The sequence below is a fragment of the Anomaloglossus baeobatrachus genome, chromosome 2 (genome assembly GCF_048569485.1).
Source record: "Anomaloglossus baeobatrachus isolate aAnoBae1 chromosome 2, aAnoBae1.hap1, whole genome shotgun sequence".
NCBI classification, from domain to species: Eukaryota; Metazoa; Chordata; class Amphibia; order Anura; family Aromobatidae; genus Anomaloglossus; species Anomaloglossus baeobatrachus.
In genome coordinates, this window is record NC_134354.1 from 331,861,212 (window position 1) to 332,005,390 (window position 144,179).

Consider the following 144,179-nt stretch of genomic DNA (forward strand, 5'->3'; position numbering starts at 1 on the left):
ACTCCTAGTTGACCGTTCTCCCCCGTCAGTAGCCACTGCGCGGGCGCTGTTAGACAGCAACAGCCCCACAGGTCTGCTCCTCACTGAGCCCTATGGAGTTCTGCTCTAACTGACTCACTGCCCCTCCTCTCCTGTTCTTGCCTACGCCACCTAGCAACCAGATTCTCTTACCACACCCCTTGAGAGGAGATGGAGGCTTTTGGCCCCCTCCACTATTCCAGTGAAGGTCAAGGCTTTTCCCCCTCCTGGGATCCCCAGGGGTCCTCTCATGGGTACATGTGTGAGAGCTGATTACTATGCGCCTGTGTTCCACACCCCGGTCAGCCTTCTGGATTACCTGTATTGTACTGTCCCCAGCATGGGTGCAGTACTCAGTGGTGCCTGACCAGGTCAGGGGCGCCACAAATACATTTGGAGGAAAAAGGGAGAAGTCTAAGAACACCATCCGAACTGTGAAACACGGGGGTGGCAGCATCATGTTGTGGGGTTGTTTTGCTGCAGGAGGGACTGGTGCACGTCAGAAAATAGATGGCATCATGAGGAAATAAGATTATGTGGCAATACTGAAGCAACATCTCAAGGCATCAGGAACTTAAAGCTTGGGCGGAAATGTGTCTTCCAGCTGAATAATGATCCAAAGCATACTGCCAAACTGGTTAGAAAGTGACAAGGAAAACAAAGTCAATGTTTTAGAGTGGCCATCACAAAGCCCTGATCTCAATCTTATTGAAAATTTATGGGCAAAGCTGAAAAGGCAGGTGCGAGCAAGGCGACCTACAAACATGGCTCAGTTACACCAGTTTTTTCAGAGAAAATGGGCCCAAATTCCTACCAACTATGGTGAGAAGCTTGTGGAAGGATATCAAAAATGTGTGACCCAACTGATATGTAAGGGCAATGGTACCAAATACTAATGAAATTGGCAGTAGCTGAAAGGTAGACACATGCCACTACAGTCAGCCAGAGGTGCTGCAGGTCTCAGGGAAACCCAGCTAAGTGGATGAGCGGAGCCTGCACCCACCAGAGCCACTGGCACCGACTCCTCCCCTATCACCAGCACTGTCCACGGCGGGAATATGGAGGTGGTCGGTGACTAAAGCAGAAGTCGCAGGAGTGGACTACGGTGGGGACGTGACACTTAAGTTAACAATGGTCATTATAGGCAAACAGTTCAAAGATATGACATCATAATATGGGATGTCCCATATTATTTAAAGGAATAGTGTATGCAAACTTTTGACTGCAGAAAGTAATAAAAATGCCTTAAAACATTCTCTCATTATTCTGGCAAATATAAATAACTTTGGTTCCTAATTGACCTAAAACGGGAAAGGTTTATTCTGATTTCATGTCAGATTGTGAGAAAAACATGCAGATGTGTCTTTATAGATAGTGGAGGGAATCTTACACGTGAGAATGGGGACACTGTGACTCCATCTGCACCATTATAGTCAATGGCCCCATCTGGGTATTTGCCTCCAGTACCTGTATACGCCTGATATGGTGACTTTATCTGCGCCATTATAGTCAATGGCCCGTCTGGGTGCCCACCTACAGTACACGTATACGCCTGAGAATAGTGACATGGGGACTCCGTCCCGTCTGCGGTTTATAGGGACAGACCCGTGTGCGCTGTATCCCTCTGCGCTGTACACTGCATGTTTGCACACGTTTTCCTATGACTGCACAGTGCGCACTTTCATCCCTCACTACAGCAGATAAACGGCTCGCACTGGCCAGACTACAAAAATTGTTTTTCATACCTAGAATATATTGCAACACAAAGGGACAAAACTACAACTCCCGTGAACCACTGCGAACTCTGAAGGGCGGTGCTTGCTATTTCATAGGCTCTGATTGGTGGAAAAGTCCAGGTTCTGGATAGGCGAAGCTATATATAGAGCAAGAGGAGGCTTTGTAAAGAGTTGTGGTCAGTAGTAAGTGTAGACTGTGGCAGAGCGGTAGAGATGACCGGCTGGTGGTAGCAGCGACCCCGACGTGCAGCAGAGCCTATGCATCTTGCCCCCCGGCCGACTCCCTCACAGCCCGATTGCTCTCTCCAGCCCTGGAGGCGATCTGCGCCATTGGCCCCATCAGGGTGGCCTGCAGTCCGTGTACTTGGCCCAGGGTCCGTGAGGATTGTTACCCCGGATGCAAAGTCTGCTGTGCCCGCAGGATCATGAAGGTGGGTGGTCAGCTGATGCCATGTAGCCTGAGCCCCTTCCCTAGCAGTGCTGTCCCCCTGCCCTGCGCCTTCCAGCCTCTGAAGTGTCCCCAGTATTTCCGTCTGACTCCTATGCGGGTAGTGCTGGGTGGCAGTAAGCGCTGGTCTAGGAGCAGTATGGTGGAGGGCTCCGGTGACCTTTGCTCTGTTAGCCTAATGCTCGGCTATTAAGGAGTTAACTCGTGCAGTGGAGCAGATCGAGCGCTAGGGGGCTTGTGCGATCGGTTTCCATGGTGCTTCCAGCTGGCGCCTGTAGTCCCGTTCATCCTGCTGTGTAACATGGTACAAAGTTACATCAGACCTTCGCATATAGCGAGGCCCCCATAATGAGCTGCACTGTACAGTGCCCTGTGGTGTGGCAGGACTGTGCCCCCATAATGAGCTGCACTGTACAGTGCCCCCATAATGAGCTGCACTGTACAGTGCCCCCATAATGAGCTGCACTGTACAGTGCCCTGTGGTGTGGCCGGACTCTGTGCCCCCATAATGAACTGCACTGTACAGTGCCCCCATAATGAGCTGCACTGTACAGTGCCCCGTGGTGTGGCCCGACTCCGTGCCCCCCATAATGAGCTGCACTGTACAGTGCCCCGTGGTGTGGCCCGACTCCGTGCCCCCATAATGAGCTGCACTGTACAGTGGCCCGACTCCGTGCCCCCATAATGAGCTGCACTGTACAGTGCCCCGTGGTGTGGCCGGACTCTGTGCCCCCATAATGAACTGCACTGTACAGTGCCCCCATAATGAGCTGCACTGTACAGTGCCCCGTGGTGTGGCCCGACTCCGTGCCCCCCATAATGAGCTGCACTGTACAGTGCCCCGTGGTGTGGCCCGACTCCGTGCCCCCCATAATGAGCTGCACTGTACAGTGCCCCGTGGTGTGGCCCGACTCCGTGCCCCCATAATGAGCTGCACTGTACAGTGCCCCGTGGTGTGGCCCGACTCCGTGCCCCCATAATGAACTGCACTGTACAGTGCCCCCCATAATGAGCTGCACTGTACAGTGCCCCGTGGTGTGGCCCGACTCCGTGCCCCCCATAATGAGCTGCACTGTACAGTGCCCCCGTGGTGTGGCCAGGTGTGTCTGCGCACCCCTGAGTTTCAGCACTGTCAAATCAGATACGTGGGAAATTCCCATAGTGTAAAGCCCGTGTCACATTTAACAACTTACCAGCGATCCCGAAAACTATGCGAACTGATAAGGATCGCTGGTGGGTCGTCAGTCAGACCTTACCAACGACGCAGTAACTATGAGCGACCTATAGGAGGCTCTTGGTAGGTGTCAAACACAGCGATGCGTCCTGCCCAGCAGGACATCGGCTTTAAAGAAAATAAATCAGAACAGTGTAACGATCAGCGATTTCACAGCAGGGGCCAGGTCGCTGCTTAGTGTATACAGATAACAGATAACGAGATCGTTAGTGAGACCCCTATTACGTCACAAAACCTGTGACCCAGCAGTGATCTCGCTAGAGATCTCGTTATGTGAGAAGTACCCCTAAATGAAAGGACATAATGGTGAGCTGGTCATGGCTGCCCCACAGACCCCACATTTGCATGTGAAAGAAGTAATCGTCTTGGGCTTTGTAGGATGCTGGTGTGACTTAAGGCTAGCCCCCTATTCCACTGTACAGCTAATTTACATTTCTCCATCCCTGGAGTAGTGCTTTTGATCTAATCTACACCCTCTGGGTCTTCATTTTTTACCAATGCTGCTCCAGTCCCATGGTGCCATCTTGTGCCTGTAACTTGTGACTAGCCAGAAGTTCACAAGCTCCCAGTGCATCTATTAAAGCCAGAACGAGGCTCTCATAGACTTGATTGAGTTGTGACCTCGGTGTGCTGCCGGCAGGTGGGTATATGCCTCTGGTCCTGAATCTTGGATTGTAAGCTCCACTCCAGCCGTGCTGTAAATGAGGTTCTTTATAGAAGACCTGAGTATGGAAGTTCTGTGATGACGCTAGTAAGCGCAGATGAGTGATGCTGGCTCTCCCTGGAAGCGGTTACCCCACTTAGGCTGGTTTCACACTACGTTTATTTAACATCCGTCCATAACATTTTTTTAGCGGAAAAACGGATCCAGTGCAAATGCGTTTTCACTTCAATGCATTTGCAATGGACTCGCGTCCACCTGCGTTCGCATGCGTTTGCGTGCGTTAGACACAGGATCCGTACTTTTGCGTTATTTTAACATGTTTCAAAAACGCTACTTGTAGCGTTTTTTACCTTTGTCAAAATAACGCATCTCACAGGATCCTTCACATTGCGCCGCGAGCTGCAATGCATTTCAATGAGCGCTGGATCCTGCCTAGCAGAATGCGTTGAGTTGCGTTGTAACAGGATCCTGCTTTTGTACTGAGCATGCCCAGAAAGTACTGAGCATGCCCAGAACCAGTCTCGCGTGTTCTGTCTCTCTCTCCTCCTCCCTCCCTCACCCTCTCTCTCTTTCCCCCTTCCTCCCCTTCCTCTCTCCCCCACCTGAGAGCTGCGGACACTCGTAACCAAGGTAAATATCGCGTAACCACTTCTCTTAGTTACCCGATGTTTACGTTGGTTACGTGTGCAGGGAGCCCGGCTCCTAGCAGCTGCAGACACTCGTAACCAAGATAAATATCGGGTATCCAAGCCCGATGTTTACCTTGGTTACGAGCGTCTGCAGCTGTCAGAAGCCGGCTCCCAGTCTGGCACGTTTAGTTCCCCTCACTCCCAATCACATGACTCCAATGCCCGCCCCTAAACATCCAGTGACAGGATCCTGCAAAGTAAGACATGCGTTTGCATGCGTTTTTTGCTGTAAAAGCAGGATCCGCTTTTGCAGCAAAAAAACGTTCAGGACGCATGTTAAATAAACGTAGTGTGAAAGCAGCCTTATGTAGGCAGTTCACTTTCCTGTGCTGTACACTGATTAGAAGTCTTTCTGAGCTGTTCTAGACTCTTGTCTTCCAGCCGTGCGAGTGTCCAGAGTGAGTAGTGGCTGGATCCTGCCGTCTTGGGCCACCCGATAACATTACATAATGCTTCCCTTGTGGCATTTGCTGGTTATCATGAATGCATTGTCATGAAGTGTTTGGAGTATTCTGTAGATGAAAATGAAATGTCTACATCAGCGTTGTAATATCAGTATGCGGTGCTCCTGCATTCCTCTGCCTGGGGCGGTGTACACATATAGTAATAGGTGATGTAACTGATACTATACATTGCACTGGGCCTGTACGAACATGTGCAGCTTGCCTGCGTCATGGGTTTCTTGATGACTGGGTGGCTTTGATTTGATTCTTCCGGTCTAAACAATGTTTCAATTTTCAGGACCCAGGTGATCAGATTAGACCAAGAGATGCCATCGGCCCCAGTGCCTATGTCCCTGTGGCACAGGTAAGAGTGGATACAGATCTGTATGGTGGGCACATAATAGAAATGTATATTAATGATGTGTTTATTACAGCTGCCTGGACCAGTGCTGAGTGATAACATTACTGCCGTCATGGGGCTTCATCCAGAATATAAGCGTGTATTTTGGAAGACCCAGCATCAGCTGTTGCATATGGATGGAGCATTATCCCTTCCAGAGAGACACTATGTGGCTCTAATGGTAAGTAATGGTCTCTTCTGTTTCCAGTCTAGCATATCTTCTGTCTGCCATAGGATAGTCTTAGTAAGAGTAGTGCTCATGAATGGCCAAGGCAGCCGGACTTGTTAGACTTCTACGTAAAGCAGAGTAAAACTATTTACTGCTTCAGCTGGCTTATTACAATCATGTTAATCCTAAATTACAGGAACAAGCAATGGACTAAAAGGGTTTCCCCAAGAACAAGTTAATTTTAAAGTTAACTTTACTTAATAGCTCTTGGAATAATTTCCACAATTGATGTATTTTGCTCCTGTGCTGAGATAATCTTGTATATGTGCCCCTTCTAAAAACTGTGTAATGGCAGTGTCTGACCGTACAGGGTCTGATCATACCACATCTCCTGTGCTTAGATAATGTTATATATGTGCCCCTGCTATGCACTGTGTAATGGCAGTGTCTGACTGTACAGGGTCTGATCATACCACATCTCCTGTGCTTAGATAATGTTATATATGTGCCCCTGCTATGCACTGTGTAATGGCAGTGTCTGACCGTACAGGGTCTGATCATACCACATCTCCTGTGCTTAGATAATGTTATATATGTGCCCCTGCTATGCACTGTGTAATGGCAGTGTCTGACTGTACAGGGTCTGATCATACCACATCTCCTGTGCTTAGATAATGTTATATATGTGCCCCTGCTATGCACTGTGTAATGGCAGTGTCTGACCGTACAGGGTCTGATCATACCACATCTCCTGTGCTTAGATAATGTTATATATGTGCCCCTGCTATGTACTGTGTAATGGCCGTGTCTGACCGTACAGGGTCTGATCATACCACATCTCCTGTGCTTAGATAATGTTATATATGTGCCCCTGCTATGCACTGTGTAATGGCAGTGTCTGACCGTACAGGGTCTGATCATACCACATCTGGGCAGGGGAGGTAGTATACAGAGCAGAAGATGATTTTTGACGGTAAAGCATTTCCCTGCCTGTTAAAGATCCTGTCAGGAGTTGTCCTGTAAAGTAAATGGCCATAATGGTGCTGTGATGCTGATTAAATGGAGACCTGCAGTGACTAAATCTGTTCTTGGCTTAATAATCTGCCTCCAGTTTTTCATGAGGATGTCATCTGTGCATCACTTGTGCATCAGAGCAGGCCTCTGGCTGTGCGCAGTGTGATTCTAAAGACTCCTCAATAAAGTAGTGCTGGATGCGGCACATGTGCAGATTGTGGTTTCAGCTTAATGCAGAGGTCATTGAGCTGAAATTGCAATCTGTGCTTGCGCCACGTCCAGTGCCATTTTATTGAAGACCTGCAGACTGCCTATAAAATAATGCTTAGGCCGAAGACACACAGCGAGAAACTGTGTGGAGTGCGATAAAACATCGTATCCACTCAGACCAATTTTAGCCTGTGTCAGCACACATGAGCGATTTTTCTCAGCCTTAATTGGACCGAGAAAACAATCGCGACATGCTGCGATTGTAATGCGAGACTTTCTCTCGCACCCATTCAAGTGTATGGGGCGAGAGAAAAATCTCACTGCACTCACAGTACTGCGAGTGCAGTGCGAGAATTGCAATAGCCGGCTACGGAGGAGAGGGAGAGAAATCCTCCCTCCCCCTCCTCCGAGCCGGCCCGCCCCCCGCAGCTGAGGTCTGCTCAGTCAGATCTCAGTCGCAGGGACACTAGCATGACGCTCGGCTGTGCTGCCAGCGTGAGCAGAGTGTCATGCGAGGGGATCGCAGTAATCCCAGTGTGGCCCTGGCCTTACTGGAATCATGGCAGTTGTGTGGAACTTGATAAAGGAGGCTGGTCACTGACCTGTAGAAAGAGTCTGGAGGGGCTGAGTAGACCCATCCCTAATGTCCCACCACCAATGCACCAAGCAATGCACAATGTCCTCATGAAAACGTTATTCAGCAAAGATTAACCCCTTAACGGACCCATGACGTACTGGGTACGTCATGGATCGTGTGCCGTTAATCCCTGCCCCCCCCTGCCGTGGGAAGGTGGCGGCGATCCACGCACATCAGCTGTTTTCAACAGCTGACTTGTGTGCCTGCTAGCTGTGGGTGGAATCGCTTCCATTTACCCCTTACATTTCACTGCCAAAACCTGGCAGCGATATGTATATGGGCGCCGCCATAACAGTTACTTACCCCGCCCCCACTGCAAGTCACGTGACATGATCACGTGACTTTCGGTGGTCGCCATCGTAGCACAGGGTCTTGTGATGACGCCTGCAGCTATGAAGTTTCACTTTCGTTTTCACCTGGCTCGGCTTATGGTGAAACAGGAAGTGACTATCTGCTGTTTACAGCTGTGTAGCTGTGATCAGCAGATAGTGCAGAGCGATCGGATTGCTGATCGCTATAGCCCCCTAGGGGGACTAGTAAAATAAAAAAGTGAGAAGTTTTAAAAAAATAAAAAAAACCTAAGTTCAAATCACCCACTTTCACCCCATTGAAAATTAAAGGGTTAAAAAAATAAAAAATATACACATTTGGTATCGCCGCGTTCAGAAATGCCCGATCTATCAAAATATAAAATCAATTAATCTAATCAGTAAATGGCGTAGCGGCAAAAAAATTCCAAACGCCAAAATTACGTTTTTTGGTCGCAGCAAATTGCAATAACAGGCGATCAAAACGTAGCATCTGCGCAAAAATGGTAGCGTTAAAAACGTCAGGTCGAGATGCAAAAAATAAGCCGTCACTGAGCCATAGATCCCGAAAAATGAGAACGCTACGGGTTTTGGAATATGGCGCAAAACATGCGCCACTCTTTTTGGACAAGCTTGTGAATTTTTTTAACCCCTTAGATACAAGTAAACCTATACATGTTTGGTGTCTACAAACTTGCACCGACCTCAGGCATCACATAAATACATCAGTTTTACCATATAGTGAACACAGTGAATAAAATATCCCAAAAACTATTCTACGATCACACTTTTTTTGCAATTTTTCCGCACTTGGAAATTTTTTGCTGTTTTCCAGTACACTATATGGTAAAACTTATGGTTTCATTTAAAAGTACAACTCGTCCCGCAAAAAACAAGCCCTCATATGGCAAGATTGATGGAAAAAAATAAAGTACGGCTCTCGGAAGAATGGGAGCAAAAAACAAAAACTCAAACGGAAAGTGCCCGGGGGCTGAAGGGGTTAAATTGTCACTGCAGGCTTCCATTTACTCAGCCTTATAGCAATGTATATACTTTATAGTGCTAAATCCTGCTGACAGTTCTCTTTAAAAAAAAAAAAAAAATGTTTTACCTGAAATAACTGATCCTGTCTGTATACTCTTATATCCTCCCTGGCCCAGGAGATGTGGTATGATCAGACTATGCTCCTGTACAGTTACACAGCTGTTACACAGTACATGGGAAGGACACATATCTCAGTACAGGCACTTTGTTCCTGGGATAAAGGGAACCTGTCAGGTCCAATATGCATCCAGAACCACAAGCTGTTCTGGGTGCATATTGCTAATCACTGCCTACACCTCCCTGTATCTAGTAACATACATACTTTTTCTAAAGATATTTCTAAAGAGTTTTTTCATATGCTAATGAGGCCAGCGACTAGTTGCAAAGGGCGTTGCTTCCCTTGGCTATTCAGCCCCCTCAACATGTTAGTACGCCCCTGTGCTAATGAATACGCAACGTTGGTGCTGACCTCACTGCTATAATCACGCCTGAGTCCTGATTTCGGCTCAGTGCACACGATCCTGGACTTTCAATCATGCTCACTACATGGGTTTAAAGCCAGGACTCATACACCCAGCGGTAATGCGCACTATAAAGCAAATTCTGCCTCTGCCACCTGGGGATGTGGCCACTTGCAGAGTAGTGAACCACCCATTTATGACCACATTGTGTGGGGTTTTCAGAAATGTGAAGGGCAAACTGGGTCTTTGCCAGCAGTTTGTGGTGGAAGGTTTCTGCAGCTACATAGATCTTTTTGGATTGGGACATAACTGCAGAGCAAAGTAAGCAATCTTGGAAAGTAGTTCTGATGACATTACTTTTATTTCAGGCTTCTGCACGACATCACTGTGTATATTTGGTTTCACTCCATTCGTCAAGCTTTCTTCAAGTTGGTGGGGATCCCCGTTGGTTGGAAGGTCTGAGTTATGCCCCTTTGAAACTGCGCAGACTAAATGATCTGAATAAATATCTTGCCCATAGGCCATGGCTGATAACCAAAGATCACATTGCGGTGAGTGATATGCTGCATTGAATATGCACAATCATACTTGCCCTGAATTTAGCCTGTTGTAAGGATCCGATGTTTAAATTTGATTATTCTGATTATCCTAAAATGGATTGTTCCATACTGGTATGAATTTTGAGACCTATTGTGTTTTTGTATTGATTCTCATCTGACTGGTTTCCTAGTGAATTATTTTACTTGAGACCATATTACTGGCTTGAAATATTAATGGATGTATTCCTTTCTTTAGTGCCTTCTAAAAGCTCCAGCTGGCCATGCCTGGTCACTTGCAGAGTTGATCCACGCCATTGTTCTGCTCACCCACTTCCATGCTCTTTCTTCTTTCATTCTGGGTTGTGGCATTTACCCACCAGAGGGAAAAGAGGGCATTCAACGCCCCCCTTCTCCGGATGTCCTAACTGTCGAGGTGAGTAGAGTAAAGGTGCGTTTACATGAATCGACCGGCAGCACGATGGACTGCTGGTCGGTAAACTTTTACTGATGGCTGATGGTTTGCCTGCTGAAACAAGCACACCAAGTAAACTGCACACTGAGCAATTTACAGTAGATCACGCAATATGCATAAGCTGCCATGGGTTTACACAGGACAATGCACCAGCAAGAACTATGATCTTTGTGCAGTACAAAAGATCACTTCAACTCATGAACATGTTTGTTCATACATTTTCAGCTGTTTACACCGCAAGATAATTGTGAAATAAGCATTAACATCTGTTCACTATTTTGCAGTGAAATCCCCCCTTTAAACTTCTAGTAATTATTTTACCAGCACTGTAAACGTCAACTCATGTGAAACGATGGATTTGTATAGTTCTGTAATTTGACCAAACTAAGGAATGTTGCCTCCAAATAGCGTAAGGCTATATAGCAAAGTGCCCAAAAGTGTCAACCCTTCCAGCAAGAAATTGTCTGTTTTTGTATGAAGCTTTGCTGCCAGAATAGAATAGTGACATCAAAACTAAGGGTATGTGCGCGGTTTTTCACGCTACGTTTTTGTTGTCTTAAAAACGCACCTGCGGCAAAAAACGCATGCGTTTTACCGTGTTTTGGTGCGTTTTTTGCTGCGTTTTTGCTCACTGCGTTCTTAATCAGTGAACAAATGCCATTAAAGATTGTTGATGGGGGGGGGGGGGGAATCTGTCATTTCCTTCAATGTTCTTCATTGTATGCAGGAGAGAAGACAGCAGCTGCAGAACTACAAGGCTCAGCATACTCTATCCAGGATTGTATGCAGGAGTTTTTTGCCCAAAAAAGACATGGGCTTCACTATATTTTTGTATGCTAGCCAGGTACAGCAGGCAGGTATGGGCTGCCCCCAACCCCCAGCTGCCTATTTGTACCTGGATGGGAACCAAAAATAAAGGAAAGCCCTTTTTTTTTTTTTTTTTTTTTTTTTTTTTTTTTTTTTTTTCTTAATTTCATGAAATAATTAAAAAAAGATGTGGGCTTCACCCAATTTTTGAGTTCAGCCAGGCACAACTAGGCAGCTGGGGATTGGAATCCACAGTGCAGGGTGCACATGCTTTCTGGGCACCCCCGCTGCAAATTGCAGTCCGCAGCCACCCCAGAAAATGGCGCTTTCATAGAAGCGCCATCTTCTGGCGCTGTATCCAACTCTTCCAGCTGCCCTGATGCCGGGGTGGCTCGCTGGGTAATAATGGGGTTAGGGCTAGCTGTATATTTTCAGCTGGCCCTAAGCCCGAAATTCATGGTGTCACGCCAATTTTAGACATGGCCACCATGAATTTCTAATAAAGATAAAAAAACACATAGAAATAAAACACAACACAATTAGTGACTCCATCTTTATTGAAATAAAGAACCCCCCTCTACAGTAATCCTGGGTCAAGGGTCCTGCGCCGTCCAATCCGGATCAAATATCATCTGATCAGTTTGCTGGAAGGCAAAGCGATCAGATGAGTCAGGATCAAGGACGTGAATCACATCACACAGCAGCTGATTGTATAAACTGCTTTTATACAATCAGCTGATGCATCAGTAGAAAAAAAAAAAAATACTGAGTCACGTCCGTGCTGATTACCGGCAGCTCCTGGAGCGATCGGACGGGAGTCTGATCCTGTCCCATCGCTGCAGGAGCTGCCGATAATCAGCTGATGAAGTCTCCTGATGGCAGGATCAGCTGATAAGTTAATTTGGCCGGGCACTAAAGCCGGCGACACCGCGAGAATTACGATCAGCTGATGCGTCAGGTGACTGAATCAGGTGATCATCGCCAGGTCCTGCAGGCATCGTACGTGCCCAGGAAGACTGCACACAGCCGGAGAGGAGCTGGGAGCGGGCATGGCACCGGGACCCTGCAGACAGGTGAGTATGACATTTTTTTTATTTATTTTTTTTTTTCTACTGTTCACTTTTTTGATTTCACAGCGGTCTCCACCTCCCGCCCAGACATGGCGCCGCACGGGAGCTGACATGCACAGGACTGGAGGTGGACGCAGCGGTGACGATACCGGGAGGATTCATGCTTCTGTGTTTACCAACAGAAGGAATCCTCTTCCTGTACATGTCACTTTAGTACCCACCCCTTGCGTTTATAGCTGCGTTTTTAGTCATAGAAACGCAGCTATATGCGTTTCTCATTGCATTTTTGAACATCTCATTGAACTCAATGGGTGAAAAACGCAGAAATAATTGACATGCTGCGTTTTTGTGGTCACCACAAAAATGCAGCTACAAAAAACGCTGTGCGGACACCAAAAATGAAAACTCATACATTGCTGGGGAAGCAATGTCACTGCGTTTTCAGCGCAAAAACGCGGTAAAAAACACCGCTAAAAAGGCAGCAAAAACGCCTAGTGCGCACAAGGCCTAAAGGAGCGCCAAGCTTTTTTAGTGTTGACATTATGAAGCAGCATAGCTTGCTATACTTTATGTAAACACTCCTACCAAGACTGGTAACCATGTCAGCTTGGGCTTTGAGCTGGATGCCCCAAAGCCATGATCATTGTGCTTAATCCTAGATGGTCACCACCAGTGCACAGTACTTCTTGATTTACAGGTTTCCACTTCAGTATGTTTGTACAGTTTTGAAAGTACTGAATCCTCACCCAAACCTACGTACAACTAACAGTTTCTCCTAGTGCTAAACTAATCAGAAATGTGCTGCTGATGAAAAGCAGACTTTACCCAAACATTGGACTCATAAAGACAGCAAACTCTTGTTTGACAACCTCTTTAAAAAGCTATTTAAAGTGTACATGCATACATTGATGTCTGTTGATTGCTACCAATTTGCCTGTCAATCATAGGGGTGGCTAAATTCACAAACATAACTTTTTCAGCTTATGTTGAATATGGAAATATACATTTTAAGCTGCATATGTTAGAGTTCAGCATATGTAAGGTCTCACTGTTTACTAGTAGGAAATTACAGGACGTATGGTGAATATTGCTGAGTGGTCCTTAAAATGTAGATGCTGGGGAAGTAACACGCAATTATGGCATTATATATTGTGTGCACAGGGAATTGGCACACCGCGGGAGGCAGAACGTGTTCTGGCCCAGATTAAGAAATTGGATGAGGTTGAACAGGAGGCAAGCAAAGAAGAGATGGAGACTAGGTTTGAACAGGAGAAGAGAGATTGTATAATGGTAACTTCTAATGGTATGCATTTTTTTTTTTATACTCTTATAGATGTGCATGTGTGATTTGTACATTCAGTGCTTAGGTCAATATTTCTACTTACCAGGTGATACTGTTCATTCTTTCTGCTCACCAAGTGTTCTCCGCTTCCTGGATGACCCAGATTTTGACTATATTGACTTCACTCGAAGAGGGGAGCAGGCTCCCCCTACATTCCGTGCTCATGTGAGTCCTCCAATACTTTTTTACAATAGTTTTAATTGCATTTGGGCCAAATAGACCCCTTTTTTAAATTAAATGGTTTTGCTGTAAAATATATAAAGGAGTCAACAAACTGACATCTTTAATGGATCCTCCAAGACTTGAGCCTTTGACACTGAAACATCCTGCAATATATTATATGAAGTGGAGTAGCCTTAACTTAAAGGGAACCTATCGTGTGCCCTAATTACACCTCCCTACCAATCCCTGTTATAAAATTGTATAATATGAAAGTAATAAACATTCTATTACCTTCATATTTCCTTTGTAAATTAGAGAGCTTTTGGTCACAGGGGCGGCGCCTTGCCCTATGGACGTCTGCCTACTTTTCGTGGTATCACGCCCTTGTGGGTGTGATACCATGAAGTCATATGAGTGACGTCACCGTCGCTCATTCTATCCTGCACACATTGTGGCAGGCTTCTTTTCCGGGTGTTCACACGCTGGCTTCAGATGCTTAGTGTGCGTCTGAAACTGACAAGGAGAACCCAGAAGAGAAGCCTGCCGCAAATAGTAAGTGTAAACGTGCGCAGGATAGAATGAGCGGTGAAGTCGCTCATGTGACTCCATGGTATCACGCCCACAGGGGCGTGATACCACGGAAAGTATGCAGGGGCAAGGCGCCTCCCCTGTGACCAGAAGCTTAAATTTACATAGGAAATATGAAGGTAATATGTTTTTTATTTCATATTATACAATTTTATAACACGGGGATGGGTAGGGAGGTGTAATTAGGGCACATATGCATCTGCTGATAGGTCAGAACACATTCTAGGTGACAGGTTCCCTTTAAACATGACTTGTCCTTAACTTTCACCTAGTTCTCCTTCCTATAGAAGGGTGAGGATTCGTTTTTCCACATAATGGTTCCATACTGGATCAGTGGTTAGGGGCTTGTACAATAAGGCTAAGTTCACACTTCCGTTGTTTTGCATCGGTCACAATCCGTAGCCTTGAGGAATTACGGTATCTTGCAAAATATTTTGCAGGAATCCTGTTTTTCCCCATAGACTTCTATTAGTGACTGATTGTGACTGATGATGCTGCGTTGCATCCGCTGCGTCGCGGTCAGTCGTTTTTTAACTGACCGCCGGGCGGGAGCAACGCAGCCTTTAACGTTTTTTGAGCAGCGCGATCCGTAGGATTTTGCTGCGCATGCTCTCTGGATCCCTGCCCTCGTAAGCAGGATAAACATCGGGTAACCAAGCAATGCGCTTTGGTTAGTTACCCGATATTTACAGTGGTTACGGGTGCAGGGAGCCCGCGCTAAGTGGTGTATGCCGGTAACCAAGATAAATCGGGTAACCAAGCAAAGTGCTTTGCTTTTAGTTACACGATATTTACCCTGGATACAGTGTGCAAGGAGGCCGACACTTCCCCACTCGGCTCCGCCCCCTCCCGCACTCCGCATGTGTACACTCTCACGTCCCCAGCCCTGCAGTCCCTGCGGCACTGAAGTCCTCAGCTCCATGGCCCCGCCCCCTCACGCACTCCAAACACACACACACACTCACTTACTCGTCCCCAGCCATGCAGACTGCAGCACTGACGTCCTCAGCTCCGCCCCCGAACTCCGCCCCCAGCATACAACGGAGTCGGACAATGAAATTCTTTTCTTCGTCATCCGTTGTCGTCTGTTGTACAACGCATCAGTCACATGCGTCAAGCAACGCATGTGACTGATGCAACACAACGGAAATGTGAACTTAGCCTAAGGCTGTGCGCGCTGGATCTTTGTAGTGACCAAAGATGCATTGTTTTTGGCACACATGCAGTTTTTATTTTTCCCAATGTGTTTAAGTCAAATCTATTGATTGGAAGGGCTCAAACACTGGCAAAAATTCAAAAAATTGACATGCTGCATCTGTGGTCGTCACAAAGATGCAGCCAAAAACTGCAATGTGTGCACAGCAAAAATACAATCTCAGACTTTATTGGGGAAGGAAATTCATGCAGTTCTGAATCTAAAACTGCACGTGAAAAATGCAGCGTGTTCACAGGGCCTAAGACTTCATTTCTTTTCAGGATTACACATGGGAAGATCATGGCTACTCTTTATTGCACAGATTGTATCCAGAGGTGGGTCAACTGCTGGATGAAAAATTCCAGGTAGCCTATAATCTGACATATCATACGATAGCTTCTCACCAAGAAGTGGACACTTTCAAATTGCGTAGAGCCATCTGGAATTATATCCAGTGTATTTATGGGATCAGGTAAGGATTTAACGGTATACTGGTCTTCATAATTAAAGATGCTGCCAGCCTAGTGGTGGGCCCTCCAGCTTTATTCACTTTCTTTATTACTTACCACTAGGTATGATGATTATGACTATGGTGAGGTAAATCAGCTGCTGGAAAGAAGCTTGAAGGCTTATATGAAAACTGTGACTTGCCACCCTGAGAGAGTGACTCGCCAACTGTATAACGACTTCTGGAGGCAGTTTAAACACTCTGAAAAGGTATGTTTTGAACTGTACTATGTTCAGAATTTTTTTTTTTTTTGCCTCAATTTTCACTTTAACCTCAGACTCTTGTGCTTATCTGACCGATTATTGTACTGCTATTGACTGTTCAAAGGGTACACTGATAAAGCTCCGTCACATATAGCTGTTAGGCTACTTTCACACATCAGTTTTTTCCCATCAGGTACAATCCGGAAAAAACGGGTAAACCGGATCTGGTATCGCATCCGGTTTATCCCCATAAACTTGCATTGTAACCGGATTGTACCTGATGGCTTTGCGGTGCATCCGGTTTTTTCCAGATGCGGCAAAATAAATAAATGCGGCGGCCGGATAGAATGTTCCCTGCAACGTTTTTGCTCCGGCAAAAAAAAACCGCATCGCGCCGCATCCGGCCGCTGCGGCGCGTTTTCAATGCATGCCTATGGAAGCCGGATGCGGCGCGATGCGGAAAAAAAACGCATCCGGCCACCACATGCGGTTTTTTTCCACTGCGCATGCTCAGTAGCGTGCCGCAACCGGAAAAAAACGGACCGGCCGCATGTAAAAACTTATGCAAAGGATGCGGTGTTTTCACCGCATCCGTTGCATAGGTTTCACAGCCAGATTGAGCCGCACAGCTCAAACCGGATGTGTGAAAGTAGCCTTAACGAGAGGAAAAAGTATTTTCAAAGTTCCTGTTCAAACGCTTGACATTTCTACTTATAAGATTTCCCATGGTGTCAAATCTGGACATCCGCTCTTCCTTCCCGACCAGGTGATTTTTGTGTCATAAAAGTGACAACTGTCAGATTGGCTGCTCGCCTCGGCCTGGCCCCGCCTCCCGCATGGATTAGCCGCTCGCCCCGGACCTTAGCACGAATCGCCCGCTCCAGCGTACACCGGCTCCCGGTACACATGTGCAGGGAGCTGGCATACGCTGGCGCCTCGCCCCCGCCACACGTTGGCACACTCGGCCCCGCCCCCGGCGGACACGCTGGTAACCATGATACACATCGCGTAACTATAGGAAGCAGTTCCCTTAGTTACCCGATGTGTATCATGGTTACCAGCGTACACCGGCTCCCTATACACATGTGCAGGGAGCCGGCATACGCTGACACCTCACCCGCTCAGCCCCGCCCCGGCACACGTTGCCACGGTCGAACCCGCCCCCGGCGGCCCCAGCATGGGAGATGGAGCACGATGGGGGGTGTGCAGCATGGAGGATGGAGCACGATGGGGGTGCGCAGCATGGGAGATGTAGCACGATGGGGGGGTGCGCAGCATGGGGGATGGAGCATGAAGGGGGATGCACACCACACACACACACCCCCTTACAGACAACGCCACACACACACACACCCCCTTACAGACAACGCCACACACACACACACACACACACACACCCTTACAGACAACGACACACACACACACACACCCTTACAGACAACGACACACACACACACACACACACACACACACACACACCCACACCCACCCTTACAGACAACGCCACACACACACACCCTTACAGACAACGCCACACACACACCCACCCACCCTTACAGACAACGCCACACACACACACACACACACACCCTTACAGACAACGCCACACACACACACCCTTACAGACAACGCCACACACACACACCCTTACAGACAACGCCACACACACACACCCTTACAGACAACGCCACACACACACACCCTTACAGACAACGCCACACACACACACACACACCCTTACAGACAACGCCACACACACACACACCCTTACAGACAACGCCACACACACACACACCCTTACAGACAACGCCACACACACACACACCCTTACAGACAACGCCACACACACACACACACCCTTACAGACAACGCCACACACACACCCTTACAGACAACGCCACACACACACACCCTTACAGACAACGCCACACACACACCCTTACAGACAACGCCACACACACACACCCTTACAGACAACGCCACACACACAAACACACCCTTACAGACAACGCCACACACACACACCCTTACAGACAACGCCACACACACACACCCTTACAGACAACGCCACACACACACACCCTTACAGACAACGCCACACACACACACCCTTACAGACAACGCCACACACACACACCCTTACAGACAACGCCACACACACACACACACCCTTACAGACAACGCCACACACACACACCCTTACAGACAACGCCACACACACACACCCTTACAGACAACGCCACACACACACACCCTTACAGACAACGCCACACACACACACCCTTACAGACAACGCCACACACACACATCCTTACAGACAACGCCACACACACACACCCTTACAGACAACGCCACACACACACACCCTTACAGACAACGCCACACACACACACACCCTTACAGACAACGCCACACACACACACCCTTACAGACAACGCCACACACACACACCCTTACAGACAACGCCACACACACACACCCTTACAGACAACGCCACACACACACACCCTTACAGACAACGCCACACACACACACCCTTACAGACAACGCCACACACACACCCTTACAGACAACGCCACACACACACACCCTTACAGACAACGCCACACACACACACCCTTACAGACAACGCCACACACACACACCCTTACAGACAACGCCACACACACACACCCTTACAGACAACGCCACACACACACACCCTTACAGACAACGCCACACACACACACCCTTACAGACAACGCCACACACACCCTTACAGACAACGCCACACACACCCTTACAGACAACGCCACACACACACACACCCTTACAGACAACGCCACACACACACACCCTTACAGACAACGCCACACACACACACACCCTTACAGACAACGCCACACACACACACACACACCCTTACAGACAACGCCACACACACACACACACACCCTTACAGACAACGCCACACACACACACACACACCCTTACAGACAACGCCACACACACACCCTTACAGACAACGCCACACACACACACCCTTACAGATAACGCCACACACACACACCCTTACAGATAACGCCACACACACACACACACACACACACCCTTACAGACAACGCCACACACACACACACCCCCTTACAGACAACGCCACACACACACACACACACACACACACACACCCTTACAGACAACGCCACACACACACACACACACCCCCTTACAGACAACGCCACACACCCACCCTTACAGACAATGCCACACACACACCCACCCTTACAGACAACGCCACACACACACCCACCCACCCTTACAGACAACGCCACACACACACACCCACCCACCCTTACAGACAACGCCACACACACACACACACACACCCTTACAGACAACGCCACACACACACACCCTTACAGACAACGCCACACACACACACACACACACACACCCTTACAGACAACGCCCCACACACACACACCCTTACAGACAACGCCACACACACACCCTTACACACAACGCCCCACACACACACACACACACCCTTACAGACAACGCCCCACACACACACACACACACCCCCTTACAGACAACGCCACACACACACACACACACACCCTTACAGACAACGCCCCACACACACACACACACCCCCTTACAGACAACGCCACACACACACACACACACCCTCTTACAGACAACGCCACACACACACCCTTACAGACAACGCCACACACACACACACACACACACACCCTTACAGACAACGCCACACACACACCCTTACAGACAACGCCACACACACACACACACACACACACCCTTACAGACAACGCCACACACACACCCTTACAGACAACGCCACACACACACACACCCTTACAGACAACGCCACACACACCCACCCTTACAGACAACGCCACACACACACACACACACACACCCCCTTACAGACAACGACACACACACACCCTTACACACAACGCCCCACACACACACACACACACACACCCTTACAGACAACGCCCCACACACACACACCCTTACAGACAACGCCACACACACACCCTTACACACAACGCCCCACACACACACACACACACCCTTACAGACAACGCCCCACACACACACACAAACCCCCTTACAGACAACGCCACACACACACACACACACACACACACACACACACACCCTTACAGACAACGCCACACACACACACCCTTACAGACAACGCCACACACACACACACCCTTACAGACAACGCCACACACACACACCCCCTTACAGACAACGCCACACACACACCCCCTTACAGACAACGCCACACACACACCCCCTTACAGACAACGCCACACACACACACACCCTTACAGACAACGCCACACACACACACACACACACACACACACACACACACACACACACACACACACACACACTTACAGACAACGACACACACACACACACACACCCTTACAGACAACGCCACACACACACACCCTTACAGACAACGCCACACACACCCACCCTTACAGACAACGACACACACACACACACACACACACACACACACACACACACACACACACACACACACACACACACACACGCCCTTACAGACAACGCCACACACACACACCCTTACAGACAACGCCACACACACACACACCCTTACAGACAACGCCACACACACACACACCCTTACAGACAACGCCACACACACACACCCTTACAGACAACGCCACACACACACACACCCTTACAGACAACGCCACACACACACACACCCTTACAGACAACGCCACACACACACCCCCTTACAGACAACGCCACACACACACACACCCTTACAGACAACGCCACACACACACACACACACACACACACCCTTACAGACAACGCCACACACACACACACACACACCCTTACAGACAACGCCACACACACACACACACACACCCTTACAGACAACGCCACACACACACACCCCCTTACAGACAACGCCACACACACACACACACACACACACACACACACTTACAGACAACGACACACACACACACACACACCCTTACAGACAACGCCACACACACACACCCTTACAGACAACGCCACACACACACACACCCTTACAGACAATGCCACACACACACCCTTACAGACAACGCCACACACACACACACACACACACACACACCCTTACAGACAACGCCACACACCCACACACAACACACCCTTACAGACAACGCCACACACAACACACCCTTACAGACAACGCCACACACAACACACACCCTTACAGACAACGACACACACACACACACCCTTACAGACAACGCCACACACACACACACCCTTACAGACAACGCCACACACACACACACACACACACACACCCACCCTTACAGACAACGCCACACACACACCCACCCTTACAGACAACGCCACACACACACCCACCCTTACAGACAACGCCACACACACCCTTACAGACAACGCCACACACACACACACACACACCCTTACAGACAACGCCACACACACACCCACCCTTACAGACAGCGCTACACACACACACCCACCCTTACAGACAAAGCCACACACACACACCCACCCTTACAGACAACGCCACACACACACACACACACCCTTACAGACAACGCCACACACAACACACCCTTACAGACAACGCCACACACACACACACACACACACACACACACACACACACACACACACACCCTTACAGACAACGCCACACACCCACACACAACACACCCTTACAGACAACGCCACACACAACACACCCTTACAGACAACGACACACACACACACACCCTTACAGACAACGACACACACACACACACACCCTTACAGACAACGACACACACACACACACACCCTTACAGACAACGCCACACACACACACACACACACACCCTTACAGACAACGACACACACACACACACACCCTTACAGACAACGACACACACACACACACACCCTTACAGACAACGCCACACACACACACACACACACACCCACCCTTACAGACAACGCCACACACACACCCACCCTTACAGACAACGCCACACACACACCCACCCTTACAGACAACGCCACACACACACCCACCCTTACAGACAACGCCACACACACACCCACCCTTACAGACAGCGCCACACACACACCCACCCTTACAGACAACGCCACACACACACACACACACCCTTACAGACAACGCCACACACAACACACCCTTACAGACAACGCCACACACACACACACACACACACACCCTTACAGACAACGCCACACACACCCTTACAGACAACGCCACACACACCCTTACAGACAACGCCGCACACACACACACACACACCCTTACAGACAACGCCACACACACACACACCCTTACAGACAACGCCACACACACACACACCCTTACAGACAACGCCACACACACACACCCTTACAGACAACGCCACACACACACACCCTTACAGACAACGCCACACACACCCTTACAGACAACGCCACACACACACACCCTTACAGACAACGCCACACACACACCCACCCTTACAGACAATGCCACACACACACACACACACACCCACCCTTACAGACGAGACACACCCACCCTTACAGACAACGACACACACACCCTTACAGACAATGCCACACACACACACACCCTTACAGACAATGCCACACACACACACACCCTTACAGACAATGCCACACACACACACCCTTACAGACAATGCCACACACACCCTTACAGACAATGCCACACACACACACCCTTACAGACAACGCCACACACACACACCCTTACAGACAACGCCACACACACCCTTACAGACAACGCCACACACACACACCCTTACAGACAACGCCACACACACACACACCCTTACAGACAACGCCACACACACACACACACACACACACCCCCTTACAGACAACGCCACACACACACCCCCTTACAGACAACGCCACACACACACACACACACACACACCCTTACAGACAACGCCACACACACACACGCCCACCCTTACAGACAACGCCACACACACACCCTTACAGACAACGCCACACACACTCCCCCTTACAGACAACGCCACACACACACCCCCTTGCAGACAACGCCACACACCCCCTTACAGACAACGCCACACACACCCCCTTACAGACAACGCCACACACACACACACAAACCCTTACAGACAACGCCACACACGCACACCCCCTTACAGACAACGCCACACACCCACACACACACACACCCACCCTTACAGACAACGCCACACACACCCACCCTTACAGACAACGCCACACACACCCACCCTTACAGACAACGCCACACACACCCACCCTTACAGACAACGCCACACACACCCACCCTTACAGACAACGCCACACACACCCACCCTTACAGACAACGCCACACACACCCACCCTTACAGACAACGCCACACACACACACACCCTTACAGACAACGCCACACACACACACACCCTTACAGACAACGACACACACACACCCTTACAGACAACGACACACACACACACACACCCTTACAGACAACGCCACACACCCTTACACACAACGCCACATACACACACACACCCTTACAGACAACGCCACACACACCCTTACAGACAACGCCACACACACACACACACACACACACACCCTTACAGACAACGCCACACACACACACACACACACACACACCCTTACAGACAACGCCACACACACACACACACACACCCTTACAGACAACGCCACACACACACACACCCTTACAGACAACGCCACACACACACACACCCTTACAGACAACGCCACACACACACACCCTTACAGACAACGACGCACACACTCACACCCTTACAGACAACGACGCGCACACACTCACACCCTTACAGACAACGACGCACACACTCACACCCTTACAGACGACGCACACACACCCTTACAGACAACGCCACACACACACCCTTACAGACAACGCCACACACACACCCCCTTACAGACAACGCCACACACCCTTACAGACAATGACGCACACACACACACACCCTTACAGACAACGCCACACACACACACCCTTACAGACAACGCCACACACCCTTACAGACAACGACACACACACACACACACACCCTTACAGACAACGCCACACACACAACACACCCTTACAGACAACGCCACACACACCCTTACAGACAACGACGCACACACACACACCCTTACAGACAACGCCACACACACACACCCTTACAGACAACGCCGCACACAACACACCCTTACAGACAACGCCACACACACACCCTTACAGACAACGCCACACACACACCCTTACAGACAACGCCACACACACACCCTTACAGACAACGCCACACACACACCCTTACAGACAACGCCGCACACACACCCTTACAGACAACGACGCACACACACCCTTACAGACAACGACGCACACACTCACACCCTTACAGACAACGACGCACACACTCACACCCTTACAGACAACGACGCACACCCTTACAGACAACGACACACACACCCTTACAGACAACGACACACACACCCTTACAGACAACGCCACACACCCTTACAGACAACGACACACACACCCTTACAGACAACGCCACACACACACACACACACACACACCCTTACAGACAACGACGCACACACACCCTTACAGACAACGACGCACACACACCCTTACAGACAACGATACACACACACACCCTTACAGACAACGACACACACACACCCTTACAGACAACGACACACACACACCCTTACAGACAACGACACACACACACACACCCTAACAGACAACGACACACACACCCTAACAGACAACGACACACACACCCTTACAGACAACGACACACACACCCTTACAGACAACGACACACACACCCTTACAGACAACGCCACACACACACACACTTACAGACAACGCCACACACACACACACACACACACACACACACACACACACACACACACACACACACACACACACACACACACACACACACACACACACACACACCGCGGCAACTGCCGGTAGCTTTTTCTACAAAATACAGCAGCAACTATGTGATCTGAATTGTTAAGAAATATCTTCCAATATTGTCAACAGATGACACCTTACCTTAATACGTTGTTTGACAAGCTCTGTCTGTTTAATCACATGTTTGGGTTCCAACCCCTTTTTAAACAGTCCCGTGAGTACATGGTTTAGAGATTTAAGAACCCCGTGTTCGAAACGAGTCCTCTGTCTTGGGCTTTGTTTCACCCCAACATGGACTTTTTAACATGTAAATAATAAAGATTCTACGTTTTAAAGAATCTTGTTTGGACCCAGTTGCTGGAATGTTTCCTTCATCATTGCTACAAGAACTTTTGTTCCTTGCACAGTCCAGTCTGTGGTCTCCATTCAGGCAGGTGAGCCGGATAAACCTTTTTCTCTACTAGTGGATGGAGTATGCTGAGCCAGTTCTGCTCCCAGTGCCTCTCCCTCCTGCATACAGTCCTGGATGGAGCATGCTGAGCCTTGTAGTTCTGCATCTGTCTGCTCTCCTGCATGCACTAGAGAATTAAGAACATGGTGAAGAAAATGATGACAGACTTTTTTTTTCTTTTTTCTCAACAATCTGGCATTGCATGAGTTTTTGCCGCGTGTGCTTTTTTTTTTTTTTTTTTGCAGTTTTGCCGCACAAACGCAGCGTAAAAAAAATGCAGTGTGTGAACTTACCCTTAGGGGCTTGAACCTGCAATCGTCTTGTACTATAAACAGCAATACCATAGTATTGCTGCTATGTATTGCAAAAATCAGTCTATGAACACTAGCTACAGGCTGGCTTCCATAGTAGTAGTCTTAACAGGCACAGTGGCTTCACAGACCCCTGCCTATATTGGCAGGCTCAGAGCCTCGCAGTCCAGTCATGGGGAGTGGGGGGGGGAAAGCTCCTCTTGAGCTTCTGACCATGCATCACTCAGAAAAGCTGGCATATGATGTAAATGTATGTCTTACTTTGCAATTGTCTCCTTCCTCCCTGAAGAGACTAACGCTAGTGCCACCTATTGGAAGTAGCAATACTAAGTCAAAAGTGACCCTTTAACAAGCCTTATGACTTTGGATTTATGCCAGTTCAGAACCTCCATTTGCAGATACGGTGTTTTGGGGTGATTGCCCCTTGTCAGTGCAACATATATCTGATCTGGCTGAGAAGCTATAGTGTAGTCTAAGGGGGAAAACTTCTTGTGGAGACTGACAAACCATTCTGGATGCCAGTGAGGAGGAGTCTTATAGCTGCAATGTTTGACTCCTCACTGTGAGCCAGAATGGTTTCAGTCTCCACAAGCTTTCCCCTTAGACCCCCGCTATAGCTTCTCATACAGCCAAATCAGATCTCATACTTTGCACAGACAAGGGGCAATCACCTCCAAAAGTGTCTGCAAATTGAGGTTCTGATCTGGCATAATTTTAAGTCATGTGACAAGGCTCGTTAAAGGATAACTTTTGACTTTTAGGGCTGCTACTTCCAATAGTTGGCACTAGAGTTCATCCACTGTCATATTTTGGAAATTGGTGACTGTATTATGCCACTCATGTTCCTGCATAAAGCTATTAGTAAACAGACAGCTTTGTTAATATCCCAGGACCATGGCAGTGCTCATAATGTAACTGTTGCAGATGTGACAGATCAGATCCTGAAAATTTAGTTACACAACTGTCACCCTTTGGTGCATGGTTTGCCACCTCCTGGTTTAAACTCTGCACTACAGTGGCCATCGTGAAAGCTGGAGGAGAAGGGAATTTTGTTACTTACCGTAAATTCCTTTTCTTCTAGCTCTTATTGGGAGACCCAGACGATTGGGGTATAGCTACTGCCCTCCGGAGGCCACACAAAGCACTACACTAAAGTGCAAGGCCCCTCCCCTTCTGGCTATACCCCCCCGTGATATCACGGGTTCTCCAGTTTTAGTGCCAAAGCAAGAAGGAGGAAAGCCAATAACTGGTTTAAACAAATTAACTCCGAGTAACATCGGAGAACTGAAAAACCGTTCAACATGAACAACATGTGTACCCGCAAACAACAAAAAAATCCCGAAGGACAACAGGGCGGGTGCTGGGTCTCCCAATAAGAGCTAGAAGAAAAGGAATTTACGGTAAGTAACAAAATTCCCTTCTTCTTCAGCGCTCTATTGGGAGACCCAGACGATTGGGACGTCCAAAAGCTGTCCCTGGGTGGGTAAAGAAATACCTCATGTTAGAGCTGCAAGACAGCCCTCCCCTACGGGGAGGCAACTGCCGCCTGCAGGACTCTTCAACCTAGGCTGGCGTCCGCCGAAGCATAGGTATGCACCTGATAATGTTTGGTGAAAGTGTACAGACTCGACCAGGTAGCTGCCTGGCACACCTGTTGAGCCGTAGCCTGGTGTCGTAATGCCCAAAACGCACCTACGGCTCTGGTAGAATGGACCTTCAGCCCTGAAGGAACCGGAAGCCCCGCAGAACGGTAGTCTTCAAGAATTGGTTCTTTGATCCATCGAGCCATGGTGGCTTTAGAAACCTGCAACCCCTTGCGCGTACCAGCGACAAGGACAAAAAATGCATCAGAGCGGCGCATGGGCGCCGTGCGGGAAATGTAGATTCTGAGTGCTCTCACCAGAACTAACAACTGTAAATCCTTTTCATACCGGAGAACCGGATGAGAACAAAAGGAAGGAAAGGGTATATCCCGAATAAGAAGAAACGCGGATACAACCTTAGGGAGAAACTCCTGAATAGGGCGCAGCACTACCTTGTCCTGGTGGAACACTAGGAAGGGAGCCTTGAATGACAGAGCCGCCAGCTTAGACACTCGCCGAAGCGACGTGATCGCAACCAGAAAGGCCACTTTCTGTGACAGGCGCGAAAGGGAAACTTCCTTCAGAGGCTCGAAATGCGGCTTCTGGAGAGCAACTAGTACCCTGTTCAGATCCCATGGATCTAACGGCCGCTTGTACGGGGGCACAATATGACAAACCCCCTGTAGTAACGTGCGCACCTTAGGAAGACGTGCTAGACGCTTCTGAAAAGAACACGGATAGTGCCGAGACTTGCCCTTAAAGGGAGCCGAGCGACCAACCTCTTTCCCAACCAGATTGCAGGAGGGAAGGCAAAGTAGGCAATGCCGATGGCCAGGGAGACCCTCCCTGAGCAGAACACTAAGATAAGAATATCTTCCACGAGTTGTGGTAGATCTTGGCAGACCGCGGCTGGCTAGCCCGTCTCATGGTGGCAATGACGTCGTGCTCACGGTCGACCGACAGTGAGATGCCACAGATCACGGTACCACGACCTCCCCGGCCAGTCTGGGGCGACGAGAATGGTGTGGCAGCAATCGGTAGCTGGAACTGTGACCAATCCTGAGCCAAGGCGCCTGTCGCCAGAGCTCTTTGATCGTAAGACCGCGTCATGAAAATCGGGACCTTGTTGTTGCCGAGAAGCCATGACGTCGACGTCCGTCTTCATCCTGCGTCTACAGAATTCTTGCAAACAAACGGGTGCAGAGCCCATTCCCCTGCGTCCACGCCCTGGCGACTGAGGAAGTCTGCTTCCTAGTGTCGTACGCCCGGGATGTGAACAGCTGATATGGTGTATGCTCTGTCTTCTACCCATAGCAGAATCCACCGGACCTCTTGGGAGTCTTGTCGACTGCGTAGTCCGCCTTGGTGGTTGGTGTATGCCACCGCTGTAGATAGTCCGACTGAATTCGAATCTATTTGCATTCCAGCCACTGCAGGAAGGCTTGCAGTGCAAGATACACTGCCCAGAGCTCCAGACCACTGAGTTGAAGAGTGGACTCCTCTGAAGATGGTCTTTGACCGTCTGGAAAAGCTAAAACTCGCCTCTGGATGAGGCGCCTCCTTGAAGGAGAGACTGTCCCCTCGTCTGTAGTGAACGCTGTTTGTCCAGCGGAAGCTTCACTATCGCTGAGAGAGTGTGAAAACTCTCCAGGAGATGCCAGCGATTGGGTTCAACCTTGAAAAGTTGAAGACCCACCCGAAACTCTGGGAAGGGTCCAGCGCCATGTTCAGGTTGTGTTGGCATGCTTGTAAAGGAGAGTGCCTTGACCAGTAGATTGCCCAAGTAAAGGATCACAGAGTGACCGTGAGAGCGCGGGACTGCTCCCTCTGCTGCCACGAACTTGGTGAACACCCGTGGGGCTGTCGCCAGCCAAAGGGTATGGCTACGAAACGAAATATTCTCGTCTTTAATAACGAATCGTAGCCAACGCCGGTGCCTCGGAGCAATCGGCACGTGTAGATAAGCATCCTGATGTCTATTGAAGCTAGGAAAACTCCTTGAGACAGAGAGGCAATGACGGAGCGGAGTGATGCCATCCGGAACCGCCTGGTTTTCACGTGCTCGTTAAGCAGTATAAAGTCCAGAACGGGATGGAAGGAGCCGTCCTATTTTGGCACCACGACCAGGTCGGGGCAAAATGCGTATCTGGTTCCTGAAGAGGAACAGGGATTACCGCTCTTTCCGCCTGCAGAAGAGCCTCGGCTCGGTCGGTGCGGTAGTTTGAAAACAAACTGACTCTCACTCACAGGCCCTCAACCTGCGGTAGGTAAATGCCGCTAAAGCGGGGGAGTCTGCCCCCCCGCGGTTGCGGAGTGAGAGGGCTGAAAATTATGAGGAAAACGCTTTGGTAGCGGATCCTCCGGCTGCCTTCCCCGGGCGTGAATTGAGCCCGCTAGGAATCTATGCCCTTCTGGGCTTTTTGAGTCGTCTTGGATAGTTGAATGATTTCATTCAACCCTTACCAACAGACTATCACTAGATAAAGGCAACCTGGTTAAGCACTTCGTTGGAAGCAGCCTCTGTTCCAATCTCTCAACTACTAGCCTCCGCGTAAAAACACGGAGTTGGCGGATGCCACTGACGTCCGGCTCGTAGAGTCTCGGACAGCAATAACAGCATGATTCGCCATGCCGACATTGCGAGTTAAAGACGCTGCTGGGACCGAGAGTACCTGTGACAGCGACCCTCTGCGCAATACTAGCTGAAATAGCTTGGAGTGCCTTCACGGCTGCGACTGCCGGAGCAGCCGACCTGCCGATAGCTTCATAGACAGATTGCAACCAGAGGCCAATCTGCCTGTCAATGGCATTTTGAAGTGAAGTCCTATCCACCACTACAACTATAGATCTAGCTGCAAGCATGGAGATTGGGGGATCCACATTTGGATACTGGGTCTAGCGCTTGACCACGTCAGGGGGAGCGACACGTGTCTCATTAATACGGTCGGAGAAACGCTTATCGTGATAAGCGTGTCGTTTCTGGACTGCGTCTCTGGAGTCAGAGTGCTAAACAAGTACTCAATATATAGAGATTTCTCTTGCTGTGAAGCTGACCCCTCCACTGGAGGAGTTGAGGGAGAAATACCCAACCTTTCGTTGATGGACGCAATAAGATTATTCACTATAGCGTCACCATCCGGTGTATCCGGATTGAGAGCAGTCTCAGGAACAGAGTCCTGAACAGCTACGTCTGCCTCATCGTACAGAGAGTACTCCAGCTGGGACCTTGCCCAGTGATGTAGTCGAGGGCTAATGCCAGCGAGCCCGCTTAGGCCATCTGGGACTGTCGACCGTGTCGGATGCCTGCTCTCTGGGATGCCTGGAATCACTCTGGCGCCTTGAGATGCTCCAGATCAGGGCGGCCAGGGTCATTGCAACCATATTGCCCACGGTCTGCTTGGGGTGCAAAGTCTGTAAGATGTCAGTCATAGTCACAGACAATATATCAGCGGAAAAACTGCAACTTCGTCCCTGTCTCTGGACAGAGATCACAGGTGGTTCCTTTGGCCACATATAGCAGAGACCCCGGTTGAGCAATTGCACGCACTGGGGGTCCTGAAACCGTATGACATGCAGTACAAGCAGCATAGAAAGCCCGTGCATTGGCAACTTGTCTTTTTCTGCTGTTGTTGTCTAGCTATCTAAGAGCCTAGCCGAGGATAGCGACCGTACAGTGAATAGTCATACAAGCATGAAGTACAAATAAACACTTCACATGTAGTACACGCAGCATTGAAAACTTGTGGCTTGGCACATTTGCTCTTCTGCTGCTGTTGTCTATTTATCTAGGAGCATGAGACAATGATAGCGACATACAGTGAATGTATAGCATACAGCATGACAGTAAACACTGCAGCCCATGCAATCCAAGCAGCATTGAAAGCTTGCGCGTTAGCACCCTAGCCTTTCTGCTGCTGTTGTCTATTTATCCAGGAACATTAGCCAAGGATAGCGACATACAGTGAATGTATAGCATACAAGCATGACAGTAAACACTGCAGCCAATGCAAGTCAAGCAGCATTGAAAACTTGTGCCGTAGCACCATTGCTCTACTGCTGCTTTTGTCTGTTTATCTGGGCGCATTAGCCAAGAATAGCGACATACAGTGAATGTATATCATAACAATAAACCGTGCAGCACATGCAAGCGAAGCAGCATTGAAAGCTTGTGCCTTAGCACAAATTGCTCTACTGCTGCTGTTGCCCAATCTGACAGTAAACACTGCAGCACATGCAAACGAAGAAGCATTGAAAGCTTGTGCCTCAGCAGCATTGCTTATTTGCTGCTGTTGCCCAGAATAGCGACAGTACAGTACAGTGCATAGCATATCAGCACACAGCCCAAAAGCCCACTTCAGCATTAGTGGTGTCAGTTGCTTACCGCCCGCACAAGAGCGGGTGCGAGGTCGCCCAAAAACCTGTGACTGGTTCCGTTCTCCCAGAGTGGAAACCATAATGGCTGCCGGCTTCTCTTCCCCGTCCTGTGCAGAGGGGCGGGCCGTGGGCGAGCCCCAGCCAAGAGCGGGAACCCGGCGTCTCACTGTGTTCAGTGAGAGGGGGCTGGAGAATGCAAAGCAGACTCCAGCTCCCTGCGCTGAGCTACTGTACAGCGTCCCGCCCCTCCTCTGACTGGCAGGGCTGGGGCGGGAACGAAACGAAAACTAGGCCGCAAAGCCGGGGACTCTAGTAATAAGCGCGGCCGTCCTATGTGCACAGCCGACGCCGAAGTCCCCCGGCGCACCACAAGTCCCAGCCGCGCCACAATGTAAAAAACAACCAGCAGCGGCCGGCGCGGCCGTTTTCAATACATAAATTCACTCAGCAAAGCTGCAGTGAATAATAGCACCAGCGCTCCGCGCTGTTGTCCCCGGCGCACTAACACTCCCAGCAATGCTGGTGTGTGTGGGCGCGATGTGCATGGGAACACAGAGTACCTTGATGTAGCAGGGCCCTGTCCCTGACGATACTCAGCTCCATATCCAGCAGGTTCTTTTGGGTCTGTGGATGGAGCTCGGTCTCTGTGCCTGGAGACCGGTAAGATCCCACTTCACCCAGAGCCCCTCATGGGGATGGGGAAGGAAAACAGCATGTGGGCTCCGGCCTCTGTACTAGCAATAAGTACCTCAACCTTACAACACCATCCACGGGTGAGAAGGGAGCATGCTGGGGGCCCTACATGGGCCCTCTTTTCTTCCATCCGACATAGTCAGCAGCTGCTGCTGACTAAAATCTGTGGAGCTATGCATGGATGTCTGACCTCCTTCGCACACAAAGCTAAAACTGGAGAACCCGTGATATCACGGGGGGGTATAGCCAGAAGGGGAGGGGCCTTGCACTTTTTAGTGTAGTGCTTTGTGTGGCCTCCGGAGGGCAGTAGCTATACCCCAATCGTCTGGGTCTCCCAATAGAGCGCTGAAGAAAAGGGACTCCTTTCTGCCTAGCAGCAAGATAATTAAACCCATAACGACGGCCGTATGACTTAAAACGTCGGAAAAACGGGGTACTTATTCTGTTCGACGCTTTAAGATGTCACACCAAAGACTAGCGCCCCAGCGATGAAAATCCTCGTGTTTCACCTACCAGAGGTAGCTGAGACCCCCAGATTATGAATCTCGTGTTTGGTTTTTTTTTTTTTTTTTTTTTCATCTGACGTGATCAAACATCTGAGAAAAATATAAGGGTACCAGAGAAATACCTCCCTCCCCCCCCCCCCCCCTCCAGCATTCAAAATAGCACCGAAGCGCACCAAAAACTGCCGCCGCCGGCTATGTATTCATTTCCTTCCAATCTGACATGATCAAACATTTCAGATCGGAGAGGAATGTCCTACCCCTGAGCCTCCTCCGGTACATCGGAGCCCCCTTTGGTTCTCCGGAGTACACCCCCCCCCCCCCCCCCCCACCTCCAGAGCATGCAAGATGGCGACGCGCACCAGCCGCATTCATCCTACTCATTTGTCGCATGTGACCTGTCACATGTGACAAGTCGTCTCCAGGTTTTGCCAGGTAACCAATTTACCCCAACAGTATTCTCAGATCACTGCACCCACACTGCTCACATGAAGAGCTTACTCATCCAGAAAATGGGGGATATGTTCCCTGAGCGTGCCCCCCCATATTCTAAAAGGTCGAGTCGTCGTGGGACCTCCAAAATGGATTACAGTGGACCGGAATTTTATTTTCAATAAATTGGTGAAAGAGGGAATGTCTTGAAACCTTTTTTCAAATAAAATTGTCATCTTTATTTTTTTTTTCTTTTCTATTACAGACTGGGTTAGTGATGTCGGGTATCTGTTTAGATGCAGTGACATCTCTAACCTCTGGGCTTGATGCAAGGTGACATTACAGCTGGTATCAATTCTGTATATTACCCATTTTGCCACTGCACCAGGGCAGTGGGATGAACTGAGACGAAGGGCCAGGATTGGCGCATCTAATGGATGCGCCACTTCTGGGGCGGGTGCAGCCTGCTATTTTTAGGCTGGGAAAGTCCAAATAACCATGGCCCTTCCCACCCTGATAATACCAGACCACAGCTGTATGCTTTACCTTGGCTGGTAATCCAATTTGAGGGGACTCAAATTTTTTTTTTTTTTTTAAATTAAAAAAAACAGCTTGGGGTGACCTCCAAATTAAGATCACCAGCCAAGGTGAAGCTGCCAGCTGTGGTCTACAGGCTTCAACAGTTGCTTTAACCCAACTGGCTATCAAAAAATGGGGGGGACCCTACGTTTTTATCTATTTATATTTGGGCTAAATAAAAGGCTAAACAGTCATTAACTGGCCCAGCTTAGAATATGCAGCGGGCAGGACATTATGTTAGACGTCTGTCCATCCATCCTAGCTTTTTAGGCTATGTGCCCACAATTAAGATTTGCAGCGTTTTTGTATGCAGTGTTTTTCGCTGCATCCATAACTCTGCATTGTGCAGTAGAAACGCAGTGGAAGGATTTTTAGAAATCTCCTGCCAACATCACTACACTTATCTGCAGCATAAACTGACCTGCGGCGCAGCGCTCGCAGGATGTCAATTTATGCTGCGGAGACTAAAGTGTTCGGAGGGAGAATAAAGTCCGCAGTGGCCCGAATCCGGATTGTATACACAGGCAGCTGCATTCTCCCGTGGACAACACTCACATGTCTGTCTAGGATGCAGTGCCAGCCTTCCTGCAGTGTCGCCAGATTGTGGGAACATGGCCTAAAAGAGTAATTTGGTGCTACAGCAACATTTTTGTGAAGTACCTGTAGATTCAAAATTCTCACTATCCTGAATAAAGTGCTTGAATAGTTTCCAAAATGGGGTTACTTGTGGGGGTTTCTGCTGTAGGTGACCTAGTGGGCCTGCAAATGCGACATGGTGCCCACAATTTATTTCAACTTTTACAAAATTCAAATCGTGCTCCTTCTGTTCCGAGCCCTACTGTTTGTCCAAACAGTTTTGTTTTTGTTTTTTGCCACATGTGGGGAATCACTGCACTCATAAGAAATTGGATAACAAACTGGTCCATTTTTTTTTGGTATTTCCTCTTGAAAAAGTGAGTAATTTGGTGCTAAAGCAACATTTTTGAGAAATGAAAATTTTCTATGACTATCTAAGGTTATTAAATTCTATGAAGTATTTGTGGGTTCAAATGCACACTATACTCCTAGATAAATTACTTGAGGGGCCTATTTTCCAAAATGTGGCCACTTGTGGGGGAGCTTCACTGTATAGGCACCTCAGGGGCTCTCCAAACGCAACATGGTGTCCGCTATTGATTCCAGTCAATTTTGCAGTGAAATGGCACTCCTTTCCTTCCAAGCCCTGCCATGTGCCCAAACAGTTAATTTCCACCATATACAAGGTATTGCCAAACTCAGGAATTGAACAATAAATTGTGGGTTTTTTTTTTTTCTTTTTACGGTTACCCTTGTGAGGAAAAAGCTACCTGGTTGAAGTAACAATTTTGTGCTTTTATTTTCACGGCTCAACGCTATAAAATTCTGTAAAGCATCTGGGGGGTTCAGGGTAGTCACCAAACATCTAGATAAATTCCTTGAGGGGCCTAGTTTCCAAAATGGGGTCACTTGTGAGGGGGGGGGTCTGTTTTTACGTACCTTATGGGCCCTACAAATGCAACATGGTGCCTGCAATCTTTTTCAGCCAAATTTTCCTTTACAAAATTCAAATATTACTTTCTGTTCCGAGCCCTCCCATTTGTCCAAACAGGTTTCTGACCACATGTGGGGGTATCTGCGTGCTCATAAGTGGGTAACAAGTTTGAGTCCATTTTGTGGTTTCTTCTAAAAGTGAATAAATTTGGGGAAGAGCAACATTTTTAGGTAAAATGTATTTGCTTTTTTTCATTCCACATTTCTTTAGTTCCTGTGAAGCACCTGAAGAGTTAATAAACTTCTTTGGATGTGGTTTTGAGTACTTTGGGGGTGCAGATTTTAGAATGGGGTCACGTTTGGGTGTTACCTAGGCCTATCAAAATCACTTCAAATGTGTTGTCCCTAAAAAAAAAAAAAAAAAAAAAAGTTTTGTAAATTTTGATGTAAAAATGAGTGCTGATTAAACTTAGAAGTTCAAACTTCCTAACAAAAAATTGCTTCCAAAATTGTGCTGATGTAAAGTAGACAAGTGGGAAATGTTTAACTATGTTGTCACAGAACTCTCTGGTTTAACAGTATAAAAATTCAAAATTTGAAAATTGCAACATTTTGAATTTTTGCCAAAATTCAATTTTTTTTTTTTTCTATAAACTCAAAAAAAGTACCAAATATTGGACGAACAAAGTCTGATATGAAACGAAAAAACAATCTCAACCACCAGGATCCGTTGAAGCGTTCCAGACTTGTAACCTCATGAAGTGACACTGGTCAGAATTGCAAAATTTGGTCTGGTCATTAAGGTCATTGGCTCCGTCACTAAGGGGTTAAGGAATAAATGTGAATGGCCTTTCATAGCCTCCTTTGAGTGCCTGTATTTGAAATGCTTCTTGTGCTTTGTCTTAGGTCCACTTGAACTTGCTATTGCTTGAAGCCAGACTACAAGCTGCTTTGCTGTATGGTCTTCGAGCAATCACCCGCTACATGACGTGACCTTGAAAGGGAACATGCCAAAGAAGCCCTGATCACTCCTGTCACTGCTGCATTTCTAATGCTTATTTTGCACAATTAAGGAACGATCTTGAATTCTCTTCAGATGTAACGAGGGCTCCTAGCCTTGTTAGTGTATATGGAGTACTCCTTGTAGCTTATTGTTGGTGTGATCTCCTTATTGCTTGAACTCTATGCTGCTCAGTATAGTACTGGGCACTGCTACTTTGTGTAGGTACAATGTGATTGTATAGCAGATATGTTGTGAAGCTTTGGAACTATGAATGTTGTGCACTGAAAAAAATATTCATATGCAGTATTTTTTTTTTTTTTTGTTTACACTTCAAATTTGGATAAACCCCAGAGCTTCATCGATCTAATTTATATCCAAATGAGTTATATGGGGATATCACATTTCTAACACTACCTGTGGTCCTTTTATGCTATTCTTGGCTGAGCGGCTTTGTGAAAGGTATGCACATTTTATAAGGGCACTAGTTAGCTCAGAAGTTAATAGAATTACAATTCTCACTTAATGACACTTCCTATGAGTATATATTGTATTACACAATTAAATCATAACAATTTTTAGATTGCATTCATACAATGCTTGTTTAATATTGCTGGTGCAGACTTGAAACTGAGTCGCTGCCTGATGCCCTCTTAGAACATCCAGTGGCAGCTGCTTCTTGTCCAGATTCCTTGGAGCTTCACAATACCAGAAATAATCCTTATGCCGATGTAGAGCGAATGTTGACTGACACAGGACTAAGCTGAATTCAGAAGTCTGTTTATTGCAGGTAAAGTATGGACTGCGATTACTGGCTGCAGGTCTAACTGGATTTCCTAGCATGGCATACCTGAGGCTGTCAAGTTTGGGGGTTCTGTAGCCAGTCTGTACATTGTGCTCTAAATGGGGGTATCCAAAACACAGGGGCACCAGAGCAAATTACAAATACCCAGACACTTGAGCATTTTAACTATTTAATTTGAGTTTTTTGTTTTAAGGGCCTACAGAGAATGTAATATATTTGTAGGACAGGCCCAATAAGATGTCACTGTTTTGCACAGATTTAGAAGTGATTCCCAAACTGAATGCAGTGTTCTACTTCTAATGTTTTCTACCTCCGGTTTCAGACACCTTTTCTTGGTGATACTTCAATGTTTTATACTGTGAATCTTTTCTCAGGTTGACTTCACTCTTTTGAAAGTGAGAAGAGGATATTTCTTGTACTTTTGTTTTTACATTTTTTGTTTCCTTTTTGAAATATTTTGTTGTGTGGAATAAAATAAAGCGTTTTTCATTTATGTATCAGTGTCATGGCTTTTTCTATATAAAGAATACTGTTCCATTATTTCCCCTTAGAACTGAGTATTTGTGTGTAGTGTGATATATTTTTAGTAACAAGTGTTTATCCTTCACCATGACAGTACCATATGCAGTGAGAGTATCTGTCTCCCAGAGCAGGAAACCTCTGTATGCTTCAGTGTAGTTTCCTGTTGGAAGAACAGACCTATAGCTCTGAAGTGAACATACTGGAGATTTCTTCAAAGACACAAGAGGGAGATGCGTTCTGCAGTAGCCACAAGTAGTCATCCAGACTTTCTTCCCTTAATGTCTTGGTACTTGTGAGACTCTTTTGGGTTTGGAAGATGGGGCCAGATGTGATGTGCGGGGAATATGCATGCATTGGCGGCTAAATCAGCGGGCAGGCTGCCAGTGCCAGCGTGCTGACATTGCTATGCTCTGTACATGGGTACAGGTGGTATCTCAGAATGTGGTCATGCCTCTGAAGACACTTGCAAGATATATATGCCCATAATGTTGGCTACTTACAGATTTGAAAGGAATGTCTGATAATTCTGAACATCTGAAGGAGCCTTTCCTTTCTACCCACTGAGAATTCTAACACTGCAGCCACCGCCTATTGTTGGAAGTGAATGATGACATGGTGCAGCATGGAGTAGACTACATTGGCCAAAGGTGATGCAAATGTTCCAAAGCCTCCTAGTACAGTAGTTACCTGTGTCTGTAGTGTGGTTTGTTTTTGTTTTATATGGTATATATTTATACCAATCCCCAATATGGCACCACTAGAGTCCACCCATCCATGAAAGGAAACCCACTAAAATAAAAGGGTGGTACTTCTCTGCAACAGTTCTAAATTTCCTGACCTTGAAGAGACCGCACTCTAGCAGTGTCCCAGGGCTGAACAGACCCTGGAAGAACTCACCTGGCCATAGTGTCTGGTTAATTGGCCCTGGAAGCACCTTCTCAAGACCTTGCCGTGGTAAACACAGGCATAGTAGGACCGAACAGGGTCCTCTGTCTAGCGTTGTCAAGGCTCTGTGTGCATGCACAGCTCCCACTCACAGGCCTGTCATAAAGCGTGCCAATGCAAAGATCCCAGGTGGATTCTGTGCAGTGGGGCCATGCCACTCAGATGCCTTCCAGGTGCGTGCCACATCGCTGATTAAAATGCTGGAGGTGGGGTGCACAAGACTTGATGCAGCCTGACCTGGAAATTCCTGACGCATGCGCCAATCTCCACAAATTGACGTGCTCAGTCACTGCAAGGGGACCGGATCATATTTCAAGTGGCTCTGCTGACAGCAATGGCGTTCATGCCTCCCATCATGGTGGAACAGCAGGAAAACCACAGGAGAGCAGCAACAAGCTCGATCTGAGTATGAATAGCAGCAGGAGCAAGTCTACCAAAGTCCAGGCATTCCCAGCAGATGTAACACTGTGATTCTGGCCTGTCTTCAGATCCAATATTTCCTAGTTTCGAAGAGGTAAGTGATCTCCGATGGGTAGTCACTAAAGTCCCCCTTTTATTCTGTTCCCTTAGGTAATGGCCAAGAAGCGCACATCCAAACAAAAAAAACACACCATTTGTAAAACAAATTTCACTGGGGGTACAGAAGGACCTATGTATATCTTTTATACATAGGACCATTACTAAGAAGGCTTCAGACTTCACCTAGAGTATAACTAGATCTATTAAGGCAGACATGAAGGAATCCAGTAGCTGAGATTGGCTGCCTGGTCAAAGCAGTTAGGTGCACCATGGGGCTAGTAGAGACTAGGGGGCTGGAGTATTTAGAGGATGTGATGTTAGGGAGGTTAGAGTAGAAGTGGGTTATTTTTTGGGTCCCCCCACCCCTCCCCTGAATGAGAAGGTGCAGAAGTTTATCAGGGAACAAAAAGAAGGCAGGACAAAAAACAGCTTATAACCTGACTTTAAATTCATCCATTGGTTTTATAAATTACTTTTTTGAAATCTGAAACCCTCCCAAATTTTGGTTTAGGTTATGAAAATAAAGTTGATGCAAAGCTGAAATATTGATCATTTAATGAACACACAGGTCAGATTTTCACAAGACAAAAGTTTTGTCGCCCACAAAGTATTGTGAAATTCAAATCATTTCTAATACAAAGATATGTTGCATAACATTGGTGAATGAAGTTGTGGTGCTATTGGAGCCATATTTAATATTGTGTGACTTCCATGAGCTTGAAGGACTGCATCTATGTGGTTCAACAATGATTCATACAATTTTATTAAAGTCATCAGGAATAGCAAAGAATGCAGTCTTACATGGCTCCCAGAGTTCATCTAGATTCTTTGGTTTTGTCTTCTCAAGCTTCCTCTTTCATCCTACCACAAACATGCTCAATGATGTCCCCCTGAGCATGATCGCTCCAATCAGTGCTGCAGGGGGTGGGGCACAGTCTTTGCTGGCCTCCAGCCTATGATCAGGTGCTGCAGCAGCACCATATAGGTAGATGTCACCAGATCGCACTGTTTGGGGCATTTTTTTAGCTGAAGAGTGCGATCGATGTGATTGGCAGTTCAGATTTGAACGGCCAATCACCGATCGTGGATGAGGGAATTTTAGGCAGTAAAGTAACGACCAGCGACGTAAAGTCATGTAAAAAAAAAGAGGACGTAACTTTACTTCCTGCAGTCGTGAAGGGGTTAATAAGAACAGTGATCAAAATTAGAGAACTTTCAGATGCCTGCAAGTTATTGGTGCTAATTTCCTTAATTATCTGATAAACCCCTATTTAACCGGAAGCCTAACTTTTTCTAGTTTGCACTGACTGCAAAAATTATGTGCCGTTCCAAAGTGATGGAAACCCTCCGACAGTAGGTTGTCCAGATGAAGGCCAAAGGGGTGACCCTATCAGCCATAGCAAGAGAAGTTAGTTGTTCAAAGTCTGTGATTTTGAGAATATTGTATCTTTACAACATTACAAACTCTTTCATGTCCCCCAAGAAAGCTGGTTGCCCTCAAAAGAAAAATACAAAAGAGGATAAGATAATGCGGAGAATATGGATAATTGTGGGTAAAAGGAAACCGAATTGATGTGGTAGAGAGGTGTCGCCCTTTTATTTTAGTGGGCTTCCTGTCCAAATGAAGGGGCAGACCTCTCTCTGGTGGTGCTGTCGAGGCAATGGGAAAAATGTGGAGTGTATATTTACATAGTGTTTTTGTTTATTTTTCTTTCTACTTACTGTGTATAGTAATGGGGGTGTCTGATAGATGCCTCTCCATTGCTAACACCAATTCCAGCTGACCCTACATAGCTGACATCAACCCCAACTACCATTACCAAAATTGCTAATGCACCAAGGCATCGAGTAAACTCAAGGAGAAGTGCCAGAATTGGCACATTTAATGTGATACATCACCTCTGGGCTACTGCTGGCTGGTATTTTTAGGAGGGGAAGAGCCCAATACCAAAGGACCTCTCCAGCTTGATATCGGCCCTCAGCTGTCTGCTTTACCGTTGCAGGTTACAAAAATTGCAGGGGGGAGGGGGTTTTGGGAGCCATGTTGGGGTATTTTAATTTATTTATCGAAATCTGTCCAATAAGCTCCACAGTGTGCAATTTTGTAGAATTGTAGAGTTGGTAGGGACCTCAAGGGCCATCGGGTCCAACCCCCTGCGAGTGCAGGTTTTCCTAAATCATCTTGGCTATGTTCATCCAGTTTCCGCTTGAAGATTTCCATTGATGGAGAGCTCACTGCCTCCCGTGGTTGCCTGTTCCACTCTCTCTGACTGCCCTCACTGTCAAGCACCATACTTGGATCTGGTCCACCTTTATCAATGGTTGCTGTCTGGCACTGAGAGGGTCAGTTCTGATATAGTCCTGGTACGTGTAGAGCTTGCTCCACATGCTGGGACCTGGGCTGGCCTCTATCCACAATTGCCTCTTTTGCAACATAGAAGCGGTTATATATACGGGTTACAGGTATGTGTGCTCCATTATGGTTCTGCTTTTTAACTTTATCTAGGAGGCCGCATGGCACATGAAATACAGAATATAGTGTAGGACCCCCCTATTGAGATTTGCCGTGACGTTGGCAGGGGTGGCTCAAAGAATAGATCAATTATTTGCTAAAAATCTCATATTAAAGTACAGTTGGAATAAATCTGTGAATTTGCACTTTTTATATGATGCATGCCATTTTCAGATCGTGCTGGCTCCCCTCTCTGTGTGCAATTTTGTAGAATTATAGAGTTGGTAGGGACCTCAAGGGCCATCGGGTCCAACCCCCTGCGAGTGCAGGTTTTCCTAAATCATCTTAGCTATGTTCATCCAGTTTCTGCTTGAAGATTTCCATTGAGGGCGAGCTCACTGCCTCCCGTGGTAGCCTGTTCCACTCTCTCTGACTGCCCTCACTGTCAAAGTTTTCCCCCCCCCCCCAATGTCTAATCTGAATCTTCTTCCTTTACGTTTCATCCCATTGCTTCTTGTACTTCCTTGTGCTAATGAGAATAGGGTAGTTATGTTTGTCAACCTCTAGCTATCATCATGTCTCAGAGAATAAGATGGGGAGTGTCTGTACTTGGTTAAATCTGCAGATTTATCTAGAAAATCCAGATAAATCTGCAGGTTTTCCGTGGCAAAATCCGCGGGTACATAGCCTATCAATGCTGCGGTTTTTGTAGCTGCAGATTTCCCGCAGCCACACAACTGTATGTCAATTATTCATGCGGAATTCCTGCCTTTCCACTCTGAAGATAAATGGGGGGAAATCTGCACTGTTTCCGCAGGTTTACTGCAACAATTCCGAATCTATGGATAGGTGCGGATTCCGGGGAGTTGCTGCTTGAACCTGCAGAAAAGTCCGCAGGTATTGTCTCCCGGGGGCACATGGCCTAAATGTGGCCATAGCTCAGCAGCACCTCTCCCTACACTGGCTGACTGTGTATCAGAGTGATGAGCACAGCGCCGTCAGGTCCTATATAGACCCGATGACTGTGTGGCCAGCCAATCACTGTAATGCCACAACCAACATGGCTGTGGCATTACAGTGTGTGGCAGCCAATCCCTGCATGTGGGCTGACTTTGTAAAGAGCGCCCACATGCAGGGAGGGGGAGCTGAGCATCTGGCCGGTACTAAGCGCTTGCCCAGTATCTCGAGTACTGAGATGCTCAGGCTAGCATAGAGTATTGGCGAGCATACTCGCCCATCCCTAATATGGAACATAATACAAGATTGGTGGCCAGTGAGCATATTTCCTGTTGCATGTGATTTGGACCCATGTCAGCGTTCGATTAGCCAGGAGTATGTCATATTGGGATGTCATAAAGGATGCCAGAAAACCAGTACCACGGAGATCAAAAAGACGCATAAAAGCGCCAAAAATCTGCACATGGAAAAAAACTACACACCGGGCTCTTGATATACAATGTCTGAAGACAGTGAGCTGCTACTCCCAGTATGAAGTGCGCTGGACTATCCAATGCCGCATAATCCTCTATGTTCACCAATGGAACAGAGCTGCCAAAGGAAACTCCAATAATTATGTGTATACAGTCATGGCCAAAAGTTTTGAGAATGCTACAAATATTAATTTTTACAAAGGCTACTGCTTAAGTTTTTCTAATGGCAATTTGCATATACTCCAGAATGTCAAAGAGTGATCAGCTTAACAGCAATTACTTGCAAAGTCAATATTGGCTAAGAAAATGAACTTCAACCCCCAAAACACATTTCAACATCATTGCATTCCTGCCTTAAAAGGAGCAGCTAACATTGTTTTAGTGATTGCCAGCCCTGTCCTCATCAACACCCACACCTGTGTTAATGGAGCAATCAATCAGTCATGATTAAGTAAGAATGACACCACTGGACACTTTAAAAGGAGGCTGGTGCTTGGTATCATTGTTTCTCTTCAGTTAACTATGGTTATCTCTAAAGAAACACGTGCAGCCATCATTGCTCTGCACAAAAATGGCCTAACAGGGAAGAGTATCGCAGCTACAAAGATTGCACCTCAGTCAACAATCTATCGCATCATCAAGAACTTCAAGGAGAGAGCTTCCATTGTTGCCAAAAAGGCTTCAGGGCGCCCAAGAAGGACCAGCAAACGCCAGGACCATATCTTAAAACTGTTTCAGCTGCGGGATCGGACTTCCAGCAGTGCCGAGCTAGCTCAGCAATGGCAGCAGGCTGGTGTGAGTGCTTCTGCATGCACTGTGAGGCGGAGACTGCTTGAGCAAGGCCTGGTTTCAAGGAGGGCAGCAAATAAGCCACTTCTCTCCAGAAAAAACATCAGGGACCGACTGATATTCTGCAAAAGGTACAGGGAGTGTACTGCTGAGGACTGGGGTAAAGTCATTTTCTTAGATGAATCCCCTTTTCGATTGTTTGGGACATCTGGAAAACTGCTTATTAAGAGAAGAAGTGAGCGCTACCACCAGTCTTGTCTCATACCAACTGTTAAGCATCCCGAAACGATTCATGTGTGGGATTGCTTCTCAGCCAAGGGAATCGGCTCACTCACAGTCTTGCCTAAAAACACAGCCATGAATAAAGAATGGTACCAGAATGTCCTCCAAGAGTAACTTCTCCCAACTGTCCAAGGGCAGTTTGGCACCAAACAATGCCTTTTCCAGCATAATGGAGCACCTTGCCATAAAGCAAAGGTGATCACTAAATGGCTCAGGGAACAAAACATAGATATTTTGGGTCCATGGCCTGGAAACTCCCCAGATCTTAATCCCATTGAGAACTTGTGGGTAATCATCAAGAGACGGGTGGACAAACAAAAACCAACAAATTCTGGCAAAATGCAAGCATTGCTTATGCAAGAATGGACAGCTATCAGTCAGGATTTGGTCCAGAAGTTGATTGAGAGCATGCCAGGGAGAATTGCAGAGGTCCAGAAGAATGGTCAACACTGAAAATATTGACTTGCTGCATTAACTCATTCTAACTGTCAATATAACCTTTTGGTACTCATAATATGATTGTAATTATATTTCTGTATATGATGTAAACATCAGACAAACAATTAAAAACCAGAGGGCAACAGATCATGTGAAAATATTATTTTGGTGTCATTCTCAAAACTTTTGGCCATGACTGTACAGCGTTATATAGGAGTAAAAAGGAGGATGGGAAGATTCACCAAAAAGTAACCAATCACACCAAAGCCATCCATATAAAACTGCCAGAAATAAACCGTGCTGTTTGGTTACTTTCCATTAATCAGGCTCATGCTACTTGCAGGAGAGCACTTCTGTGCTCCCACCACTATATAAGACGGGGTATTTACGGCACCAATATAAATCCAGTACTAAAAATGGCCGATAACCTTGCAAAGTGCTGCCAAAATGACGTTTATTTGTCCCATAAGGCTATGTGCGCACAGTGCATTGTTGCTCAGAAAACTGCATGACTTTGCTTCTCCAGCAAAGTGAGATTTCATTTTTGCTGTCTGCACACAGTGGGGTTTTGTTAGCTGCGTTTTTGTGGTGCCCACAAAAACGCAGCATGTCAATTATTTTTGCGTTTTTCACTGCGTTTTCCACCCATTGAGTTCATCGAGATGTTCAAAAACGCAATGAAAACCGCAAACTGCAAATATAGCTGCGTTTTAGTGCGTTTCTATGACTAAAAACACAGCTATAAACACAAGGGGTAGGTAGTAAAGTGACATATACAGGAAGAGGAATCCTTCTCCTGGTAAACACCGAAGCGTGAATCCTCCCGATACTTCCACCTCCCGCGCGGCACCGTGGGCGGGAGGTGGAAGCAGCTGCGAAATCAAAAGTGAACAGTAAAAAAAAAAATACGTAATACTCACCTGTCTGCAGACTCCCAGTGCCATGTCCGCTCCCAGCTCCTCTTCCCGATACCGCCACCCCCGCTCCGGCTGTGTGCAGACTTCCTGGACACGTCAGATGGCTGCAGGACCTGGCGGTGATCACCTGACGCATCAGCAGATTGTAAGTCTCGCGGTGACGCCGGCTGGCCTAAACTATCAGCTGATGCCGTCAGGAGACTTCATCAGCTGATTACCGGCAGCTCCTGGAGCAATCGGACAGGAGTCAGCAAGGATGTGTGTATTATTTTTTTTTTTGCACTGATGCATCAGCTGATTGTATAAAAGCTGTTTATACAATTAGCTGCTGTGTCATGTGATTCCGGCTCTTGAATCTGACAAATCATCTGATCGCTTTGCCTTCCATCAAACCGATCAGATGATATTGGATCCGGATTGGACGGCGCGGGACCCTTGACCCAGGATTACTGCGGAGGGGGGTTCTTTATTTCAATAAAGATGGAGTCACTAATTGAGTTGTTTTATTTCTAATAAAAATATTTTTCTGTGTTTTTTTTTTATCTTTACTAGAAATTCACGGTGGCCATGTCTAATATTGGTGTGACACCATGAATTTCGGGCTTAGGGCCAGCAAAAAAAACCTACAGCATACAGTCCTTGATGGAGGATGCTGAGCCTTGTAGTTCTGCAGCTACTGTCTGCTCTCTTGCATACACTATTGGATGGAGTATGCTGAGCCTTGTAGTTCTGCTCCCCCTGCCTCTCCCTCCAGCATAGTCCTGGATGGAGCATGCTGAGCCTTGTAGTTCTGCAGCTGTCTGCTCTTCTGCATACATTAGTGGAGAATGAAGAACATATTGAAGAAGGAAATTACATCAGACCTTTTTTTTTTCTCAACAATCTTTAATGGCATTGTTCACTGATAAAAAAAACCACATGAAACGCAGTGAGCAAAAACACAAAAATCCGGTAAAACCGCATGCATTTTTTCCGCGGGTGCGTTTGTTGCAGCAAAAACACAGCGTCAAAAAAAAAAAACAGTGTGTGAACTTACCCTAAGAGCTAGGGTACATCTAGGAATGGAGTGAGTTAGTGATGTGTCGATCGTGAACCAAAGTGAGCCACTAAAATCGCTAAACGCCTCTTTTCGCCGCTGAAACCCCGCCCACTCTGCGATCTAATTGTGTCCTTGTAAGTGGGTGGAGTTTAGCCACGGGTGGGCGTGGTTTCAGCGGCGTCACTATAATCTTAAATATGTGTTCACCTGGGGTGAACACATATTTAATAAGGAGCAGAGAACGATCCGAATGAGCCGCCTCTTTTTGGTGAGCAGAGCCATGGGAACCGGATCACCCAAAAAAGCCAGACTGCCCATCACTAGAGTGAGTGCCACTACAGCAATACCGGCTACACATAGTCCACAGCTCCGGTCTTCCTGTGGGTGTGTCCTCTGCCATGTTCTGAAGCCCAGCCGCCTCACTGACCGTGTCACATAGCCGCCTCACACAGCCACCTCACTGACCATGCTACACAGCCGCCTCACTGACCGTGTCACACAGCCGCCTCACTGACCGTGTCACACAGCCGCCTCACTGACCGCACAGCCACCTCATTGACCGCCCCACGGACGCCCCACAGACAGTGTCACAAAGCTGCCTCACTGACCGCACAGCCGCCTCACTGACCGCACAGCCACCTCACTGACCGTGTCACATAGCCGGCTCACAGACCGCACAGCCACCCCACACAGCCACCTCACTGACCGCCCCACAGACAGTGTCACATAGCCGCCTCACTGACAGCACAGCCGCCCCACAGACCGCACAGCCGCCCCACAGACCGTGTCGCACAGCCACCTCACTGACCGCACAGCCGCTACACTGACCGCACAGCCGCTACACTGACCGCACAGCCGCTACACTGACCGCACAGCCGCTACACTGACAGTGTCACACAGCCGCCTCACAGATGGCACAGCTGACCACACAGCCGCCTCACAAACCGTGTCACACAGCCGCCTCACAGATAGCACAGCCGCCCCACACAGCCACCTCACTGACCGCACAGCCGCCCCCACAGACCATATCACATAGCCACCGCACAGCCGCCCCACAGCCACCTCACTGACCGTGTCACATAGCCGGCTCACTGACCGCACAGCCGCCCGCACATACCGTGTCACATAGCCGCCCCACAGCCACCTCACTGACCGTGTCACATAGCCGGCTCACTGACCGCACAGCCGCCCGCACAGACCGTGTCACATAGCCGCCGCACAGCCGCCCCCACAGACCGTGTCACATAGCCGGCTCACTGACCGCACAGGCGCTTCACAGACCGTGTCACACAACAGTCTGGCGGCCATTTGACTCACTCGCGCTCGCTTCCGGACTGTATAAAATGTCGTACGTCACGTGTTGCGCGGCGTCTCTGTGAAGCGGTCACATGGTGTGGTAGGCGGGGCCCTCGCCTGCTGAGGCAGAGACGCAAGGCACGTAGACGGCGGCCGGTGAGCTCGACGTCTGTTGCACTGTGGGTGTTGTAGTTCTCTTGGCTTCTGATTGTATTACAGGTGAGCGCACTGTGTGGCTTTATTTTCCTTTCACATTCATGGCAGCGACTAGTGTATTTGTGCGAAGTCTCACTCGTGTTATTTATGTCTCAGAATAAGCTGAAGTAATGGAGGCTCCCCCAGTGACCACCATGCCTGTATCAGGAGGAACCATTAACATGATGGAGTACTTGCTGCAAGGTAGGTTACAGAAAAGCATAAGAGTACAAAGCCTCACTAATGTGCCCTACATACACGTGAGGATGATGCTAAGACTGACCGCGCGCACTAGATACACGTGAGGATGATGCTAAGACTGACCGCGCGCACTAGATACATGTGAGGATGACGCTGGGACTGGCCGCACGCACTAGATACATGTGAGGATGACGCTGGGACTGGCCGCGCGCACTAGATACATGTGAGGATGACGCTGGGACTGGCCGCGCGCACTAGATACATGTGAGGATGGCGCTGGGACTGGCCGCGCGCACTAGATACATGTGAGGATGATGCTGGGACTGGCCGCGCGCACTAGATACATGTGAGGATGACGCTGGGACTGGCCGCGCGCACTAGATAGATGTGAGGATGACGCTGGGACTGGCCGCGCGCACTAGATACATGTGAGGATGACGCTGGGACTGGCCGCGCGCACTAGATACATGTGAGGATGACGCTGGGACTGGCCGCGCGCACTAGATACATGTGAGGATGACGCTGGGACTGGCCGCGCGCACTAGATACATGTGAGGATGACGCTGGGACTGGCCGCGCGCACTAGATACATGTGAGGATGACGCTGGGACTGGCCGCGCGCACTAGATACATGTGAGGATGACGCTGGGACTGGCCGCGCGCACTAGATAGATGTGAGGATGACGCTGGGACTGGCCGCGCGCACTAGATACATGTGAGGATGACGCTGGGACTGGCCGCGCGCACTAGATACATGTGAGGATGACGCTGGGACTGGCCGCGCGCACTAGATACATGTGAGGATGACGCTGGGACTGGCCGCGCGCACTAGATACATGTGAGGATGACGCTGGGACTGGCCGCGCGCACTAGATACATGTGAGGATGACGCTGGGACTGGCCGCGCGCACTAGATACATGTGAGGATGACGCTGGGACTGACCGCGCGCACTAGATACATGTGAGGATGACGCAGGGAATATATGAAAACTAAACTGCATCAATGCTTCATAGAATATACTCAGAAAAATGAAGATTCTGTGTGCACAAATTGGCCAATTCTTGTATGCCCATAAACCACGGCAAAGGCTAGTTTCACACTTGCGTTGGACGGGATCTGTAGCATTGCGTTGTGTGACGCATGCAACGGATGCGTTGCATATAGTGGCACAACGCATGCTACAGATCGTACAAAATAATGCAATCCGTTGTAGGTTTTTTTTCCTTGACTTTACACATCTGAGCATGCGCAGTTGTGTAAAGACAGCTGCGTTAACGGAATCCGTCAAATGACGCATTCTAACGGAATCCGCCACCATAGGCGTCCATTATAAAAAAACAACGGACTTCTAACGGATTCCTGCAGGTTGCATTTTTTTGACACTCCGCCAAGCGCAGAAAAACATTACATGCTGCATTCCATTCGCCCGACGCAGCGTCAAAATAACGACGCTGCGTCGTCCAGCGGATGCAACGCAGACACTTGCGTTACAGTGCGTCGTCCATACAAGTCTATGGAGAATAGCGCAGTGCGTTAACGGACTGCGCTATTCTCCATAGTGACGGAATGCGCTGAACGCAAGTGTGAAAGTAGCCAAAGTGACCTTTCTTTGTTGGGCCCCTATACTAGCATCATGCCTCTCCTGGAGTAAAAGTCTATAAATATATGGGCAGATAGGTTCTGTCACTAATTAAAACCATGCTGTGGCAGATGGGCGGAGAGCACAGGTGGAATAAGAGGCTGTCTACGCCTCCAATATATAATGCACATGTTATGTTTTGCATATGTCTTGGCACTTAGGCTATGTGCCCACGCTGCGGAAAATGCGCGGATTTTGCCGCGGGTTTCTCGCGGAAAAGCCGTGGATTTCCCGAAAATCTGCAGCTCAGGCACTTCCCAGCCATTTCTATGGCATTTTGGAAATGCTGTGCCCACGCTGCGGATTTTTCCGCAGCGGATTTCGTGCGGATTTTGATCGGGAAAAATCTGCAACATGTCAATTATTGTTGCAGATTTTCATCCGGATTTTGGCTTTAAAATTGGGAAAAAAAAATCCGCACCAAAATCCGTGGCAATTCCGCTGTAAATCCGCGGCAAATCCGCACCTTTGAAAAGGTGCGTATTTTGCGGGAAAGCTGTGGATTTTGATGCAGAAAAATCCGCAGCTACATTCTCCCGTGGACACATAGCGTTAGAGTGCTGCTGTATTCTTTTGTGTAGTTATAGCAGTTCGTACCTATTCACATTTGCTATGTTTTATTTGGAGATGTCGTTTTTGTGGATTTTGCAGTGTATACTAGAGGTGTAGACAGACTCCTATTCTGACTGCTCTCTGCCCATCAGCCACAGGCTGCTTTTAATTGGTGCCAGATCCTATCTGCCCATTTGTTTGTAGACTTTTAGTCCAGGAGAGGCATGACACTAGTATAGCATCCCATCATACAAAGGTCACCTTGCCTCTGTTGATGGGCTTACAAGAATTGGCCAATTTTTTAGGGGGGCGTGTCCTGACATGGAAGCGTGAGGACGCTGGATCCCAGAGCTCCTGCGCCCACAGCCTAATACTATTATATTCTGCAGCCCCCACTTACCCAGGATGGCCCCCAAGAAGAAACCGGGGGTAGCGCCCGCTTCTGCCTCCCCGGTGACGAGTCAGAGACCCCAGGGGAGCCTCACAAGGTTCCTGACGGCGCCGGGCTCTGAACCTCCGCAGGCGGTCCGGAGCAAGATGGCGCCGGCGGGCGCGTGGCGTCCTCCAGCTGGGGATTCCCCAGGAGCCGCTCGGCGTTCTCCCACAGCCTGTGCAGCAGTGCAGGGGATCAGCGGTGCAGAGAATCGGAGGACAGAGGCGGCGGTGGCACTGGACGGAGCGGGCCCAGGTACAGAGGACTGGAGGAGGGGGGAGGCTGCTCAGCCTGCCTCGCAGCACGCTGCTGTGGATAGTGAGGGGGCCCTGGGGGGATCACCAGACCCGGGGATACCAGCCATGCTCTGCACACAGGGGACCCCCCCGCTCACGGGGCACACGGAACCTCAGGCTACACTAAACAACATGCATGCTGGCCCCCCACAGGGGGACATACAAGCCCTGAGAGAGCTTATTTTGGCCCTCCCCAGCAAGAAAGATTTGGAGGACGTTGTAGCTAGACTTGAATCCTCCCAGCAGATGGCGCTGTCTGCCTTGAGGGAGGAAATGGTGGTACTGGAGGACAGAATTGAGGCCACAGAGCAGGCTCAGGAGTCCCTGGAGAGCAGAATGGAGAGGATTGAGAGAGACTGTGAGTCATCCAATGCCCGCATCAGAGACCTTGCCCTGCTCTTGGATGATCAAGAGAACAGGGGCAGAAGAAATAATATCAGGCTAAAGGGTATACCGGAGGACTGGCCCCAGGAACTCCTGCGTACTAAAGTCTTAAACATCTTCAACCGGGTCACTGATCGCCCCTTGGAGGCTACCTACCTCTTTGACAGAATTCACAGAGTCGCAAGGTCGGGCCCTAGATCAGTCCCCTCCTCTAGAGATGTACTATGTCGTTTGCACTATTATGGAGACAGAGAGAGGATCCTACAGGGAGCTTGGTCATATGGACCGGTGGAGATGGATGGGGCCATGGTGAAGTTATTTCCTGATGTCTCCAGCCGCACACTATATATGAGACGCCTGCTTCATCCTCTCCTGCTTGGCATCAAAGAAGCAAACGCCTCATACAGATGGGGCCATCCCTTCCATTTGATAGTACGCAAGGGGGACTCTGTGTTTTTGCTGAGGAGGCACTCAGAGCTTCCTAATCTTTTTGCCTTCCTGGGAATACCAGACTGCTCAATTCCGGACTGGTTGGAGTGGGAACCCCAGGCACCCCCGGGGTTGCGGAGGAGGAAGGGAGGCAACCGCTCTGCTCAAAGCGGGGTCCCTTGAGGGACTTGGCACGTACCGGATGCTGCTGGGAGGAAGGAGTGGTCCAAGACGTGAGACGAAGGTGCTTTCAACGGGAGACGGAGTCAAAGAACGGGGAGCTGGGAGGCTCTCTTTCGTCTCTACGACTCCTAAGCAGGAGTCCTGGCCTTGGGCTAGTTTTCTCTGGACATAGAATTTTCAAAAACTTTAGACAATAAACTATTTCTATGGCAATGTCTAGTTTAGGTTCGGGGGTGGGGGGGGATGTTTTTCTTTACCGAGTTCATCCTGGGTGGTGGGGTGTGTGGGTGGTTAACCGGCTGACCCTTCCTCTCCGTCGGGGAGAGGGGTCATTTAGTGCTAATAAGAGGGGCGCGGGTATGCGCTCTGGTCGCATGTCAGTTCTTGTCCCTATCTTTTCCTTAGTAGTCCCTGGGCTGGTCCCTGGTTCTGCGAGCGGCAGTCCTGCTGCTTTTCCACTTTCTTGTTCTCTTCTCTGAACTTTTTGCCTTTCTCTCTTCCCCCTGCTAAAGGGTCTCAGCTACTTCCTACTTTTTCTACCCCTCCTCTCTTTTTACCAGCTTTCCCTCTTCTTTTTTTTTTTCTCTTCTCTCCTTCCCCCTTCCCCTCTTCTTTTTTTTGGTTTGCTCCTCTAGGGTCTCGCGACAGAGAATGGCGAAACAGAGGCAGGCCGATCTGCGGGTGGGCTCACTGAATGTCAAGGGCCTTCATAGCCCGGAGAAACGGTCTATCCTGCTGAACCTTCTTTGGAAAAACCGAATCCAGGTAGCCTTCCTACAAGAGACACATTACTGTGAAGCTAAACCTTACAGACTCTCGGACAGAAGGTACCCCATTGTGCACCACTCACCCTCCCCTGATCCTAGATCTAGGGGAACGAGCATCCTCATGTCCAGTACGCTCCCTTGGGAATTGTTAGACTCTCAGACAGACGACCTGGGTAGGCTTATGATGCTCAAGGGACGCATAGCTACTCAGTTATTCACATTCGTGGCAGTATACTTGCCAAATGCGGGCCAATGTCCCACCTTGTTGCGGTACCTTGAGAAGATAGAGGAATTCTCGGAGGGCACTCTGGTTCTCGGGGGTGACTTTAATGTAGTGTTGGAACCATTGAGAGACAGTTCAAAAGGGGTGTCCGGTATGCCACACATGACGCTGCGGCGGATGAGACGGGGACTACATGACCACCAACTGATAGACACTTGGCGATTGCTGCACCCATCAGACAAAGACTTTTCATTTTATTCTGCAGCGCACGACTGCTATTCTAGGTTGGACCTCTTTTTTATTAAACATGGGGACCTACACTCTCTGGTGGATGCTTCAATTGAGTGCATATCTTTCTCTGATCACGCGCTGATCACGGTCACTCTGTCCCTTGAATGTCCCATCGGGAGGCAGGGTCAGTGGATATTGAACACCTCGCTACTCAATGAGCCGGTGACAATGCAAGAAATAAGGGAGGCCCTGACTGAATATTTTGACTGTAGTGGGGGGGAGGGGATGTCCCCCAACATTGTGTGGGAAGCTCACAAATGTGTTGTGAGGGGATTATTCATTAAACATGGGGCCCGTCTGAAAAGAGAACGGGAAGCTGAGGTTACATCTCTCCTAGCAGACATAAGGGAGTTGGAAGCAGTGCACAAGGGGTCTCTGGGAGGGAACGTGGGTGTCAATCTGGCTAGGAAGAGGGAGGAACTCAGGTCCCTGTTATATCAAAAGGCCAAGGGAGTGCTAGCTAAGTGCAGGCGGCATTTCTATGAATATGGCAATAAAAGTGGCAGGACCCTGGCTAGGGCCCTCCGGATCCAGAGGGCGAGGGGCTATGTTCCTAGAGTGCACATTTCTGGTGACAGGTGGGCCACTCTTCCAAAAGACATAGCCTCCGCCTTTAAAGACTTTTACTCCTCTCTCTACTCAATAGATGGGGGGCGGTCGGAGAGGGCCAGGACGGAACTACGGCAGCGTATCCAGAAGTACATTTCAAACTCCGGTTTGAAACACCTTAAACCGGAGGATGCGGACGCCATGGAAAGACCCATTTCAGAGGAGGAGTACTGGGCTGCAATTAAAAATTCCCCCACTGGTAAGGCCCCTGGCCCAGATGGTTTCCCCCTGCTTTACTACAAAAAGATGGGCTCCATGCTGCTCCCCCCATTTCTCTCGGCCTTTAACAATATCTCACTCTCCGAAAAAGTCCACTTGCCGAGAGACTCTCTGGCCGCTAATATAGTAGTCATTCCTAAAGAGGGTAAAGACCCTACCTCTTGTTCTAGTTACCGACCCATCTCCCTCCTCAACACAGACTTGAAGCTCTTCACCAGAATATTATCAGAGAGACTCTCTCCATTGCTGGGGGGATTGTCCACCCTGACCAGGCTGGGTTCATGATGGGAAGGGAAGCGAGGGACAACACCACTAAGGCGCTGAATTTAATCCACAGGGCTAATTCGGAAGGGTTGCCCCTGATGCTCTTGTCGACCGACGCAGAAAAAGCGTTCGACAGAGTCAATTGGATATTCATGTAGGAGGTTCTGCGGGAGGTGGGGTTGGGGAGGATGATGCTCAGGTGGATATGCTCTCTGTATAGCAACCCCTCTGCCGCGGTCAGGGTGAACGGTCTCCTTTCAGATAGATTTTCCATTCTTAACGGCACAAGGCAGGGATGCCCCCTTTCACCCCTGATCTTTATCCTGACCCTGGAACCCCTGCTTAGCCGAATTAGAGGTAACATTGACATTTCTGGCCCTACAGTTGCGGGTTCCACCTACAAAATCGCGGCGTACGCGGACGATTTACTTTTCTTTATTACCAATCCTCGGGTCTCCCTGCCCAATTTACTGAGAGAGCTGGAAACATACTCCTCTCTTTCTAATTTTAGAATTAACATGTCAAAATCGGAGGCTATGAATGTATCTCTCCCCCAAGATCATGTTATTTCGCTTCAATTGGCGTTCGGGTTTAAGTGGGCTAATCACTCTCTGAGGTACCTGGGGGTCCAGCTGGCAGCGGATAACAGCCAACTATATAAGCTGAACTATCTTCCTCTCCTGCAGTCCATTAGAACAGACTGCGCAAACTGGGCGAGGGGTCTTTTCACATGGTTTGGGAGGTGTGCAATATTGAAGATGAACATATTACCACGACTACTTTACCTCTTCCAGGCCCTGCCAATTAAGATCCCGAGCTCTTTTTTCAAGGAATTGGCCTCACTATATACCAAATTTATCTGGGCGAATAAGCCGGCGAGACTTTCCCGTTCCCTATTGTGCAGACCTAAGCGTAGGGGAGGGCTGGGAATACCTGATATGAAAAAATATTACTGGGCCACACATATGGTTAGGGTTCTGGACTGGTGCCGTCACTCTAGGATGAAACCATGGGTCGCCCTGGAACAGAGTTTCTCGGAGGTGCATTTACCGGCCATGCCTTGGGTCGGGAGTTTTTCCCCGGCCTCTCTGAGATCTCACCCCACCATTGGCGCTACTCTGGAATGCTGTTCGAGGGGAGAGGTTCGGCGCCTCCTCCTGCCGTTGCCTTCCCCCATGTCACCAATTATAGGAGATCCGGATTTCCGTCCTGGCCTCTCGGACCCAGTTTTTCGGAGTTGGGTACAGGGGGGCAGATTCAGAGCTTACCAGATGGGAGAGGAGGGTGACTGGCTATCTCTTTCGGATATATGTGGTCTCCTGCCTCCGGACCCCCTGGGGAGATGGAGGGCCATGCAGTTGAGGCATTTCTTGAGCTCCCTTCCCTGCTTCGCCCGGTATGCTGGGCCTCTCACAAGATTCGAAAAATTGTGCTTGGGAGAGGGGGCCCTGCGGCACTCACTTTCCCTGGCATACAATTTGCTATCAGACCCGGGAGATTTGCCCACCCCGGTTTATTTGCGGCAGTGGGAAAGGGACCTTGGGACGGCCCTATCAGACACGCAACGAAACAACGTCCTAATGATGGCACATAAAACTTCGATCAGTTCCAGAATGTTGGAGGCCAACTTCAAACTGTTGACTAGGTGGTATAGAGTCCCGACCAGACTTCATAGGATATTCCCCTCAGTCGATCCCGTTTGCTGGAGGTGTGGCTCGGGGGAGGGTGATTACGTGCACATCTTTTGGTCTTGCCCTTCCTTGCAGCGGTTTTGGTCAGGAGTGAGGGAGGTAATTAGACTGGTGACCGGCACGGCTGAGACACTGGGTCCGCAACTGTTTATTTTACAGCTTTCGGAACTCCCGGCTCATAGATACAAGCGTTCTTTGCTTAGATTTCTGGTAATGGCCGCCAGGTCGTGCATCCCGCTGGGCTGGAAGTCCTCTACCCCCCCCACATTGGCACAGTGGGTTTCAAGGGTTAATGACCTAAGGCACATGGAGGACCTGACATCCTCTCTCAATGACAGTCAGGAAGGTTTTCGTAGGACCTGGTTCCCATGGTTGGAGTTCACTTACTCGGCGGATTACGCCAGATTACTCGCTGCTCCACGGCTGCTGTGAGGCTCTGGAGGAGCACTCTCCCCCCCCCTCCTCCCCCCTTTTTTTTTTTTTTTTTTTTTTTTTTTTCTTCTTCTCTTCTCTTTCTCCTCTCTTCTCTCGCTTTCCCTTCCTCTCATTTCTTTGTCCCCTATCTTCTCCTATTCTCCCCTCCCCTGCATTCCCCTTTCTTCCTCTTTCTCTTATCCTGTTCTAAATTCTTTTGGGCTTTGCTTTCTCTTTCTATGTATGTTCTGTATTCTACCCTTGTTGGGTTGGTTCATAAAAGGATTAAACTGGGCCTGACTCGAGCAGTTGCAGTAACTGGATATGTACAGGGGAGAGGAAGAGTGGGCTACATGTCAATGTTAAATATTTGAAATCTGTTATTCTGCTCTTTGTGGCGCAGTTGTTATTTTGTATGTTCTCGAGTCGGTCTTTAAAATAAAGAATTTAAAAAAAAAAAAAAAAAAGAATTGGCCAATTTTTGTGAAAAGAACCTTCATTTTTCAAAGTACATTCTATATAGCATTAATGTAGTTGAAATTTGATATATTTGATGATTAAATATGTCTTGGCGCTTTGACTACTGCTGTATCCTTTTGTGTCTTACTAACACCAGGTCAGATTACCAATGTACTAGCAGGATTCAGCAGGACCCCCATGATAACATAGCGGGGGCAGCACAGGTGGAGAAGTTGGCTGCTAGTATTGGGCATGCACACAGATGAGGGTTGCATAGGGTGCCAGTTACGCATGTACGTGTTCTGCAGTGTCTAGCTCACAGCCTATTGATTACACCCATACAATTAGATCAGGCGGGCTGTCCAGCATTATATAAGTGCACCCCACAGGGCAGACACCCCAATTCACTCAACAATATTTTTTGCAGGATGCAGCCAGGGCCTTTAGTGTTGGTTGGGTGAATTGGGGTGTGTGCCCTGTGGGGTGCACTTATATAGTGCTGGCAGCCCACCTGACTTAGTATGGGCATCATCAGTAGGCTGAAAGCCAGACACTGCATCACACGTACCTGCGTGACTGGCGCCCTATACAAAGTTCTTCTCCGTGCATGTTTAATAGAAGCTACCACCATGAAAGGTTATGCTGAGAGTGGTTGTTTCTTCTGCATCGGTGTTACCCCAACCTTTATCATAGGGGGGCCGGCAGCATCCTGTTACTGCATTGGTAATCTGGTGCTGGTTATGGCCATTTCCTTTCTAACTGAGGCATGAACCTGCACAATGTAGTGTTCTAAAGCAATATGTTTGGCCTGCTGGTAATGAAGCATGTTTTTTTTTTTTTATGATGGCTGCATTCACAGGAACATAATTTATTTTTTTCCAGTGTGCACACTGACACAAGTGGCTCACTAACTAATGTAAATCAATATGCTTGTATACATGAGCATTCTTGACTGGCGGCCTGTGTGGAGAAAATTGCAGTGTGCACTAGTCTCATCTGGTTGCAGACCAGACACTACTGATGTTAATTGTGCCGAATGGTTCATAGCTTAAGTGGCGGTCTACAGCGAGGACGAGCACACAGAGCTGCACACAGAGCTGCACACAGAGCTGCACACAGAGCTGCACTTGGATGCAGCCATGTTACTAGTAGAGCAATCCATCTATAAAGTTCTATTCGCAAATGCAGTGGACTGATACAGCTCTTTCAGCTCTAATGCCGGTCTCCATATTTCCCTGCCCAAGTCTGGTGTTCTGTCTGCGACTGACAGGTTGCTCTTCAGTCTTCTTGCACAAGAGTCCACACAGGCACATAATGATTGGCCATGGCCATCTCAACAGAGAAGGCAGCGCATGTGCAGATCATTACGTCTGCTTCTGAAACGTCATCAGGTGCTTGCGCCCAACCAGATGAAATAACCTCGAAGAGTTATTCAGTTCCTGTGCAGTTTCATCCTGGGGAAGAGAGAAGAGTAACCTGTAAGTCAAAGACTGAAGGCCGATGGCTGGCGGTGAAATAATGAGTCAGGTGTGAGAGCTGGAAGCCTTTACCAACAGGCCTTTAGTCTTAATTTCCTGCTGATAGGTTCCATTAAGCTCTCTTTACACTATGATCTGGTCATGCAGCCATGCAGTGTTGCATCTGATCCTGTCACAATCTGGTTAACTTATGTTATGTCACATATTTGTCAGAGCTCCTTAATTATTGAAGGGAAATGTAGCTCTGCAAACTACAGTATTCTTTTCATTCAAAATCCCAAAACCCTGTCAGATCATAATGTGAATAGAACCAGTTAAGTTTCTCTATTACTGCTTATGTTATTTGATTTTTTTAAAGTCATCCTTCAGTTTTTCTCTTCAGGCAGTATACTAGACCAAGGATTAGAAAGCCTCCTTCACCGCTTACGTGGACTATGTGACAACATGGAGCCAGAGACCTTTGCGGATCATGAAAGTGTATATTTGCTAAAAGGCCAGCAAGCCAGCCCCTTTGTACTTCGTGCCCGTCGCACACTTGACCGCCCAGGAGCACCATGGCACCTTCGGTATCTTGGCCAACCAGAGGCTGGAGACAGAAGCAGACACACATTAGTTAGGAACTGTGTTGACATTTCTACATCAGAAGTGTTACCTGAATTTCTTCAAGAGATGGGCTTTCGAATGGACCATGAATTTATAGCAAGAGGACACTTGTTTCGCAAGGGAGTTATGAAAATTGCAGTCTACAAAGTGTTTCGAGTTTTGGTGGCAGGAACATCTGAAGGTGCTGAGCCACTGTCACTTTCATATTTGGTGGAGCTCAGCGTAGTGGCACCTGCTGGCCAGGACAGTGTCTCTGATGAAGTCAGGAGTTTCGCCGAACAGCTTAGACCATTGGTGCAGCTGGAAAAAATAGATCCAAAACGTCTCATGTGAAAGTTGCTTTTGTTCTGTTTAAGGCTGTATCCACAAGGTGTTTTACCCTACGTTCATGTGGACTTAAGTCCGAACCCCAGCAAAATGAGATTTTGGCATATGCACTGACAGGGCCATTGACAGTAATGATGCAGGCGAAGTCAAGGTGAGCTCTGCCGCACATCATTTTTATTCATATGTCTATTGGAGGCAGGCACTAAGAACTAGTACACTAAAGGGTGCTTTACACGCTGCGACATCGCTAGCGATTGCTAGCGATGTCGAGCGCGATAACACCTGCCCCTGTCGTACGTGTGACATTTGGTGATCGCTGCCGTAGCGAACATTGTTGCTACGGCAGCGTCACACGCACATACCTTGTTTGCGACGTCGCTGTGACCGCCGAACAATCCCTCCTTCAAGGGGGAGGTGCATTCGGCGTCATAGCGACGTCACTAAGCGGCCGGCCAATAGAAGCGAAGGGGCGGAGATGAGCGGGACGTAACATCCCGCCCACCTCCTTCCTTCCGCATTGCCGGTGGACGCCGGAGGTAAGGAGATGTTTGTCGCTCCCGCGGTGTCATACATAGCGATGTGTGATGCCGCAGGAACAAGGAACAACATCGCTACGTAGGAGACAACGATTTTTGGTGTTTGGACGACCTCTCAAAACCAACGTTTTTTGTCTCTTTTGCGATTGTTTAAGGTCGCTCGTACGTGTTACACGCTGCAATGCTGCTAACGACGCCGGATGTGCGTCACAAACACCGTGACCCCGACGATAAATCGTTAGCGATATTGCAGCGTGTAAAGCCCCCTTAAGTATTGCTGCCAGCTTCAACTAGACTTATATAGTGGAAAATGATGTATGACAAAGCACACTGTTAAGGCCCTGTCACACACAGAGATAAATCTTTGGCAGATCTGTGGTTGCAGTGAAATTGTGGACAATCAGTGCCAGGTTTGTGGCTGTGTACAAATGGAACAATATGTCCATGATTTCACTGCAACCACAGATCTGCCAAAGATTTATCTCTGTGTGTGACGGGACCTGCTTCATTACTGTCAATAGCCCTGTCAGCGCATCATGCCATATGCCTATTCTAGGCTGGCACCAGGACATAGCAAGGGTGAAACATGCCATGATCCGTGCCTTACAAAAACATAAGGGAGCTACAGTCACACAGTGATTCTTTATTGCTAGCATTTGTCACTAATTGACGTTTGGCCACATTTGTAACTCCTACACAAATGGATAGAGCTGCGAATGCATGGCCATCTCTTCATGCTAAGTCATGTGACAACCATGGTTCCCAAGATAAATCTGGATTCCAGAGTTGGGACCCTCCTCTATTAGATATTTGACATATCCTGTGGGTAGACTATTAATGTATGAGATGAGACAACACCTTTAGGCACAGAAGAGTAGACGTTATTTTCAATTAGCAAGTATTTCTTTGCTGTAACATTTTTCATTCTTTTTGGATCTTTATTCTATTGTATAGAAACCTTTTATTAAAGCTGTATTTTGTAGATCATTTATATGTTTACTTTTCTCATGGAAGATTCATGAAGATGTGAACCCTATTCAATGGGTTCCCTTAAGATGAGCTGATTGCAGGTAGTTTCTGCTGTTAGTAATCCTGTTTACAGCTAATATCAATAAGTGATAATTTATTTCAGAAAGTGGTAAAATATTCTGCAGTAGTTCACAATTCAGCAAGTACGAGAACAGATAAAATCGGCTATTACAGTGTCATATTAATAATTCAGACAAAAGGATTGAGAGCCTCATTCCCAAGAGCTTACAAGAATTGCAGCTGATCCTTGGTAAGTGCCTATTTTTCCTCCAAATTCTCTCTCCAGTAAAGGAGACAAACTCTAGCACAGCGCCACCTATTGGAAGTAGCGATCCTAAAAGTCACAAGTGGATTTTTAACAATCCTTTGCAATATGACTCAGGATATATAAGCCAGATCAGAATGCCAATTTGCAAACACGGTGTTTCGGGGTGCTTGCCCCTCGTCAGTGCAAAGTATGGGGGTGTCTGATCTGGCTCATGAGAAAGCTATGTGGGGACCACGGGGGAACACTATTCTCCTTAAGGAGACTTTGCAAGCCAGTCTGGCTGCCAAGTAAGGGGACTTATAGCTGCCATGCCACTCTAAGGGTATGTGCGCACTAGACGTTTTTTTCACGCTGCGTTTTTATGTGCGTTTTTGTCTAAAAAAACGCACCCGCGGCTAAAAAACGCGGCAAAAACGCATGCGTTTTTGCTGCGATTTGGTGCGTTTTTTGCTGCGTTTTTACTCACTGCGTTTTTAATCAGTGCACAATGCCATTAAAGATTGTTGATGAAAAAAAAAAAAAAAAAGGTCTGATGTCATTTCCTTCAAAATGTTCATTGTATGCAGGAGAGCAGACAGCTGCAGAACTAGTGTATGCAGGAGAGCAGACAGCAGCTGCAGAACTACAAGTCTCAGCATCCTCCATTCACTAGTGTATGCAGGAGAGCAGACAGCAGCTGCAGAACCACAAAGCTCAGCATCCTCCATCCAGGACTGTATGCAGTTTTTTGCCCAAAAAGAAAAAAAAATGACATGGGCTTCGCCATATTTTTGTATGCTAGCCGGGTACAGCAGGCAGGTACGGGCTGCCCCCAACCCCCAGCTGCCTATTTGTACCCGGCTGGGAACCAAAAATATAGAGAAGCCCTTTTTTTTAATTATTTCATGAAATAATTAAAAAAAAAAATGACGTTGGCTTCGCCTAATTTTTGAGTCCAGCCGGGTACAACTAGGCAGCTGGGGATTGGAATCCACAGTGCAGGGTGCCCATGCTTTCTGGGCACCCCCACTGCGAATTGCAGTCCGCAGCCACCCCAGAAAATGGCGCTTTCATAGAAGCGCCATCTTCTGGCGCTGTATCCAACTCTTCTAGCTGCCCTGGTGACGGGTGGCTAGCTAGGTAATAATGGAGTTAGGGCTAGCTGTATATTATCAGCTAGCCCTAAGCCCGAAATTCATGGTGTCACGCCAATATTAGACATGGCCACCATGAATTTCTAGTAATGATAAAAAACCCACAACACACAGAAAAATATTTTTATTAGAAATAAAACACAACACAATTAGTGACTCCATCTTTATTGAAATAAACCCCCCTCCGCAGTAATCCTGGGTCAGGGTCCCGCGCCGTCCAATCAGGATCCAATATCATCTGATCGGTTTGCTGGAAGGCAAAGCGATCAGATGATGTGTCAGGATCAAGTGCCTGAATCCCATCACACATCAGCTGATTGTATAAAAGCCTGTTATACAATCAGCTGATGCATCAGTAGAAAAAAAAAAAAAAAAAATACTCACTTATGTGCTGTGCTGATTACCGGCAGCTCCTGGAGCGATCGATCGGACAGGAGTCTGATCCCGTCCGATCGCTGCAGCAGCTGCCGGTGATCAGCTGATGAAGTCCCCTGACGGCAGGATCAGCTGATAGCCGGCCGAGCGTGAAGAAGCCGGCGAGACTACGATCAGCTGATGCGTCAGGTGACTGCATCAGGTGATCAGCGCCAGGTCCTGCAAGCAAGGTCCTGCCCCGGGGAGACTGCACACAGCCAGAGCGGCGGGACCGGGAGGAGCTGGGAGCGGGCATGGCACCGGGACCCTGCGGACAGGTGAGTATATATGACTTTTTTTTTTTTTCTACTGTTCACTTTGGTTTTCGCCGCTGCCTCCACCTCCCGCCCAGACATGGCGCCGCACGGAGCTGACATGCACAGGACGGGAGGTGGACGCAGCGGTGACGGTACCGGGAGGATTCCTGCTTCTGTGTTTACCAACAGAAGGAATCCTCTTCCTGTACACGTCACTGTAGTGCCCACCCCTTGCGTTTATAGCTGCGTTTTTAGTCATAGAAACGCGGCTATATGCGTTTTTCATTACGTTTTTAACATCTCATTGAATTCAATGAGTGAAAAACGCAGTGGAAAACGCAGAAATAATTGACATGCTGCGTTTTTGTGGTCACCACAAAAACGCAGCTAAAAAAAAACGCTGTGTGAGGACAGCACTTCTGAAAACCCATTGACATTGCTGGGGAAGCAATGTCATTGCGTTTTCAGCACAAAAACGCGGTAAAAAACGCCGCTAAAAACGCGGCAAAAACGCCTAGTGCGCACAAGGCCTAAGAAATATTCAAATTGTCTCTCCAGTAAAGGAGACAAACTCTAGCACAGCGCCACCTATTGGAAGTAGCGATCCTAAAAGTCACAAGTGGATTTTTAACAATCCTTTGCAATATGACTCAGGATATATAAGAATCCCAATTTGCAGACACGGTGTTTCGGGGTGCTTGCCCCTCGTCAGTGCAATTTCAATTTCAGTATTTTTCCTCCAGGAACCTGTAAATCTGTGGATGGTCAGTAATTTTAGGGCACATAAAGAAAGCAAGCAGCACTGAAAGACCAGAAAGGATCATTTGTAGGTGCAAGCAACCAAGAGATTTTATTGCTTCTCCAAAAAACCCATGGGTGATTAAGTAGGTCACTTCTCATTGATAGTGATAACTACTTTAATTATTTTTTCATTGATTTTAGTGGATATTTGTATTTTTTTCTTTTTTTTTTTTTTTTTTTTTTAGAGCAGGGGATAAAAAAATCAGTTATTTTTTTTTTTTTTTTTTTTTTTTTTTTTTTTTATAGTCTTGAGGGCTGCATTATTCTTTCTTTACTTTAAATTTCCACAATAAAACTGAAGCCTTTTTATGTTCTACTGATATGGCATTGGTACTCAAGTTGGTAAATGCTGACATTCTCACATATACTCACTGTTAGAAATTCTCATTATCACGTAGCTGCTGTTGTTAAGGTTCTATTTTACTTAGTTGCCCACACCACTCGCATATCAGACACATTCAGCGCGCGCAGATACACCGATCACGTATCTGACATATTCAGCGCACGCAGATACACCGCTCACATATCCGACATATTCAGCATGCGCACATACACCACTCACATATCAGAGACATACAGCACACACCATTCGCATATCAGACATATGCAGTGCCCATACACACCACACGCATTCAACACACACGAAGTGCACACACACCGTTCCCGTATCAAACACTTGCAGCACACACATACAGAATACACATCTTATGATTTAACCCCTTCAATTCTGACCAGTGTCACTGTAGAGCAGGGGTGGGGAACCTCCGGCCCGCGGGCCGTATGCGCCCGCGATGACGTTTAATGCGGCCCCCGGGCACATTCCAGGCTACCCCAGTGCTCGAGCGGCACTTGCGCTTTTGCCAGCCGCCGGCCCTTTAAAATCCCACTGCGTTATGGGTAGATGCTAGAATGTATGGGCTATTTACAGATCCTGATTGCAGCCCGTACTAGAATGTACGGGCTCTTTTCGGGACCTGACTATAGCCCATACATTCTAGACTGAACCCGGGACTGTGCTCGCATGCTGAGGGTTTACCTTGAGGGCGGGGTAAACAGCGCGCTGTGCTCCAGTGATAGCAGAAGAGGTGCAGCAGATGCCTTCCTGCTGTACAGGCCTCCCGGACCTGTGCAATGTGACTCCTCCTCCTCCCCTTGTACTGTGAGTATGCAACCCATCGCTGCCCCCCCATCCAGTGCTGTGTGTGTACCCCCTAGTACTGTGTGTTGCCCCAAGTGCTGTGTACCCCCCCAGTACTGTGTGTAACCCCTCAGTGCTGTGTAATCTGTGCAGCCTCCTAGTGCTGTCAGTGCTGCCACATCGTGCTCTCCCTGCTGCCTCCTAGTGCTGTCACCTAATGCTCTCCATGCTGCCTTTTAGTGCTGTCACTGTCAGTGCTCTTTGTGCTGCCACCTAGTGTTCTTTGTGCTGCCACCTAGTGTTCTTTGTGCTGCCACCTAGTGTTCTTTGTGCTGCCACCTAGTGCTCTCTGTGCTGTCACTGTCAGTGCTCTTTGTGCTGCCACCTAGCGCTCCAGTGCTGCCACCTAGCGCTCCCTGTGCTGCCACCTAGCGCTCCCTGTGCTGCCACCTAGCGCTCCCTGTGCTGCCACCTAGCGCTCCCTGTGCTGCCACCTAGCGCTCCCTGTGCTGCCACCTAGTGCTGTCCGTTGTGCCGCCTAGCGCTGTCCGTTGTGCCGCCTAGCGCTGTCCGTTGTGCCGCCTAGCGCTGTCCGTTGTGCCGCCTAGCGCTGTCCGTTGTGCCGCCTAGCGCTGTCCGTTGTGCCGCCTAGTGCTGTCCGTTGTGCCCGCCACTAGTGCTGTCCATGCTTAGCATCTCCTGTGATGTATACGCTCCTCCTGTGATGTATACGCCCCAGCTTGTCCTGGGATGTATATGCCTCAATGTTTCCTGTGATGTATATGCCTCAGTGTCTCCTGTGATGTATATGCGCCCCAGTGTCTTCTGTGATGTATATGCCCCAGCTTCTCCTGGGATGTGTATGCCCCCAGCCTCTCCAGACCAAGACAAACCTGGAAAAGCAGTTGTGAGAAACAAAATGATCAATATCACCGAACATCACAGCCGCTCCGGCCACCACATTAGGGGTGAGTTAATTAATTGTTTGACCAAATATAGCCTGGTCGTTTTCAAGTTGATAATTTGGTGCGACCCCCGAAGGTTGGTAGAAAATTCCAAATGGCCCCCGGCAGTTAAAAGGTTCCCCACCCCTGCTGTAGAGCAAGGGCTCAAACTCGGCTGGGTGTATGGGCCGCACATTAAAAAAAAAAATTGGGGGGCCCGCATTGATTGCAGGACAAAATGACATTTTTATTGGTACCATTTTCTTTTCTCTACACCTTTTGGATCACTGTTTTTAATCATTTTTTGCGCATTTATTATAACAAACGTGCACTTTTATCATGCTTTTTTTTTTTTTTTTTTTTGTTTACATTTTATCCCTTTCTTGTAAGTAATACAGCTTTACAATTAGGACTATATAGTAATTTTGGCCAACATCTTTTAGTAGTGTTCCCCATCCTGTTCCTCTTCTTGAAGTAATGTTCCCCATTCTGTAGTAAAGTGCCCATCCTTCTCCCCATCCTGTAGTAATATCCCTATTACCAATTTCCTTCTTGTAGCAATGGTCCCCTATTGTGCACACACACACACAAGCAATGTCCCATCCTGGTCCCCTATTGTGCCATTCTACACACACACACACACACACACACACACACACACACACACACACAGTCTCACCAGTCCTCCGTTTCCTTGGAGTTCTCCACCCTGTTTCTTGCTTCCCGCAGGCACGTGCCCCCTTGACGATCGCGGCCGGTGCAGTGGCTGCAGGCTTCACTGCTTTATTTCAGATGAACGTTTCATTAGCACTGTGCACAGTCAAGCTCTCGCTACAGTATTCCAATGCCAGCCACCGGCCAATCAGAGGCCCGCAGTTGACGTCATACGTATCAGCTGCTTGTGCCTGAGCGTCAAAAGAATCAGCCTGAGGGACCACGTGTTTCAGACCGCTGCTTTAAAGGTAATAACTCTGGAGTGCGATCGCACAAAATTATATATATATATATATATTTAGAGTTCAATGACTCGCTAACATGGAAACTACTCCCTTAAGTAATGGTCTAAAACATTACAAATTTATGGATCTGTATTAAAAGGGACAAACAACACATATAGTGAAGACACGTGGAACAAAGGACACAATAAAAAATTGTATAGACTCTCCCTATTCTGACATCTATATATCAGTACCCTAGCTGACAGCGGAGGGTTTTTACCTGAACTTTTTTTTGTTGCCCTACTCCACGACAACTTGCCCTTTATGGCCCTAGATAAGCCCTGTGGACAAATATATTAATACAATGATACTTCAATTATAATAAGTGTGTGTGTGTGTGTGTGTGTGTGTATATATTAGTGGGGTACTTATGAGGAGGAGGGGTCAAACAATATAGACTGCTTAATTACTCTGACAGTATATACTGACACAGACTATCTCTCCCTATTATGATACCTATACAGTGTGTCCACTGCCATTAACTTGAGAAAGGTGACAGCTATAGGCATACAAGTGGTGTCTAGGTATAGTAAAGTATCCATGCGCTATGCAATGAAACCACCTATATCGCCACCTGGAGTTAGCATTTTTATCTCGAAAACTCAACGAGATAGAAATAAAATAAAAATTGTAGGGCATCATCAATTCAATACGAATTGACACCTTGCATACAGAAATGCTATGATATGAAACCCATGACCCCACCCCCAAAACATTTGAATGCTGGTCACGCATATGGCGCTCATTTAACTTTGATGCTCAAATTGGCCACCATCAGCTGCAATGCACATCTGGACTCTGGACAGCATACTGTATCTTGCGGCACGTTGTGCAATATGGTAGGTGACCTGTTTGCACAAGCATCTGTGATACATCGTCGGCAGTCCTGCAATGTTGGTGAAGGGGTCGCATACACTTGCTGTTTGATGTGACCTCACAGAAAGAAGTCCAATGGGGTCAGGTCAGGTGAGCGTGTAGGCCACTCCACGCAGCCACCATACCCAATGACTTGTAGGAAAGTCTCCATGAGGTATCGCTTCACGTCTGCAGCCGAATTGATGCCCTACAACTTTGTAAGTCACTTTTTTTTCCTATCTTGTTCCGTTTTCGACATAAAAATGCTAACTCCGTTGTTTTCCACCAGGTGGCGCTATAGGTGGTTTCATTGCGTAGCGCATGGATACTTTACTATAGCTAGACACCACTTCTATGCCTAAAGCTGCTGCCGTTCTCAAGTTAATGGCAGTGGACAGGATATGGGTGGACACACTGTATATCTATATCCTACCTGACAGCGGAGGTATATTCACCTTGAGTTTTTGTGGTGCCCCGCTCCACGGAAGCTGGCCCTAAAAGGCCTTAGTTCAGCCCTGTGGAAAATATAGTCAATCATAAATGGTAGGGTACTTATCAGGAGGTAGGGTCAGATACTGTAAACTGCTTGATAGCTCATGAAATATTCTGCCTCAAGCGTTTTCCCCATTGGGGTTATCAGGTTCTGATGAGATATCTGATGAAGGAACTGATGCACAGTCCTAGTATATAAAAGGAAAGTTATCAAATAGAGTTCCACATAATTATATAAATAGATATCAAGGTTTTAAACATCCAATTAACCCACCTTGTGCTTCCCACCCTCAAGATCTTGCTTCCAAAGCTCTGTCATGCAAAGCATTAGGTCCTGCACCGTGGGTGATCAAACCGTGCAGTAACAGATCTCAGAGCAAGTGAGGCTAATTGCCACAGCCCTCTTAAATTGCCCACCTTTGAATTCAACTTCCGGATCTAACATAGTGCACACTAACTCTAGCTATACATGCACCACATGAATGGTTACAGGTATGCAGTGCAATTACCTATAATTCTTTCATGGTTAGTTTAAAACAATACACCACTTTTACTGTAACATGCTTTCCACGATAGAGCGCGCACAGCACTGGTCCTTCAATGCGTAACGTCTGGCCGGTTCTTTGGATTCAGAGGCTGCAGAGCAGCACGTTACACAGTGGAACGGAAGCCATTAAGAACACTACACTATGGTAACGGAAGATGCCTACTCACCAGACAGCGCATCTGCGTAAGCTCCAGATCAGGCAATGTATTTAAAACTACTCCTGCTGCTGTTATAACAAGCATTCCAGGATGGCGCACACAGCAATGTGCAACCAAGCGCAATTTCTGGCCAGCTCTGCTGATTTCCTCATGCTGCAGGACAGAGCGTTCCACAGTAGAACGTAAACCATTCAGAACACTACACTATGGTAACAGAGGACACCTCCTCCCCTGCCAGCGCATCAGCATAGATCCAGGTCAGACAATTCATGATGTGAATATACCAATGAATTAACAATATTACTTGGATTATGATATATACACACCTGGTCAAAATTGTTGGTACCCCTCATTTAATGAAAGAAAAACCCACAATGGTAACAGAAATAACTTGAATTTGACAAAAGTAATAATAAATAAAAAAATCTATGAAAATGAAGAAATGAAAGTCAGACATTGCTTTTCAGCTTCTTCACAATTTAAAAAAATAAATAAATAAAACTCATGAAATTAGCCTGGACAGAAATTATGGTAGTCTTAACTTAATATTTTGTTGCACAAGCTCTTGAGGCAATCACTGCAATCATACGATTTCTGTAACTGTTAATGAGACTTCTGCACCTCTCGACTAGTATTACGCCCACTCCTCAAGAGAAAACTGCTCCAGCTGTCCCATGTTTGAAGTTTGCCTTTTCCAGAAGGCATGTTTCAGCTCTTTCCAAAGATGCTCAATAGGATTTAGGTCAGGGCTCATAGGCCACATCAGAATAGTCCAATGTATTCCTCTTAGCCATTCTTGGGTATTTTTAGCTGTGTGTTTTGGGTCATTATCCTGTTGCAAGACCCATGATCTGCGACTGAGACCAAGCTTTCTGATACTGGGCAGCACATTTCTCTCTAGAATCCCTTGATAGTCTTGCGATTTCATTGTACCCTGCACAGATTCAAGACACTCTGTGCCAGATGCAGCAAAGCAGCCCCAGAACATAACACAGCCTCCTCCATGTTTCACAGTAGGGATAGTGTTCTTTTCTTGATATGGTTCATTTTTCTGTCTGTGAACATAAAGCTGATGTGCCTTGCCAAAAAATTTAATTTTTGTCTCATCTTTCCATAGGACATTTTCCCAGAAGCTTTGTGGCTTGTCAACATGTAGTTTGGCAAATTCCAGTATGGCTTTTCTATGATTTTGTTTTCAACAATGGTGTCCTCCTTGGTCGTCCCCCATAAAGTCCACTTTGGCTCAAACAACGACGGATGGTGCGATCTGACACTGATGTTCCTTGAGCTTGAAGTTCACCTTTAATCTCTTTAGAAGTTTTACTGGGCTCTTTTGTTACCATTTGTATTATCCGTCTCTTTGATTTGTCATCAATTTACCTGCTGCGGCCACGTCAAGGAAGGTTGGCTACAGTCCCATGGATCTTAAATTTCTGAATAATATATGCAACTGCAGTCACAGGAACATCAAGCTGCTTAGAGATGCTCTTATAACCTTTACCTTTAACATGCTTGTCTATAATTTTATTTCTAATCTCCTGAGACAACTCTTTCCTTCACTTCTTCTGGTCCATGTTGAGTGTGGTAGACACCATGTCACCAAACAGCACAGCGAGTATCTGTAGCCCAATATACAGGCCCACTGACTGATTACAAAATTGTAGACACCTGTGATGCTAAGTAGTGGACACACCTTGATTTAACATGTCCCTTTTATCACATTATTTTCAGAGGCACTATCATTTCTGTCCAGGCCTATTTCATGAGTTTTATTTAAAAAAAAAAAAAAAAAACCTGTGGAAGCATGGTTGAAAAGCAATGTCTGACTTTCATTTGTTCATTTTCACAGATTTTTTATTTATTACTGTTTGTGGGTTTTTCTCTCATTAAACAAGGGGTACCAACAATTTTGAGCACCATCATCATTTAACCCTCCAATGGCCCAACATGGTTTAATGAGCTATGAAATTGTAATATGAGAGTGGGCTTCTTAGTGGGTACACCGGGTGAAAACATTAAAAGATACGGATAAATAGAATCCCATTTCACCATCAATTAGGGATTGATATTGAACATAGGCCAAGCATTCAAATCCGGTTCCAATAGGTCAGGGGTGGGCAATTAATTTTCCCATGGGGCCGCATGAGAAGTTGGGATGGTTTTGGAGGGCCGGACTAATATAATTAACTCGGTTCTACTATATAAAATATATATGCACATATATACACACACACACACGCATATATACTGTGTGTGTATATATATATATATATATATATATATATATATATATATATATATATATACACACACACAATGTATACTTACATGCACACACAATCCCCATATACTACATCACTACACCCGCCACATACTACACCTGTAATATACATCCCTATACACTACACCTGTAATAAACTACACCTCTGTATACTATACCACTATATACTACATCACTACACCCCTACATACACCTGTAATATACTACATCACTATATACTAAACCTGTAATAAACTGCACCACTACATCACTATATTAACAAATGTGGAGGGCACCGCTTCACTTAGAGGGATCTCTCCTGACACAATAGAAACTAGTCCAATATATAGAGAAAAGAATGTGTCATACAAGGAGGATCACCATAAAAATTATTATTTTATTTTACAAAAAGGACACAAGAAAGGTGGACAACACAATTAAAAACATTTAAAAAGCAAAAAGCTATAGTTAACACACATGGTCCAACTGCCCTCGTACAAAGAAAGTTGTGCAATATAAACCCCCACTCTAATGCAGCAATATACAAATCAATAGAAGCAGACCTGTTGTCTAAGGGGTGCTTCACACCCAGCGAGATCGCTGCTGAGATCGCTGCTGAGTCACGGTTTTTGTGACGCAGCAGTGACCTCATTAGCGATCTCGCTGTGTGTGACACTGAGCAGCGATCTGGCCCCTGCTGTGAGATCGCTGCTCGTTACCCACAGCCCTGGTTCGTTTTTTTATTGTTGCTCTCCCGCTGTGACGCACAGATCGCTGTGTGTGACAGCGAGAGAGCGACGAAATGAAGCGAGCAGGGAGCAGGAGCCGGCATCTGGCAGCTGCGGTAAGCTGTAACCAGGGTAAACATCGGGTAACCAAGGTGGTTACCCGATATTTACCTTCGTTACCAGCCTCCGCCGCTCTCACGCTGCCAGTGCCAGCTCCCTGCTCTCTGCACATGTAGCTGCAGTACACATCCGGTAATTAACCCGATGTGTACTGTAGCTAGGAGAGCAGGGAGCCAGCGCTAAGCAGTGTGCGCGGCTCCCTGCTCTCTGCACATGTAGCGACGTTATGATCGCTGCTGCGTCGCTGTGTTTGACAGCTAAGCAGCGATCATAACCGACTTACAAGGTCGCTGTTACGTCACAGAACATGGTGACGTAACAGCGATGTCGTTGTGGCTGTCGCTATGTGTGAACCCAGCCTAAAACAACCAAGGTGAGAATGTAGTAAGCAGGAGGTCACAGATTGAAAAGAAATGATTGTCTTAAAGGAATTACCTTGAGATAACACCCATGGACAAGATAACCCCACAATTAACATCTGTTAAATAAAGTAAAATAATTCTCATTAGCAGAACACGGGTTTGAAGGAAAAAAAAAAAAAAACCTGCTCAGACAATGAGACCTCCTGAAGCTGAAAGTGAGAATCAGACAACCTATATGGGAGCCTGCATGGATAAAGTAAGAAAACCTGCAAGCAGGGGGGAGGGAAGTGTTCACTTCCCTCCCCCCTGCTTGCAGGTTTTCTTACTTTATCCATGCAGGCTCCCATATAGGTTGTCTGATTCTCACTTTCAGCTTCAGGAGGTCTCATTGTCTGAGCAGGTTTTTTTTTTTTTTCCTTCAAACCCGTGTTCTGCTAATGAGAATTATTTTACTTTATTTAACAGATGTTAATTGTGGGGTTATCTTGTCCATGGGTGTTATCTCAAGCTAATTCCTTTAAGACAATCATTTCTGTTCAATCTGTGACCTCCTGCTTACTACATTCTCACCTTGGTTGTTCTAGACAACAGGTCTGCTTCTATTGATTTGTATATTGCTGCATTAGAGTGGGGGTTTATATTGCACAACTTTCTTTGTATGAGGGCAGTTGGACCATGTGTGTTAACTATAGCTTCCTTTCTGGCCTTTTCATTGGTGGACACAGACAGTGGGTATTATGATGTCTCCAGGGAGGCGTGACACTAGATTTGTAAAAGTGTTAGCTCCTCCCCCCACAGCATATACCCTAGCTAGGCAGGAAACTAGCTCAGTTTCTTTTCTAGTGTCAGCAGGGAGGCTGACATGTCTGAACTGAGCTCCACCAGAGGTGCCTCAGGCCAGCTTATTTTGTTTTTATTTTTACTTTTTATTTTGTTTTCTTTTTCTTATTCATTCTATTTTTGATAGGGGCAATACCAGGGTGCCTTGCCACCCCCGTTCCCCCCCGTGTACGGCCAGAGGAAACCTGGCGTGCACAAGCCGTCAGTCTTCCCTCGCGCCCAAGTGGTCTGGTCTGCGTACTCCTCCAGGCTCCCTGGAAGCACCTCACTCCAAGGTAGCTCCAGAGGGCTAGCAGAGCCAAGGACCTGCTTCAGCCTTGAGCCGAAGATGCGTCACTGAGATCCCCGCATTAATCACCGACGCATCTTCGGAGCCAGGAGCAGGTAGGCAGACGACGAGTCATCTGTCCCCTGCATCCAAACTGCTGCCTGGAACGGCGCCGGTCGGGCAATGCAGGCCGTGGTCCCGGGGAGCATCATTAATTTAGCCCCCGGCTTCGGCCTGCATTCTAGCACTGGTGTGCATACCTTATCTCCCCATAGTGATGTTTTTTTAGGTTTTTGCACCCAGTTCAGACTTAGAATGGTGTTCCAAACGTTATTCCTTATTATTATTGCATTCTAGCAACGCCCCCTCTCACTGCTCTGGAAGCCGCTCCTCACTCAGAGCAGCTCCTTTCCGATTGGCCGTCACACTTAGTCCCATCCCTGAGACCAATCAGTCTCCGGGGGCCGTCTCTCTCCTCCAGGCTGCCAGGAACACTGGACGCCATTTTCCACGTGGGGAGCAGACTTGGCTCTGCACTTCTGCAGCACTATATACCGCTCTGCTCAGCGGTATATCCCTGTCTCTCTAGCGGTGTGTGTCTGCTGGCTAGCAGTGTATATCAGCTATTAGTGGTATATACTGGCTCTGCCTGCAGATATATGCCGGCTGTTTGACAGTATATGCCATTTTGCTACGGTATATACCGGCTCTGCATAGCAGTCACTTTATAATACTGCTAGTGGCTCCTCACTTATATAACTCTACCCCTATAGGGCTGTAGGACTCTATTGCTGACATGTGTAACCGCAAGGGTGATAAACCTTCCCAGGCATCCTCTACGGACCTGTACTATGCCTGTACCACCTGTGGACGCTCGTTTTCTAATGGCCGAAGCTATCCACTATGCCGGGGCTGCGATGCCCCTTCTACCGTGTCACAACAGACCCCGTTGCCGGACCAGGATGCCGTGCAGTCTCTGGATTCTGCTCCGGTCAGGCAGCTCCCCCGTCTGATGACGTAATGCCTGCATGGGCTCTTCTAATGTCTAAAAGGTTAGATGACCTTGCCGCTCAGATATCCCAGCCGTCCTCAGGCTCCCACAGCCTTCCCCCGGCTCAGCTCCCTCAGAGGAGCCCACCTGCTTCGTCTGGTCCCTCTTCCCCAGAACGTAAAAAGGCTGTTTCCAAAAGGCGCCATTGCGACCTCTACGCTTCTTCAGACTCGGATGATGGTCAGTCTGACCCGGGCTCTGTGACTTTTAGTAGTCACGATTCCCAAGACTCTGACTCTGATTCAGATGTCCTTTCTGAGTCTAGGCATATAGAAGACACACTAATTTCGGCTGTCAATCACTCTCTGTCGACCTCTGATCAGCCTCCTGACCCGACTTCTCAGTCGGCAATCAAGCGGGCCAAGAAGCCTCCTTAATCCTTTGCTCAGGATCCGGTTTTTCGGAAAATTATATCTAAACGGTGGGATCACCCTGATAGAAGGTTTAATAAAAAACCCTTCTCTTCATTCGCTTATCCCTTTCCCTCTGAAATGGTTAAGCCCTGGTCAGTACCCCCCATTGTGGATCCGCCAGTATCCAGACTGGCTAAATACACGGTCATGTCTGTTTCAGACAACGCGTCTCTCAAGGACTCGTCCGACCGTGCAGTTGATGCTGCGGTGAAATCTATTTTCCAGGCTTCGGGCTCCTCTCTTCACCCCCTGTTTGCCTTAACATGGGTCGCGAGAGCTATGGGGGTGTGGAGCAAGAACCTACGCAGGATGCTTCGATCTTGTAATATTCCCCCGGCGGCTTTTGAGATCCTTGATTTCTTCTCTCTAGCCTCTAATTATTTTCTTCACGGCTCCCTAGATGCAGCTAGTTTGTCAGCCCTATCGGCGGCCAATGCTGTCTTTGCCCGCAGAGTCCTTTGGCTAAAAATATGGAATGCGGACAGTGCCTCCAAGAAATCCCTGTCCATACTCCCCTTCCATGGCATGCGTCTGTTTGGAGAATCCCTGGACAAACTCATATCTGAAACGACGGGTGGTAAAAGTACCATTCTACCTCAAAAGCGGCCTGTATCCATGAATTTTAAAGAATCTCCTTGGCGCAGGCAGTCCTTTCGGCCTGCCCCCCAAAAACCATCAGCCCAAGGGTCGTCCCAACGCTCAGATCGAGGATCCGGTCCCTCAAGGGGCTCTTCTTGGCGTTTCGACTTTAAGCAACCTAAACCCAAAGGACCTAGCTCTGTACAGGCCCCCTCAGCATGACGCCAGGTATCCCTCAGATCCGACTCCTGTTGGAGGGCGGCTTCTGCTTTTTCGGGATATCTGGCTAGACCACACTCATGATGCTTGGGTTCGAGAAATCGTCACCTCAGGTTACAAGATCGATTTCCATTCCCTGCCGGCCAACAGGTTTCTGCGTTCTCGTCTTCCAAAGTCCAAAATGCAAAGCCAGGCCTTATTTCAGGCCATAACATTTGCTTTCTGTAAAGAGGCTATCATTCCAGTGCCCCTGGAACAGCGCGGCAAAGGTTTCTATTCAAATATTTTTGTCGTTCCCAAAAAAGATGGCTCTATCCGCCCTATCTTGGACCTCAAACGGCTGCACAAATTCGTACAGATTCAAACTTTCCGAATGGAATCATTCAGAGCAGTGCTAGCCACCATGGAACCTGGAGAATTCCTAGCTTCCATAGACGTTCAAGATGCTTATTTACACATTCCCATATGTGTCTCTCATCAACGGTTCCTTCGCTTTGCCGTAGGACACCGTCATTTCCAATTCAGGGCCCTCCCCTTTGGGCTGGCCACTGTGCCTCGGGTCTTCACAAAGGTCATGGCGGCCGTCATGTCCATTTTACACACCAGAGGCATCCTAGTCGTTCCCTATTTGGACGACCTTCTTGTCAAAGGGAGCTCTCTTCAAGTTTGCTCAGAAAGCATGCAGATTTGCCTAGACACGCTGTCAAGCCTAGGGTGGCTTATCAACTTCAACAAGTCATCCCTCATTCCTCATCAGCGCATCACCTTTTTAGGTATGCTGATAGACACGGCTCAGTCCCGGGTTTTTCTTCCAGAGGACAAGAGGTCTTCCCTGATCCGGGCCACCCAATCCCTCCGCTCTCGCCGTCACACATCCCTTCGGAATGGAATGAGAGTGTTAGGCAAGATGGTGATGGTCATAGAAGCCGCGTTCTTTGCCCAATTGCATCTGTGCCCTCTACAACTGGATCTTCTATCCTCCTGGGACAAGAATCCAGCTTCCCTACACCGGTCAGTCCGCCTATCTTGTTCTGCGCTCAGCTCCCTCGTCTGGTGGACTCAAGCCTCATCCCTATCTCAAGGGAAGTCCTTCCGCCCGGTCTACTGGCAAGTAGTCACGACGGATGCCAGCCTGATAGGCTGGGGGGCGGTGTTTCTCTACCACACTGTTCATGGACGCTGGTCTCCTTCCGAGCGCTCCCTGCACATCAATGTTCTGGAGATCAGAGCCATATTTTGGGCCCTTCAGAATTTTCAACCCTTACTATTGGGCCTCCCTGTTTGGATCCAGTCAGACAATGCCACGGCCGTGGCTTACATCAACAGTCAGGGAGGAACTCGCAGCAAGGCAGCGATGAAGGAAGTATCCAGGATTCTTCTTTGGGCAGAGAAGCACATCCCCATTATTTCAGCTGTCCATATCCCAGGGGTAGACAACTGGGCCACAGACTTTCTCAGCAGGCAAGGTCTAGCGGCAGGGGAATGGTCCCTCCACGACGAAGTGTTCCATCAGACCACTCTTCGTTGGGGACTCCCGGATGTGGACCTCATGGCATCTCGAATGAATGCCAAACTACGTCCCTTCATATCCCGGTCGAGAGACCCGCTAGCGATCGGCTCTGATGCCCTAGTCTTTCTGTGGGCGCAGTTCCGCCTACCCTACATCTTCCCTCCGTTTCCTCTCATTCCGAGAGTAATCAAGAAAATCAAAGCGGAGGGAATCCCGGAGATCCTCGTGGCCCCGGACTGGCCCAGGAGAGCCTGGTACCCAGAACTTCTCCAACTGCTCGGCGACACTCCCTGGCGTCTTCCCGACCGCCCGGATCTTCTGTCGCAAGGTCCAATATTCCACCAGAATACAGCACAGCTGCATTTGACGGCGTGGCGCTTGAATCCTTGATTCTAGCAAAATCAGGTCTTTCTTCTAAGGTAGTTCATACCATGCTTAATGCTTGGAAGCCCTCCTCCGCCAGTATCTACCACAGGACCTGGAAGACCTATCTTTCCTGGTGTGACCGTCATAATCGGTCGCCCCTTACCTTTTCAATCCCTAATGTTCTTGCCTTTCTGCAAGACGGTCTGGACTCGGGACTAGCTCTCAGTACCCTTAAAGTACAAGTTTCTGCCTTGTCAGTATTTTTCCAGAAGCGGCTGGCTTCTCGCCCTCAGGTCCGTACCTTTCTTCAAGGGGTGGCGCATTTGGTCCCTCCTTATCGCCACCCCTTAGATACCTGGGATCTGAATCTGGTTCTCGGAGCTCTTCAGCTTCCTCCCTTCGAACCTCTGAGAGAAATCTCTCTTCAACGACTGTCCTGGAAGGTTGCCTTTTTAGTCGCCATTACCTATATCAGGTGAGTGTCCGAACTAGCAGCTCTTTACTGTAGCTCACCTTACCTGATTTTCCATCATGATAAGGTGGTCCTTCGGCCTTCCCCCGCTTTTCTCCCGAAGGTCGTATCTTCTTTCCACTTAAACGAGGACATTGTGTTGCCGTCATTCTGCCCGGTCCACTCTTTTGAAAAAGCCCTTCACACTCTAGATCTTGTCAGGGCTCTGCGGATCTACATCTCCAGAACAGCGCCATTGCGCAAGTCCGATGCCCTCTTCGTCCTCTCACAAGGACACAAAAAGGGCAATCCGGCTTCTAAATCCACGATTTCTCGATGGATTAGGACTGTCATCTGTGAGGCATACAAAGCACGAGGTTCTGTTCCCCCTCAATCTGTGCGGGCCCACTCTACGCGAGCAGTGGGTGTTTCCTGGGCCATCCGCCATCAGGCTTCGGCGGCCCAACTTTTCAAGGCCGCACCTGGTCCAGTGTGCACACGTTTACAAAATTCTACAGAGTGCATATGCATGCCTCCGCGGATGCTGCTCTTGGAAGACAAGTCCTTCAGGCGGCAGTGGCCCATTTATAAGTGGCCACTGCTCTTTTTTTTTTTACAGTGTTTTGCTATGTGTTCACTGCAGTTGCAGTCGTTAGTCAGCTCTTAGTCTGATGTTATACACTGTTAATAGTTCAGTTCCCACCCAGGGACTGCTTTGGGATGTCCCACTGTCTGTGTCCCCCAATGAAAAGGCGAGAAAGGAAGTGACATTTTTGTGTACTCACCGTAAAATGTCTTACTTGGAGCCTTTCATTGGGGGACACAGCTCCCACCCTTGTGGTTTTGGTTGTCCTTCTCCTACTGCTTTTACACCAAACTGAGCTAGTTTCCTGCCTAGCTAGGGTATATGCTGTGGGGGGAGGAGCTAACACTTTTACAAATCTAGTGTCACGCCTCCCTGGAGACATCATAATACCCACTGTCTGTGTCCCCCAATGAAAGGCTCCAAGGAAGACATTTTACAGCGAGTACACAAAAATGTCATTTTTTGCTTTTTAGATGTTTTTAATTGTGTTGTCCACCTTTCTTGTGTCATTTTTCTAAAATAAAATAATATTTTTATGGTGATCCTCCTTGTATGACACATTCTTTGCTCTATATATTGGACTACATCACTATATACTACACTTGTATTATACTACACCACTACACCCCTATATACACCTGTATTATACTACACCCCTATATACACCTGTATTATACTACACCCCTATATACAGTTAGGTCCAGAAATATTTGGACAGTGACACAATTTTCGCAAGTTGGGCTCTGCATGCCACCACATTGGATTTGAAATGAAACCTCTACAACAGAATTCAAGTGCAGATTGTAACGTTTAATTTGAAGGTTTGAACAAAAATATCTGATAGAAATTGTAGGAATTGTACACATTTCTTTACAAACACTCCACATTTTAGGAGGTCAAAAGTAATTGGACAAATAAACCAAACCCAAACAAAATATTTTTATTTTCAATATTTTGTTGCGAATCCTTTGGAGGCAATCACTGCCTTAAGTCTGGAACCCATGGACATCACCAAACGCTGGGTTTCCTCCTTCTTAATGCTTTGCCAGGCCTTTACAGCCGCAGCCTTCAGGTCTTGCTTGTTTGTGGGGCTTTCCGTCTTAAGTCTGGATTTGAGCAAGTGAAATGCATGCTCAATTGGGTTAAGATCTGGTGATTGACTTGGCCATTGCAGAATGTTCCACTTTTTTGCACTCATGAACTCCTGGGTAGCTTTGGCTGTATGCTTGGGGTCATTGTCCATCTGTACTATGAAGCGCCGTCCGATCAACTTTGCGGCATTTGGCTGAATCTGGGCTGAAAGTATATCCCGGTACACTTCAGAATTCATCCGGCTACTATTGTCTGCTGTTATGTCATCAATAAACACAAGTGACCCAGTGCCATTGAAAGCCATGCATGCCCATGACATCACGTTGCCTCCACCATGTTTTACAGAGGATGTGGTGTGCCTTGGATCATGTGCCGTTCCCTTTCTTCTCCAAACTTTTTTCTTCCCATCATTCTGGTACAGGTTGATCTTTGTCTCATCTGTCCATAGAGTTCTTTTCCGGAACTGAGCTGGCTTCATGAGGTGTTTTTCAGCAAATTTAACTCTGGCCTGTCTATTTTTGGAATTGATGAATGGTTTGCATCTAGATGTGAACCCTTTGTATTTACTTTCATGGAGTATTTTCTTTACTGTTGACTTAGAGACAGATACACCTACTTCACTGAGAGTGTTCTGGACTTCAGTTGATGTTGTGAACGGGTTCTTCTTCACCAAAGAAAGTATGCGGCGATCATCCACCACTGTTGTCATCCGTGGACGCCCAGGCCTTTTTGAGTTCCCAAGCTCACCAGTCAATTCCTTTTTTCTCATAATGTACCCGACTGTTGATTTTGCTACTCCAAGCATGTCTGCTATCTCTCTGATGGATTTTTTCTTTTTTTTCAGCCTCAGGATGTTCTGCTTCACCTCAATTGAGAGTTCCTTAGACCGCATGTTGTCTGGTCACCGCAACAGCTTCCAAATGCAAAACCACACACCTGTAATCAACCCCAGACCTTTTAACTACTTCATTGATTACAGGTTAACGAGGGAGACGCCTTCAGAGTTAATTGCAGCTCTTAGAGTCCCTTGTCCAATTACTTTTGGTCCCTTGAAAAAGAGGAGGCTATGCATTACAGAGCTATGATTCCTAAACCCTTTCTCCGATTTGGATGTGAAAACTCTCATATTGCAGCTGGGAGTGTGCACTTTCAGCCCATATTATATATATAATTGTATTTCTGAACATGTTTTTGTAAACAGCTAAAATAACAAAACTTGTGTCACTGTCCAAATATTTCTGGACCTAACTGTACACCTGTATTATACTACACCATTATATACACCTGTATTATACTACACCCCTATATACACCTGTATTATACTACACCACTATATACACCTGTATTATACTACACCCCTATATACACCTGTATTATACTACACCACTATATACACCTGTATTCTACTACACCACTCTATATTACACCTGTATTATACTACACCACTATATACTACACCTGTATTATACTACACCACTATATACACCTGACTACACCACTATATACTACACCTGTATTATACTACAGCACTACACCCCTATATACACCTGTATTATACAGGTGTATACAGGGGTGTAGTATAATACAGGTGTATATAGTGGTGTAGTATAATACAGGTGTATATAGGGGTGTAGTATAATACAGGTGTATATAGGGGTGTAGTATAATACAGGTGTATATAGGGGTGTAGTGGTGTAGTGTAATACAGGTGTATATAGGGGTGTAGTGGTGTAGTATAATACAGGTGTATATAGGGGTTTAGTGGTGTAGTATAATACAGGTGTATATAGGGGTGTAGTATAATACAGGTGTATATAGACCCCTATATACATCTGTATTATACTACACCACTACACCCCTATAAAACTACACCACTATATACTACTCCACTACATCCCCCCCTATACCACACCTGTAAAACTACATTCCCATATAGTACACCACTACACCCCAAATATTTGTCAACAGTTAACTCCTGCCCCCCATTGTCCCCGCAGGTTACTAGTAACCACTCACCTCTCTTCTTATTGTCCCCTCCTCAGGCACTTCCGTACGAGCCCCCGCTGAGTGGCTTCTCTTTCACATGCCCAGGCTGCGCCGACGCTGTATTCCTAGGAGCCGCTGCCTCTCTCCGTACGGGCTGTACGGAACTTTTCAAATGACACACGCGCGCTGTACTGACAATATCAGGGCGCGCGTGTGTCACAGAAAAAGGTGCCGGACAGGGAACAGAGGAGAGATTCCTGCATTCCGCTGCCTGCACTGACTGTGCGGAGCTGCAGGATCTGTCCTCTGTTTCCTACCCGGCACGCAGCGTGTGATGAAGGCAATCTGACCACGGACCTCCCGGAGCCTGGAGCTCCGGACAACAGGTCAGAATGCCCTCATCACTGACTGGCCAGCAAGGACGCCCTGAGCCAGGCGGGCCGGTCACAGAGAGTAGGCGATATGGGGAGATAAGGTATGCACACCAGTGACTATGTAAGGGGAATACATGAAATAGCAGAAACTGCTGTGTGAATACTGACTTGAAAAATCCAATAGCTATATGTAAGAGTGAAAATGTGAAAAATGGAATCTGCATTACTGCCATGAACATATGAATCAAGAGAAATTTAGCTACTGAATTGATCAATGCAATAGAGCCCCAACACTACGCCAAAGTATTTCTCTACGTTTGGGTCCCTAGCTTGTGTGTGTCCTCTCATGCAGTTAAAAAACTTACCGTGTATGGGAAGCTGAGACCCAGGCTATTTATGCGTATGATATGGATTGGCAATAGGTGTGGTTGGGGAGGGTTCACAAACGAAAAACTACTAACAAATAAGGAATAACGTTTGGAACACCATTCTAAGTCTGAACTGGGTGCATAAACCTAAAAAACATCACTATGAGGATGGGCTAGAACCAGGTGCCAACAGTAGAGTTGAGCGCAACATTTCAGTCAGATATATGTAGAAAGCAATACATAAAACATTCAAAATACAGATTAATCTTATTATAATATAATATCATACTGGAGAAACGATTCATAGCCTAGGCCTTCACAGTCTCCCCTTAATAAGATTATCTGTCTACTTACTCCGTGAGGGCTACCCAGAGACTACAGTGCCCCACAGTTATGGTATATAGGTGCGTGCTAATCACGCCCTCGGGTCTTTCCTAACATCTTCACCTCAGTTCCCATAGAGGGGATCCGAGCCCTGTGGTGCCCTTCTATAACAACCTCCTAAGTTTGATTTTGGGTCGTTGAACTTTGATGATAACCATTGTGTCAGTTTCAGAGGGGGCTACTGGTGTATGTAATACTGAAGGGAAGGTGCCATGGCTATAGCTTCGTTTGTCCCCTTATTACAAATCTTCTTACAGCAAGGCAAAATACAGTAAACAATAATTATAGCAAAAACCAACACTGGAAGGATCCCTATCTGAATTAGTATCCTTTTCAGAGAAGTCATCCAACTAAACTAGTCACCCAAGGATTGGTTACCCCTGAATTTTCTTTCAATTCTTCAGATAGGGAATTTAATTGTTTCGGGCCTGGGTGACCTTACCATTTGGGCCTGTTTCATCTGGGACATAAGTACAACAGGCCTCTCCTATCATTGCACAAACACCTCCTTTTTTTGCTTATAACATATCCAGAGCCATCCGGTTCTGGTCGGCCAGCAGAGTAGTCTGACCCAATTGAGTAGCTAACCCAGTTAAGGCGTTCCTGGGGTAATTAACAAATCTCTGTGAATTATAATAGAGATAATTGATCCATGCAACATTTTTATTCACAGTAATAATGGGAAGTAAGAACTTAAATCCTGCTGCTACTTCATCCCTGGCCTTATACTCATCTGGGACCCCCCTTGGGACTCCAAATACATCAATATATACATGGGGGTCTTCCAATAGGTCATTGTTTGACACAGCTCTACGGGCTCTGGCTCTACCTTGGGTACTTGTTCTCATCTGCTCAAGGGTAACTCCATGATTTACAGGGGCTATTAGGATTGGCATTATTACTTTCATTAGGGCACATTATCCTGACCGAGGAAGTTCGAGTCTAGATCTCTTATCTTGAGGTCAGCACATAACCAAAAAACATTTGCTACAGATTGTCTGTGGTTCTTTTTCAGATGTTAAAAGAGAAGGAAGATTCTTGATCCTTGCTAGTCCATCCAGGGCCAACTCGTGAACCTTGGTGATCTGCTCTTGATAAAGAGCCAAAGCGTGATGAACCTTCATGTGAACAGTTTGAGGCGCTGACTCAGAGAAGCCTTCTGAGATAATGGGTGGAATGGCAGCCGCTCTCTGCTTCAGTTGTTTCAGGTCCATTGGTTTCTGAGGCGAGATGTTAACTCGCGTGTCACTGCCAGTGCTTAGCAGACTAGGCCGGGGAGACATCAGCTTGGTGGGATGGGCTCTCTCAAAACTTTTCCCGGGATTAGTGGGTTTACAGCTCGCATTTTGTATTAAGGAAAATCACCGAATATATTTATATATGTGTTAGAAAACAAAAGCATTCATAAATATGTATATTAGACTACATCAACTAAACTACGTATCTGGGTCTGTGAAATGGCTGAATTAAGTATTTCAGGTTACTCAATTCTTACGGTGCCAGTCCTCCCTAAAAACATATTTCTGCCATTTCAGAATACTAAGAGTACTGTGTTCCCTTACGAAGAGAGGAAGAAAGATCTGTTGGGAAAACCTGCCTAACTGAACGTTGAGGCATGGGCAGAGAGGGGAAAGGGTTTTCTTCACCGGTTTGAGACCAAGAACTCCAAGACGAGTCCTCACCCTTTGCAGTTGGACCTTCCCATGTCTCAAGGTTCTCTAAGTCTTCTATTCTACCTGTTTTGGCAATGGTGGCCTGACACTGTACAGGTCTTTTAAAAAGGATAAATACAAGCAAGACGCTCAGTGTAGCTTCGGTGGGTCGACCCTTCTGCAATGCGACGTATGAATCTATGTTGCCCTGCCGTCGAACTTATTGACATTTCTGTGGCTGGATGTCTCATTCTCGCTTGTCCTTTTAGAATCAATCAGTCCCCTGACTGAAGACCACGTGCGCCTGACACTGATTTAAACTCTGGAATTGGAGAATACACCTGTTTATCACACTCAATCATCATCAGTCAATCATGTAAAAAATTGTACATGCCTGTGATAAACCAAAAAAATCTTACAAATAGACCTGTTTATTACGAAAAGAAAACAAAACATACATTTGGTTCACGACTTGCCAGTTTCCACCTTTTTATAAAAATATACACTTTTTTTACTTCTGTAAACCCATTTTTTACATACCACCTTCATGTGCTTTTCAGCAATAACGTCGCTTTCTGCACTGGAATGCCTGTGACCAAACCTGGAAAGAAATGTACACAATACGCACAAACTCATATAAACCTACTAATGGTAAATGTATATGTCTAATCTGCAATCACCGGAGCCGTAGAGCGGATGAGGGGGGTGTTTCTACGAGGTCTTTTTAGTTTCTCTACCTTGTATTAAGCAAAGGTCTTCCAAGACTTGGTGTGTCTGGCCACCTGGGTACTGAGTACTGGTGCCGCCCATATCTTGTCCACCACCACACTTATAATGATCTTTGTCACATGTGTTTATGGGTTACCTGGGCCATTATTGAGTAGAGCACTCATGGCAGAGAAAGCTTACCGCCCTTTATCCACAGACCTTCCTCAGTCAGCTGGCTCCCTGCATGTCACACTCCGTTCCTTGCTGAATCACTTGTTTCTGTAGGGATTTAAAAACACAAGTAGTGACCAATGTCACGGACGTGACAAGAGCCACCGAGGTACTGGTACTGGTCTGCATTGGTAAAGGACTCTCAACTCTAGGCCCGTTCACTGCTTCTTTGTTTGCACCTGTGCGAGCATCTCCTCTGGCTCCATCAGTTACCGCCCCTTTGATAACAGGAGAGCGCCTCCACTGGGGCTCACACCCACTCTACGGTCTTTATAAGTTTATCACGTCACAATCCGCATTTGACTATCTTACCCCCCTCCGCTCTACGAACCAGAGTGATCGCAAATCTTCATCTCGTTCTCCAATTCCGATGGGAGAGGAGCGAGTGGTTCGATTTTTATTACCTCATGTTGCGTAACCTCAGCATATCCAGTGTAGGAATCAACCAGCATCTTGGTATCTGGATCCATCTACGAAAAAACTTAAAATCTGCATTAACAATGGGCTCATCTGAGACATGTTCAAAATCTGACAATTTTTGTTACAGCAGAGCAATCATGAGATATATGTATGTCTGCTGTATCCTCCTTACAGATAAAAATATAAAGAAAATATAATAGAAAAACTCAATCGATTAACAAACTAAAAACTTAAAAATAGGTGTAACTTTCCACATCATCTTTCCCCCCCTTTTTGAATCCATTATCCAAAGCATAATTAGATTCAAAAAGTGTGTGTCACCGGAGCTCTACATTTAGGCACAAGTCACATTGTATAGATCGTACCTAACCGGGAACACCATAAATATGTTATGTGTAGCCTTATAATGGAAAACGATTTCAATGACTTTTCAACCTTTGCTTGAACCACAGAAATCTGCATTACAATCTTTCTATAAAAAGAAAACAGATGATTCAATACATTATATATCAAACACAGAATGCCATAAATCATCCATATACCACAACCAAATTATTATAATTATTAATAAATTAATAAAGATTATAATAATTAACTAATTGTATGCAGCATGACCTCTATGCTCCAATATCTACCAATAAATCTAAACATGTTGTGAGACTGTGACCGGGATTATCTATGACGGCCGGTACGTCTCGCCCCGGTTGTGCTCACTCCATGATAGAAAGTAAGTCCACTCCGGGGTTAATGCTGTTTCCCTACAGGCTGAAAGGAGGGTTAAAAGGAAACAGGAAAATGGGCATGGTTGCCTAGTGTGTGAGGGAGTGAACACAACTCCCTGAGTATCTGCCGGAGAAACAAGTATGCTGTATTGGACTTTTTGATCTGTGCAATAAACCGTGTGCTGTGAGCCTTGATGCCTGGATCCCGTGTCTTCTGCCGCGCAGCCGACCACGCTACCTCACATATGGTGGAGAATGCGGGCATGCCAGCCCGGTGAGGTGTAGCTTCCGTTCCTGGTGTCCCGGTAGCACATGTCCTGGATTCCAGCGGCTATACTACAGCCCAAACCCGGCGACGCCATGGAGGACATGCTTAAGCAGCTGGTTCAGGCCAATGCACGTCAGCAGCAAGCCTTGCAACTGCAGGAGCAAAGGCACCAAGAACAGATGGTTCTCCTGGCCAAGTCGATCCGTGCCGGACCGGCAGCAACAACCCCGGGACCGGGTGACGACGGCAGCGTCCGGAAAACGGTGAGACAAGCGTTGCAAAAGATGACCCCGGGGGATGATGTGGAAGCATTCCTGGCGGTGTTTGAGCAGGTGGCCGAGCGGGAAAAGCTGCCGACCCCCCAGTGGGCTGAGGTATTGTCGCCCTATCTGACGGGGGAGCCCCAAAAAGCGTACCTGGACCTCTGTACCGAGGACGCCATAGACTATGCGACCCTGAAAGCCGAAATACTTGCTCGGTTGGGGGTGAATACCTATGTACGGGCTCAGCGGGTAAATCAGTGGTTCTATGAGGAAGCCAAACCCGTACGCTCCCAAGCCTATGACTTGTTGCATCTGGTAAAGAAGTGGTTGCAGCCTGACATTCTGAGCCCTGCGCAAATGGTGGAAAGGGTAGTGGTTGATCGCTTTGTGCGCACTTTACCCGTCACCATTCAACGGTGGGTACGACAGGGCGACCCCAGTACCCTGGACCAATTAGTATATCTGGTGGAGCGGCATGTGGCTACGCAGGACTTGATACGGGACACTGAGACTTTGCGTGCCGCCCGTCGGTCCGGCCCCTCCAAACCTCGGGCCAAGGACCCGCCACTGACACCGGTGCGGGAGTCCACTACCGTCTCTTCTGAGGCCGCGCCCGCCGTCCCTGAGGTCCGGAAGGCCATGTACCCTAAACGACAACTCGTCAAGGGGGTGTCCTTCCCTATTAGATGTTGGCGGTGCCAGCGGCTGGGACATATCGAAGCCCAGTGTCCACTCACCACGGAGCCCATGGATTGTGGGGTTACCCGGCGGGGTTCAATGTATGCTCAGGCGGTGTATACCGCGGACCTTGTCTCCCCGGAGACTGAGCCCCACTTGTGCCAAATACAGGTGAATGGACGTCCGGTTACAGGCTTGTTGGATTCTGGAAGCTTAGTGACCCTTGTGCGATCAACCCTAAGGGCTAACATAAAGGCCACAGGACGTACCGTGGGGGTGGTTTGCATACATGGGGACCGCCGAGACTATCCCACCGGGGTTGTCACCATAACAGCACCCTGCGGACAGGTGCAACATGAGGTGGGACTTATGAACTCTCTTCCCTATGACGTGATCCTAGGAAGGGATCTGCCGTATTTTTGGACTCTATGGAAGGGGCCTCCTAGGTCCCTTCAGGTATTGGACCGTCCGGGACCTGAGCCCGACAATCCCGAATCCGGGACGCCTGCCGTAGGGGTCCCCCTGATAGGGACAGAGTGTGAACCCGATAGGTCGCCCCTAGAGGTATTGGCAGGAGAGGCTGAGATGGTCGAGCCCATCCCGGAGTTGGAGGCGTCCCCGGATACGTTTGGGACAGCCCAACTCCAGGACCCTACATTAATACATGCCCGGAGTCGGGTGACAGTGGTTGACGGGGTGGCACAGCTACACGGTGCCCAGGTAAGGTACTCCCATTTCGCCCTTAAGCAGGATTTACTCTACCGGGTAAATGAAATAAGGGGCGTGGGGGTAGAGCAGTTGGTGGTGCCCCAGCCGTATCGCCGGCGGGTCCTCGACTTGGCTCATAAACACCTGATGAGTGGCCACCTAGGGGTCAAGAAAACGCAGGAGCGAATATTGCAAAGGTTCTATTGGCCCGGGGTCTTCGGGGAGGTAAAACGGTTCTGTGAAACCTGCCCGGAGTGTCAGCTTACCGCACCCCTGGCCCACTTTCGCAGTCCGTTGGTGCCCTTACCCATTATAGAAGTCCCTTTTGAACGGATAGGGATGGATCTGGTGGGGCCCCTCGTAAAGTCCGCTCGAGGCCACCAACACATCCTAGTGATCGTTGACTATGCCACCCGGTATCCCGAGGCGATACCTCTCAGACATACTGCAGCAAAGCTTATAGCTCGGGAGTTGTTTGCTGTGTTCTGCCGGGTGGGGTTGCCCAAGGAGATCCTTACGGATCAGGGGACCCCATTCATGTCTAAAGTGACCAAAGAGCTATGCCGGCTACTCCAGATCAAGCAGTTACGTACGTCTGTGTATCATCCTCAAACGGACGGTTTAGTCGAGCGTTTCAATAAAACCCTGAAAACCATGCTCAAAAGGGTGATTTCAAAAGACGGGAAAGACTGGGATATGATGCTTCCCTATTTGATGTTTGCCATCCGAGAGGTGCCACAGGCATCCAAGGGGTTTTCGCCTTTTGAGTTGTTATACGGGCGACATCCCCGGGGATTGTTGGACCTGGCAAAAGAAACATGGGAGCAGGAGCCCACCCCCCATAAAAGTGTGATTGAACACATTTTAGGAATGCAGGACCGCATAAGCGCCGTCATGCCAATTGTGAAGGAGCATTTACAGGAGGCTCAGGCCGCGCAAAGCGGCCGCTACAATAGACAAGCCACTGTGCGGACCTTTAAACCCGGGGATCGGGTGTTGGTATTAATCCCCACGGCGGAGAGTAAATTCCTGGCTCAGTGGCAAGGCCCCTACGAGATAAAGGAAAGAAGCGGGGTAGTCAACTATAAGGTATTGCAGCCCGGTAGGCGGAAACCTGAACAAATATACCATGTCAACCTGTTAAAACCTTGGCAGGAACGGGAAAGCCTGATGGTTGATTTTTCCCCATCTCCCTCCTCTTCGGGTCGTTCAACCCCGGCTCCAGCGACCTCCGGAGAGGACGAACCGGAAGTAAGGATTGGAGAAGCCCTCACCAAGCAACAGAGGCGAGAGGCCAGACGGTTGATTCAGCAGAACCCCGATGTCTTTTCCGAGCTGCCTGGTAGGACAAGTCTGATACGACATGACATTGTCACCGAGCCTCACCTGAAGGTACGCCTGAAGTCATACCGGGTACCGGAGGCTCGAAGACAAGCCATATCAGAGGAAGTGAAGACAATGCTACGACTAGGGGTCATCGAAAAATGCCGGAGTGAATGGGCTAGTCCTATTGTCCTAATACCAAAACCCGATGGCTCCTTAAGGTTCTGCAATGACTTTAGGAGATTGAACGAAATATCCAAGTTCGATCTCTACCCCATGCCCCGGGTGGATGAGCTGATTGATAGGCTGGGACAGGCGCGATACTTCACCACGCTCGACCTGACCAAGGGGTACTGGCAGGTGCCACTGACGGAGTCCGCAAAGGAGAAAACCGCTTTTGTTACGCCGGAGGGTCTCTTCCACTATGTTGTCTTGCCTTTTGGGTTACACGGCGCTCCGGCCACATTCCAGAGGTTGATGGACTTGGTGTTGGAGCCCCACCAGGCGTATGCATCAGCGTACCTTGATGACATCATTATTTACAGCTCCGATTGGCAGACCCACTTGGAACAGGTACAAGAGGTGGTGGACGCGCCCCGAACAGCCGGATTGACAGCCAATCCCAAGAAATGTGCGTTGGGGCTCACGGAAGCCCGCTACTTGGGCTACGTAATAGGCCAAGGAGTGATTAAGCCCCAAATTAACAAGGTTGAGGCGATCCAGAAGTGGCCTAGACCCCTGACCACGAAGCAGGTTAGGACTTTCCTGGGTATTGTGGGGTACTACAGGAGGTTTGTAAAGGATTTTGCGGGACTATCGGCCCCCTTGACGGACCTTCTCAAAGGCAAGAAGTCCGTCATGGTGCGCTGGACTCCGCAGGCCGAGGACTCCTTCCGGGCCCTGAAGGGGGTCCTGTGCGGACAGCCCGTTCTTGTTAACCCTGATTTCCGGAAGGAGTTCATAGTACAGACGGATGCCTCTGAGGTCGGCCTGGGGGCAGTGCTGTCTCAGGTGGTTCAGGGGGAGGAACACCCCGTCACCTTCTTGAGTAGGAAGCTCACCCCTCCTGAGCGGAATTATAGCGTAGTGGAGAAGGAGTGCCTGGCGATTAAGTGGGCCTTGGAGTCCCTACGCTATTACCTGCTGGGACGGCAGTTTCGCTTAGTGACTGATCACTCTCCGCTGGTCTGGATGAGGTCCGCCAAGGAATGGAATGCCCGGGTTACCCGGTGGTTCCTTTCTCTGCAGAACTTCCGGTTTACGGTTGAACACCGGGCCGGTAGGTTGCAGGGCAACGCCGATGCCTTGTCCCGCGGCCCGTGTTTGATGGCAGGAGTTCAATCCCGCTCGCTTGAACTGAGGGGGGGTATGTGAGACTGTGACCGGGATTATCTATGACGGCCGGTACGTCTCGCCCCGGTTGTGCTCACTCCATGATAGAAAGTAAGTCCACTCCGGGGTTAATGCTGTTTCCCTACAGGCTGAAAGGAGGGTTAAAAGGAAACAGGAAGATGGGCGTGGTTGCCTAGTGTGTGAGGGAGTGAACACAACTCCCTGAGTATCTGCCGGAGAAACAAGTATGCTGTATTGGACTTTTTGATCTGTGCAATAAACCGTGTGCTGTGACCCTTGATGCCTGGATCCCGTGTCTTCTGCCGCGCAGCCGACCACGCTACCTCACAATGTCTACAATTCAATTTATTCTGTTTAGATAGAATCAGTAAAATAAAACACTATTGTCAATTACTTTCTCCAATATAATTTACAATGAATTGCTAAAAGTAGGGAAAAGGCTCCTCTTTTTTTAAGATAGGACTATCTCCCCTGTAAAACTCGAAAAACCTGTATTCCTGAAACGAAAACCAAACAAGCCTTCTTCTTTTTGTTTTTTTTTCTCTTAATTTATTGCTTTACAAATGGATATAATGCCTTCCAAAATTATTGGGGTAAGTCTTTTAAGATTTTTTTATTAGCTAACATGGTACAAAAATATGTATTTACCTGCCCCTATTCTATTTTAAGATATAATGCTGCCGGACTTTTAAAACACCAATTGATCAAAATTTTCACTTATTTGTACAATAAGGGGTCCACACTTCAGGGATTCAAAGTAACAAATGTTGTACTTGTAAACTCTCTATTTTCACCAGGCTGTCCAGCATATTCCTCTGATTCTTCCTGAATCGTCTGACCACCTTGTAAAACCATTTGCCGGGCCACTTCCCCAGCATGATGTAAATTTGAATTAGCTGGGTTAACATACACCCCTGTCTCCTGCACCTTCTTCTTCTTTTTCAACCTATCCTTCTGACTGCAGCATCTGCGCTACACTTTACCAAACACCTGTCCATCTTCCCACTATCCTTTCTTTCAGCTTTTCTCTTTCCCTTCAGCGCCGCATTCCATTGTGACGGTTGTAGCCGTCCTCTCCTAGGCAAACCTAACACCTTAAAAATCTCTTAAGGCATGGTGCACAACTTTCTTTTCCTCTCTGTCTGTCACTAATTCTATAACATTCTGCGAACCTTCCGACTTCTCAACTTTCTTTTTCTCCACCTAAGCATTGTTGCTGTCTTGGCGGCAGTTGGATTACACTAATTCAAGACTATATGGTGCACGCTACAGTCTGGCCGGCACTGGGGCATTCCACCCTTACTCTAGCTCCCTCAGCTAAGTAAAAACAAAGATGTCCCGTGAAAGGAGGAGGACGTACAAAAATGTCACATACAAGAATGTCTCGCCCTCTGGGCTTGGTCAGGTGTACCAATTTATTGTCCTAATCCCTATCTTCGATCACGGGTATCCCCCCCACATCCTCAAACTACGGATCGGGTCAGTCTAACCAGCTATATCCAACTGCTGCCGTCTTACCCCCTACTATCCATACTCTGGATCCCTTGTGACAATTGAAATCCACACCACAGGGTAGTATTCGAGCTACTGGGCCCCCAGCGGGCAACACCACTGAGTCACTATCGGGTACCTTTAACTCCGATGGGGACACAAGGCCTGTCACCCCCTCCTCTCCAAGAGCAACAATATTGGCAGTGAATACACAATATGCAAACACTCACCGGGGTTGTAGGTTGATCAGGCCTGTTGGAGCGGAGGGAGGTCCTGGTCCGTGACGTCCAAAGTATCGGGGTGTCCAGGTATCGGGGTGCTCCTTACGGGGGGCCCCAAGTTCGGCACCAAACTGTTGGGGGAGACCTCCGGGTCTCTCTCAGGGTAACGGAGCTGGATTTCAAATCAGAACTGCGCAGATATATATGAATCAGAAAAATGACCACACAGAGAAACGTGTCTCTATTTGGGAGAAGTGAAGGTCTTCTGCCAATGTATTCAAAAGTATAACATTTCATACAGCTTTTTGGACAGTCCAGTAAAACAACATTCCTTTAAGTCATTCAGGTGTGTCTGGGAACAGATGAGACTATACTCAAGAATATTGCTTATTCATGAGTCTAACCGGTTTTCAAATAACCTGTTCTATAGAAGAATGTCAGTTATTTATGAGACTACAAACTCATTACTTAGCCCTAAGCATAGTTTGTTTACATATACAATCCTTTCAACATTTCAGTCAGATATATGTAGAAAGCAATACATAAAACATTCAAAATACAGATTAATCTTATTATAATATAATATACTGGAGAAACGATTCATAGCCTAGGCCTTCACATAGGTACCAACAGGGCAGGACGGGCTGGGACCAGATACAGGCGGGGACAGGACTGGAACCAGGTGCCAACTGGCAGGACGGGCTGGAACCAAATACTAACAGTGAGGACGGGCTAGAACCAGGTGCCAACAGTAGAGTTGAGCGCGGTTCGTGGTTCTCCAGTTCGCGGCTCGAGTGATTTTGGGGGCTGTTCTAGATCGAACTAGAACTTGAGCTTTTGCTAAAGCTCGATAGTTTTAGATACGTTCGAGAACGGTTCTAGCAGCAAAAAGACAAGCTAATTACTAGCTGGCTTTCCGCTGTAATACTGTAAGTCACTCTGTGACTCACACTATTATGAAATTTCAGCGTATAGTGTGCGGGAACAGCGCATTCAGATCACTGCTGTTTGGATAATGGCGATCGCCATTTTTTTTTTTTCCTTGTCTTCCTTCCCTAAGCGCTCGCGTGTAGTGGGGCGGGCCAGCATGTCAGCCAATCTCAGACAAACACACAGCTAAGTGGACTTTTAGCCAGAGAAGCAACGGCATGTGTGATAGGATGTCCATGTCACATGTCCCTGCATTATAAAAACGGACATTTTCCTCCAGCACGCCATTATCTGCCTTCTGCGTCTGGGTGTCAGTCACCGCTGGCGTAGCTCCTGTCTCCGATACTGCTGTCTACGCTCTATACACAGCGCTATACAGAATAGGGATAGAAGTTTCTATTAGTCCTTGTAAGGGCTAATACTGGCAGGGTCAGAGCCATAGGTGACAGTCAGGTCTGTGAAAACAGATTTTAACAGCTACACAAGATGACAGCGTCTGTGTAGCTAAGGTCAGGGATTTCCTCGCTGCATTTCCCCATTAGGAGGGATAGAAAGGGAGGCTTCCTTTCCTCTACCCAGACCCACAACCCTGCCACTGTACCCTCCTGCCCTTTGCACACTGAAACTCATTGTTACTAAGCCATTATACTAGCAAACACTGAGTAAACTTAGTGGCATCCTAAAAGTGGCTGTTGGACTTCCATTAGTGTCCCACTGGTGCAAAGCTAATTGCAGCACCACTGCATTGCACACTCAAACTCATTGTTACTAAGCTATTATACTGGCAAACACTGAGTAAACTGAGTGGCATCCTGAAAGTGGCTGTTGGACTTCCATTAGTGTCCCACTGGTGCAAATCTATGTGCAGCACCTCTGCATTGCACACTCAAACTCATTGTTACTAAGCCATTATACTAGCAAACACTGAGGAAACTTAGTGGCATCCTAAAAGTGGCTGTTGGACTTCATTATTGTCCCACTAGTGCAAAGATATTTGCAGCACCTCTGCATTGCACACTCAAGCTCATTGATACAAAGCCATTATAAGACTAAACACTGAGTAAACTTAGTGGCATCCTAAAAGCGACTGTTGGACTTCCATTAGTGTCCCACTTGTGCAAAGCTATTTGCAGCACCACTGCATTGCACACTCAAACTCATTGTTACTAAGCCATTATACTAGCAAACACTGAGTAAATTTAGTGGCATCCTAAAAGTGGCTGTTGGACTTCCATTAGTGTCCCACTGGTGCAAAGCTATTTGCAGCACCACTGCATTGCACACTCAAACTCATTGTTACAAAGCCATTATACTAGCAAACACTGAGGAAACTTAGTGGCATCCTAAAAGTGGCTGTTGGACTTCATTATTGTCCCACTAGTGCAAAGATATTTTCAGCACCTCTGCATTGCACACTCAAGCTCATTGTTACAAAGCCATTATAATACCAAACACTAAGTAAACTTAGTGGCATCCTAAAAGTGGCTGTTGGACTTCCATTAGTGTCCCACTGGTGCAAAGCTATTTGCAGCACCACTGCATTGCACACTCAAACTCATTGTTACTAAGCCATTATACTAGCAAACACTGAGTAAACTTAGTGGCATCCTAAAAGAGGCTGTTGGACTTCCATTAGTGTCCCACTGGTGCAAAGCTATTTGCAGCACCACTGCATTGCACACTCAACCTCATTGTTACAAAGCCATTATACTAGCAAACACTGAGGAAACTTAGTGGCATCCTAAAAGTGGCTGTTGGACTTTATTATTGTCCCACTAGTGCAAAGATATTTTCAGCACCTCTGCATTGCACACTCAAGCTCATTGTTACAAAGCCATTATAATACCAAACACTAAGTAAACTTAGTGGCATCCTAAAAGTGGCTGTTGGACTTCCATTATTGTCCCACTAGTGCAAAGATATTTTCAGCACCTCTGCATTGCACACTCAAGCTCATTGTTACAAAGCCATTATAATACCAAACACTGAGTAAACTTAGTGGCATCCTAAAAGTGGCTGTTGGACTTCCATTAGTGTCCCACTGGTGCAAAGCTATTTGCAGCACCACTACATTGCACACTCAAACTCATTGTTACTAAGCCATTATACTAGCAAACACTGAGGAAACTTAGTGGCATCCTAAAAGTGTCTGTTGGACTTCATTATTGTCCCACTAGTGCAAAGATATTTGCAGCACCTCTGCATTGCACACTCAAGCTCATTGTTACAAAGCCATTATAATACCAAACACTGAGTAAACTTAGTGGCATCCTAAAAGTGGCTGTTGGACTTCCATTAGTGTCCCACTGGTGCAAAGCTATTTGCAGCACCACTGCATTGCACACTCAAACTCATTGTTACTAAGCCATTATACTAGCAAACACTGAGGAAACTTAGTGGCATCCTAAAAGTGTCTGTTGGACTTCATTATTGTCCCACTAGTGCAAAGATATATGCAGCACCTCTGCATTGCACACTCAAACTCATTGTTACTAAGCCATTATACTAGCAAACACTGAGGAAACTTAGTGGCATCCTAAAAGTGGCTGTTGGACTTCATTACTGTCCCACTAGTGCAAAGATATTTGCAGCACCTCTGCATTGCACACTCAAGCTCATTGTTACAAAGCCATTATACTAGCAAACACTGAGTAAACTTAGTGGCATCCTAAAACTGGCTGTTGGACTTCCATTAGTGTCCCACTGGTGCAAAGCTATTTGCAGCACCACTGCATTGCACACTCAAACTCATTGTTACTAAGCCATTATACTAGCAAACACTGAGTAAACTTAGTGGCATCCTAAAAGTGGCTGTTGGACTTCCATTAGTGTCCCACTGGTGCAAAGCTATTTGCAGCACCACTGCATTGCACACTCAAACTCATTGTTACTAAGCCATTATACTAGAAAACACTGAGGAAACTTAGTGGCATCCTAAAAGTGGCTGTTGGACTTCATTATTGTCCCACTAGTGCAAAGATATTTGCAGCCCCTCTGCATTGCACACTCAAACTCATTATTACTAAGCTATTATACTAGCAAACACTGAGTAAACTTAGTGGCATCCTAAAAGTGGCTGTTGGACTTCCATTAGTGTCCTACTGGTGCAAATCTATGTGCAGCACCTCTGCATTGCACACTCAAACTCATTGTTACTAAGCCATTATACTAGCAAACACTGAGGAAACTTAGTGGCATCCTAAAAGTGGCTGTTGGACTTCATTATTCTCCCACTAGTGCAAAGATATTTGCAGCACCTCTGCATTGCACACTCAAACTCATTGTTACTAAGCCATTATACTAGCAAACACTGAGGAAACTTGATGGCATCCTAAAAGTGGCTGCTGGACTTCATTATTGTCCCACTAGTGCAAAGATATTTGCAGCCCCTCTGCATTGCACACTCAAGCTCATTGTTACAAAGCCATTATAATACCAAACTCTGAGTAAACTTAGTGGCATCCTAAAAGTGGCTGTTGGACTTCCATTAGTGTCCCACTGGTGCAAAGATATTTTCAGCACCTCTGCATTGCACACTCAAGCTCATTGTTACAAAGCCATTATAATACCAACACTGAGTAAACTTAGTGGCATCCTAAAAGTGGCTGTTGGACTTCCATTAGTGTCCCACTGGTGCAAAGCTATTTGCAGCACCACTACATTGCACACTCAAACTCATTGTTACTAAGCCATTATACTAGCAAACACTGAGGAAACTTAGTGGCATCCTAAAAGTGTCTGTTGGACTTCATTATTGTCCCACTAGTGCAAAGATATTTGCAGCATCTCTGCATTGCACACTCAAGCTCATTGTTACAAAGCCATTATAATACCAAACACTGAGTAAACTTAGTGGCATCCTAAAAGTGGCTGTTGGACTTCCATTAGTGTCCCACTGGTGCAAAGCTATTTGCAGCACCACTGCATTGCACACTCAAACTCATTGTTACTAAGCCATTATACTAGCAAACACTGAGGAAACTTAGTGGCATCCTAAAAGTGTCTGTTGGACTTCATTATTGTCCCACTAGTGCAAAGATATTTGCAGCACCTCTGCATTGCACACTCAAACTCATTGTTACAAAGCCATTATACTAGCAAACACTGAGGAAACTTAGTGGCATCCTAAAAGTGGCTGTTGGACTTCCAATAGTGTCCCACTGGTGCAAAGCTATTTGCAGCACCACTGCATTGCACACTCAAACTCATTGTTACTAAGCCATTATACTAGCAAACACTGAGGAAACTTAGTGGCATCCTAAAAGTGGCTGTTGGACTTCATTACTGTCCCACTAGTGCAAAGATATTTGCAGCACCTCTGCATTGCACACTCAAGCTCATTGTTACAAAGCCATTATACTAGCAAACACTGAGTAAACTTAGTGGCATCCTAAAAGTGGCTGTTGGACTTCCATTAGTGTCCCACTGGTGCAAAGCTATTTGCAGCACCACTGCATTGCACACTAAAACTCATTGTTACTAAGCCATTATACTAGGAAACACTGAGTAAACTTAGTGGCATCCTAAAAGTGGCTGTTGGACTTCCATTAGTGTCCCACTGGTGCAAAGCTATTTGCAGCACCACTGCATTGCACACTCAAACTCATTGTTACTAAGCCATTATACTAGAAAACACTGAGGAAACTTAGTGGCATCCTAAAAGTGGCTGTTGGACTTCATTATTGTCCCACTAGTGCAAAGATATTTGCAGCACCTCTGCATTGCACACTCAAACTCATTATTACTAAGCTATTATACTAGCAAACACTGAGTAAACTTAGTGGCATCCTAAAAGTGGCTGTTGGACTTCCATTAGTGTCCTACTGGTGCAAATCTATGTGCAGCACCTCTGCATTGCACACTCAAACTCATTGTTACTAAGCCATTATACTAGCAAACACTGAGGAAACTTAGTGGCATCCTAAAAGTGGCTGTTGGACTTCATTATTCTCCCACTAGTGCAAAGATATTTGCAGCACCTCTGCATTGCACACTCAAACTCATTGTTACTAAGCCATTATACTAGCAAACACTGAGGAAACTTAGTGGCATCCTAAAAGTGGCTGTTGGACTTCATTATTGTCCCACTAGTGCAAAGATATTTGCAGCCCCTCTGCATTGCACACTCAAGCTCATTGTTACAAAGCCATTATAATACCAAACTCTGAGTAAACTTAGTGGCATCCTAAAAGTGGCTGTTGGACTTCCATTAGTGTCCCACTGGTGCAAAGCTATTTGCAGCACCACTGCATTGCACACTCAAACTCATTGTTACTAAGCCATTATACTAGCAAACACTGAGGAAACTTAGTGGCATCCTAAAAGTGTCTGTTGGACTTCATTATTGTCCCACTAGTGCAAAGATATTTGCAGCACCTCTGCATTGCACACTCAAACTCATTGTTACTAAGCCATTATACTAGCAAACACTGAGGAAACTTAGTGGCATCCTAAAAGTGGCTGTTAGACTTCATTATTCTCCCACTAGTGCAAAGATATTTGCAGCACCTCTGCATTACACACTCAAGCTCTTTGATACAAAGCCATTTTAATACCAAACACTGAGTAAACTTAGTGGCATCCTAAAAGTGGCTGTTGGACTTCATTATTGTCCCACTAGTGCAAAGATATTTGCAGCCCCTCTGCATTGCACACTCAAGCTCATTGTTACAAAGCCATTATAATACCAAACTCTGAGTAAACTTAGTGGCATCCTAAAAGTGGCTGTTGGACTTCCATTAGTGTCCCACTGGTGCAAAGCTATTTGCAGCACCACTGCATTGCACACTCAAACTCATTGTTACTAAGCCATTATACTAGCAAACACTGAGTAAACTTAGTGGCATCCTAAAAGTGGCTGTTGAACTTCCATTAGTGTTCCACTGGTGCAAAGCTATTTGCAGCACCACTGCATTGCACACTCAAACTCATTGTTACTAAGCCATTATACTAGCAAACACTGAGGAAACTTAGTGGCATCCTAAAAGTGGCTGTTGGACTTCATTATTGTCCCACTAGTGCAAAGATATTTGCAGCACCTCTGCATTGCACACTCAAGCTCTTTGATACAAAGCCATTATAATACCAAACACTGAGTAAACTTAGTGGCATCCTAAAAGTGGCTGTTGGACTTCCAATAATGTCCCACTGGTGCAAAGCTATTTGCAGCACCACTGCATTGCACACTCAAACTCATTGTTACAAAGCCATTAAAATACCAAACACTGAGGAAACTTAGTGGCATCCTAAAAGTGGCTGTTGGACTTCATTTTTGTCCTACTGGTGCAAAGATATTTGCAGCACCTCTGCATTGCACACTGAAACTCATTGTTACTAAGCCATTATACTAGCAAACTATGCTGCCAGTTTAAGGGCCGTAGTTGCATTGTCAGGGATAATTATTGTTGTTTATTCTGCTGTTAATAAAGCTAGACCACCACTGAAATCTACACCACCTCTCAATTTTTACTACCACATTTTAAGTGCACAATCTTGTCGCAATCAAAATGAGTGGCAAAATGACAGTTGCTGGTGGAAAGGTGAAGAGGCGTGTTGGAAAAGGAAAAAAAGGGTTTGTCCGTGGGAAAGGTGGCAAAGCTCCATTAACATCTGCTGAAGATAGACCATCTTCCAGCAAAAGTAAGATGTCTACTACTTACCGAGGACAATCCGATGTGCTCCCTTTTTTACTGACACGAACAACTGGAACAAAGGTAGATGATGGCCAAAAAAGGAAAATGCTTGAATGGATCTCAAGTGGTCCAACAAGTGCCCTCTCCGCCACCTCAACTACCGCATCCAAAAAACACCAGTCCTCTCAGTTGTCAGCCCAATCACACTTGCTTTCTCCCAGCTCTGAAGTCTCCATCCGCCCTGCACAGTATGGTGGAACTGGCACCTCTGCATTGCACACTCAAACTCATTGTTACTAAGCCATTATACTAGCAAACACTGAGGAAACTTAGTGGCATCCTAAAAGTGGCTGTTGGACTTCATTACTGTCCCACTAGTGCAAAGATATTTGCAGCACCTCTGCATTGCACACTCAAGCTCATTGTTACAAAGCCATTATACTAGCAAACACTGAGTAAACTTAGTGGCATCCTAAAACTGGCTGTTGGACTTCCATTAGTGTCCCACTGGTGCAAAGCTATTTGCAGCACCACTGCATTGCACACTCAAACTCATTGTTACTAAGCCATTATACTAGCAAACACTGAGTAAACTTAGTGGCATCCTAAAAGTGGCTGTTGGACTTCCATTAGTGTCCCACTGGTGCAAAGCTATTTGCAGCACCACTGCATTGCACACTCAAACTCATTGTTACTAAGCCATTATACTAGAAAACACTGAGGAAACTTAGTGGCATCCTAAAAGTGGCTGTTGGACTTCATTATTGTCCCACTAGTGCAAAGATATTTGCAGCCCCTCTGCATTGCACACTCAAACTCATTATTACTAAGCTATTATACTAGCAAACACTGAGTAAACTTAGTGGCATCCTAAAAGTGGCTGTTGGACTTCCATTAGTGTCCTACTGGTGCAAATCTATGTGCAGCACCTCTGCATTGCACACTCAAACTCATTGTTACTAAGCCATTATACTAGCAAACACTGAGGAAACTTAGTGGCATCCTAAAAGTGGCTGTTGGACTTAATTATTCTCCCACTGGTGCAAAGCTATTTGCAGCACCACTGCATTGCACACTCAACCTCATTGTTACAAAGCCATTATACTAGCAAACACTGAGGAAACTTAGTAGCATCCTAAAAGTGGCTGTTGGACTTTATTATTGTCCCACTAGTGCATAGATATTTTCAGCACCTCTGCATTGCACACTCAAGCTCATTGTTACAAAGCCATTATAATACCAAACACTAAGTAAACTTAGTGGCATCCTAAAAGTGGCTGTTGGACTTCCATTATTGTCCCACTAGTGCAAAGATATTTTCAGCACCTCTGCATTGCACACTCAAGCTCATTGTTACAAAGCCATTATAATACCAAACACTGAGTAAACTTAGTGGCATCCTAAAAGTGGCTGTTGGACTTCCATTAGTGTCCCACTGGTGCAAAGCTATTTGCAGCACCACTACATTGCACACTCAAACTCATTGTTACTAAGCCATTATACTAGCAAACACTGAGGAAACTTGATGGCATCCTAAAAGTGGCTGCTGGACTTCATTATTGTCCCACTAGTGCAAAGATATTTGCAGCCCCTCTGCATTGCACACTCAAGCTCATTGTTACAAAGCCATTATAATACCAAACTCTGAGTAAACTTAGTGGCATCCTAAAAGTGGCTGTTGGACTTCCATTAGTGTCCCACTGGTGCAAAGATATTTTCAGCACCTCTGCATTGCACACTCAAGCTCATTGTTACAAAGCCATTATAATACCAAACACTGAGTAAACTTAGTGGCATCCTAAAAGTGGCTGTTGGACTTCCATTAGTGTCCCACTGGTGCAAAGCTATTTGCAGCACCACTACATTGCACACTCAAACTCATTGTTACTAAGCCATTATACTAGCAAACACTGAGGAAACTTAGTGGCATCCTAAAAGTGTCTGTTGGACTTCATTATTGTCCCACTAGTGCAAAGATATTTGCAGCACCTCTGCATTGCACACTCAAGCTCATTGTTCCAAAGCCATTATAATACCAAACACTGAGTAAACTTAGTGGCATCCTAAAAGTGGCTGTTGGACTTCCATTAGTGTCCCACTGGTGCAAAGCTATTTGCAGCACCACTGCATTGCACACTCAAACTCATTGTTACTAAGCCATTATACTAGCAAACACTGAGGAAACTTAGTGGCATCCTAAAAGTGGCTGTTGGACTTCCAATAGTGTCCCACTGGTGCAAAGCTATTTGCAGCACCACTGCATTGCACACTCAAACTCATTGTTACTAAGCCATTATACTAGCAAACACTGAGGAAACTTAGTGGCATCCTAAAAGTGGCTGTTGGACTTCATTACTGTCCCACTAGTGCAAAGATATTTGCAGCACCTCTGCATTGCACACTCAAGCTCATTGTTACAAAGCCATTATACTAGCAAACACTGAGTAAACTTAGTGGCATCCTAAAAGTGGCTGTTGGACTTCCATTAGTGTCCCACTGGTGCAAAGCTATTTGCAGCACCACTGCATTGCACACTCAAACTCATTGTTACTAAGCCATTATACTAGCAAACACTGAGTAAACTTAGTGGCATCCTAAAAGTGGCTGTTGGACTTCCATTAGTGTCCCACTGGTGCAAAGCTATTTGCAGCACCACTGCATTGCACACTCAAACTCATTGTTACTAAGCCATTATACTAGAAAACACTGAGGAAACTTAGTGGCATCCTAAAAGTGGCTGTTGGACTTCATTATTGTCCCACTAGTGCAAAGATATTTGCAGCACCTCTGCATTGCACACTCAAACTCATTATTACTAAGCTATTATACTAGCAAACACTGAGTAAACTTAGTGGCATCCTAAAAGTGGCTGTTGGACTTCCATTAGTGTCCTACTGGTGCAAATCTATGTGCAGCACCTCTGCATTGCACACTCAAACTCATTGTTACTAAGCCATTATACTAGCAAACACTGAGGAAACTTAGTGGCATCCTAAAAGTGGCTGTTGGACTTCATTATTCTCCCACTAGTGCAAAGATATTTGCAGCACCTCTGCATTGCACACTCAAACTCATTGTTACTAAGCCATTATACTAGCAAACACTGAGGAAACTTAGTGGCATCCTAAAAGTGGCTGTTGGACTTCATTATTGTCCCACTAGTGCAAAGATATTTGCAGCCCCTCTGCATTGCACACTCAAGCTCATTGTTACAAAGCCATTATAATACCAAACTCTGAGTAAACTTAGTGGCATCCTAAAAGTGGCTGTTGGACTTCCATTAGTGTCCCACTGGTGCAAAGCTATTTGCAGCACCACTGCATTGCACACTCAAACTCATTGTTACTAAGCCATTATACTAGCAAACACTGAGGAAACTTAGTGGCATCCTAAAAGTGTCTGTTGGACTTCATTATTGTCCCACTAGTGCAAAGATATTTGCAGCACCTCTGCATTGCACACTCAAACTCATTGTTACTAAGCCATTATACTAGCAAACACTGAGGAAACTTAGTGGCATCCTAAAAGTGGCTGTTAGACTTCATTATTGTCCCACTAGTGCAAAGATATTTGCAGCACCTCTGCATTGCACACTCAAGCTCATTGTTACAAAGCCATTATAATACCAAACACTGAGTAAACTTAGTGGCATCCTAAAAGTGGCTGTTGGACTTCCATTAGTGTCCCACTGGTGCAAAGCTATTTGCAGCACCACTGCATTGCACACTCAAACTCATTGTTACTAAGCCATTATACTAGCAAACACTGAGGAAACTTAGTGGCATCCTAAAAGTGGCTGTTGGACTTCCAATAGTGTCCCACTGGTGCAAAGCTATTTGCAGCACCACTGCATTGCACACTCAAACTCATTGTTACTAAGCCATTATACTAGCAAACACTGAGGAAACTTAGTGGCATCCTAAAAGTGGCTGTTGGACTTCATTACTGTCCCACTAGTGCAAAGATATTTGCAGCACCTCTGCATTGCACACTCAAGCTCATTGTTACAAAGCCATTATACTAGCAAACACTGAGTAAACTTAGTGGCATCCTAAAAGTGGCTGTTGGACTTCCATTAGTGTCCCACTGGTGCAAAGCTATTTGCAGCACCACTGCATTGCACACTCAAACTCATTGTTACTAAGCCATTATACTAGCAAACACTGAGTAAACTTAGTGGCATCCTAAAAGTGGCTGTTGGACTTCCATTAGTGTCCCACTGGTGCAAAGCTATTTGCAGCACCACTGCATTGCACACTCAAACTCATTGTTACTAAGCCATTATACTAAAAAACACTGAGGAAACTTAGTGGCATCCTAAAAGTGGCTGTTGGACTTCATTATTGTCCCACTAGTGCAAAGATATTTGCAGCACCTCTGCATTGCACACTCAAACTCATTATTACTAAGCTATTATACTAGCAAACACTGAGTAAACTTAGTGGCATCCTAAAAGTGGCTGTTGGACTTCTATTAGTGTCCTACTGGTGCAAATCTATGTGCAGCACCTCTGCATTGCACACTCAAACTCATTGTTACTAAGCCATTATACTAGCAAACACTGAGGAAACTTAGTGGCATCCTAAAAGTGGCTGTTGGACTTCATTATTGTCCCACTAGTGCAAAGATATTTGCAGCCCCTCTGCATTGCACACTCAAGCTCATTGTTACAAAGCCATTATAATACCAAACTCTGAGTAAACTTAGTGGCATCCTAAAAGTGGCTGTTGGACTTCCATTAGTGTCCCACTGGTGCAAAGCTATTTGCAGCACCACTGCATTGCACACTCAAACTCATTGTTACTAAGCCATTATACTAGCAAACACTGAGGAAACTTAGTGGCATCCTAAAAGTGTCTGTTGGACTTCATTATTGTCCCACTAGTGCAAAGATATTTGCAGCACCTCTGCATTGCACACTCAAACTCATTGTTACTAAGCCATTATACTAGCAAACACTGAGGAAACTTAGTGGCATCCTAAAAGTGGCTGTTAGACTTCATTATTCTCCCACTAGTGCAAAGATATTTGCAGCACCTCTGCATTACACACTCAAGCTCTTTGATACAAAGCCATTTTAATACCAAACACTGAGTAAACTTAGTGGCATCCTAAAAGTGGCTGTTGGACTTCATTATTGTCCCACTAGTGCAAAGATATTTGCAGCCCCTCTGCATTGCACACTCAAGCTCATTGTTACAAAGCCATTATAATACCAAACTCTGAGTAAACTTAGTGGCATCCTAAAAGTGGCTGTTGGACTTCCATTAGTGTCCCACTGGTGCAAAGCTATTTGCAGCACCACTGCATTGCACACTCAAACTCATTGTTACTAAGCCATTATACTAGCAAACACTGAGTAAACTTAGTGGCATCCTAAAAGTGGCTGTTGAACTTCCATTAGTGTTCCACTGGTGCAAAGCTATTTGCAGCACCACTGCATTGCACACTCAAACTCATTGTTACTAAGCCATTATACTAGCAAACACTGAGGAAACTTAGTGGCATCCTAAAAGTGGCTGTTGGACTTCATTATTGTCCCACTAGTGCAAAGATATTTGCAGCACCTCTGCATTGCACACTCAAGCTCTTTGATACAAAGCCATTATAATACCAAACACTGAGTAAACTTAGTGGCATCCTAAAAGTGGCTGTTGGACTTCCAATAATGTCCCACTGGTGCAAAGCTATTTGCAGCACCACTGCATTGCACACTCAAACTCATTGTTACAAAGCCATTAAAATACCAAACACTGAGGAAACTTAGTGGCATCCTAAAAGTGGCTGTTGGACTTCATTTTTGTCCTACTGGTGCAAAGATATTTGCAGCACCTCTGCATTGCACACTGAAACTCATTGTTACTAAGCCATTATACTAGCAAACTATGCTGCCAGTTTAAGGGCCGTAGTTGCATTGTCAGGGATAATTATTGTTGTTTATTCTGCTGTTAATAAAGCTAGACCACCACTGAAATCTACACCACCTCTCAATTTTTACTACCACATTTTAAGTGCACAATCTTGTCGCAATCAAAATGAGTGGCAAAATGACAGTTGCTGGTGGAAAGGTGAAGAGGCGTGTTGGAAAAGGAAAAAAAGGGTTTGTCCGTGGGAAAGGTGGCAAAGCTCCATTAACATCTGCTGAAGATAGACCATCTTCCAGCAAAAGTAAGATGTCTACTACTTACCGAGGACAATCCGATGTGCTCCCTTTTTTACTGACACGAACAACTGGAACAAAGGTAGATGATGGCCAAAAAAGGAAAATGCTTGAATGGATCTCAAGTGGTCCAACAAGTGCCCTCTCCGCCACCTCAACTACCGCATCCAAAAAACACCAGTCCTCTCAGTTGTCAGCCCAATCACACTTGCTTTCTCCCAGCTCTGAAGTCTCCATCCGCCCTGCACAGTATGGTGGAACTGGCACCTCTGCATTGCACACTCAAACTCATTATTACTAAGCCATTATACTAGCAAACACTGAGGAAACTTAGTGGCATCCTAAAAGTGGCTGTTGGACTTCATTACTGTCCCACTAGTGCAAAGATATTTGCAGCACCTCTGCATTGCACACTCAAGCTCATTGTTACAAAGCCATTATACTAGCAAACACTGAGTAAACTTAGTGGCATCCTAAAACTGGCTGTTGGACTTCCATTAGTGTCCCACTGGTGCAAAGCTATTTGCAGCACCACTGCATTGCACACTCAAACTCATTGTTACTAAGCCATTATACTAGCAAACACTGAGTAAACTTAGTGGCATCCTAAAAGTGGCTGTTGGACTTCCATTAGTGTCCCACTGGTGCAAAGCTATTTGCAGCACCACTGCATTGCACACTCAAACTCATTGTTACTAAGCCATTATACTAGAAAACACTGAGGAAACTTAGTGGCATCCTAAAAGTGGCTGTTGGACTTCATTATTGTCCCACTAGTGCAAAGATATTTGCAGCACCTCTGCATTGCACACTCAAACTCATTATTACTAAGCTATTATACTAGCAAACACTGAGTAAACTTAGTGGCATCCTAAAAGTGGCTGTTGGACTTCCATTAGTGTCCTACTGGTGCAAATCTATGTGCAGCACCTCTGCATTGCACACTCAAACTCATTGTTACTAAGCCATTATACTAGCAAACACTGAGGAAACTTCGTGGCATCCTAAAAGTGGCTGTTGGACTTAATTATTCTCCCACTGGTGCAAAGCTATTTGCAGCACCACTGCATTGCACACTCAACCTCATTGTTACAAAGCCATTATACTAGCAAACACTGAGGAAACTTAGTGGCATCCTAAAAGTGGCTGTTGGACTTTATTATTGTCCCACTAGTGCAAAGATATTTTCAGCACCTCTGCATTGCACACTCAAGCTCATTGTTACAAAGCCATTATAATACCAAACACTAAGTAAACTTAGTGGCATCCTAAAAGTGGCTGTTGGACTTCCATTATTGTCCCACTAATGCAAAGATATTTTCAGCACCTCTGCATTGCACACTCAAGCTCATTGTTACAAAGCCATTATAATACCAAACACTGAGTAAACTTAGTGGCATCCTAAAAGTGGCTGTTGGACTTCCATTAGTGTCCCACTGGTGCAAAGCTATTTGCAGCACCACTACATTGCACACTCAAACTCATTGTTACTAAGCCATTATACTAGCAAACACTGAGGAAACTTGATGGCATCCTAAAAGTGGCTGCTGGACTTCATTATTGTCCCACTAGTGCAAAGATATTTGCAGCCCCTCTGCATTGCACACTCAAGCTCATTGTTACAAAGCCATTATAATACCAAACTCTGAGTAAACTTAGTGGCATCCTAAAAGTGGCTGTTGGACTTCCATTAGTGTCCCACTGGTGCAAAGATATTTTCAGCACCTCTGCATTGCACACTCAAGCTCATTGTTACAAAGCCATTATAATACCAAACACTGAGTAAACTTAGTGGCATCCTAAAAGTGGCTGTTGGACTTCCATTAGTGTCCCACTGGTGCAAAGCTATTTGCAGCACCACTACATTGCACACTCAAACTCATTGTTACTAAGCCATTATACTAGCAAACACTGAGGAAACTTAGTGGCATCCTAAAAGTGTCTGTTGGACTTCATTATTGTCCCACTAGTGCAAAGATATTTGCAGCACCTCTGCATTGCACACTCAAGCTCATTGTTCCAAAGCCATTATAATACCAAACACTGAGTAAACTTAGTGGCATCCTAAAAGTGGCTGTTGGACTTCCATTAGTGTCCCACTGGTGCAAAGCTATTTGCAGCACCACTGCATTGCACACTCAAACTCATTGTTACTAAGCCATTATACTAGCAAACACTGAGGAAACTTAGTGGCATCCTAAAAGTGGCTGTTGGACTTCCAATAGTGTCCCACTGGTGCAAAGCTATTTGCAGCACCACTGCATTGCACACTCAAACTCATTGTTACTAAGCCATTATACTAGCAAACACTGAGGAAACTTAGTGGCATCCTAAAAGTGGCTGTTGGACTTCATTACTGTCCCACTAGTGCAAAGATATTTGCAGCACCTCTGCATTGCACACTCAAGCTCATTGTTACAAAGCCATTATACTAGCAAACACTGAGTAAACTTAGTGGCATCCTAAAAGTGGCTGTTGGACTTCCATTAGTGTCCCACTGGTGCAAAGCTATTTGCAGCACCACTGCATTGCACACTCAAACTCATTGTTACTAAGCCATTATACTAGCAAACACTGAGTAAACTTAGTGGCATCCTAAAAGTGGCTGTTGGACTTCCATTAGTGTCCCACTGGTGCAAAGCTATTTGCAGCACCACTGCATTGCACACTCAAACTCATTGTTACTAAGCCATTATACTAGAAAACACTGAGGAAACTTAGTGGCATCCTAAAAGTGGCTGTTGGACTTCATTATTGTCCCACTAGTGCAAAGATATTTGCAGCACCTCTGCATTGCACACTCAAACTCATTATTACTAAGCTATTATACTAGCAAACACTGAGTAAACTTAGTGGCATCCTAAAAGTGGCTGTTGGACTTCCATTAGTGTCCTACTGGTGCAAATCTATGTGCAGCACCTCTGCATTGCACACTCATACTCATTGTTACTAAGCCATTATACTAGCAAACACTGAGGAAACTTAGTGGCATCCTAAAAGTGGCTGTTGGACTTCATTATTCTCCCACTAGTGCAAAGATATTTGCAGCACCTCTGCATTGCACACTCAAACTCATTGTTACTAAGCCATTATACTAGCAAACACTGAGGAAACTTAGTGGCATCCTAAAAGTGGCTGTTGGACTTCATTATTGTCCCACTAGTGCAAAGATATTTGCAGCCCCTCTGCATTGCACACTCAAGCTCATTGTTACAAAGCCATTATAATACCAAACTCTGAGTAAACTTAGTGGCATCCTAAAAGTGGCTGTTGGACTTCCATTAGTGTCCCACTGGTGCAAAGCTATTTGCAGCACCACTGCATTGCACACTCAAACTCATTGTTACTAAGCCATTATACTAGCAAACACTGAGGAAACTTAGTGGCATCCTAAAAGTGTCTGTTGGACTTCATTATTGTCCCACTAGTGCAAAGATATTTGCAGCACCTCTGCATTGCACACTCAAACTCATTGTTACTAAGCCATTATACTAGCAAACACTGAGGAAACTTAGTGGCATCCTAAAAGTGGCTGTTAGACTTCATTATTGTCCCACTAGTGCAAAGATATTTGCAGCACCTCTGCATTGCACACTCAAGCTCATTGTTACAAAGCCATTATAATACCAAACACTGAGTAAACTTAGTGGCATCCTAAAAGTGGCTGTTGGACTTCCATTAGTGTCCCACTGGTGCAAAGCTATTTGCAGCACCACTGCATTGCACACTCAAACTCATTGTTACTAAGCCATTATACTAGCAAACACTGAGGAAACTTAGTGGCATCCTAAAAGTGGCTGTTGGACTTCCAATAGTGTCCCACTGGTGCAAAGCTATTTGCAGCACCACTGCATTGCACACTCAAACTCATTGTTACTAAGCCATTATACTAGCAAACACTGAGGAAACTTAGTGGCATCCTAAAAGTGGCTGTTGGACTTCATTACTGTCCCACTAGTGCAAAGATATTTGCAGCACCTCTGCATTGCACACTCAAGCTCATTGTTACAAAGCCATTATACTAGCAAACACTGAGTAAACTTAGTGGCATCCTAAAAGTGGCTGTTGGACTTCCATTAGTGTCCCACTGGTGCAAAGCTATTTGCAGCACCACTGCATTGCACACTCAAACTCATTGTTACTAAGCCATTATACTAGCAAACACTGAGTAAACTTAGTGGCATCCTAAAAGTGGCTGTTGGACTTCCATTAGTGTCCCACTGGTGCAAAGCTATTTGCAGCACCACTGCATTGCACACTCAAACTCATTGTTACTAAGCCATTATACTAGAAAACACTGAGGAAACTTAGTGGCATCCTAAAAGTGGCTGTTGGACTTCATTATTGTCCCACTAGTGCAAAGATATTTGCAGCACCTCTGCATTGCACACTCAAACTCATTATTACTAAGCTATTATACTAGCAAACACTGAGTAAACTTAGTGGCATCCTAAAAGTGGCTGTTGGACTTCCATTAGTGTCCTACTGGTGCAAATCTATGTGCAGCACCTCTGCATTGCACACTCAAACTCATTGTTACTAAGCCATTATACTAGCAAACACTGAGGAAACTTAGTGGCATCCTAAAAGTGGCTGTTGGACTTCATTATTCTCCCACTAGTGCAAAGATATTTGCAGCACCTCTGCATTGCACACTCAAACTCATTGTTACTAAGCCATTATACTAGCAAACACTGAGGAAACTTAGTGGCATCCTAAAAGTGGCTGTTGGACTTCATTATTGTCCCACTAGTGCAAAGATATTTGCAGCCCCTCTGCATTGCACACTCAAGCTCATTGTTACAAAGCCATTATAATACCAAACTCTGAGTAAACTTAGTGGCATCCTAAAAGTGGCTGTTGGACTTCCATTAGTGTCCCACTGGTGCAAAGCTATTTGCAGCACCACTGCATTGCACACTCAAACTCATTGTTACTAAGCCATTATACTAGCAAACACTGAGGAAACTTAGTGGCATCCTAAAAGTGTCTGTTGGACTTCATTATTGTCCCACTAGTGCAAAGATATTTGCAGCACCTCTGCATTGCACACTCAAACTCATTGTTACTAAGCCATTATACTAGCAAACACTGAGTAAACTTAGTGGCATCCTAAAAGTGGCTGTTGGACTTCATTATTGTCCCACTAGTGCAAAGATATTTGCAGCCCCTCTGCATTGCACACTCAAGCTCATTGTTACAAAGCCATTATAATACCAAACTCTGAGTAAACTTAGTGGCATCCTAAAAGTGGCTGTTGGACTTCCATTAGTGTCCCACTGGTGCAAAGCTATTTGCAGCACCACTGCATTGCACACTCAAACTCATTGTTACTAAGCCATTATACTAGCAAACACTGAGTAAACTTAGTGGCATCCTAAAAGTGGCTGTTGAACTTCCATTAGTGTTCCACTGGTGCAAAGCTATTTGCAGCACCACTGCATTGCACACTCAAACTCATTGTTACTAAGCCATTATACTAGCAAACACTGAGGAAACTTAGTGGCATCCTAAAAGTGGCTGTTGGACTTCATTATTGTCCCACTAGTGCAAAGATATTTGCAGCACCTCTGCATTGCACACTCAAGCTCTTTGATACAAAGCCATTATAATACCAAACACTGAGTAAACTTAGTGGCATCCTAAAAGTGGCTGTTGGACTTCCAATAATGTCCCACTGGTGCAAAGCTATTTGCAGCACCACTGCATTGCACACTCAAACTCATTGTTACAAAGCCATTAAAATACCAAACACTGAGGAAACTTAGTGGCATCCTAAAAGTGGCTGTTGGACTTCATTTTTGTCCTACTGGTGCAAAGATATTTGCAGCACCTCTGCATTGCACACTGAAACTCATTGTTACTAAGCCATTATACTAGCAAACTATGCTGCCAGTTTAAGGGCCGTAGTTGCATTGTCAGGGATAATTATTGTTGTTTATTCTGCTGTTAATAAAGCTAGACCACCACTGAAATCTACACCACCTCTCAATTTTTACTACCACATTTTAAGTGCACAATCTTGTCGCAATCAAAATGAGTGGCAAAATGACAGTTGCTGGTGGAAAGGTGAAGAGGCGTGTTGGAAAAGGAAAAAAAGGGTTTGTCCGTGGGAAAGGTGGCAAAGCTCCATTAACATCTGCTGAAGATAGACCATCTTCCAGCAAAAGTAAGATGTCTACTACTTACCGAGGACAATCCGATGTGCTCCCTTTTTTACTGACACGAACAACTGGAACAAAGGTAGATGATGGCCAAAAAAGGAAAATGCTTGAATGGATCTCAAGTGGTCCAACAAGTGCCCTCTCCGCCACCTCAACTACCGCATCCAAAAAACACCAGTCCTCTCAGTTGTCAGCCCAATCACACTTGCTTTCTCCCAGCTCTGAAGTCTCCATCCGCCCTGCACAGTATGGTGGAACTGAGATGGCTGAGTCTGCAGAGCTGTTCAGTCACACTATAGCCTGGGAATCAGAAGTCTGCTCCCAAGCTACAGTGAGTACAGACCAGGAAATGGTCTGTAGTGATGCCCAGAACCTTTGTGACTCTGATTCAGGCCGTGAGGACCAAGTTTCTGAGCATAATGTTGACCCTTTTTCACAAACTGTAACACCTGTTGTTATAGACAATGAGGAACATACTGATGACGATGAGACGCAGATACCAGATTGGCATGACAACTTAAATATTCGGTCAGGGCAAGAAGAGGCTCGGTCTGAGGGTGAGGGGAGTGCAAACTCAACAATTGATGAGCAAGTTCTAGATCCCACCTACTGTCAACCCACAGTCAGGCACTCGAGGAGGTCAACAGAGGCGGTGGAGGAGGATGCAACCGACGACGAAGTTACCTTGCGCCTTCCTGGACAGAGTAGGAGCACTGGTAGCACGTCTACAACTGCATCCTCAGCCACCACTCTGCCTCTGAGCACTAGTCGGGGTGGATCAGCAGGTCGCATGCCCTCTAAGGCTTGCCTAGCCTGGTCCTTTTTTGACATAGCAAAAGATCGCCCAAATTATGTGATCTGTAAAATTTGTCGTGATTCTGTTAGTAGAGGGCAAAATCTCAGCAGTTTGACAACTTCTTCCATGAATCGTCACATGAATAAATATCATAGGTCCCAGTGGGAAGCTCACCGTGCTGCAATTCGGCCTAGCGGAGAGAACCATCCACCGACTGCCCCTTCCAGTGCATCCGCGCGCTCTTCATCTTCTAGGACTGTGGGGACAGCTGTCACAACTGGTTTTCCACGCACAACTTCCACCACTGTAACCGCAACAGGCAGTTTGCTTGGTAGGTCGTCAGTTGGTTTGGAAGGGGAAACAAGTGCGTGTGTACAGCTCTCTCAGACATCGATAGCACCAACGTTGGATGAAGGCAACATCATGTCTACGCCTGCACTTTCCTCACAAAGCTGCATTTTTCCAGGGACACCCTACTTAACACTGTCTACACACAGCAGGCAGATCTCTGTCCCTCAGATGTGGACAAATAAAAGGCCATTTGCTGCGACCCATGACAAAGCTAAGAGGTTGACTTTATCCCTCTGTAAGCTCTTGGCTACCGAAATGCTGCCTTTCCGCCTGGTGGACACACAGGATTTTAGAGACCTTATGTCTGTCGCTGTGCCCCAGTACCAGATGCCCAGTTGCCACTACTTCTCTAAGAAAGGTGTGCCCGCGCTACACCAGCATGTCGCACACAACATCACCGCTTCCTTGAGAAACTCTGTGTGTGAACGGGTGCATTTCACCACCGATACTTGGACCAGTAAGCATGGACAGGGACGTTACATGTCGCTGACTGGGCACTGGGTAACTATGGTGATAGATGGTAAAGGGTCTGCTGCACAAGTCTTGCCGTCCCCACGACTTGTGTGTCAATCCGATGTCTTTCCAAGTTCCGCCACTGCTTCTGCCTCCTCCACCTCATCTGGGTCCTCCACCTCCGACCCAAGCCTGCCTGGTCAGGCCACCAGCGTTCTCACTGCGCAGAAGGAATCACGCACCCCTCATTACTATGCTGGCAGCAGAGCGCAACGGCATCAGGCGGTATTTAGCTTGAAATGTCTTGGAAATAAGAGTCACACAGCGGCTAAGTTGTGGGCAGCTCTGGAGACTGAGTTTAATAAATGGTTGTCTCCACTCAACCTGCAGCCTGGTAAGGCCGTGTGCGACAATGCTGCAAACCTGGGTGCGGCCCTTCGCCTGGGCAAGGTGACACACTTGCCTTGTATGGCTCACGTATTGAACCTTGTTGTCCAGCAATTTTTAACACACTATCCCGGCCTAGATGGCCTTCTGACCAGGGCACGAAAACTGTCTGCTCACTTCCGCCTTTCAACCGCCGCAGCTGAGCGACTTGCATCACTCCAGAAGTCTTTTGGCCTGCCGGTTCATCGCCTGAAATGCGATGTGGCGACACGCTGGAATTCGACTCTCCACATGTTACAGCGACTGTGGCAGCACCGCCGAGCCCTGGTGCAATACGTCATGACGTATAGCCTGGGCCAACGAGATGCAGAGGTGGAGCAGATCACCCTGATGGAGTGGTCTCAGATCAAGGACCTATGCACCCTTCTGCACAGTTTCGACATGGTGACGAATATTTTAGCGCTGACAATGCCATTATCAGCATGACAATTCCAGTCATTTACATGCTGGAGCACACGCTAAACACTATTCGGAGTCAGGGGGTGGGACAACAGGAAGGGGAGGAACTACAGGAGGATTCATATGCGCAAAAGACAACAACATCACCAAGGTCCAGACGTTCATCATCACCAACGCGGCAGGCATGGGACCATGGGGGACAGGGATCAACAAGGGCGCATGGTAGCAGGCGAAAAAGTGAGGAAGGTGCAGGAGAACATGAAGAAATGGAGGACGAACTGTCCATGGACATGGAAGACTCAGCAGATGAGGGAGACCTTGGTCAAATTTCAGTTGAAAGAGGTTGGGGGGAGATGTCAGAGGAAGAAAGAACGGGTAGCACCTCTATGCCACAAACACAGCGTGGACTTGGTCCACATGGCTGCGCAAGACACATGAGTGCCTTCTTGCTGCACTACCTCCAACATGACCCTCGTATTGTCAAAATTAGAAGTGATGATGACTACTGGCTTGCCACACTATTAGATCCCCGGTACAAGTCCAAATTTTGTGACATAATTCCTTCCATAGAAAGGGACGCACATATGCAGGAGTATCAGCACAAGCTGTTACTCGATCTTTGCTCGGCTTTTCCACCAAACAACCGTGCAGGTGCAGAGAGTGAATCTCCCAGTTGTAACTTGACAAACATGGGACGGTCTCGTCATCTTCAACAGTCCACCCGTACCAGTGACACCGTAACTGGTGCTGGTAACAGCAATTTTATTGAATCTTTTCATAATTTTTTTAGACCCTCCTTTGCAAGGCCACCAGAGACAACAAGTCTGACACATAGTCAACGGCTGGAGAGGATGATACAGGAGTATCTCCAAATGAACATCGATGCCATGACTTTTCAAATGGAGCCTTGCTCATTTTGGGCTTCAAATCTTGAAAAATGGCCAGAGCTCTCCACTTACGCCTTGGAGATTTTGTCGTGTCCAGCTGCCAGTGTTGTCTCTGAACGTGTCTTCAGTGCTGCTGGGTGTGTGCTGACAGATAAGCGCACGCGTCTGTCCAGTGACAATGTGGACAGACTAACGTTCATCAAAATGAACAAGTCATGGATCCACAAGGAATTTACGACCCCTGTGTCATCCTGGGGAGAGTAAATGCTTGTGGATTTGGAATGTGCTTGATGCAAATCAAAACATCCTGTTTGCAACTAGGGCACAAGTGCTGCCACTGAAGGGGTGAGTGTCTGTGTGGCCCAATTTTTGGAAAAAAAGGGAGACTCCGCTTGGAGTACCCCTTGCTTGCTGTGTTTTTTAAAAGGAGCCAAGATGAACAGAGCTGGGATCAGGAAAGACTTAGCTACCTACCCCGGTGTCCTCCTGGGGACGGTTAAGTATGGCGTATTTTTTAATGTGCTTGATGCAAATCTAGCTGTGACGTGTACAACTGGGGCACAGGTGCTGCCACTGAAGGGGTGGGTGTCTGTGTGGCCCAATTTTTTGAAAAAAAGGGAGACTCCGCTTGGAGTGACCCTTGCTTGCTGTGTTTTTTAAAAGGAGCCAAGATGAACAGAGCTGGGATCAGGAAAGACTTAGCTACCTACCCCGGGGTCATCCTGGGAACGGTTAAGTATGGCATATTTTTGATTGTGCTTGATGCAAATCTACCTGTGAAGTGTACAACTAGGGCACAAGTGCTGCCACTGAAGGGGTGAGTGTCTGTGTGGCCCAATTTTTTGAAAAAAAGGGAGACTCCACTTGGAGTAACCCTTGCTTGCTGTGTTTTTTAAAAGGAGCCAAGATGAACAGAGCTGGGATCAGGAAAGACTTAGCTAACTACCCCGGTGTCCTCCTGGGGACGGTAAAGTATGGCGTAAGTTGAATGTGCTTGATGCAAATCTAGCTGTGAAGTGTACAACTGGGGCACAAGTGCTGCCACTGAAGGGGTGGGTGTCTGTGTGGCCCAATTTTTTGAAAAAAAGGGAGACTCCGCTTGGAGTAACCCTTGCTTGCTGTGTTTTTTAAAAGGAGCCAAGATGAACAGAGCTGGGATCAGGAAAGACTTAGCTACCTACCCCGGGGTCATCCCGGGAACGGTTAAGTATGGCGTATTTTTTATTGTGCTTGATGCAAATCTACCTGTGAAGTGTACAACTAGGGCACAAGTGCTGCCACTGAAGGGGTGAGTGTCTGTGTGGCCCAATTTTTTGAAAAAAAGGGAAACTCCACTTGGAGTAACCCTTGCTTGCTGTGTTTTTTAAAAGGAGCCAAGATGAACAGAGCTGGGATCAGGAAAGACTTAGCTACCTACCCCGGGGTCATCCTGGGAACGGTTAAGTATGGCGTATTTTTGAATGCGCTTGATGCAAATCTACCTGTGAAGTGTACAAATGGGGCACAAGTGCTGCCACTGAAGGGGTGAGTGTCTGTGTGGCCCAATTTTTTGAAAAAAAGTGAGACTCCACTTGGAGTAACCCTTGCTTGCTGTGTTTTTTAAAAGGAGCCAAGATGAACAAGTCATGGTTCAGCAAAGACTTTGCTACCTACCCCGGGGTCATCCTGGGAACGGTTAAGTATGGCGTATTTTTGATTGTGCTTGATGCAAATCTACCTGTGAAGTGTACAACTAGGACACAAGTGCTGCCACTGAAGGGGTGAGTGTGTGGCCCAATTTTTTGAAAAAAAGGGAGACTCCACTTGGAGTAACCCTTGCTTGCTGTGTTTTCTAAAATGAGCCAAGATGAACAAGTCATGGTTCAGCAAAGACTTTGCTATCTACCCCGGGGTCATCCTGGGAACGGTTAAGTATGACGTATTTTTGAATGTGCTTGATGCAAATCTACCTGTGAAGTGTACAACTAAGGCACAAGTGCTGCCACTGAAGGGGTCGGTGTGTGTGTGGCCCAAATTTTGGAAAAAAGGGAGAACTCCACTTGGAGTCACCTTGCGGTGTTTTACATGCGTGCCATGCCTATATCTGTGTCTCCTCCTCTTTTTCCTTGTCCAGCTGTTTTGTTTTCGCATGAGTATATGTCCTTGTCACTTTCCCATGTGTTTGTGTTGTGAGTTGTTTGTCACCTTTTGGACACCTTTGAGGGTGTTTTCTAGGTGTTTTTATGTGTTTGTGATTGCCTTCCATTGTTTCCTATGCGGTTCGAGTGGTTCGTCAAACGTTCGCCGAACCGAACTCGAACGAGACCTCCGTTCGACGAACCGAACTCGATCCGAACCACGGCCGGTTCGCTCATCTCTAGCCAACAGGCAGAATGGGCTGGGACCAGGTACAGGCAGGGACAGGATGGGACCAGATAGGGAGGACAGGATGACCTGACAACTAACTAGACAGAACTCAGCTGAATAAAATGAATGTGTTGAACAGGTACCTCCCCTAGTGGGAGCGTACCTGATATACCTAGGGCCTCTCAGCGATAGGCTGAGAGGCACTTCCTAGGTGTGGTGCTCTGGCCCTTTAAGAGAGGGGCAGTGGCGCATGCACATTCACTACAAGCGCTCCTGGAGATCCTTTGACACGCGCACTGACTCCGGGGAGGCGGCACCCATGTGGAGGAGCGCAGAGTAGCCGGACAGCATAGAGGGAGCTGGTCACAGCGGGGAGTGACAATGTGTCCCTGCAGGAGGGGAGAGCAAGGAGTGCAGGTGGGCCACCCAGGGCTATGGGGTACTCGGTCCCAGGCAGTGTACTACTGGGATGTGTCATTGGGTGGCCGTTGCCCGATTCTGTGACCCTGGGGTTCGCTTTAAAAGGGGTTATATACAGGGGAATGTTCAATAAAGTTTATGTCGTGACTAGGGATGAGCGAATGTATTCACCACTATTCGTTATCCGACGGATAACAGGTTATTCGCACCATTCGGTATCCGACGGATAAAGCAACATCCGCTCCGATACTTTCATTTTCATTTCTGACTTCCTGGCGCCTGTTTTCCAGCCAATTAACACATCTGATGTTGCTTGCCCTCATAATAACGCCGCAGCCATCTTTGTTGTGGTGTTACTGTAATGCACAGAGTAATAGGGGCTATATACGCCAGCGGCCATTTTGTGAACACACAGCCATAACGAGATGGCGGTGTAGATAGACTGTGCTGTGTGCGGGAGAGGGTTCTTAGATCCTACTAATAAATAGTCCTTGTAAGGGCTGAACACGGTGTCCAATTGCTTTTTTGACAATTAGAGCATATGTCTTTCGGTCTCTCTCTCTATCTCTCCCTCTCCCCCCTTCTCTCATAATCACCGATCACTGACCGATCATCGACACGGCGCTGCACGGCTGTCACACTACTCCGGCGACTTCTCCAGCTTTTGAAAGTGCTGGCTGCTCATTTTTTCATCTCATATTCCCTGCTTCCCCCGCCCACCGGCGCCTATGATTGGTTGCATTCAGACGCGCCCCCACGCTGAATGACAGCTGTCTCACTGCAACCAATCACAGCCGCCGTTGGGCGGGTCTTTGTAGTGCAGTAAAATAAATAAATAATTTATGGTGCGGTGGCAATCGGGGTAATAAGGAGTTAATGGCAGCCCATAGCTGCCACTAAGTCCTAGGTTAATCATTGCAGGCGTCTATGAGACACCCCCAATGATTAACCTGTAAGTGAATGTAAATAAACACATACACCCGAAAAAATCCTTTATTTGGAATAAAAGACAAAAAATACCCTCTATCACCACTTTAGTAAAATTCCCAAATAGCCCTCCAGGTCCGGCGTAATCCTCACAAGGTCCCATGACGCATCCAGCTCTGCTACATGAAGCTGACAGGAGCGGCCGTGGAACACCGCCGCTCCTGTGAGCTCCACGGAGCAAGTGAAGTGAGTCACGCTGTCAGCGGTGACGTCACTCAGGTTACTTGCTGCCATAGCTCTCAGGTGGAGGACTGCAGCTGGCCATGGGTAACCTGAGTGACGGCACCACTGATCGCGCGACTCAACTCATAGTCCTTCACCTATGATCGCAAATCAGGCCTCGGTACACTCACAGAGCCGCGTGATGACAATGAAGTTGGTGAAGTTCATCAGAGTTCATTTTGATCGCGCAGCTCTGTCTCACAGCCAGCCATGCTCTATGCTCTGCTTGCTGTCAATAAATAAAAATATTCCTCATCATCTCTGCTTGCTGTCATTGAATGGAAACATTCCCCAACACGTCTGCTTGCTGTCAGTGAATGGAAACATTCCCCATCATCTCTGCTTGCTGTCAATAAATGGAAAAATTCCCCATCATCTCTGCTTGCTGTCATTGAATGGAAACATTCCCCAACATGTCTGCTTGCTGTCAGTGAATGGAAACATACCCCACCATCTCTGCTTGCAGTCAATAAATAGAAACATTCCCCATCATCTCTGCTTGCTGTCATTGAATGAAAACATTCCCCAACACGTCTGCTTGCTGTCATTGAATGGAATATTCCCCAACATGTCTGCTTGCTGTTAGGGAGTGGAAACATTTCCCATCATCTCTGCTTGCTGTCAGTGAATGGAAACATTCCCCAACATGTCTGCTTGATGTCATTGAATGGAAACATTCCCCAACATGTCTGCTTGCTGTCAGTGAATGGAAACATTCCCCACCATCACTGCTTGCTGTCATTGAATGGAAACATTCCCCAACATGTCAACTTGCTCTCAGTGAATGGAAATATTCCCCACCATCTCTGCTTGCTCTTAGTGAGTGGAAACATTCCCCATCATCTCTGATTGCTGTCATTGAATGGAAACATTCCTGAACACATCTGCTTGCTATCAGTGAATGGAAACATTCCCCACCATCTCTACTTGCTGTCTGTAAATGGAAACATTCCCCAACACATCTGCTTGCTGTCAGTGAGTGGAAACATTCTCCATCATCTCTGCTTGCTGTCAGTGAATGGAAACATTCCCTAACACGTCAGCTTGCTGTCAGTGAATGAAAATATTCCCCACCATCTCTGCTTGCTGTCAGTAAATGGAAACATTCCCCAACACATCTGCTTGCTGTCAGTGAATGGCAACATTCCCCACCATCTCTGCTTGCTGTCAGTGAGTGAAAACATTCCCAATCAGCATTTTGGATGCATTTTTGACAGTGCGGTCCCATTCGGTTCTGCTACATCCCCATACAACATGGCTGGCTGTGAGACAGAGCCGCGCGATCAGAATGAACTTAGATGAACTTCATCTGACTTCATTGTCATCGCGTGGCTCTGTCTGTTTGCTGCAACCTGATTTGCGATCACAGGTAAAGTAATCACCGGTGACCGCAAATCCCCGGAGTGACTGAAGTGAGCAGCGCGATCAGCGGTGCCGTCACTCAGGTTACCCGCGGCCAGCTGCAGTCCTCCACCTGAGAACGGTGGCCATGGGTAACCTGAATGACGTCACAGCTGACAGCGCAATTCACTTTAGTTACTGCGTGGAGCTCACAGGAGTGGCAGTGTTCTACGGCCGCTCCTGTCAGCTTCATGTAGCAGAGCTGGATGCGTCGTGGGACCTCTTGAGGATTACGCCGGACCTGGAGGGGTATTTGGGGATTTTAATAAAGTGGTGGAAGAGGGTGCGGGTTTTTTGTCTTTTATTCCAAATAAAGGATTTTTTTGGGGTATATGTATTTATTTTCTTTCACTTACAGGTTAATCATTGGGGGTGTCTCAGACGCCTGCCATGATTAACCTAGGACTTAGTGGCAGCTATGGGCTGCCATTAACTCCTTATTACCCCGATTGCCACCGCATCAGGGCAATTCGGGATGAGCCAGGTAGAGTTCCGGGACTGTCATATCCAATGGATATGGCAATTCCGGCCGGCTGATGGCTGATACTTTTAGGCTGGGGGGCTCCCCATAATGTGGGGCTCCCTATCCTGAGAATACCAGGCTTCAGCCCTGTGGCTTTACTTTGGCTGGTATCAAAATTGGGGGGGACCGAACGCCGTTTTTTTAAAATTATTTATTTATTTGACTGCACTACATAGACCGGCCCACCGGCGGCTGTGATTGGTTGCAGTGAGACAGCTGTCACTCAGCGTGGGGGCACGTTTGAATGTAACCAATCCTAGGCGCAGTAGGTGGGGGAAGCAGGGAATACGAGATGGAATAAAGAGCGGCTGGCATTTTCAAAAGTAAGAGAAGCCGCCGGAGCAGTGTGACAGCTGTGCAGCGCCGTGCCGGTGATCGGTCAGTGAACGGTGAGTATGAGAGAGGGGGGGGTGAGTGAGAGACCGACAGACAGAAATCGACTGAAAGACCTGCGTTCTGTTTGTCAAAAAAGTGATTACTTTTGTTTGAGAGCTGTTCTGGCGACTAAGTAAACGCTGCGTGCTGCTCTGAGCATCTTATTCCAAGACACCAGAAATGCAGTCAGGCAACTTCTACAGGCTGTGCCCATACTGTTTCTGCATTTTCCCATCCAGTTCAGCCTTTTCCTCAGTCACCACAGCTCGCCGTTAGGTCCAACGTGAAATTATTCAAGTTTCCCATAGACTTACATTGTGCATCGAATATTCGCGAATAGTCGAATAGCGGCGACCTATTCGTCCGATATTCGTCGAAGCGGATATTTTGGTATTCGATCATCCCTAATCGTCATGCCACTTGCAGGTTGCGGTTATGGAGATAGAACCGCCACTGCACAGTCTCTCCGCTGGGGCTGGTGTTGATGGCAGCCTGAATGTTGGGCCCTCCGCAAGTAGGGCTAGGGCCCCAGGGAGTTAGGTAATGGAATAAGACGCGGCAAGAAGGTAGGCCACACAAGGGGTTGCTGTCTAACTGATTCTCTTTACTCACAGTGGACGTTATCTGGTACCCGGAGGAAGGCTGGTGTTCACCTCTGGTTCCCTTAGTCCCAGTGCCAGGTTGATGACCTGGTGTCTTCTTTCCCCTGCACCTCTCTCACGTTGGTGGGTCCCCTCCTGGTGGTGGGCTTGGAGCATCTGGGGGTCCCCTCCTGTTTGCCTCTCAGTCTCTGGTCCTTACGCGGGCAGTGTAAACCCTATAGGATCGGTGTTCCGTTCCAGTCCCTGGTTCTCCCATTACTGCTGGTGCCCCCAGACTTCTAAGGTCAGTGAGGTCCTGGATGGTCCCCTCACTGTACAGAGTTTATCAGGTCTGCCTGGAGCATTTGCCTGACCTAGGGCTCTGTACCCTGTCAGTGCTATGGTTCCGGGAGTACTTCGCCGTACTCCACCGGCAGCCACACACCTGGGCCATCAGGTCACCACTACACTCCCGTGTCAGAGTAGTTACGTCCGTCTCCTCTCACTTACACTTACTAACTGTCTAACTGTCTGCCCCCTCCCACCTGGTTGTTGTCTAGTGGAATGGATCGGCTCCACCCCTGGGTGGCTATCCATTGGGTCCAATTCTAGTCTGTCACCAGTCTGTGGGGCTGGGGGAAAACTGGGATTATAATGTGTTTTGCTGTTACCGGCATTGGTCTTCCAGGTCCCTGGGTGTAGGCCCTGCATCTCTGGCGTGTTGCAGTACCTTGTAGTGCCCGGATGGGTTCAGAGGCGCTACATTCCCTCTTGGTTAATTCCAGCACGTCCTCGGGCTGGAAAGGGTAACACAGGTTAACATTTTTTTTTTGCACTTTTAAAACATTAAACATTCATTCCACGCAGGGGAGGCACTTTATTATTGTTTCTAACTGGAGAACCCCCCATCAACCACCACCCAAAGGTCCTGGTCCCAAACCCCCTAGGAATGTCACCGGTTTCCATGGTGACTGGGTCTCGGACGCCTCTGCCACAGACCCTTCCTGCGACCTTTTCCTCTCCTACTAATGGTGTCAATGAGGGTCATTTTTGGCAAGGTTGTACTCTGATAGTAGGCACAACTGGTGCAACTTATTTACAGGGAAAGTTTTTGACTGCTGCCAGTCCTGCAGTCTGGGTCCATTTTTATTAGCAAACATTATTTGTGCAAGAACGGGTTAAAGGCAACATCAATCAATATTTACAGTTTATAACTCTATTTACATAAGGATACTGTTTTACACATTTTCCTTTGAACACCTATTCTCTATACCCGAGTGGGGGCTGACCATAGTTGCTATGACTGGATCTACGTAACCCTGGTGTCTCAGTTGCTCCCTGTTGTGTTCTGGTGTCTAATGCAAGTGTCTCACTACTGGTTGTAGGCGGACTAGGCAATTGTCTGCGTCTTCTTGTTGTTTGTAGTGTCTTCTGGAACTTGCGCTGGTTCTTCCATTGGTTGTGGGAACGTGATGATTGGCACTATTATTGCTCTATTGTACTGAGGCCAATTCTCTGGAAAATCTCCAAGTATTGTATGTATCACCTTCTCTTTCTTCTCTGGTACTTGAGGTGTACTGGGTACTTCTCATTTTAGTTTCAATGGTTCTGGGCATTTCTTCAAATGATCCCTTGAGACTGTTGAAGAAGTTTTTCCTTTGTCTTTGCTGATTAAGCACGTTTTCTTATTGTCAGAATTGAAAGGTAGCACTGAATTGGAAGGTAGCACTGTGTAGGGTTCTGCTTCCCACTGATCGAGTTTGTGGACATTTCTTTTTCTCTTTAGAACTATTTCTCCAGATGTTAAGGAAACAGCCTGTGCATTTTTGTTGTAGTCCTTCTCTTCTTTTTCTCAACTGTGATTTAAGCTTTTTTCAACACACTCTTGTATTTTTTTGTACTGTGTTTGGCGATTAGCATCCCAGTCTGCATGTGATAAATCCATTTCTGGCATGACGACTCCCATTTCAAGATCTACTTGTAATCTTCCAGGTCTTGCTCTCATCAGACATGCTGAAATGCAGTTTGTTGAACTCACAGGAATGTTGTTGTATATATCCACTAAGTCAGGTACATTTTCTGGCCACATGTTCCTTTCCTTTAGTTGTAAAGTCTTCAACAACTCAATAACAATTTGATTCATTCTTTCACACATGCTGTTGGTTTGTGCATGGTAGGGTGTAGTACGAATCTTTCTACAGCCATACAGGTTACAGAATTGTTGGAATATTTCAGCCTCAAATGCAGAACCACGATCTGTTAATACCTGTTCTGGGTATCTGTGAGGTCTACAGAAGTAAGCTTGAAAGCTCTTGTTGCAGTTCTCGCTGTCAAGTCCTTTACTGGTATGAATCTGGAGTATTGATCTACCATGGTGAGGGCGTATGTATAGCCTGTCCGACTTGGTGTTAACTTCACATGGTCCAGGGCGACAATCTCCAATGGCTGCTTGGTGACAATGGGTCGCAGGGGTGTTCTTTGGTTGTTAGGATCTTTCTTCCTCAGAGCGCAAGGACCACAGTTTCTGCACCATTTTTCTATGGTGGGTCTCATCCAATCCAGTAGAACTGATCCCACAGTAATGCTTCTAACTTCTTCCATCCAAAGTGTCCTGCTCGATCATGGTAGGCTTCCAGCACCATCTGGACGTGGCATTTGGGTACTACCACTTGACATACCCTTTCATACGTTTTGGGGTTGGTAATGCTTTTGCACAGTTTACCTTGATGTATGTATAACCTGTTTCTTTCCTTCCAGAGATGTTGAGCTTCTGGTGGAGCATCAGGACCTAGGCACGAACCTGGTTGGGTTAACAGTTCCTTGACCAGTCCAACTTCGGGGTCACTGTCCTGTGTTTGTTTCCATCCATGATGAGGCAGTGGATTCAATGCAGCCTCCTGGTGCCGGATACAGGATTGTTGGTTTAGAGAAGCACTGTGATGGTGGAAAGTTGGCAACTCGATCTCCTCCAGCTCATCAATGTCTTCTCCCTTGTTTGACAGGTGAGGCATCCTGGCTAACACATCTGCATTGGCGTTCTTGCAACCAGCTCGATACTTGATGGTGAAGCTGAAGTTCGCTAGTCGAGCCACCCAGCGTTGTTCCGACGCACCCAGCTTTGCCGTATCCAGATGAGTCAGGGGATTATTGTCTGTGAAGACGGTGAACTTTGCAGCTGCCAGGTAGTGTTTAAACCTTTCTGTTACTGCCCAGACCAAGGCCAGGAACTCCAGCTTGATGGAGCTGTAATTTTCAGGGTTCCTTTCAGTAGGACGGAGATTCTTGCTTGCATAGGTAATCACTCTTTCTTTGCCATTCTGCACTTGAGATAGCACAGCTCCCAATCCCACGTTGCTGGCATCGGTATACAGAACAAAGGGGAGTTGGTAGTCAGGATACGCCAGAATCTCATCTCCTGTCAGGGCCCACTTCATCTGTCTGAAGGAATTCTTCTCTCCTTCACCCCATTCAAATGGAGGACCAGAAGTCTTGCCCCTTTTGGCCTGGCCTACTAGGAGTTCCTGCATAGGTGCTGCCATCTTCTTATAGCCCTTTATGAACCTCCTGTAGTATCCTACCAGCCCCAGGAACTGACATACCTCTTTGATGGTGTTCGGTCTTGGCCAGTTTTTAATGACTGTAATCTTTTCTGTGTCCGGTGCCACTCCTTCGGCACTGACCATATGCCCTAGATACTGGACCTTGGGTTTCAATAGATAGCACTTGGACGGCTTCAACTTCATCTCATATTTTGACAATGCTTCAAATACCTCAGCTAGATGTCCAAGGTGTTCTTCTTAGGTCTTTGAGTACACGATAACATCATCCAGGTAGAGCAGTACTGTCTCGAAGTTGCGGTGTCCCAGGCAGCATTACATTAATCTTTAGAACGTTCCTGGTGCGTTACACAGCCCAAACGGCATGCTATTAAACTCATACAAGCCCATTGGTGTTGCGAATGCAGTCTTCTCCTGATCCTCTTCGATGACAGAAATCTGCCAATAGCCACTGGTGAGATCTAGGGTAGAGAAATAGTTAGCAGCCTTCAGTGCAGCTAGCGACTCTTCTATGTGGGGTAGTGGATAAGCATCCTTGTGAGTTATTCGATTGATTTGCCTATAGTCCACGCACATCCTCATGGTGCCATCCTTTTTTTTTTACTAGTACCAGTGGAGCTGCCCAGGGGCTATAACTAACTCTAATAACCCCAGCCTCCTTCATGTTCCTCAACATCAACATCTCCTTGGCACACTGGTAGTGATTGGGTGGTATAGGTCTATCTTTCTTTGATAGAGGGATGATCTCCTGTGGGTATGTGATAGTGTACTCTTTTTATCCTCCCAAAGTCTACTGGATGCGTACTAAAAACTTGTTCATATTCTTGTACTACTCGGTAGACTCCATGTTTCTGATGTGAAGGGGTTGAATCTGTATCTACATGCAGCTCTTGACACCAACCCTCTAATTGTTCTTGGGAGTGCTTATCTTCTGCCTGTTCTGATGGGGTCAGGGGTTCCACTGCCTGGATAGACTCTTCTGTGACAGTTAACAGTTTGGCAATGGTAGCGTACCAGGGCAATTTGGTTTTCTCCTCCCCTCAATTTAACACACATACGGGCACTCTTCCCTTGCCAACATCAACTACTCCCCTGGCGGTTAAGACAGTAGACCAATTTTCTGAGTATATGGGCTCCAGCATTGCCTGGTAATCCTGCCCCTTAAGGCCTAATGCTGCCCGACACCATATCATCATCTCACTTCGCGGGGGTATCCCAATAGGGCCAGAGTCTATTACCCGTACACTACCAATTTCCCCACCAGATAGGTTTACCTGTTGTCTCTGCAAAAGCGTTTTGATTTCTCTTTGCAGGACCCTCTGTTGCCCAGCACCTGCAGTTTCAGCAATCTGTTGGAGTAAAGGCCGCTTTACATGCTACGATTTATCTGACGATATGTCGTCGGGGTCATGGTTTTCGTGACGCACTTTCGTCATCGTTAGCGGCGTCGTTGCGTGAGACACCTACGTGAGACTCCGAACGATCGCAAATAGGGTGAAAATAGTTGATCGTTGACACGTCGTTCAGTTTCAAAATATTGTTCGTTGTTTGGAACGCAGCAGACTTATTGCTACGTTTGACACCCTGCCAATGACGAACAACATCCACACGACCGCCTTGGTCAAACAATATATCGCTGAACGATGTAGCGTCGTTTGTGAGATGTGTACGCGTGACCGCTAGAAAACAACCTATAAGCGATCTCGGCAAATCATAACAACGATTTGGGTGTGTCACATCGCTAACGAGATCGCTAGCGATCTTGTGTGTAAAGCAGCCTTAAGAACACTTCCCCCAAACAATTTTCAGTCACATTAGTTCCCAAAATCATCTTTGGATTCTTATCACTGGCATCAGTTTCCACTACAATCAATCCTTTGTTTTTTACTACACCCTCCCCACTTTTATGGTTACCTCCTTAAACTCAATCTGAGTCACTGGTAATCCATTAACTGCATAAATAGTGAGGCCCGAGTCTGGCTGGGTGAGTTCAGCATCTGACCAAAATCTCTTATAGAGTACATACGGAATGGTTGTTACCTGCGAGCCGGTGTCCAATAATGCAGAGGTGTGAATTCCATCCAAGGTGATGGACAGAAATGGTCGTCCTCCCACATACTGGTCATGCAAATCAGATGGGCCTTGTCGTCTTATTCCTGGGGTTTGGCCCTTGACCCCAGGAATGGCCGGTTTAAATGACATACTCATGCAAAATGGCCGGCCTTGTTGCAACTGTACCGCCACCACGCCAGCGGCCGAGCCGCTCGGATCCGGAGCTGCGGTAGCTCGAGGGGTCTCCGGATCCGGGGGGTCCGCGCTGACACGCGAATTAAAAGAAGAGGGAGGATATGTACAAAGGGGTTAGAAAGTTCGTAACGCCACCCACGGTGTGTGGTAATGTGAAGGACTACCGCTGCCATTGGGGAGCCCGGTGACGATGGTGTGGCAGCCTGATGTTTAACTCCTCCGTGGCTAGGGGGTTTGTGTCCCGTGGCCCGTTGGATGGTTGGTGCTTGGGTGCCGTTGGGGATCGGGACAGGGGTTTTCAGTGTACTCACTCAGTCCAGGAATAACAACAACGACAGCTTGTAAACCAGAATTCTGAGCACCACTGCAGCTTGTAGGGAGCACGCATGGGTCCGTGCCTTTGGTGTTGCTGTTAGCCTGTGGCCCTGTCCTTGGCACCTTTGTCTCTGTTTGGACCCTCGGGTATAAAACTCTTCGGGTCCCGCTCTCCCGTATGGCTAACGGAGTGAGCTTGCTCTCAGGGTTCACGCGTAGGATTTCTTTGGACTATATTGGGAAATTCCTATCCCATCGGTGCGCTAGTACCCCGATTTTGGAGCAGGTTGGGGATGAATCTTGAAGTCTTCACCCCCGTCGGGTAAATTACCGTAACGCGTGAAGCTGCTTTCTGGCCTAGGGTCGTGCCCTGGCCCCTGCCCAGTGATAGCTCAAGGCCGCCGGCTGCCCTCTTTGGCTGTCCGTGCCCCTCGACACTATCCCCTGCTACCGGGGTTCCAGCTCCTACCAGGCCCAGACCAACGTCTGCCACCTAGTAACTACAGGAGCCCTGCTCCCTGTCGGTGACCTCTCCCTCTCAGAGAGTCACCGCTTCACTCTCCCTCCTTTGCTCAACTCTCACTCAACTCCAGCTCAACTGTCACTTTCTTCACTTTCCCCTTACGAACCCCCCATGTGGGCGGCCCTATTCCCTTCAGGCCCCCCAATGGAGTGTCTGGTGGGTAAAGTGTAAAGTGTTCCTAGGATTTTGATTGGCTAAGCTGTTAGCAACACCAAAGGACCAGGATCCGTAACCAAGGAGGGTGGATACTGTGCAGAAGGGCAGATTGAACAATACCCTGTGATGACCTGATAGGCCAGGGTGTCACACAACAACGGCAGATGGGTTGTCCGGATGAATCATAGCGATCGTGGCTCCTCCCACTGTACGAAGGGATCCTCCTTCCTTGCATCCACGGGATGTCCTCAGGGCAGTCAGCTAGCTGGATCTTTTCCTCCGACTTGAGTTCTGGCTGAGCTGCATCACTTTTAGGATCATAGCCACATCCTTGCTCAGATGTTGCACTTGGGAACACAAGTCAGTTGGAGCACCAGAGGGCGCTGCATGTCTGTTATCCTCTACCATGGTTAAGGAGGAGGGCTCCACTCTTATAGGTGATGTGCTGGCTTGCCAAGAGTGGGAGCAGAGTCTGTGATCGCAGGGGGTTGTAGGGCTGTTATGAGATGCTCCTTTAGATCAGCAAAGTCCACATTTGGATGTTCCAGGGCCCACAGACGCAGCTGCTTGCAGTCCTCCACTGATTGTAACCCCTGCAGGAACTGCTCAATCATCATCTTGTTCCCTTCTGGATCACTGATGGGGTCTATATGTTTCAAGGTCCGCAGTGCTGCTTGTAATCTTAGGGCATATTCTCTGATACTGTCCTGGGGCGGCTGTTTGCAATTATAAAACCCCATTCTCAGCTCGGCCTCGGTACGGGTCTCAAAAACAATCTTTAGCTTTTCAAAGATGGTGTTCACTGATCCCCGGTCGTCATCTGACCAGGTCTCTACTTCCAGCTCTGTTGCACCCGTTAACTGTCTCGACACCACAGAAGCTCTTTGCTTGCCGGTCATTGCATACATAGTTTCATAGTTTTTAAGGTTGAAGGGAGACTCTAAGTCCATCTAGTTCAACCCGTAGCCTAACATGTTGATCCAGAGGAAGGCAAAAAAAACCCAATGTGTCAAACAAGCTCCAATGGGGAAAAAAATCCTTCCTGACTCCACATACGGCAATCAGACTAGTTCCCTGGATCAACACCCTGTCATAAAATCTAATATACATAACTGGTAATATTACATTTTTTAAGAAAGGTATCCAGGCTCTGCTTAAATGTTAGTAGTGAATTACTCATTACAACATCATGCAGCAGAGAGTTCCATAGTCTCACTGCTCGTACAGTAAAGAATCCTCGTCTGTGGTTATGATTAAACCTTCTTTCCTCGAGACGTAGCGGATGCTCCCGTGTTCCAGTCGCAGGCCTAGGTGTAAAGAGATCTTTGGAAAGGTCTCTGTACTGTCCCCTCATATGTTTATACATTGTGATTAGATCCCCCCTAAGCCTTTGTTTTTCCAAACTAAATAGCCCCCAAGTTTAATAACCTGTCTTGGTATTGCAGCCCACCCATTCCTCTAATAATCTTGGTCGCTCTTCTATCTACCTGTAAGATTATGCTATTTATAACCTTCTATACTTTTGCTATCAAGCATCCATTCCTCTCTTAAATTCATTCAGTGTGTTGGCCATCACCACTTCCTAAGGAAGAGAGTTCCAGAGCCTCACTGCTCTTACCGTGAAGAACCCTCTTCTATGCTGATGTAGGAATTTTCTTTCCTCCAATCGAAGAGAATGCCCCCTTGTTCTTGTCATAGTCCTTAGTACAAACAGATCATGGGAGAGATCTCTATATGGCCCTCTGATATATTTGTACATATTTATTAGGTCTCCCCTAAGTCTTCTCTTTTCTAGAGTAAATAGACCTAATTTTGATAACCTTTCCGTGTATTGTAATGCACCCACTCCATTTATTATTTTAGTAGCTCGCCTCTGAACCCTTTCAAGTTCAGTAATGTCTTTCTTGAGCACCGGCGCCCAAAATTGCACACAATACTCCAAGTGTGGTCTGATGAGTGATTTGTACAGAGAGAGAATGATATTTTCATCTCGTGCCCCCAGACCTCTTCTAATGCATCCCATCACCCTATTTGCTTTGGTGGCTGCTGCCTGACACTGGGCACTCCAATTTAGCATCTTATTGACTAATATGCCTAAGTCTTTTTCTATGTCTGATTTCCCCAGCAGTTTTCCATTTAGTAAGTAATCGTAGCATCTGTTTCTCCTTCCCATGTGCATAACCTTACACTTATCTGTGTTAAACCTCATTTGCCATTTTTCAGCCCAATTCTCCAATTTACTCAAATCCATCTGTTGTTGCAAACTGTCCTCCTTTGTGTTAACTACCTTACATAGTTTTGTATCATCTGCAAATACTGATATTTTACTCTGTAAGCCATCCACCAGATCATTAATAAATATATTAAATAGTAGGGGGCCCAATACAGACCCCTGTGGCACCCCACTAGTAACCCTGGCCCAATCTGAGTATGCGCCATTAATAACCACTCTTTGTTTTCTATCACTAAGCCAGCTACCTACCCATCTACACACATTTTCCCCGAGCCCAAGCTTTCTCATTTTACATGTCCATTATGGTACATATTCTCTTTTTGAACCCGAGTAAGGCATCTGATTTACCATCATACTGGGGCAGCCATGCTGCTCCAGGGACATATGCTATGAGGGAATATCCCAAATTATGAGCCATATAGTAAATACTCCGCCAGCACACTTGCGTTGGCGGAATATATGCACCACTCGCAATAGAATACAACAAATAGAGAAAAAAACGAGTGTATATGTAGAAATTTATTTATTCAAAAAAAGACACAAGCAAAACAGCAATAGAACAAGGATTAAAAACAACTGCCACAAAATCAAGGGGGGCATACATGGTGAAGAAAAATACAGTATGTAGGCCGCCAGTAGTCGTGGGAGAGATGAACGTGTGGTAATGTTGTACAAAGAGATACCAAGTTGGTTGGAAAATAGTATTACAATCAAATGTTCATCATCCCTGCTAGCCGTGGGAAAAATAGGTGGTCAAAAGAAAAAATACAGTCAACCAGTAATTGGTAATATATAGTCGTGGTCAAGAGGAAATGCAAATTATAGTATCATTCTCAAGTCGTGACCCTGGCGTATGAAAATTAATGCATACACATAATAACCAAAGGCTTAATACAGTAAACAGTAATTAATAATATATAGCCGTGGTCAAGAGGAATGCAGAGTCTAGTTCTTTCTCTAGTCGTGGCCAGGGCGTATGGAAATTAATGCATACATATAATGACCAAAGGCAATAGATTACCAAAAACATCTTTTTGTGAACATATTATCAAAATTATAAAGTGCAAGTGCACTTACCATTCACAATATCATATGACTCAAGTGTGGTAAAGTACCGCATGACAAAAAAAATCCTGTTTGTGACGCCAAGAAAGCTGTGCCGCCCAGGGCTATGGGGTACTCGGTCACGGGCAGTGTACTACTGGGATGTGTTACTGGGTGGTTGTTGCCCATTTCCATGACCTTGGGGGTCGCTTTAAAACGGGTTATATACAGGGGAATGTTCAATAAAGATTACGCCACTTGCGGGTTGCGGTTATGGAGATAGAACCGCCGCTGCACAGTCTCTCCACTGGGGCTGGTGTTGATGGCAGCCTGGATGTTGGGCCCTCCGCAAATAGGGCCGGGGTTAGGTGGGTTAGGTGATGGAGTTAGGCGCGGAAAGAAGGTAGGTCACACAAGGGGTTGCTGTGTAACTGGTTCTCTTTACTCACAGTGGATAGCAACTAGTACCCGGAGGAAGGCTGTTGTTCACCTCTTGTTCCGTTAGTCCCAGTGCCGGTTTGATGACCTGGTGGCCTCTTTCCCCTGCACCTCTCTCAAGTTGGTGGGTCCCCGTAGCTTGGAGCGTCTGGGGGTCCCTTCCTGTTTGTCTCTCAGTCTCTAGTCCGTAAGGCGGGCAGTGTGAACCCTGTAGGGTCGGTGTTCTGTTCCGGTCCCTGGTTCTCCCATTACTGCTGGTGCCCCCAGACTTCTAAGGTCAATGAGATCCTGGATGGTCCCCTCACTGTGCAGATTTTATCACGTCTGCCTGCAGCGTTTGCCTGACCTAGGGCTCTGTACTCCGTCGGTGCTATGGTTTGGGCGTTCTTCGCCGTACTCCACCGGCAACCACATGCCTGGGCCCTCAGGTCACCGTTACACTCCCGTATCAGAGCAATCACGTACGTCTCCTCTCACTTCCACTTACTGTCTAACTGTCTGTCCCCTCCCACCTGGTTGTTGTCTAGTGGACTGGATCGGCTCCACCCCTGGGTGGCCATCCATTTGGTCCAATTCTAGTCTGTCACCAGTCTGTGGGGATGGGGGAAAACTGGGATTATAATTTGTTTTGCTGTTACCGGCACTGGTCTTCCATGTCCCAGGGGGTAGGCCCTGCATCTTTGGTGGGATGCAGTACCTTGTAGTGCCCTGATGGGTTCAAGGGCGCTACACAAGGACGCAGCGCTACAGCCTAAAGCCTGCTTTACACGAGACGACCGATTGTGCGATAGCACGATCGATCGTACCCGCCACCGTCGTTTTTGCGTCACGGGAAAATCGCTGCCCGTGGCGCACAAACTCGTTTAACCCCCGTCACACACACCTTCCGGACGACCTCGCTGTGGGCGACGAACGTCCACTTCCTGGAGTGGGAGGGACGTTCGGCGTCACAGTGACATCACACGGCAGGCGGCCAATAGAAGCGGAGGGGCGGAGATAAGCGGGATGTAAACATCCCGCCCACCTCCTTCCTTCCACATAGCCAGCGGGAGCCACGGGAGGCAGGTAAGCTGCTGTTCATCGTTCCCATGGTGTCACACGGAGCAACGTGTGATGCCACGGAAACGATGAACAACCGCCGCCATTTCAATTAAACAATTTTATGAAACCTAGCGACGAGTACACGACTCACGATTTGTGAGCGATACTGCGTCACTAGGAGGTGTTACACGAGACGACATCGTGTACGATGCCGGATGTGCGTCACGAAAACAGTGACCCGACGATGCATCGCACGATCAGTCGTCTCGTGTAAAGCCCGCATAACTTTGATCTTTGTGAGGGAGAATGAACAGATCAACAACAGTTGAACAATTGGCTTTAATTATTTTTCACCTTGTGTATAACTGAATTAATGGCTTTAATTTTCAGCTCACTATGATTATAGCAATATTGTATTTATATAGTTTTTCTCTAGTCACCCTCCATGAAAGCACACAAGAATTTAACTCTCCACCTTAATAGGAACAGGAAACACAAAGAGGTTAAATAACCCTTTCCGACCTCCCATCTCCAGTGTTGTTTGCTGTCCATATGGAGCACGAAGAGGTTACCTGCAGTGCTTTCGTGACCGGTGATGAGAACACCGCTTGAACTTTTTTTCTTACCGGGTAGCCGAGGTCAGAGCTTGCCCGCTTCCTCCTCCATCGCTGCTCCCATCTCCTTGGGATTTGGGACCTGCCCGCCCCTCCTGCGCCTCTTGGACATAAAGCAGGCCAGGCTGACTCGCCAGGACCTCCCTGAGCTCCTCGGCACCTCCCTCCTCGCCTTTCACGTGTGATGTCTGTGAGGTGCATAGGAAGTGACGTCACCGAGCGCTTCTTGCTGACGTTGCTTACGGGTTTCATACTTTCCACTGTGGAACGCACGCACTGTCACGGCCCCGTGGCAGTCCGGCACTCGCCCCATTAAGTGTCCTGCGTCCACACCGAACGTTGAGAGGAGGTGGTGTCACCCACTCGGTGGGATACTGGGAAAAAATCCGGACTTGCATAAAGAACCTGTATTAGAGCACTCTCCATGTTGGACTGAGGATGGAGGGAGATCGTTCTACCCAGTCTGCTTCTGTGGAGCCCAGCAAAGCCCCCGGTTCAGTGAGTATACTGCAACTTGGGGGAAGGTTGGGGTATACATATGTCACTTTGGTTAGTCTCTTACTTATGTAGGAGTTCTCTCCTCCTCCTGGGATGTATTTTTACGGTTTCTTCTCTCCTCCCTTAGGGAAACAAGAATGTTGCACCCAAGAAGGAGAAAACCTCCAGCCACAAATGTGTCATGTGTAGCAAGAAGCTTCCTTTAGCCCATACTAAGAAGCTGTGCCAAACCTGTACTGACTGTGGTTAGAGAGGAACAGCCCTCCCTCATTGAAGAGTTAAGAAGTCTGGTGCGTCAGGAAGTTCAGTCTTCTATAGCAACCCTCTCCCAGCCCTTTCCCTCTGCAGCCCCGACACCCAAGAAGAGAAGACTAAAGGCTGCTTTACACGCAACGACATCGCTAATGAGATGTCGTTGGGGTCATGGAATTCGTGAAGCACATCCGGCCTCGTTAGCGACGTCGTTGCATGTGAAACGTACGAACGATCGCTAACAATCAAAATTACTTACCTAATCGTTGATCATTGACGCGTCGTTCTTTTCCCGATTATTGTTGCTGTTGCAGGACACAGATTGTTCGTCGTTCCTGCCGCAGTACACATCACTACGTGTGACACCGCAGGAACGAGGAACATCACCTTACCTGCAGCCGCCCTCAATGAGGAAGGAAGGATGCTCGTCCCACTCATCTCCGCCCCTCCGCTTCTATTGGTCGGCCTCTTAGTGACATCGCCATGACGCCGAACAAACCGCCCCCTTAGAAAGGAGGCGGTTCGCTGGCCACAGCGACAGCGCTAAGCAGGTAAGTATGTGTGACAGGTGTAAGCGATGTGCGCCACGGCCAGCGATTTGCCCGTGACGCACAACCGACGGGGGCGGGTACGCTCGCTAGCGATATCGATAGCGAAATCGCTGCGTGTAAAGTGCCCTTAAGGCTACATTCACATGACCATTCCGCTTTTACAGTCCGCAAAATACGGTCCTTTTTTTATCACGGATGCATCCGTGTGATATCTGTTCCGTTCAGTATACAGGCCGTGTGTCATCCGTGTGCCTTCCGTTTTTTTTGCGGACCACATAACACAGAAGCAGCTACATAAATAGATGAATAGCTAGATATAGATAGATAGAGGGATAGATAGATAAATAGATAGATAGATAGATAGATAGATAGAGGGATAAATAGAGGAATGAATGAATGGAGGGATAGATTGGTATGTCTGCCAACTACTCATCTTTCCCATGAATTTGCCTTTCTTTGTGTACCCTGCTTTCTGTGCAATTGGTATGTCTGTAACTGACCACTCCATGAACCCCCATTCTCCCTTTTCTTTATGACCCCCTGTTATCTCTGCCTACACTATCCAACAGCTGGGTTCAGCTTTGATTTAAGTAATTAAGAAGAGCACCAGCTCCTCCCTTCTTTGATCCACCTGAGTGCCTTCCTAACACTATATATCTGTACCACACTGTTGGCCTAGACACTATCGGCGTGTGGATCTATAAGTGTGCAGAAAATGAATTAGGCCAGAATTGGGCCGGAAGGGACCGGAAGGTAACTGGATACATAGTCACAGTAAACAATGTTTGTGTGTGTTTTTACTTTCACCCCTATAATACTTCACTTTTTACTTTCCCCTCTAATCCCTACAACCAGTAATGAGCCATTCATCTCTCCCTCCATGCTCCCCACCCATCTCACCCTCTCCTCAGATCTGTTCCTCCACTTTACACCCAGCGTCTCCAGACACACACGACCACCTTATGGCCTCTCCTGCTCCCACCTACTAACACTCTTTCTGCTTCTCCTCACTGCTGGGGATATCTCTCCAAATCCTGGTTCTCCTCACCACATCCCCATTGTCACATCTAACTGCCATCCACAACCTAACACTAATTTCCGCAACCCTTCTAACATTATACCCATTCACCCAGCCCCGGCTCCCACAGTCCCACTAACAGGAGCTCTATGGAACGCTCGCTCTGTCTGCAATAAACTTTCCTACATCCATGATCTTTTCATCACTAATAAACTTTCCTTCCTCGCCATCACAGAAACCTGGCTCACCCCCTCTGACACTGCTTCTCCTTCTGCACTTTCTTATGGTGGTCTCCAACTCTCTCACACCCCCCGCCCCAGTAACAAGCATGGTGGAGGAGTTGGTTTGCTCCTGTCCGACCAATGCTCCTTTACACAAATTCCACTACCACCCTCTGTTACTCTCCCCTCTTTTGAGGTGCACTCCGTACGCATCTACTCCCCTTCCAACCTCCAACTGGCTGTCATTTATCGCCCTCCAGGGCCAGCCACTGCCTTTTTTGACCATTTCACCACCTGGCTACTACATTTCCTTTCCACCGACATCCCCACCATCATCATGGGTGACTTTAACATCCCCATTGACACTTCTCACTCATCTGTCTCTAAACTTCTAACACTCGCTTCCTCCTTCGGCCTCACTCAATGGTCCTCTGCAGCTCCTCACAAAAATGTAAATAGCTGAATCCAGGCAGACAAAGATATAAAACCTAAAATATAACTTTTATTGGTATATAGCTAAAAGTGAATCTCAATTCACTCAAGGTGAGTAAAAACAGACAAACAATAACAAAAAGATATAGTCATGTTGCCATAGGGCTACATATACCAAATCAGATGCACACTGATGGCAGCACTCGTATTTCACCAGTTATTTGTGAGTACTACTCAAATGAGGCTGCCTAGGTATAGTATGACTATAGATGGACACACACTACCTTATGCCCTTGGGGCTGCAACCATCATAAATTACAGATAGTGTGTCCAAACATCAAAAGCATACGGGTATCAGGGTTAAATCCCCTAAGGGAACGATCTTACCCGATCTTGCAGACGTAGGCGTGGGCGACCAATGTCAGGACAGCACGGCTCATAGATAGGGGGCTGTCCACCAGCTCATCAAAATCCCATACTTCTATTGCCGAGTGTTCCAAATTCTACAAAACACATTACTCCCGACGCGTTTCATACGGGGAATCATCAGGGGAGTATAATGCCAGTAATCGGCACTTTTTGAAAAGGATTCGTTCCTGACGCACGCACGTGTGCGCGATATTGGGCATATAGATATGGCCGTATGATATATATGGGCCATACCACATTACTGGCATTAGGGGATTTAACCCTGATACCCGTATGCTTTTGATGTTTGGACACACTATCTGTAATTTATGATGGTTGCAGCCCCAAGGGCATAAGGTAGTGTGTGTCCATCTATAGTCATACTATACCTAGGCAGCCTCATTTGAGTAGTACTCACAAATAACTGGTGAAATACGAGTGCTGCCATCAGTGTGCATCTGATTTGGTATATGTAGCCCTATGGCAACATGACTATATCTTTTTGTTATTGTTTGTCTGTTTTTACTCACCTTGAGTGAATTGAGATTCACTTTTAGCTATATACCAATAAAAGTTATATTTTAGGTTTTATATCTTTGTCTGCCTGGATTCAGCTATTTACTGCAGTTGATATTGTGGATCCCCTGGGTATTTGCTATTTTTACATTCCTCACAAAAATGGCCACACACTGGACCTCATCTTCACTCGTCTCTGTTCCCTATCTAACCTTTCTAACTCGCCTCTCCCCCTGTCTGACCACAACCTACTCACATTCTCTTCCCTCTGTTCTCCAAGTACACAACCCCCCTCCACAATCTTTCACACCCCCACAGAAATGTGTCGCCAGGGGTTAAGGAGATACCCAGAACCGGGCCAAGGGGTTGCTTCTGGAAAGGGGATCACGGTGTCGTGACCCGGTCCGTGCTCCCTGGTTCCACAATAAAAAGGGGGGTTATGTTCGTGACGCCACCCGTGGAATGTGATCAGAGATGACCACCGCTGCTGCAGAACCTCCGGGGTGATGGAAGGCAGCTTGAGATGGGACGGCTCCCCACGGGTAGAGCCTTTTCCCCGGGGCAGTATGTTAGTCTATGGGGGGGAGTGCAGGACACGAGCACAATAAACAGGCAGACTCACGGTTTTGCAGTTTCTTTGTCCTTTACTGATGATGGTATTCAGCAGAGTACTGTCCACGGAGTCTGTGAGGGGTTCAGGGTTTCTCCCACCCAGCCGGGCCGTTTTGGCTTCCTTGCCTGCACTGTGTGTCTGTGGCCCTGCGGCTGTGTGAACTATGCAGCTGGCTCTGCTTCTGCTCTGCTCCTAGGTACCGACCTGACAGGCAACTCGAGTCCTTACTAGTATGTTCCTGAACTCTGCGCTTGTTGCTTGTGTCTGTGGTACAGATAGAGAATGTGGAATCCTCACTTCTCTGGTGTTCACTGTGCAGTATGTAACCTGCAGTCTCGGATCCAGCACCCGTTCTGTGTGCTCCACTGGGGATGAGCTCTGCAATGCTCTGTCTCCCAGGAATGTTCTCTGTGTAATCTTTCTCCTTTCCTCAGACCCTCAGCTAGGCCTGGAATTGGTCAGTGGATCCTGAGGTGAGCTAAAGCCAGCCTCCAACCTGCAGAGATCCTGTCTCCTCAGTGCTCTGCACTGAACTTCCAAACTGAAACTACTCCTGACCATTTCCTCCCCCCCAGCAGAATGTACAGGGAAGCAGCTTGGTCTCCCCCTTCTGGCCAGGAGGTCTTGGTGTTGTGTGTGGGGAGTTAACCCTTTGTGTTGTTACTGTGGCAACCCTGGGGTGCCACATTCCCCCTTAGTGAAGAACAGTACTCCGGGACTGTGAAACAAACAAACAAGTTATCACAACAATTATATATATATATACAGAGTCTCAAAAGGAAAAAATACAAAAACCTTAAAGTTCAAAAAGAGTCCAAAATGTTCAAGAATATGTAAGTGGTCATACCGTATAGTCTCTGTAGGTACTGGGCTTTTGGTCTTAACGTTGCAATTAAATAAACATTTCAATCAACAAACACTTCTTAAAGGTGTCTCTACTCTGGTCATAAGTGCAGTAGGCCTCACGGCCCTCGGGCCACCAACATGTGATCAAGTTGTAACTCTCCGTGCTGCCACCTTACACCACTCTTCTCTCACCTTTTCTGTACACTAAACTGTTACGGTTTTTCATATAAACATTATAACATATGTACATTTTATATGCAATTCCACATTAGTCTTTATATCTTGCTGGTATCTGACCCTGAGTACTACGCTGTGACCTGCGTACTGCTGGTGTACTGGGTGTACTTAGCATAATGGTGTGAGTGGAAGTGTACCTATTTGGTGTTTCTGGTACTTGTGAGGATGGGGGGCTGACTGTAAGACTGGCAAGCTCACTGGGACCAGGAATCTGTTCTTCCTCTACGGTTTCGACTTCCAGTTCTTCTTGTCTTGAGACTTCTTGTGGTATGGGTTCTGATTGTGGTTCCACCACTTGAGGGAAGGCGATCATTGGGACTACTACTGCTCCATAGTAATTTGGCCATGTTTTTGGGAAATCTCCTAAGACTGTATGGAATACATCTTCTTCCTTCTTGACAGGTTGTACCTGTATGGGTAAGGTGACTTCTGGTGTTTTCAGGGTTTCAGGACACGGTTTGAGTTGATCTCTTGACACGACAGCTGATGTCCTTCCTTCATCCTTACTGATGAGACACACTTTGGGATTATCCATACTGGATGGTAAGACTGTATATGGGGTGGTTTCCCACTGATTATCCAATTTGTTTGTGCGCCGTTTCCTCTTGAGAACTTGGTCACCAGGTTGCAATGGGGTTGCTAGAGCATGCTGGTTGAAGGTTCTCTCCTGTCTTCCCCTAGCTTGTTGGAGACTTTTCTCTACGCACTCTTGTACTTGGCGATACTGCTGCTGACGTAGGGTATCCCAATTGGATTCTTGAACTTCCGCATCTGGCTTCAGAATTCCCATATCTAGATCAATTGGCAGTTTACCGGGCCTTGCACGCATAAGGTAAGAGGGGGTGCAGTTTGTAGAACTCACCGGGACATGATTGTACAAGTCCACCAAGTCTGGCAATTTCTCTGGCCATTGATTTCTTTCTGACTCTGGTAAGGTCTTCAACAGGTCAATCACAATATGGTTCTTCTTCTCACATAAGCCATTTGTTTGGGGATGGTATGCTGTTGTGCGGATCTTTTTACAGCCATACAGGTTGCAGAATTCTTGGAAAATCTGTGATTCAAAAGCTGGACCTTGATCTGCAAGGACTTGTTCTGGGTAACCATGGGGTCTGCAAAAGTACGTCTGGAATGCTTTAGCTGCTGTTCTAGCTGTAAGGTCTTTCACGGGTACCACCACTAAGAAGCGTGAGTAATGGTCCACGATGGTTAAGGCATAGACATAGCCGGACCGGCTTGGTGACAACTTGACGTGGTCTAATGCGACTAGCTCGAGTGGTTGCTTGGTTACTATGGACTGGAGTGGAGCTCTCTGGTTCTGTTGATCCTTTCTTCTGAGGTTACACGGTCCGCATTTTCTACACCAATCTTCAATTGATTTTCTCATGCCAACCCAGTAGAATCTTTCTCTTAAGAGCACTTCCAACTTTTTCCAACCAAAATGACCAGCACCGTCGTGGTAAGCTTCCAGAACCATCTTGACGTCTCTCTTGGGCACGATGATCTGCCAGACCAACTCATGTGTTTTTGGATTGGTGTGCCTTCTACAGAGCTTCCCTTGGTACAGGAACAATTTACCTCTCTCTTTCCAGAGATGTTGTGTCTCAGCTGGGGCATTCTGATTCGGGTATGCACCTTGTTGTGTAAGCAGTTCTTTCAGTAGCTTCACAGCTGGATCGCTGTCTTGTGTGTCAGCCCATCCGTGGTGTGCTAATGGGTTGAGAGTTGCCTGCTGTTGTTTTTGGTAGACACTCGGTTGGTACTGTCCCACCTTAGGACGGTGAAAGGCCGGCAGCTCAATTTCTTCCAGTCCCTCAGGTTCCTCTTCCACGTTCCCCGAGTGTGGCATCCGGGATAAGGCATCTGCATTCCCATTCTTGTGGCCTGCCCTGTACTTGATGACAAAGTTGTAGTTTGACAGTCGGGCTATCCATCGCTGTTCCAGCGCACCTAGTTTTGCAGAATCCAGGTGGGTCAACGGATTGTTGTCAGTAAAGATGGTAAATTCTGCAGCTGCCAGGTAGTGTTTGAAACGCTCTGTTACAGCCCAAACTACTGCCAGTAGTTCTAACTTGAAGGAGCTGTAATTCTCTGGGTTTCTTTCTGTAGGCCGGAGCTTCCTGCTTGCAAAGGCAATAACTTTCTCCTTGCCTTCCTGCTTTTGAGACAATACTGCTCCCAGTCCTACGTTGCTGGCATCCGTGTACAAAATGAAGGGTTGATGGTAATCTGGATATGCCAGGATCTCTTCTCCTGTCAGTGCCCACTTCAACGTCTTAAAGGACTCTTCTCTCTCATCACTCCACTGGAAAGGAGGATTTCGGGCTGCAGACTTCTTTGACTGTCCTACCAGGATGTCTTGTAGGGGAGCTGCTAGCTTCGGGAACCCTTTTATAAATCTTCTATAGTAGCCCACCAGTCCCAGGAATTGCCTCACCTCTTTCACGCTGGTGGGTCTCGGCCAATCTCTGATCACGGTAACTTTTTCAGGATCTGGTGCTACCCCTTCTGAGCTCACGACATGTCCCAGGTACTGTACCCTTGGCTTTAGAAGGTGACACTTGGATGGCTTGATTTTCATGCCATAGCCGGATAAGGCTTCAAACACTTCTGCCAGGTCTTGTAGATGCTGTTCATAGGTCTTGGAGTAGACTATGACATCATCCAGGTACAGGAGGACAGTTTCAAAGTTCTTATGTCCTAGGCAGCACTCCATCAGTCGCTGGAAGGTTCCAGGTGCGTTGCAGAGTCCAAACGGCATACAATTGAACTCACAGAGGCCCATCGGCGTGGTGAATGCTGTCTTCTCCTTATCAGCCTCTGCCACAGGAACTTGCCAATACCCACTAGTCAGATCTAGGGT

At 47.1% G+C, this 144,179-nt stretch overlaps 2 protein-coding genes across 2 annotated transcripts; both read left to right on the forward strand.

The window, feature by feature from the left end:
• The first annotated feature begins 2,101 nt into the window (after positions 1-2,101).
• SESN2 (sestrin 2) lies at positions 2,102-38,123 on the forward strand. Its single transcript, XM_075333912.1, has 10 exons — positions 2,102-2,185; positions 5,531-5,596; positions 5,667-5,813; positions 9,844-10,026; positions 10,271-10,447; positions 13,525-13,666; positions 13,752-13,870; positions 15,932-16,122; positions 16,223-16,367; positions 36,732-38,123. The coding sequence occupies exons 1-10, from the start codon at positions 2,180-2,182 to the stop codon at positions 36,816-36,818; spliced, it is 1,263 nt and encodes a 420-aa protein (XP_075190027.1). The 5' UTR covers positions 2,102-2,179; the 3' UTR covers positions 36,819-38,123.
• Positions 38,124-48,359: 10,236 nt separating this feature from the next.
• Positions 48,360-61,435, forward strand: MED18 (mediator complex subunit 18). Its single transcript, XM_075335925.1, has 3 exons — positions 48,360-48,478; positions 48,572-48,658; positions 59,370-61,435. Exons 2-3 carry the CDS (start codon positions 48,586-48,588, stop codon positions 59,921-59,923), a joined length of 627 nt encoding a protein of 208 aa, XP_075192040.1. The 5' UTR covers positions 48,360-48,478; positions 48,572-48,585; the 3' UTR covers positions 59,924-61,435.
• Positions 61,436-144,179: the final 82,744 nt, after the last annotated feature.

What these genes read in the sequence shown, in the direction of transcription:
- SESN2 (XM_075333912.1), top strand. An exon ending in CGGATGTCCTAACTGTCGAG is followed by an intron (nt 10,448 to 13,524) that starts GTGAGTAGAGTA and finishes TTGTGTGCACAG; the next exon opens with GGAATTGGCACACCGCGGGA. An exon ending in CAGTGTATTTATGGGATCAG is followed by an intron (nt 16,123 to 16,222) that starts GTAAGGATTTAA and finishes ACTTACCACTAG; the next exon opens with GTATGATGATTATGACTATG.
- MED18 (XM_075335925.1), top strand. Translation starts at nt 48,586, where the DNA reads ATGGAGGCTCCCCCAGTGACCACCATGCCTGTATCAGGAGGAACCATT. An exon ending in GATGGAGTACTTGCTGCAAG is followed by an intron (nt 48,659 to 59,369) that starts GTAGGTTACAGA and finishes TTTTCTCTTCAG; the next exon opens with GCAGTATACTAGACCAAGGA.